Source organism: Malus domestica, chromosome 02 (assembly GCF_042453785.1).
Source record: "Malus domestica chromosome 02, GDT2T_hap1".
Classification (NCBI taxonomy): Eukaryota; Viridiplantae; Streptophyta; class Magnoliopsida; order Rosales; family Rosaceae; genus Malus; species Malus domestica.
In genome coordinates this window covers 32,332,945-32,477,123 of record NC_091662.1, presented here as the reverse complement: position 1 = coordinate 32,477,123, position 144,179 = coordinate 32,332,945, and the positions used below count along the sequence as shown (strand labels likewise).

The 144,179-nt window shown below is 36.1% G+C and overlaps 6 protein-coding genes and 2 long non-coding RNA genes across 16 annotated transcripts; 5 read left to right on the top strand and 3 right to left on the bottom strand.

Moving 5' to 3' along the window:
* The first annotated feature begins 11,827 nt into the window (after positions 1 to 11,827).
* Positions 11,828 to 14,297, top strand: LOC103409229 (MATH domain and coiled-coil domain-containing protein At3g58270-like). The gene is made up of 4 exons (XM_008348047.4): positions 11,828 to 12,007; positions 12,104 to 12,255; positions 12,374 to 12,531; positions 13,232 to 14,297. Exons 2-4 carry the CDS (start codon positions 12,128 to 12,130, stop codon positions 14,158 to 14,160), a joined length of 1,215 nt encoding a protein of 404 aa, XP_008346269.2. The 5' UTR covers positions 11,828 to 12,007; positions 12,104 to 12,127; the 3' UTR covers positions 14,161 to 14,297.
* A 9,220-nt stretch (positions 14,298 to 23,517) lies between these two features.
* Positions 23,518 to 26,308, top strand: LOC139191885 (MATH domain and coiled-coil domain-containing protein At3g58250-like). The gene is made up of 3 exons (XM_070812916.1): positions 23,518 to 23,639; positions 23,744 to 23,898; positions 25,641 to 26,308. Exons 1-3 carry the CDS (start codon positions 23,518 to 23,520, stop codon positions 26,306 to 26,308), a joined length of 945 nt encoding a protein of 314 aa, XP_070669017.1.
* An 11,877-nt stretch (positions 26,309 to 38,185) lies between these two features.
* On the top strand, positions 38,186 to 40,257 carry LOC103418539 (ubiquitin C-terminal hydrolase 12-like). The gene is made up of 5 exons (XM_029099140.2): positions 38,186 to 38,222; positions 38,448 to 38,514; positions 38,624 to 38,749; positions 38,833 to 38,990; positions 40,004 to 40,257. Exons 1-5 carry the CDS (start codon positions 38,186 to 38,188, stop codon positions 40,255 to 40,257), a joined length of 642 nt encoding a protein of 213 aa, XP_028954973.2.
* A 2,214-nt stretch (positions 40,258 to 42,471) lies between these two features.
* LOC103409218 (oligoribonuclease) lies at positions 42,472 to 50,080 on the bottom strand. 2 transcript variants are annotated; one of them, XM_008348039.4, is made up of 8 exons: positions 49,758 to 50,080; positions 48,831 to 48,959; positions 48,164 to 48,240; positions 46,320 to 46,401; positions 46,095 to 46,150; positions 44,754 to 44,840; positions 42,957 to 43,047; positions 42,472 to 42,764 (listed from the first exon to the last, which is right to left on the bottom strand). In XM_008348039.4, the coding sequence occupies exons 1-8, from the start codon at positions 49,861 to 49,863 to the stop codon at positions 42,646 to 42,648; spliced, it is 747 nt and encodes a 248-aa protein (XP_008346261.2). In that variant the 5' UTR covers positions 49,864 to 50,080; the 3' UTR covers positions 42,472 to 42,645. The 2 variants fall into 2 exon arrangements, with proteins under 2 accessions (XP_008346261.2, XP_008346257.2); XM_008348035.4 differs by having other exon boundaries at positions 42,472 to 42,767; positions 49,758 to 50,042.
* Positions 50,081 to 69,812: 19,732 nt separating this feature from the next.
* On the bottom strand, positions 69,813 to 72,295 carry LOC114823785 (uncharacterized). Its single transcript, XR_003771733.2, has 3 exons — positions 72,176 to 72,295; positions 71,868 to 71,941; positions 69,813 to 69,948 (listed from the first exon to the last, which is right to left on the bottom strand). It is a non-coding gene; the product is annotated as an uncharacterized lncRNA (long non-coding RNA).
* A 580-nt stretch (positions 72,296 to 72,875) lies between these two features.
* On the bottom strand, positions 72,876 to 75,044 carry LOC114821820 (uncharacterized). The gene is made up of 3 exons (XR_003769662.2): positions 74,957 to 75,044; positions 74,390 to 74,466; positions 72,876 to 72,943 (listed from the first exon to the last, which is right to left on the bottom strand). It is a non-coding gene; the product is annotated as an uncharacterized lncRNA (long non-coding RNA).
* Positions 75,045 to 75,512: 468 nt separating this feature from the next.
* On the top strand, positions 75,513 to 89,178 carry LOC108174923 (MATH domain and coiled-coil domain-containing protein At3g58370-like). 2 transcript variants are annotated; one of them, XM_029095255.2, is made up of 6 exons: positions 75,513 to 75,731; positions 86,258 to 86,331; positions 86,454 to 86,600; positions 86,870 to 87,045; positions 88,045 to 88,209; positions 88,318 to 89,178. In XM_029095255.2, exons 3-6 carry the CDS (start codon positions 86,470 to 86,472, stop codon positions 88,911 to 88,913), a joined length of 1,068 nt encoding a protein of 355 aa, XP_028951088.1. In that variant the 5' UTR covers positions 75,513 to 75,731; positions 86,258 to 86,331; positions 86,454 to 86,469; the 3' UTR covers positions 88,914 to 89,178. The 2 variants fall into 2 exon arrangements, with proteins under 2 accessions (XP_028951088.1, XP_028951082.1); XM_029095249.2 differs by having other exon boundaries at positions 88,273 to 89,178.
* Positions 89,179 to 91,460: 2,282 nt separating this feature from the next.
* Positions 91,461 to 142,009, top strand: LOC103410624 (MATH domain and coiled-coil domain-containing protein At3g58270-like). 7 transcript variants are annotated; one of them, XR_011578503.1, is made up of 5 exons: positions 136,023 to 136,156; positions 136,263 to 136,387; positions 137,028 to 137,103; positions 141,116 to 141,213; positions 141,308 to 142,009. XR_011578503.1 is itself a non-coding variant. In XM_029095239.2 (3 exons), the coding sequence occupies exons 1-3, from the start codon at positions 91,490 to 91,492 to the stop codon at positions 106,619 to 106,621; spliced, it is 1,170 nt and encodes a 389-aa protein (XP_028951072.1). In that variant the 5' UTR covers positions 91,461 to 91,489; the 3' UTR covers positions 106,622 to 106,861. The 7 variants fall into 7 exon arrangements, 1 of the variants encoding a protein (XP_028951072.1); XR_011578502.1 differs by having other exon boundaries at positions 141,043 to 141,213; XR_011578501.1 differs by having other exon boundaries at positions 136,928 to 137,103.
* The last annotated feature ends 2,170 nt before the right edge of the window (positions 142,010 to 144,179 follow it).

Below are 144,179 nucleotides of genomic sequence, written 5' to 3'. Positions count from 1 at the left end.
TTTTTCAATAATTTTCAAATGGCCACATCAGCTGTTACAACCCATCCATGATTTTATATAAAAAAAATGAAACGATCAAAATGCCCTTAGAGGGTATGTGTCGACTTTCATTTACTAACTGGTCAAAACACGTGTAACATATTAATTAGTATATTCTAACAACACTCGTTATTATGAACGACTGATCATAAGCATAACGAAAATTAGAACTAGAAAAAAGAGTTTACAAAACACGTATAAATCATTTTATTTAAAGTAGTCGAAAAGATAATAGCACTAGATTTAAAATATTAATGTTAGAAGAAAAGAATAAAGAAAGAAGAAAAGAGGAGAGGTGGAGAAGAATCGGGAAGAAACGAAAAGAAAGGAAAGAAAGGAAAAAGGGGAGAAGGCGGCAAAAGCCTCTTCTTCTTCTTCTTCTTCCTCCCTCACTCAAGAGATCCCTTTCAAACTATTTTCATCATAATTTTCTCATACGATAACGAAATCACATGAGGTCGAAAGCTATAGTTTCATAGCAAATCCGTCTTAATCTTACCATACCCACCCCTTGAAAACCAATGTATAAAGAAAACGAGGTCCAAACATATTGACGTGTTCCGGCGACTTTTCTCTAATTTCGGCCAATCCCGCTGGAATCTGGCCTCAACCCAAGTGAAATTAACGATTCTTCCTTTGTGGGCTCTCCTCTAGCGTAAGTATTTTCCCAAGGTTTTAACTTTTAGTTTTGGGGTCAATTCATGGTTTCGAATTTTAATTCGATATTTTGTATGCATATTTGAGATGATGCTTGTTGTATTGTTTAGGAGTTGAATTGGAACCAGGTAGTCATGATTGGTTGCATATATAGGGAAGAACATTGAAATCCTAACCTCAATTCGGTTCTCTTTAGAAATTTAAGGGTTGGGTTTGTTTTATAAGTATTAATGTTATTCCATAATCAAGGCCAGATACATTTGAATATTTTATGTGCCATATTTGTTCTACCCATGAAGAACATTGTTGAATTTTATGTGTTGTAGCCTAGAGTTGTGTAGATAATTAGAGTTCTAAAACTAGTGAGCGGTTCTATATTTTTCCATGGCATTGTTAGATGCTGATGCTAAATACTTGATTGGACAAAGCTATTACTAGAGTAGTATATGACTCTTGGTTTTGGTCATTGATTTATTGTTGGTTCATTATTTCATTCTTTCAGTGGATGAATAGCTTAAGACTGCTAAGAATTTATATTTTTATTTTAAGGTACTTGAATAAACAGTTTGGTTTTCTATGTTAATTATTAAGAATCATCGATATGGTTTGGCTGGTGTACTAGTTACGAATAATTATTCGAATGTTATAGTTTAGGGATTGCTTGTTATTCTATGGCCTGAGAACTAGTTCCTTGATAACAAACATTATACCTATTCTCTAATTGAGTATAACTATGTTCTGAGTTCAAGACCAATTTAATATGGCAGGTCAGGTTCTTATGATTTGTTTGGCATGCTTATTTGATTAATTAGTGTAAATAAATGTAATCAAATTTAGTGAAGTTATAAATGTACTGGATTCTATGTGAGGTGGTTGTTTTCAAACAATTATATGCTAAATACATAACTACTTATATAGAGAAAATGGATGCAGCTAGTTCTATCTGCCTATGTATCAAATCATACGTATTTTCCTCACTCAATTTCATTATATACTCCAATTGGGTTAGTTCTAATGAACCATTCTATTTGCTATAACTAGTCCAGCTAGTTATCATTAGATTATAGTTATATTGTTGCTTTTATATGTACCATTGGCTTTGTATTTTGGTATACAATTTGAAAGGGGTATGCTTATAGTAGTTGATTGATTACAATTATATCTAAAGTGTATTGGTTAGTAATGTCATGGCTTGTATAGATATCAATAGTGGACTGACCCAATTTGGTAAGATTACTATCCGATTAAGTGCTACACCTTTATATGTGTCATGTTGTTTGCTTAAATGGTAGAAAGATGTCCCATTCAACATAAATATCTATACGCATGCCTAAACTGAAACCAAAATCAAGTTGATGATTCACGTTGTGAAGCTATATGTATATATTTCTCATATGCCTAGACAAGCTGTACATAGAAAGCATATATTTTGTAATAGTTATTCCGATTACATGTTTGTAGGAATGTCTTGCAGTAGTAATAGGAGTTTATTGAACTGGTGAACTACGACTGACTTGATCCCTATTTAGGGTACGCAGGCAGTCTAACAAGAAGGTTAGATGCAGCCATAAAGTATACGAAAAAAAAAAACTATGCAATTCGAATCTTGAGTTTTGTTTTGTCCATATCCCAGAGGATGGGTATGTGAGATATATGGGTATTTGGTGTCACATGTCAATTCCAGAAGTATGTCAGGATCGGCGCGTGACATCAGCAATGAAAGGAAGGGGTTGGGCTTGAAAAGAAGATGAAGCTCTTTGCAGGGCTTATAGATAGGTCTCATAAGATAGTGTCAAGGGGAGTTCTCAAACAAGTGAAGGTGTTTTGAATCGTACATCCAAAAAGTATTATGAGTTCTACGAAAGCACCACTACACTGAATATCCGAAACCACGAGAGTTGTTCTTCAAGATGGAAAAAATATCTTCATCCAAGTTTGAATAAATGACATCAAGCAGTGGTAAAGGTCGAAAGTAGACATGAAAACGGAGCCAATTACTACTACATAATCAGTGTTTTCACAAGTTATTTTAAATATTTAATTATATTACATTTAATTTCATAAATTAATTTCCTTTAAATTTTGTAAATATATTTTCTAGGTACGCCAATTGGAGGAATTGTATATGGAGGACAACTCGAAACCCTTTAGTCATCACGGTTGTTGGGAAATTTGTAAATGGTGGGTGTTATTTCAAGATCCATTTTAAGAAAGATCTGGTCCTACGCTAGTGTTCGAAAATGTTTCCTCAAATGTAGTTGGGGATGAACAAGGATCTCCTGCCATTCAAGAAACAATGGTAGAAAATCCGTCTCCGGGTGCCTCTTCCATACCTAAGGCTACGGGATGAAACAAGGCCTGAAAATTGAAGGAAAAAGGAAAGGCAAAGGATGATTTAGCCTTTCAACAGGAAATGGCATTCTCATTGCGATTAATGGCGGAGCAAAATGCCTTTGCTGCGGAAGAAAGGAACTTTAGGCACAAAGAACGGGCAAAACAAATATAAGAAGAGATGGATGATAGGAACATGCAAAGAAACACTTCGAACTACACTTCAATGAGTAAGGCATATTTTGATAGTAAAAAAAGGGAAATTATGGTCTGACGGGAGTTGTTTACATCCGACTATACTCCTACAATGGCGGATGAAGATGATGATTATAGTCTTTAAATTGAAGTTGTTGTAGTCTTTAATATTTAAGTTGTAGTTTTTAAATTTAAGTTGTTGTAGTCTTTAAATTGAAGTTGTTGTAGTCTTTAATATTTAAGTTGTAGTTTTTAAATTTAAGTTGTTGTAGTCTTTAAATTGAAGTTGTAATCTCTAAATTTAAGTTGTAGTTTTTGATCGGATCATATTTATATATATTTTTACTTCGAATTCACTCGTCTTTTCTTAGTTAGTTCCTTATATTTTTGAGCTATTTACGTTATTTTTGTGTTTATAGGATTTGTTATGCAAAGAAAATAAAAATAGAACAAGTGAAATTTTATTCGTGAAAAGCAAATTTAAATTACAATATTGCTAACCCATTGTGACGCTAAATGTTAAACCAATATTTAAACTATATATTTCATCATTTTATATTTCTTTTCTTGTCTAATTTATTTGGAAGCTTTAAGTATTTATGATACTTTTGATATATTGTGTTTGTAGGAGTAACATGATCGAAAGAACTTATTTTTCTGCTATGTGGGGCTGCTAGAAACTAAATGAAAATAAAAGGAGAGCATCGGGAGGAGAATATAGAGGAAAGCAAGCTGCCCTTGCAGCTGGAGGAAAGCAGGTCAGCGACAAAGGGATCCAAGGAAGTCAGAAGAATTAGGGGACAGCAACTGGCAAAGCAGAGGAAATGGAGGAGTCCACACGGGGGACGGAAAAAGAATCCAAGGGAGAAGATAGAACGTGCAGAGAAATAAGAGGGGAGCTGAAAAAGAAAGAGGAGGATACAAAAAAAAAGGAAGTAGTAAGGAGGTCAGAGGGAGGAACCGGGGGAGAGGGAACCGAGAGCTGGGAAAGAAAAGCTGCTTTGGCAGCTGGCGAGTCAGAGGATGCTGCCTTAGGCAGCACGTGAAACACGGACAGAAACATGGGCAGCGTGAGAAAAAAAAGATAAGAAACGCTGCCTTTGGCAGCGAAAATGAGAGAGGTCAGAGGGCAGGTGAGAGGGCAGGAAACCGAGCGGGGACTGACTGGGGGGGAGAGAGACAGACGGCAAAGGCAAGGAGCTGCCTTTGCAGCAGAGAGCAGGAGACGGGCAGCGGGAGACTGACGCGGAAAGGAAAGCAGAACAGCTGCTTGGCAGCGTACGTGGGGAGAGAGGAAACGCAGAAAATAGGGAAGTCAGGGAGGACGCCAGTAAAGAAAGCAGCAAGCTGTTCTTCTCTTTCGGTTAAAACTTTCCAACTTATATTTTACTTTTGGTTAAATGTTTTAATAATGTGTAACTAATTTTATTTTGGCTAGAGGTTAATTCAAAGCCATGAATATATTTGTAATATGAATTGATTACCTTCAGTTGTGATTTCTGAGTTGTGATTTAATTTGCTTAACTGCTTGATTGATAACTTATTTTTGTATGTCGATTAAGGATGCATACTTAATTTACATGCATGAATTTGATGCTAGAATATAAGTGAATTTCACCTAATCGTTATGAACTTATATTCACAAGTAGTGAAGGTTGTTATCCACAATTGTGTTAAGTGAATTCTTGGCAAGAGTATCATGCTTTTCATAGTTACGAATGCCTCGTCAATGCTTATAGTTTTCACAAAGTCTAATGATCTTTGATTGTATCTCTATTGTGCTTTTCACGTAGGGGACTTTTGAAGAATGTTTTGAATTGTTGTATGCGTTTTCCCGTCCAATTCAATAACTTAAGGAAAACTTGAAGATTAAAAAAGTGTTGTTCACGGTTAATCTGAAGTGTTGAGATTCACAACTTATTGAAAGAACAACTGAAAATCAATTTAGGTTGCATATGTGTCATGTGTGGAGAAGAACCCTCTAGCTAATCCATCACCTATCCTTTCACCTTAATTTCATGTTTTTGTCAATTCTGTAATTTATTTAAGTTTAATTTACTTCTAGTCAAAACCAAACACCATTCCATTATTAAATTATTTTATTTAGTTAGTTTTCATTGTTGTTAGTCTTTTAATTCAATTTCCGTCCATTTCAGTTCCTAGTGTCTAAATTGAGTGTTTCCATTATTTTGAGTCATTCTAAGTGTGTTTCAAGTTATTAGAGTTTTTAGCCTAGTTTTGTGTCCTTGAGTCTTATTTAATATTTTTAAATTAATTTAGAATAGATTAGCAATCCCTCCTAATCCCCGGCCTAGAACGATACCCTACTTACATCTATACTACAATTGTCACGAAGAGGGTTTAATTTGTGTGCTTATATAATTCGCATCAGTTTTTAAATTTAAGTAGTTGAATCTTTAAATTTAAGTTGTCGAATCTTTAAATTGAAGTTGTAGTTTTTAATATTTACATTTTACTCTTTAAATTAAACAACATTAAACAACATAATCTCCACCCTAGTACTACTTGGGGGAGTTATTCAAACTTAAACAACATTAAACAAAATAAAACTTAAACGCCTACTCTATGCTTCTTTTGGCCCAAAGATGTGAAACAAGATCCTGTTGTAGGTACTCTTTTGTGGCACGCAAACATACCATCCTATGGCGCCTCATATACTCATTTGAAGAGATATTACCAATTCTTGGATCCAAAGGCAAATTAAGCCCATCATATATTTTCGCACGACCCCTCCTTGACCTATTTGGATCATCTTGTTATTTAGTTTCCTCACGTGCCATAACCTTAGCCATTGATGCCATATATGTTGTGTTGCACCATACTTCATCTTCTTCATCGGACTTCTCATCTTTTCGTCTCATCTACGCCCATTTATCTTCCAATTCGGAATTGGAATCGGACCCCCAGTTGGAATGCGAAGAGGATCCAAAGTTGGAATTCATTGCAAACTTGAAATGAAAGAGATATTAGAAAGGGCAAAGATGAAGGTGTGTGAATTCTACTCCAATATCCAGCCTATTTATTAACATTGGAAGTTGAAGATAAGAAGTATCACGTAGATAAGAATCTTATCTAAAATTTGCACAACCAATTACATCTCGACACGTGGCACTTGAAATCCTATCCGAAAAATTATTAAGATTACATAAAGATAAGAAATATGGAGAGTTACTCACTTTAGTGACACGTGTCATAAATTATTAAGATTACATCAAGATAAGAAATCTGGAAGTTACTCACGTTAGCGACACGTGTCACTCAAAATCATATCCAAAAAATTATTGAGATTACATCTTGACGAGAAATCTGGAGAGTTACTCATGTTAGCGACACATGTCACTTGAAACCCTATGGCCCTTTGGTCCCCTCTTTTGGAGATGGTACAAAATATGGCATGACACTGTTCATTAAAATATTAATTTCTTGCAAGGCTATAGGGCTAAAGGGAACCCTTTGGCCCTCATTCGGTTGGAGATGACCTTAGTTGTTTTGGATGTGGTGGTGGGTCCCACACATGTTGCCACAGTTTTATAGCCACATAAGAAAATTTAAAGAAAACAAGGTGATGTTGAGCGAACTTTGAGTTTTAAAAGAGTAAAGTTGGATGAAAAATGAGTTCAAGACTCATGAGAAAATCACTTTATTTTTTTTTTCATTTATATAAAGAGAGAAGCACATATAAGTTCGCTAGAGACCAAGGATTCGGTGTTGGACTTTTTGTTTACTGATAGCTGAATTCTGGGAGATAGAAATCCATTAAACTTCAAGCAATTAAAATGGGCGAAATTCTGTTTTTAGGATATACTAAATTATGACTAAACAAGCCTCTATCTATGTATGAAGTCAGTTTATATTGATTCAATTTTTCTTATTGTTCTAGTAATTTTCATTGATATAACTTCATAAAGTTTGTTACAATAGTATAAGTATAGTTATATTGCTTTTGATTTATTGATATTTGTCTATTGCATACTAACAAATTGTATATTTTTTTTTCACTTGTAAGTGAGAGATTTTAAGTTCTGATTTCGTAGATCACGAGTTTAATATTAATTTACTTCTCCCCAAGAACAACTTACATGAAACAAGTACAATGTCACATGCCGTTTTGGGTCAATTAAATAAATATATTTAGACTAAATACTTACACATGTCATTTATTATCACATAACACCACCGAGACGATATACACATCTCTATATATGAAGCCAACACTACAGTGAATAGTGTTTTTGGTGTCACAAGCTTCACCAAAAAAATTGGACAAAAATGCCCCTCATACAAAAAACTTCAAAAGCAACCCAAAATAATACATCATATGTGACAGGGGTATTTTCATCATTTTAATAGTGTTTTTAAATAATTAATTTTTTTGTATAGTTTTTGTTTAATTTTTTTAATAATTAGTACCACACAATAGGCTAGTAATAATATGCATAATCAGTTGTTTATTAAATATTATTTTCTCTATTTTTAAATACGTTCAAAACATCTTATGTAACAACCCGTCCCGGGATTTACTGAACAAAAAGGGTATTTTTGTATTTCACTAAGTTTGGGGATATTTTCCTTTTAAAAATGTTTTTGGGTCTTAAATGGTGTGCCCAAGGGGCCCACCCCTGATTTGTTTGCCCCCCGTCCCCTCTCCTTAGCTGCCACATGGCAATCTCCTTGAGCCTTCTCTCGTCCTCACTCTTCTCTCCCCGAGTTCTCTCTTTCCCTCACTCCTCACAACTTTCATCTCTTTTTCCCTTCTAGTTTTCTCTTTTTCTCTCGACGTTCTCTTCTTCGGCGAGATACCACACATACACACTTACACACCAACCACCACACCCTAGGATCCTCCCGGGCAAGAACTCGAACCCAGGACAGGTCCGTGGTGCACCATAGTGGTGGAGACCACTGTTTTTCTCTCTCTCGTCGAACTCCGGCGAGTTCCTTGTATCCCCGATGTAGGTAAGGCCTTTTACCTTCGAACTTTCCTTCTTTCCTTGTTGGATTGTTAATGAGTGTGTTTTGGGGACTCTTTGGGATAGAAAACACCTCGGTGGAGTTTCTCCATGTTTTCCGGCGAGGAGCACCGCCCTTTTCGAGGCAATTTATGGCTAAACCACGGTGAGTTGGCCAGCGTGCAAGGTATCAATCTCTTCGTATTACTGAGTACTACAACTTTCCATTTTGTTTCACCCAATTTCATGGATTATTGAAGAAGTTATATCCATTTGAATCTTACCCAGTTTCTGGCTACCTTAGTGGCTTTGGAGGCATTTTTTGGCCAAACCACGGTGAGTTAGATGTTGTACGAGGTACCATTCTCTTCGTCTCATCGAGAACTATGATTTTCATTTTTGAATTTCTCGATTTCATTGAGTATTGTCAAAGTTATGAACATTTAAAATTTGTCTAATTTCCGGCCGAATTTCGACCTTCTTCTTATTGAGGTCAGGCGACCCACCGAACCCAGGTCCTTCGGGCCGTTCCTGCTAAGCCCAAAACCCTAGGCAGCCCAACCCAACCCAACCTTTTTTTATTTCTTTTTGTTTCTAATTATTTTGTTAATTTAAAGGCTTTTCGGCCATTTCCCTTTAGGGCCTTAGGCATGTGCACTTTAAACCCTAAACCCTTTGGACAAAGGCTTTTAGGCCACACTAAACCGGGCCTCCAGCTCGTATGATACCAAGCCCAAACCTAGTGGAATATTCCCTGTTGACTTTTGTTGACTTTTCATAAATTTAACCGAGACCCTTCTTAGGGTAATTCGATGTCCTGAATCCGTTTTTGATGTCCGTTTCCCCAAATTCAATTGCTATTATATAGTTTTATTAATTTTACCCTTTATGTGCTTAGGGGCAATTATTTGTGGCGTTTCCGTCTTCGCTAGTTGCGTGGCTCTTCAGTGGTGAAGTATTGTGAGTGGACCCCTTCTAAAATGTATGTTTTAATAGTAGAAATGCATACATGAAAAGCATGATTTAATAATTACGTTTTATTAAACGTTTTACGAGATAACATGCGTATTGAGGCTAGTTTGAATTATTACTATTTTTCCTATAACCCGTGTTCTTTATAGAATATTTGATGGATGACTTTATACTATGAAGGTGATTTTCAAATATATGTATGTTCAATGATTTTGTACTTACCTAGTGGTCCCTATTCCGCTACAGGGCGAAGGATAGATTCCGTCCCGGGCGATGGTTACGATGTTGGCATAGGGCTTGAAGATGGTTTTCCTCTGGCTATTAGCACATGGACGGGGAGCTGACACGAGGCATGGGGGTGATTTTCCTCTGGCAATTGGCACAGAGACGGGGAGCTGGCATGGGGCCTAGATGGATATTGGACATTCACTAGTGATTACGATATATACGAGATTTGTTTTGAGACATCGCATGACATGCTAGGTTTCGGAAAACCTACTTTTATCATGTTATATGAGTTTTCATAAAATATGGGGGTTAGTATGTTGATAATTATTTTATTATATATATATATATATTAACTTGGTCCACTCATGTTTGTTTTACGCCCCCTTAAGGACTATAATCAAGGCATACAATCCCCGCATCAAGGCACTTCCGCATCGGCATCTTTAAGTCCTCTCGGTGCAGGACCCATCATTTGTTTCCTTCAATTTTATATTCTTTCTTTTAGTGTTCTAATTAGTTGTATGTTCTGAATATGTTCCTTATCTGCATATTAATTACCATTAAATTCATAAGTCTTATTTATTTCTCGTTCACATGCATTTCTAAATGGCTTTTGTCACATTCGTGTGTCAGTCAGCACGTGACCATTCCTATGTCCTGAGGACATCAGGATCGGGGCATGTCATCTTAAAATGCATGTAATGCCGATTATAAAAAAGATATTTCGCATGCGGATAATAATGTGATTAAATTAGTTGTCAAATGATTGTTTTTTTTTAACAAACAATAATCAATAGGCTAACAATAATGTGAAGTTGGAAAATATTAGTATTTAGGTTTATTTTAGTATTTGGGATTTGCTTGTTAGTTTAGGATTTGGACCTAACCCATCCGAGTTAGGGTTTCTTAGGTTTAGTTCTCTATAAATATTGCTTGTAATTTAGTATGAGAAATAAGTCATTCACAATGTAGTCTCTTGGAGTTTTGTAGCCGTTTCGGCATCTCGTTAGTTTAATAATATTCCCATTAGTTTGTAATCTTGTTCGTTGCGCACTCTGATATTCAACTTGGTATCAGAGCAGGTTTGATCATTCGGGATTTAATCTGTTCATCTCGTATTAGTTTGTTGTCGTCTTCCGCTGTTTGATTGTTCCAGTTTAGATTCATCGCGAAAATTGAAGTTGCTTGTTCTTCGTTTTAGTCCAAAAAATAAAAATAAAAAGTTGTTCGTTCATTTTTTATCCCGTACTCTATTCTCTGACCTGCATCACTGCCGCTCTGGTCTGCACCTCCCCAGTTGCACTAGATTTAGTAAAACCACTTACACTGACTCTGCTTCTGCACCTTTGAACACTGCAACCTGCAGAAGCATCCCACAAGTCTGTATTGCTGCAAAGAAAAAAGAGGAAAAAGGAGAATGGAATAAAAAAAATTGAAAGAAGGGGGAGTTAAAAAAAAAGGAATAAAAATTGGTTGATTGTTTAAGGCTTAGGCCCACACGTGCAAGAAAGAAATATGGTCTGTTTGGTTGGATTTTTTGATTGTTTGTTTGGAACTTGTAATTTGCATTGACATGGAAATCTTGCATTGGCATCGGCATCGGCATTGACGTTGATATTGACATTGGCATTAGCACTGGCATTGGCACTAGCACTAGAATTTGGAGTCTTGCATCCACATCTACTTTGGCAAACCCATGTTGTGTACCGTCATGAGTTTGACGGGGGGTGTTGGAAAATATTAGTATTTAGGTTTATTTTAGTATTTGGGTTTTTCTTGTTAGTTTAGGATTTGGGTCTAGCCCATCCAAGTTAGGGTTTCTTAGGTTTAGTTCTCTATAAATATTGCTTGTAATTTAGTTTGAGAAATAAGTTATTCACAATATAGCATTTTGGAGTTTTGTAGCCGTTTCGGCATTTTCGTTAGTTTAATAATATTCCTATTATTTTGTAATCTTGTTCGTTGAGCACTCTAATATTCAACAATCAGTTGTTTATTAAATATTATTTTCTCTATTCTTAATATAAATTCAATAAATACCGATTTTATTATGTGGATTTAGCTACTTTAATTGGTTTATGAGCGGTTTCTTCTAGTATGATCTAAGATTATTCATTTACTTCAAATATTTGACTTTTCTTTTGTCAATTTACACATATAAATATATTTAAAACGTGTAAGTAGTGCGTAGCACGCCATGATTCAAAAAATGTCATGCGCATACATGAAGGCTAGTATTATGTAAGTCCTACTGTATCCCACCTTTTATTATAAGAGTGTGATATCCATACACATCATTTTACTACTCACCCATCTTTCTAATTTTTGACCATCGAATCAGATAAATTAAAGAAGATTAACGGATATCAATTAATAAAGATGTGTGAAAAGTAATTTGAACCTTTATTATAAATAATCAAACTTTCAATTATGGCACCGCCTCTTAGAAATCCTTCAAAATATCTGCCGTCCAAAAAGTTTTATGGTATAAAGTTTCTTATCGGTAAAGTTACTGGCAACACTTTCCTCTGCTTGGCGCTTGACCAGGCCTACTTGACCTACGGCCGTGCCATCCCTGCGGAGCCCTTTCTCTCTGTGTGATCGTCGATTGGAAGGTATGTCTGAGTTGTGGGTCTTGTAAATTAGTCTCCGTTGTTCGATATTCCGTGCTAACGATACAGATTTGTTTACTGTTTATGGGTTTAAATTAGAGAGCTTAGCTTGGATCATCAACAATGGAGAATCAGCAGCAAGTAGCAGGGGAGCTTTTCACAAAGTCATTCACATGGACAATCCAAAATGTCTCTAAGTTGAAAACCCAGAAGCTTTACTCTGAGGTTTTCCTCGTCGGTGATTGGAAATGGTAATTTAATTTATGCATCCGCTCCTGCTAATATTTAAATCGCTTCGAGGTTTTGTATGTTTTAGATGAATTATTGTTGGTTTTGGGATTGATTGATTTCATTGGTTGGTTTGATCAGGCGGATCCTTGTGTTTCCGAAGGGGAACAACGTAAAGCAGTTGTCTTTGTATTTGGAGGTTGTAGATGCTTCGGATTTACCATTTCTGTGGACTAGGTATGCCCAATTCAGCTTGACAGTGGTTAATCAGCGGAGCAGCAACATGTCGATAACCAAGGGTATTTTCTCTATTGTTCATTTGGGTTGATTTCGCATTTACGCTTGCTTTTTTGTGTCTGTTTTCTTTTCATTTTGTGTCCAATTCTGCTTGAATGTGGTTAATTTATGAACTGGAAATTGCAATTCTTGCATCCGGTTATTGAGGCTCTGCTTTGATTCAGTCGTGATTATTGTTCATGATCGCTAATGGGCACCCTGTTACCCTATTTGTAGTTTTGTCTGCAAGAAAGAAATAGTTACCGTTCAACTTTGTTAACAAACATTAGTCAGTTCACTTCAGGATTTGGGGCTTCGGTTGTAGTTAAAGTTTTACACTTGTTTGGAATCAGGGACTTGAGGGAAAGATAAACTAGCGGAAGTATACAATTTTGCTTCCCTTTTTCGTTCTGGGAAAACCATTAGTTAGAGATAAAGAAGAATTGTCACTTTTATTGTCCAAGAACCAATAGAAAGGAGATTTCTTTTGAAGAAATTAATATAGTTTTTAGATGGATTCATTCAATGGTTAAGTTCAGAAGGAAATTCTATGTTTCCTCTTACATGTTTGAATACCTCTACGTGTATATATGGTCTTGGGTTTGGTTGTTTTAAAATTAGGAATAAGCCTCCTTTGTTGTTGTTTTTTTATTAGTTCTCGGTTTGCTATGAATATTTTATTAATTAAGTGTTTCTGTGATCCTTCATATTTTGATTTTACAGAGACTGAACATGAGTTCAATGCAAGCGAGAGTGACTGGGGATTCACGTCATTCATGCCTCTAAATGAGTTTGTTGTTGGGAAAAAGTTTGTTCGCAACGATAAATGCATTATTGAAGCAAGGGTTGCAGTCCGTAAGGTGGACATAAAGAATTTCGAAGACCAAGGAACTGGCAGTTCTGCACCCAAAGAGCCTTCAAAGCAAGAAGCTCGAGTCCCGAAACCTTTAAGTTTGGATTCTGTGCAAGTTCCACACTCATCTGTACCGGTTACAACACCTACATCTGAACAGGTGCAAGCAAATGTGAAATTGGAACAGGTGCTTTCTTTTCAGGATGCACCACGTACCGGAGAAGTTTGCACTAAGCCTACTGATATCCCTGTTGACCCTTCCATAGTGAAGGGACTGGAGGAAGTGCTTTCCACTACAGATGGTAAGCTCATGGATTTTAGGGGTCTAGGGAAAATAGAGAGAGCTTTTGTTCCACTGCTAGAGGAAGTTTGTTCGTTGCATCCCTCGTTGATTGAGTGCCAAAAGAAGAGAAGCCGTACGTATATTGAATGGGCATTCACAGCTTTGGGTCGAGTTTTGCATTTTCTGAAGACTACGAAGGTGAAGGATATGACCCTAGATACCTGTGAACGCGTTCAACTTTTGTGGGAGGAGCTTGAGACTTTTAAATTTGACTTATGTTGGCTGGAGCCTTATGTGCAATCTGCTCTGGACGTGAAGAAGCTTGTGGAAAGGGCAGGGGTAGTTAAAAAGCAGAGAGATGGTGTGGATGCGTTGGAGATGGAAGTGAAGAGGCTAAGGGCGAGGCTAGCAGTTGCAGAGCTAGATCTGGAGGTAGCAAAAAGAGACTTGGCAAAGGTAGACGAAGGCTTTGGTGAGACCGATATGAACAGGGAGTTAGGCTATGGGAGGCATTGACCTTATTTGAGAAACATCTCGTTGATATTACAAGTGATGTGCAGTATCTCCAACAAATTCCAAACTAATATGTATTAAGCACTTGCGTTCTAGTTGTGTTATCAGTATTTTATGATATTTCAAAAATATTATAGCAAGTGGGAATTCTCTTTTTTTTTTCTTGTTTGCAATTGAGCTCAATATTTATTTATTTATTTATTTTTTAATTTTACACGAAACGATTGTGACTTATTGATAACTATAACAACAACAACAAAGCCTTTTCCCACTAAGTGGGGTCGACTTATTGATAACTAACAATTATAATTTTACCATTTAGTGTTACGGTATAAATGTACTCATCTTCACCTATGAGTAGAGATTTTAGGTTCGATTATCGTTAAATGCGAATTTGAACTACATTATTATTAGTACATTGTAAGATTAAGCACTCTCTTTCTCTTTAGTGTAGATAATATCGTTTGTTAAAAAAAAAAAAAAACAATTACAATCTTAAAAAAAAAAAAAATCATAGATGATATTGGAACCTCATTTACTAGGGCTAACTTGACCAATCTATGATCCCAGACAATTAGCTGACCGTCCTTAATACAACAATAGCTGACCGTCGGGCATGAACAATTCAGGAATTAGAAATGGATCGTAAACTGGATTTCACATCTTCAATCACTAGGGTGTATCGCTGAAGGCTAAGCTGATTCCTTCCCTTGCAGCCAAGCTTCAACTAGTACAGGACTAGTCACATGGGAGCAGGGCCGGTCCAGTCCAGAGATTTTTGAGGCCCGGGACAACGTAAAAAAAAGTGCCCTAACTTCATGTAAGAAAATTATTTATTTTCACACATAAGACATCGAAAAAATTATACTTAGAAAAACATTTCAAACTCAATAATTTTGAAACACGGAAAGACTAATTTATTTTGTATTGAGAGATGGAAACACAAAAACTTCAGGCTTATAAGTAGATAGATGATGAGTTTTGTTTCCATCTGAACTTTGAATGTGTTTTTGAATAAATCATGAGGTGTTTTTTTTCTTATTTACTAACCTTGTCAATATAGGACTAAAAAATAATGATGTTTTCGAGTCTTTAATTGATATATATTATTAATGAATGGGCACTAAATTAAACATTTTGATGACACGTCATATAATTTGCAAATTTGGTCTACGTATTATTCTTTGTTGAAGATTAGACTTAATTGAAATGAATATTTAAAAATAACAACTCACATAGCTACTAGATAGTAACTAAAAAAAAATTAACTGTTGTAAACATTCCTAGAATAAGTGTGATTGTGTAAATCCTATATTAGATTTGATTCTAATTATCCTTTCCTATTACAACTTGTATTACTTGGAGGAGAAGGAATATCTTCTCTCCCTTTACTACTATAAATAAAGGCACAATGTAGGAGGGATAACAACACACACATTCCCCTACAATTCTACAAACACACATCTCTCTCCTCTCTCTCTCTCTGCCGTCGGCCCTAGTCTCTCTGTCAGATAAAAATAGACCATAACACGTTATCAGCACGCTCATACCGCTGCGCTTAGGAATCTGACGTTGGAGATTTTTTTTTTCTGCATCAAACCAGTTCATCCATATCATCACGCAATCAGGTTCTTTCCAAACAACAGCTTTTAACTCGATATTTTGCAAGCCCTGATAGCATGAACATTCACAATGATGCATGACCCAGCTTTACGTTTAACATATTTTAGATTCTACATAAATTGTGTATGCTTCATAATCAAAATTGCTACAATTATGTGAATTTGATATTTGTCATGAATTGAATCTTACATATGTACATGCATTGAAACTATTATTTGCATATGCATCAACGTAAATATGTGATTCATTAAAATTATACATGCATATAATATAATTGAATTGAAAAAAAAAAACATTTTTTTGCGATTGGGACCTGGGTTCTTTAGAACCCGTGACCACCATCCTGCAGATAGGGTCTCCACGCAAGCAGAGAGCATGCAACTCTCCTTGTTCCCAGAAAAAAACCCACGAAGCCAAGCCCCAAACCCAAAATCCCGACACCCTTCCTGGTGTCCCCCGACCATGGCATGGCCTGCAGCCACAGCCTTGAACCTTTGGTTCATATTCTCGACGACGTGAAGTCGTCCCATGTCGACAATTGAACCGAGATTCAACGGAATCTCGTCGGAATTTTTTTGAAAATTCGATTTCAATTTTTAAGGTTTTGATATCACGTCGAGATTTCATCTCCGTCGATGGATACTTGGTTCTCCGACGAACCATGGCTTGCACACACCAAGGACAACCACCTGCAATGGCGCCGTCCTAGTTTTTCCGGCCTTCTTCCTCGGCCAAGCACGCCCAGCGTTGCTGGGGTGTCTGATACCTGCAACCCCTGCGAAAAAAAAGATATTTTTTGTTTTTTTGGGCCAGCCTAAAGCAGCCCGCGCGAAAAAAAAAACAAATTTTGTTTTCTTTTGGGCCTGCTTGATGCAGCCCTTTGTGAAAAAAAAAATTTTGTGGGGTCTGCCCGCAGCAGCCCAACCCCCTGCTCTCCCCGTGGGCCTGTAGCCCCACCCGAGGGTTCTCGGCCTATATTTTTCGACCCCGAGATTTTATTATTTAATATTTTTAAATAATATGGGTTTTTATATTTTCACCCACACTTTAATTTGGCCCTGAGGACCAAAATAACATTCATTCAATTATCATTATACAATATTTTTGCATATATTTGTTGCATATTTGTTTGCATATATATTTGTGTTTGCCTGCAGGAATATATGAACTTGAAGTTCATAATTACTTCGAAACCCGAAGTTTCTTATAAACATGCCTTGTTTGAAAACCTGAAGTTTTCACTTAAACATACCATGCTGAAACCCACGTAGAAAACAGAGTTGAATTTTTGTGCGTAACTTCCTACGAATATGGCCAGAAGCGTATTCTAGAGAAGATGGAGCGTAACCCGAGTGGTCTATATACTACGACCATACGCCCCATAGAATGCCACTATGTGGCCGGCCCTACCACAGGGACCGCGCACGAAATTACACTTTGACATGATCATTTGGGACATCCTGGACGAATAGCGATGCACCGTATACTCAAAACTTCACACGAGCATCCACTAACCCGAAGCTTAGGTTTGATCCATGAAATTGCATGTCAAACATGTTCTATGGGAAAGCTTATTACTAAGCCTTATTATGACAAGATTCGTTCGAATCCTCCCATTTTTCTACAACGGATTCAGGGGGACATTTGTGGACCGATTCAACCTCCCTGCGGACCATTTAGATATTTTATGGTTTTGGTTGACGCTTCTACACGTTGGTCACACGTGTGCTTGTTGTCCACAAGGAACGCTGCATTCTCCAAACTATTGGCTCAGGTTATCAAGCTCAGGGTTCACCACCCAGATTATCCGATCAAATCTATTCGATTGGATAATGCTGGAGAATTCACATCTAAAACTTTTGATGACTATTGCATGTCGGTTGGGGTTGAAGTTGAACATCATGTACCCCATGTTCACACCCAGAACGGCCTGGCTGAGGCTTTCATTAAGCGTTTACAAATGATTGCTCGATCGTTGGTCATACGTACCAAGCTCCCAATCACTGCTTGGGGCCATGCAATATTGCACGCAGCAAAGTTGGTCCGCCTGAGGCCTGTTGCGACACAACCATTTAGTGCCCTTCAGTTGGTCACCTGATGCGAACCCGACATATCGCATCTGCGCGTTTTTGGTTGTGCGGTCTATGTGCCGATCTCGCCACCCTTATGTACAAAAATGGGGCCTCAGCGAAGGATGGAAATCTATGTCGGATATGATTCTCCTTCGATTATTCGTTACTTAGAACCTTTGACAGACGATCTGTTTACCGCTCATTTCGCGGATTGTCACTTCTATGAGACAGTCTTCCCGTCGTTAGGGGGAGATAAGAACGTTAACGTTCCTAATGAACGACGCGAAATATCATGGACGACTCCCACTTTGTCTCATTTAGATCCTCGCACCGCTCAGTCTGAAGCTGAAGTGCAGCGCATATTAGATCTCCAGAGCATAGCTCAGAGCATGCCAGATGCTTTCACCGATCTAGCGCGCGTGACAAGATCACATATTCCAGCTGCGAATACGCCTGCAAAGATATATGTACCAAATGTACGACGGACTACCCTCCTGGAAGCCCGGGACGCCAATTCTGGTGATCCACGTACATTAGCGGCGAGCCAATCATCTGCCCCTACACAAAAGCGTGGCAGACCCCTTGGTTCAAAGGATTCACACCCCCGGAAGAGGAAAACCACGGCACAAGGTCCTGAAGAGCCTACCGTGAATCCGACTATCGCTTACTCATTTTACCCAACTCATGAGGAAATTCTAGATTATGGAAGCGTCCTTGAAGAGACGAATCCTCCTCCCGAGAATCGTGAGATTTCGGTCTATTATGCTAGCTTAGATGATGTGTGGCGTAGAAATTAGATGATTGTCGACGATGCATTAGCATTTGCAGTAGCTACTGAGATCATGTTGAGCGATGACATTGAACTGCGTTCCGTTGATGAATGTCAACGTAGAGCTGATTGGTCAAACTGGAAACAAGCAATCCAAGTCGAACTTGATTCACTTGCGAAACGTAAGGTGTTTGGACCTGTAGGTCCTACTCCTCCACATGTGAAGCCCGTTGGCTACAAGTGGGTTTTCGTTCGGAAGCGTAATGAGAAGAACGAAATTGTGCGTTACAAAGCTCGTCTTGTAGCACAAGGTTTCTCACAACGCCCCGGGATTGACTATGACGAAACTTACTCACCCGTTATAGATGTGATTACTTTTCGATACCTTATCAGTTTGGTAGTTTTCGAAAAACTGGATATGCAGCTGATGGACGTAGTAACCGCGTATCTCTATGGGGATCTTGATACGGAAATTTATATGAAAGTTCCCGAAGGACTTACATTGACTGGTTCAAATATTTCCAAACCCCGGAACACACTCTCAATTCGGCTGAGGCGTTCACTATACGGTTTGAAACAATCCGGAAGAATGTGGTATAACCGTCTGAGTGAGTATTTGACTAGTTAGGGATATGTGAACAACGAACTATGCCCTTGTGTGTTCATTAAGAAGTCACATTCCGGATTTGCGATTGTTGCAGTATATGTCGATGACATGAATCTCATCGGAACTCCTGAAGAGCTCGCGAGAACTGCTTCGCACCTGAAGTCGGAATTTGAGATGAAAGATCTAGGTAAGACTCGATACTGTCTCGGTCTCGAGATAGAGCATTGTTCGGATGGAATCTTAATACATCAATCGAACTACACCCAGAAGGTGATGCGCCGTTTTAATGAGGATAAAGCGAAGTCTTCGAGTACTCCTATGGTCGTTCGTACGCTAGATGCAAAGCGAGATCCCTTCCGTCCGAAAGAGGATGATGAAGAGATTTTGGAACCTGAAGTTCCTTATCTAAGTGCGATAGGCGATTTATTGTACTTAGCTCAATGCACTAGACCCGACATCTCCTTCGCTGTTAATCTTTTGGCAAGATACAGCAATACACCAACACGTAGACATTGGACTGGCGTGAAAGACATCTTCCGTTACCTTAAGGGTACTACGGATTTGGGCTTATTTTATCCCTACGAATCCTCGAGTGATGCTGCACCCTATGCTCATCGGGTTGATTCTCGCCTTGTTGGTTATGCCGACGCTGGATACTTATCTGATCTGCACAAGGCGCGTTCTCAAACGGGTTATGTCTTTACCGTTGGAGGCACCGCAATATCTTGGAGGTAAACTAAACAGACCTTAGTTGCCACTTCGTCTAACCATGCTGAAATTCTCGCCTTACATGAAGCAACTCGAGAATGCTTTTAGTTGAGAGCAGTAATGGGCCATATTCGAAGCTCCTGTGATCTTCATCCCGCCGTTAATGCCCCGACGACGATTTTTGAAGACAACGCAGCTTGCATCGAACAGCTCAAGAAGGGTTACATCAAAGGAGACAATACCAAGCATATTGCGCCGAAGTTCTTCTTTACACATCAACAACAAGAGCATCAGAAGATTGAAGTCATGCAAATCTAATCACAAGACAATCTGGCCGACCTCTTCACCAAATCACTACCGAAAGCGACGTTTCAGAAGCTTGTTCATGGAATTGGTATGCGTAAACTTTCTGAGTTGTAACTTTGCTATTTCTCTTTGGAATTATGTCAAACTCAGGGGGAGTATCTTCTGGATACTTGCTTGATCTTAATGTACTCTTTTTCCCTACGATTAGGAGCATTTTTCCCACTGGGTTTTTGCTACCTAACTAGGTTTTAACGAGGCACCCACCTTGGGCTGGTCATATCCCTGATGACGTCCTGTAGACGTTTCTTTTTACTTTGCATTTCTCACGCATTTTTCCTTAGACTATGGATTTTGTCCCTACTCGGGTTTTTGCCATAGCCTTAGGGTTTTTTAGTGAGACTTACTACTTATGCAAGTTCCTACCTTATTGAGAATAAGCGTTGTTCCTTGGAATCAATGCCGACGAGTCGACTTCCTCAACTTCTGCATGATGCTGAATCTACCTTAAGTATTTGCACACTCAATGGGAAGTGTTGTAAACATTCATAGAATAAGTGTGATTGTGTAAATCCTAGATTAGATTTGATTCTAGTTATCATTTCCTATTACAACTTGTATTACTTGGAGGAGAAGGAATATCTTTTCTCCCTTTACTACTATAAATAAAGGCACAATGTATGAGGGATAACAACACACACATTCCCCTACAATTCTACAAACACACATCTCTCTCCTTTCTCTCTCTGCTGCCGGCCCTAGTCTCTCGGTCAGATAAAAATAGACCACAACATTAACAACCAAACAAAAATTTGTAAAAATTGAAAAGAATAAACATGCACATAGTATTTCGAACTTAAGACTTCTTGTTAATTTTAAACAACAAAAATCATTGTTTCTAATTAAACTTCTTGATCCTTTAACCAAATTTTATAAATTTATACTCTTATAAGAAATTTGTAAAAAATGGAAAGTAAATAAGCACACATGATGTTTTGAACCCAAGACCTCCTCATTATTTTCAAATGACAAACCACCACTTCTCGTTAAATGTCTACATCTTTGAATCAAATTTTATAAATTTATACTCTTATAAAAACATATATAAATATACCACCCTAATAATTTTGGTGCCCCTAATTTTTTTGGACCCTGGATGGTCGTCCTGCCTGCACTGTGCCTGGGCCGGCCCTGCATGGGAGAGCCTACGAGTAAAGAATAAATTGTAGTAATGGTCCATCAACTAAAAATTCATTACCATTGGTTATTCAACTTATCAAAATTTGCAATTATGGTCACTCAACTAAAAATCCATTACCTTTGGTTCCTCAACTTTAATCCAACTGGACAAATGATCCATCAACTTTAACTTAATTGTAGCAATGATCATTCCAACATAACTCATTTTGACAAAATTCTGATGAAATTGACGAAAATGATCATAGCTACACGTTTTGATGAGTCGAAAGACCCCAATTGTAGCAATAGTTCTTCCAACATAACTTATTTTGACAAAATTCTAACGAAGTTGATGAAAATAACCATAACTATACATTTTGATGAGTCGAGAGACAAATAATAATGAATTTTTAGTTAATAGACCATTACTCTAATTTGATTAAAGTTAAAAGACTATTGCTACAATTTACTCGTGAGAAAAAACAACCACAAAGTCACCCAAATGGTTTCGAATCACACCCGTAGGACCTCGATCCCACCCATTGCATTGAAGGCTCCACCTGTATTCAGTTTTAACCAACCACAAGCCTGTTTAGACCAAATGAAGGGGAGGACGGAGAGACTCACGGTTGAGGGGGATGGCTAGGATTGTAGAAATTACTGGAGATGAGAAGCAGTCGTCTGTATCAATTGAATGGGATCTGGAGTCGTACCCTCCCAAAGCAATGAGTTGTGTGCCAGCCATATACCATACTACGACATCATTAGGACCTCAAACTGAGCTTGGAGACAATTTGTAGCATTCTGCAACATCCAGCCATGAATATTTGAGTTACTTGTGTGTGAATACATGGCATGGATTTACTGTTACAGCATCTATGTAATAGTGAAGTTTTTGTGTGTTGAAGTAAGTGGATAGTTGGTAACTTCCGTTACTGTTATACGAAATGTATTAACAACTTCGGAATAAATAATGAGAAATTTTTAGTTATGACGCGAACACGAGTGATACATCATGTGTTTTTATCTAAGTGGTGGGAAATTTTATTTTTTAAGTTATTAAATTTTTAACACACATATCCCACTATTTATATAGCGATACATGGTGTACCACTTCGTGTGACGGTCATACTGAAAAATATCTCATAAATCATAAAGAAATATACAAAACTGAGAGGTAGGATTTCTCCTTCAGAAATGCTAATGGGACTCTCTCAAAAGTGAGATTTTTTTATAGACTTTCAGTCATCTCGCAATTTAAATCAAATTCTCGTGCCAACATTATAAAATATTATGTAAAAAATATAAGATGACAAAAAGTTCCCTTAACATTTGTCGTTTCTCCTTTTTTATTCGCTCGGGACAAACCATTAATTAGGCAGGAAGCAGAATTGTTTTCTCCTTGTTTAAGGAAGAGGAACATTCCCGCCCGTACCATAATATCATAGGAAAACTAATGAAAATGGCTTGAAAACTTTGAGTTTTAATGATAAGGACAAAATAAAGGGTAAAGTGAATAGTACCATGATTGACTTTTTAGTGTAAAAATGTGGTTTTTCGTTAAAGTGAACAGTACCGGGTGCTTTTCGTTAAAGTACCCTATCATCATTTGGTTCATTCATTTAAAATTACTTGAGTGACTCATTGGATTTTGTAATATGAGTGACAGAAGTTGGAATTAGCACAATCAGTATTGATAAATGCTAGTAACCTTTACACTAATTTTTGCATTGGATTTTTGAGAAATGTTAAAGAGACTTTCTAAAAATGAAACTCTCCAAAGACACTCTGCCACTTCATGTTTTTGGCACAATTTTCGTGCCAACATTACAAAACATTGTGCAAAAAAAAAAAAATGAGGTGGGGGAAAGAAACTGGAGAGGTAGAAATGAAAAAGTAAATGAAAAGGTGGCTAGAATTCCCCCTTTACCCAAATGGAGTCGAATGGCAAATATCATAAAGAAATATTTTGAATAAACTGACCGTCTCTCTTCCGGACCATGGTGGTTTGCATCTCCTATTATATGCTCTGTATATATATATATGTGTGTATGTGTGTGTGTGTTTTTATATGTTTGTTGGCTTAAGCTTGCAGGAGAATGAAGAAAGAAGAAGAGGAGGATCTTTGGTCTGGGACATTCACATGGAGAATTTACAGGTTCTCTAAGTTGAGGAGCCATTGGCAATACTCTGACTTTTTCTTCGTAGGTGGTTACAAGTGGTACGTTTTAATAATTAATTAATCGGGTCTCTCCAATTTACAAGCTTAAGATTTTTGTGCTTAATTATATATGATGATAGGTCTTGTGGACTTGCTTTGTTCAGGCAGGTTAGTTGTTTACAGAATAGACAAGAAGATCACTTGTCGCTAGATTTGGATGTTCCTGATGCTGCAACATTCCCATCTGGGTGGAGTAGATATGCCAAATACAGCTTAACCGTGGTTAATCAACTTGATAGCAACAAGTCAATAAAAAAGGGTACGGATCATGTAAATGTTTATTTAATCCTTCGAATTTATGTTCGTTTTCTTCCCTTCTATCTCTTAGAATAGATTGTTTGGTTGATCACTCGTGTCTTCGTCATTACTTCCAATTGTGATGTGCCTGTGATTATTTAAGGAATTAATGATTTTTATTTTTTAACAAAAAACAGTTGTATATTTGGTGTTCTGAAGATCATTATTCACTAGAGCATTATTGTTTTGTTTCACGCATTCAATTTTTTTCTATGTTGAAAGTATTTCTTTTTCTGTTTTGTCAGTATATTTGTGTGTAAATTGGGTACGACTCTTCACGATATTGAAGGCATTTTCAAAGCAGAAATAGAAGTCAAATTTCTTAGAGCTCGTTTGGATGTGTTTTTAAAATGACTAAAAGCATTTTCGGTGAAAATGTTTTTAGAACCAATTCTTAGTAAAAATGCAAGTAAATCCTGGAAAAACACTTAAAAGTGCTTCCTGGAAGAAGCACATAATTGGTGCTTATTGCAGAAAGCACTTAAAGTGCTTTTTAAATCCAAAAATATTTTCTCTAAAAACGTTTTCAATCATTTTAAAAACATATCCAAATGAGCCCTTATTTTGTCCAAGTTAAGGGCTACTCATGAAGAAAAGATATTTCTACTAATTCCTACAAATGTTAGGATTAAAAGGGAGAACTATTCTTCATGAGTAACTTTTAACTTGGACAAAAAAAAAAGAAAAAAAAAAGAAATTTGTCATTCATTTCTTTCCTTAAAATACATTTAATATAATGAATAATTCTATACAAGTCTATCTTCTCTATCAAACGAAGCCATAGTATTAAAAAAAAAAAGATCGTATAGTGTGCAATCCTATCAAAAACTCGACAAAATATATTATTACTTATAAATGAATACTTATCAGTGTGATTAGTAAAGGGTTGATGGCCTGACTCTGAAGTCTTGACAATGTACTCTTTAGTCTTGAATATATTATAATTAGGTATGTAATCGGTTAAAATATTTCCTAGCAATCTATATAAATTGTGATTTTCTTACCTAGCTATATATTTTGTTGTATCATATATTGAGCTTCAATATTTAGGCCCCACTTCTTAGCATGTGATGTATGTAAGAGGGGAGGGAAAACTTTATTCTATAAAAGGGATCTCACCCTCACTTTAGAAAGAAGGGCAAACCCTAGCCTCTAGAAACAAACTTATATGTACATTGTAACTCTCAATTATACATAGTAAAACTGGATCTACACTAGTGCAGACGTAACTTCAACTTGTGACGAACCATAATATATCTTTGTGTTTGTACACATGTATGATTTATGGTCCAATTTAGTTGGTCTACAATCGATAAGATTTTGTGCATCAACATATGTATATATTTGATGGTTGACAACATTTTGTGCATCAACATATGTATATATTTGATGGTTGACAACATAATCGGATGCTTTTAACGTTTTTACAATTCGGCAGGCCTATCACCAATATATTATTCTTTACTTGTAATTAATATTTTTTTATTTAAAAAAATTAAAGAAATAAAGGAACCAAAACTGCGCGCTACGGTGCTTTTGTTCTGTTAGTTTGGTTTTTTTTTATAATTAAATTTTTTTTATTTTAAATTCCTAATTAGCTAGTGGTATTTTTGGGATTATGAATGATTCATCTTTTTTGCGTTTTTTTCCCTCTTTTGCGTTCTTGCTTGGTTATTGTTTTATGGATCCAATTTAATGTTGCAGATGGCAGTGGAGAGTTTGTGGCAGAGAAGAAAAGCTGGGGTTTTAAATCATTCATGCCTCTAAGTGAGCTTCGTGATCCTGATAAGGGGTACCTGGTGAATGATTTATGTATTGTTGAAGTTGAAGTTTCAGTGCGTAATGGTATCAAGATTTTAGATGACCAAGAATCTGGTGAGCTTTTAGATTTTAGGGGTTTAGTACGAATAGAGAGAAATTTTGTTCCGTTGCTAGAGGAGGTTTGTTCGTCTTATCCTTCGTTGATTGAGTGCTTCAAGAAGAGAAGTGCTAGTCGTACGTTTGTTCAATGCGCATTCACAGCTTTGGGCCGACTTTTGCATTTTCTGAAGACTACAAAAGTGAAGGATACAACTCCTGATGCTTGTAAACGTCTTCAACTGTTGTGGGAGGAGCTTGAGACCTTCAAGTTTAACTTGGGTTGGCTTGAGCCACACGTTCAATCTGTTCTTGTGATGAACAAAAGGGCAGGAAGAGTGAATAGACTGAGAGAAGATGTGGATGTTTTGGAGAACGAAATAAGAAGGAGAAGGGCAATGCTAGCTGCATCCGAAGCTGATCTTCAGGTAGCAAAAAGAGATTTGGCAGAGGCAGAAGAAGAGTGCTTCAACAAGATAGATATGGATAGTGAGTTAGGGTATCCCTTAGCTTAATTTATCCTTGGATTTTCTATCAACAGTAGTCTCTCACTTGATGCAACTACGTAGTAAAACATGGAGGGTTATGCATTTTGAAACTTAAATCAGATCTGACTATGAATTGTTTCGTCTTTTTGTTTTTACTGAAAATATGACTTTAGTTTCTTCACTTACAACTCGACATAAGTGTTTTACTCGAATAAAACTCATTGACTAGATTTCACATCAGTAAATTCATTAATTATATTTGACTTTACACATTTAACAATATTATGTCTAAAATACCCCTATTTGAATGTTTACAAAAAAAAATTAAATTCATTTCCTACTATATAATCTTTATTAATTAATGAAACCCTCTTTGTCAACCAAAAGAGGGTGAAAAGACTACTTAGTCTTCTATTACACAAAAAAAATGATGGGCAATAATGTAATTTTCACAGGTCCAAATTTTACTATTTTTTATTGAAAACTCACCTACAAATGATGTTAAAATACCTTCAATATTAAAAAAATAAAATAAAACAAAAAACAAAAACCTCCTACTCCCCCACGTTCTCTCTCTCCCTCTCTCCTTCTCATTTTCTAAAAAAATGTGTTCATACACACAAAGTGTTTAGACAAATGCTAGTAACAATAAAACATGCCTAATATATGTAATAACACATGCTTAGTTTAGTCAATCAAATTATATTTTAAATATAAATGTAGGTAAATTATTTCATGGAAAATAATTTACCTACATAATAAAGCAAATCCCAAAATACATGGAAAATAATGTACCTACATACAAAATAATATTATTTTATTCAATACGAGTTTAACTATTATTTGTACATATAATAATAAAATGTGCCCAATATATATGATGATACATACAAAATAAAATACCTACATAATGAAAAAATGTTATTTGATTCAAAATTAATTTACTTATAAATAAGGCAATTTTATATTGATCCAAAATTAGTTTACCTATTATTTGTACATATAATAATAAAATGTGCCCAATATATATGATGAAACATACAAAATAAAATACCTACATAATGAAAAAATGTTATTTGATTCAAAATTAATTTACTTACAAATAAAGCAATTTTATTTTGATTCAAAATTAGTTTACCTATTATTTGTACATATATATTATAATAATAAAATGTGCCCAATATATGTAATAATACATGGAAAATATATTACCTACAAAATAAAAGAACGTTATTTGATTTTGACACACCCCGACCGGAATGTCCACTAGGACTCCGAATCGAGCTGTGCTGGACGACACCTAGAAGGTGACGAAGCCATAAAGTATAGTGATATGGAAAATGTGAATAAATTTAAACCTAATAATGCTAAAAACGAGTACACTGTGAGCGGGAGTGAACCCATTTCACATGTGACGTCAAAGCATAAGTAAAGTACAGTAGTGTGGGTAAGGATCATACCCTCAGAGGTAGCCACCTATACTGAAATTCGCTAAGAATCCTCGTTGATACGAATTTTCAGCAGCTAAAACTTGGAGGGGCGAAAAACAGAAAATGTGAGTGGGCAAAAACAAAGCTTTTTGAAACCATTTCTCTTTCCAAAAATAATAACTCCTCACTATAAAACTTGTATACTTTTCCAGAAAATAATAATACATATTGTGAAATCCCGTTCCTGGATTTCACTGTTATCACCTACATATTTGTATTATTGAGATTTTATATTATTTCTCGAGAATTTATTTAAATTTATTGAATTTAAATTTTAATTAAATTAGTTATTAACGTTTGAAGTTTGGGACATTTTAAAAATAAATAGAAAATCTGGAATTCTCTTATCAAATATGGTTTGCCACATTGGGTGGCCCAGATTTAATGAAAAGGAAAATGGATGGTGGAGATGCAAAGGAAAGGACTTGAAAGAGGAGTGGAGAACATGGGCACTGCCCAATCAGAAATGAAGAAAGGAGGGAAAGGAGAGAAAAAAAAAAGAGGGAAGAAAAGGGAGAAACGGGTTCGTACGACCCGTGGGTATTGCCGGCCACCCATCTCCATTTTCCGACGAATGTCCGACGAATTTCTTCAAACAACCCCTTGGAAACACTCCCTTGACCTTCCCTCTACATGTTTCACCCTAAAAATCAAAGGTTTTGGACTTGAATTAGGGAGAAACCGCACTAAGGGGGCGACGGGTTTGTGTGTCAAATCTCCCAAATCCAAAATGTTTACACCCAATTACCACCATCAAAAGACTTCCCTTGAGCTCCTGAACAAATCCCAGGCAGTGGTGGAGACGTCGGAGCAAGTTTGGAGGTCGAATTGGAGCACACCCAATTCTAGGGTTCTTACGGGTTTTAGAGAAATTGGAGCACTTCTTGATCAAATTGGACTTTGTCACAGCTATAAAGTTTACTCTACTCATTGAGATCTTCATTTCTGTAATTTTTAGTAATTTTTAAAAATAGTTGAATTTTCCGGCAAATCGGGGCGGCCGACCGCCACCCGCGGCGGCGCGTGCGGCGGCGACCCGGCCAGCGGGCCGACGATGTCCTTTTAAGTTCAATTAGATGCCCTGATTTCATAACTGACATCCTTATGTTATGGTTTGATTGTTTGAACCTAATTTCATTACGATATGTGGTTAGGTCAAAATGTGATTCGACGATCCGACCGTTGGATCGTCACCAAACTTTAATGCGTCATAGAATGTAATATTTAAGGATAGTTGGAACTGACGGATTGGGAATCCGACGTACGGATCTTCCTGATTTGGATTTCTAAGTTTGTAAAATCAAATGTTGGTCTCCAATTGAAATTGTAATTAGCGGGGATCCGACCGTCGGATCATGATGAAATTTTGGTAGGTTGTTTTAGAAGCATAATTTGGACTTTAGAGGTTACGGATCTGAAATCCAATGTGCGGATCTTCCATATTGAATTGTGTGGAATTGTGGATCCTACCTTTGACCGAGAGTGACTTTTGGTCAACATGTCTCCAAACGTTCTTAATACTAAATTTAGTACTATGAGAGACTTAAGTGAAGTCTAGTGGACTTCCATTGGTTGGAGAGTGACTTGAATATTTGTGATATCGTTATTACTTTAATTGTTTATGTTAAAATCATTTATGAATATGAATTCGTCTTATAAATATGATTTCTATTGAAATGTGATTTTCATATATTTAGCCATAGACTTATGTTTATTAAACATGATGTGGCTTGTGTACTGATGATAATGGTGAATATGTGTGTTTAATTATTTCTAGTAATGCGAATGATAAGTATGATAGATTTTATGGCAATGTGATCTTAGAATCCTATTAGAAGTATTTTGTAGAACTTATATGCTTGTGAGACTTATTAGTGGGTGGTCATGAGAAGTGGATATGGTAGGTGACTACGTTGTAAGTATAGAGGGGATGAGTGTTAGATATATTTGGTACATTCAGTGGGTACCATATCCATATGATTCCGTTGAGTGATGATCCAGAATCGTATTCACCTTGGGTTTTATTGAGTTTAGATTGACATAACTTCAGAGATGTAGGCTTCGGCCGAACTGTGTCGCTCTAGCTCGGCATTCCGATGAATTGTATGTGTTATTGATGATATGGTTATTGGCATTATTGATTGATGTGATAATTGGATGGTGTTGGAATGCATATGTGAGGATGAATGACATTATGTCTAGAGATTATTATTGTGCTTATTTAAATGTTCCTTGAGGTGCCACATAATTGAATTGTGGTGTTATGTTGAGGCCTAGTAGTCTATGTGATGAATGTTCGAGAGTAGTGAAATAGTGAAATACGAATGGCTTGATCCCTATTGAGGGTACGTAGGCAGTCTAACGAGAAGGTTAGATGCAGCCACAAAGCATACAAAAATTATTATGAAATTTGGACCTTAAGTGGCCTTATTTCATATCCTAGAGGCGGGGTATGTTAGAAGTTCGAGTATTCAGTGACGTCACGTGTCGATCCTGGGCGTAGGTCGGGATCGGGGCGTGACACATACGTATATAGAAATCAGGCTTGAGAGCAATGAAAACCAAAGTATGTGCCATGTCAAGTATCTTAGCAAATAATATGCAAGCCAGGTGCTGTGAATCAATATAAAATGATATGTCAACCGGAGTCACCTAATGTGACCTGTATGGCTGAACCTATAGCTCATAAACCAATTCCTGTACACGAGTCGGAACCACCTATTATGGTATGTACGATAAGGCTAGATGTAAATAAGTACGTTCAAGTGCTATGATCACATGAAGGCTGTGCGATAAATCGCGGGTTACCTATGAGTCGAAACCACCTATTGTGGTATGTATGATAGGGTTGTGCACCAAACTTGGATCCAAGGTGAGCGTGTGGTGCGGGAGGTGATTATCACGTGTAGTACTGTGCCCTGGCCACGGGCGGGAGCACTAACACCGGGGTGTAGGATAATGAGCTCTAAATGCATCTACATATAACCATACACAATGCAACCACCATTATCATAATCTACTCACCTGAAGCTTACTTGGGCCTCATCAGCATCATTCAATAGTATGCAAACTATCCTAATGCAAATACTAAAATATAATGCATCCTTGACACAACATTTAAATCTTAAATTCATTTAAAAACAAATTTTGGAAATCGTAAAGCATATATATATAGAAAACAAAAGCCCACTCACCTGAAGTCCAAGCTACAACTCCCTAGCACAAACATCGAGGCGTCACGAACAATCGGCGCCTTGAACAATTATCAAACCACATCTTAGAATCCTTATCAATAGAACATGTAACTCACATAAAACACATCCTAAAATTTCGTTACGATCCAACGGTTGGATTTCCGCCAATTGCAATTTCAAGTGGTGGTTAACGTTTTATTTTACAAACTTCCAAATCCAATACGGGAAGATCCGTAAATCAAATTCTCAATTCGTAAGTTGCTAATATCCTTAAATATTACGTACTATAAAGTATTCAATTTTCGTGACGATCCAACGGTCAAATCGTCGATTTATATCAATATTAAGTAACGCACCTTAATCAAATTAGATTCACAATAATCAAATCACATCATATGGATATCAAATCTGAGATCAATATATCAATTTAACATGAAATGGCATCGGCGGCCCGCTGGCCACGCGCCGCCTCGACTCGTCGGAAAATTTAACTATTTCTAAAAATTCTCAAACTTCACAGAAATGAAGATCTCAATGAGTGGAGCAACTTTCATTCCTGTGACTAAAGCCAATTTGGCCGGAAAAAGCCTCAATTTCACGAAAACTCGTCGAAACCCTAAGTTTGGGTGTATTTTGATTCGTCCTCAATTTGAACTCCGACGCCCCCAAAATTTTTTAGGCTTTGTTCCTAGTCTTTAGAGGAGTGTTTTTGTGGTGAAGATCGAATGTAGTTCATTTGGAAATGAGCGGATTATCACCAAGAGTTCCACGGCACCGTCGCCGCCATACCCCATAAAACAGCCTTATTTACTTCGAGCCTTTGGGTGGTCAACTAAGGAGGGAATGTGTGATGGTGTTTGTAGGTGGTGGGAGGTCGTAAAATGCAGGAAAATGGACGGAAAACCAGTCAAAATTGTAGTAAAGCCACGGGTCACAACCGGGTCAAGGGGAACCAGTCGGGTTCCTCTCCTTCTCTCATCCTCTCCTTTCTCTCCTTTCTCTCCCTTCTCTCCTTTCCCATTGGCCACTCTCTCCTCCCTTCACTGTTTGGTCTGCACCCCTCCTTATCCTCATTTCCTTTCCATCATAGACACACACGTGGCATGACCAGATTTTGCTCCAAAAATCTGGCACATTTAAGAAAATAATTAATTTACTAAAATGCTCCTGACTTTAAACGTTAATAACTCATTTATTATAACTCCAAATCGTGGTATGTTTGCGCCTACATGTCCGTAGCGACGGGTACTATGAGGATACACCAAGAAAATAAATCTTACATGTCATGACAAGATGGTCAACACAAGTCAATGCATTCGCCTCGAAGGGCATTTTCAAAGTTTCACATTTTAAAATTATAAAAATCGTAGTTTTTGGGGACGGATCGTTACAAATTCAATATTAATTTACCTACAAAATATACATCATTGCTCATCATAAATTTACATATAGGTAGATTAATTAGTTAATATATGTTTGAACATATAGTAGTACTATATATATATATATATATGTAGGTATGTATGTTAGGGGTAATAATATGTGCAATAACTATTTGTTCATTGTAATTAAGGTAAGTAATTACATTTATTGATTTGTTTTGAATATTGTGGTACAAGTTGTAAATATTTTGTAATAATAGGTTAATTACTTCTCGACTTGGTAATCATTTTCAAATTGGGTTTTATTTTGATGTTTGTAACTAGGTGGGTTTTTGTTTAGGAAATAAGAGTTGTAAGGGTCTATATCTAAAGAACCCTTGTTTTTATTTCATCTTATTTTAAGTAGGGTCTCATGAGTTTTAGGCAATGGTGTGCGATTGATTAAACCATATATTAGTTCAATTATAATAATTAATTCTCGAATCCACATCTAAGTGAGTCAAACATGATATCTCCCACTTATTAAGTTATATTTCTAGTGACAAAATAATGTTAGACTTTAGTTTAAAGTAATCGAAACCACGGGAAGGCTGCACTTAACTAGCTTCAGAGTGAGATTTCAAACTGTGTAAATTTGAGAGGCTAGCTAGAATACTTGCATTGTTGAAGGAAAATTTAGAGAGCAAGGGTAGGAGAGGGACGGCAAGAGAGAGGAAGGGACCTCATGCTAGTTTGTAATCGCTTTTTGTATCTTTTTGGCCTTATACCTTTATTTATACTAATCACATGAGTACTTGCCCTTAGGGGTGGGCACTCAGAACCGAAAACCGAAACCGAAACCGAAACACGAACCAAATCGAACCGCACCGAACCGTTTGGTTTTGCAGTTTTGAAATGGTTTTGGTTTTGAAACCAAACCGCAACATAGAAAACGGTTTGGTTTCGGTTTTGGCTTTTGAAAACCACACCGAAACCCAACTGCATCGCACATATTAATAAACATTTAATTAAATGTCCATATTATATTTCATGTTTTAATTGGTTGTTTGTTAGAATCCATACACTTAGTATAGGACTCAACCACACTAGAATATCATCATTCATCACTTTCTTTCGTTCATTAACTTGAAGGACCTTTGTTATTTTATACCATCTCACACACATATATGTACAAGGGTGGACTAATCTTGTTATCAAGAGTCGAACAATGATCTAATAAAGTCCACTCATTTGAAGCATGATATCACATATTCGAGTATCAAAGTTCATGTTTAATGAATTCAAATTTATTCAACTTGTTTTATGATAAACATTGTAAGGGACACCCTTTTGTTGCACAAACATGTTTTAATATCACAACTACATGCAACATGCTAATTGTTTAAATAACAAATGTCTTTTTCCTATTGCTATTGGGAAATGCTTATTAATATGTTAAATTGCAAATTGTACATTTTTTCTTAAAAACCAAACCGAAACCGTTTGAAACCACACCGAACCGAACCAAACGGTTTGGTTTCATTTCGGTTTTGGCTTCAAAACTGCAGCAAACTGAACCGCAAAAAATTTCGGTTTCGATTTCGATTTCACTCAAAACCGCATCGAACCAAACTGTGCCCACCCTTACTTGCCCTATAAGTAATACAAGTCACAAGGGGATTCGATTCCCCAAATCCTATTGGAATCCTACTTCTAAATTTACACAATCACACGTCTAAATTATATTAACTACTACATGCATGTATTTATTACACCATGGCTGCAATTGAAGATAAGATGAGAGAAAATCGATTAAGATGGTTTGGACATGTGAATCGAAAACCTATAGATGCTTCAATGAGAAAATGTGATTATGAGACAGAGACTCAAAGAAAAAGGAGGAGAGGAAGACCTAGGAAGAATTAGAAAGAGGGAAAAATTAGTATCCGGTCCCTAGTTACTAATGTTCATGGACTGAAACCTTATTAGTTTTTAGATTTTGATCTAAGTCCCTATCATTAATGTAATAATGAATTTACATGTTAGTTACATAAGTTTTTAAAATAAAAATTAATAATTAATTTAGAATTTTAATACTCACCCCTTTATTAAACTCCTAACTAATTTTCAATTAAAAACATTTCCGAAATAAATAAAAAAAATTAGAATAAGTTTGTACCCATTAGCTTTTTAAAAAATTGTTTTCAATTTTTTAATCTTATATGTACCCATTCATGTAACTTTTTCAAATTTTTAATCTTAAGATTAGGCCTAGCAATTCCTAACATGACCCGATAACCTGACACGACACGACACCAAATTAACAAGTGTTCCGGTTGACACGATAACGAATCGGGTCGTTATCGGGTAACCCGATAAACAACTGTTAAGATAACGGGTTGGTTCGGGTATACGCGTGGATAACACGATACACTTTAAGCAAAATATTAATTTTATAATTTTATAACCCTAAAAAAAACTATAATAATTATATATATATATTAATTTAACAATTTTATACCCCTAAAAACTATAATAATTATATATATTAAATTTAATTTAAAAAATTGGTGACCATTGGATCGGCTGAGATTTAATCTCAGCCGTCCATTGTCCATTAGGTTGGAGGCTACTATATTTTTATTGTTTTATTTCTTTTCATAATTATTTTGGTAAACTTCTCATAATTTGAATGGTTTTTAATGTTTGGTTTTTCTATACTTAGTTTATGCGGAAGAGAGTTCTGATGTGGAAAACATTACTGAAAACATCATCAACATAACTCTTGAAGGCAATAGATCAAGCCAAAGTTCCAATATAATTTCCTCATGACGATCCATGAAAATTGAGGATTTTGTAAAAGGAATAATATGCAAGCTTTGAGTTCCATTGGCAATGTTTAAATTTTTGAGAAAGGCTTCACAGCCTTGAAAATAAAAACTCTTTCATTTTGCATATAAGGGCACATTTAATATTTTGTAATAGACTAGTAGTGTATAGATGTTTTTTTATTAGGCTCTTATTTTCGAGTGTAGATGTAGTACTTAAACGACAAATGTGTTTTAATGTTTTGAAGCAATATTTATGTGGCAATGTGTGGTATGTGCATATTTAAGAAAAAAAAATATTTTTCTTAAAGGGTCGGATCACTTTACCCGTTGGGTAAAGTGACCCAACCTGTTAAGGACCCGTTAAGATAACAGGTGTTACACGAAAACGACAAGAATACGACAGACACGATCCGTTTGCCAAGCCTACTTAAGATGTACTCATTCTTAAATATACCAATTTGTTATATGTAAAATGTACCTTTTTTTTATATAAAATCTATTCAATTTTTTTCTAATTTTTTGGTTAATTTTGATGAATGTACCAATGTTTACACACACACACACACACACACAATAGTATATTTATATTTTAATATTTTTAATCCCACAAATTATGGGTTTTTATGTAAAATCTCATTAATATAAACAACTATAAATTTCAATTTTTAATTTAAAAAATATAGTAACATACATAAAATAAATTATCATATTAATTTCAGGGACTTCGATCAAAAATTGAAAACCAACAAGGTTTCAGTCAAAGAATTTTCATAGCTAGAGACCGCATCCAAAGTCTCTCTAGAAAGAGACCTTAAGAAAAATCCTGGAGTACTTGGAGCTTAGGGAAAACTTGGCACAAAACCGAGCGTAGTGGCGTTTTAGGATTCATACATTCGACTCCACTTAGTGGGGTTAGGCTTTGTTGTGTTGTTATCATTCAATTGTCAGATACAATTAATATAAATATAATATTAATTACAATCACCAATTGATTATCAAGATGATGATTATATTAGTTTTTTATTTAGACCCAGTCAATGGCATAACCCCCCCCAACTATTTACAACTTTAAATATAAGAGTAATACTGTTCGCGGCAAGAATTTCCGTCGGGGATGATTTCCTGGCCGACGAGCACACAGCTCCCCTGGGAGGTTGGCGCCGGTTGAGGGCTGCTGTCGGGCTTCTGCTTTCCTGTCGGGCTTTGTCAGGCAAGTCTCGTCGGGCAAGACTCGTCGGGCAAAACTCTTCGGGCAAGGCTGAAAGAGAAGGACATCGTTAACTTTGAGAGGTGCCTTTGTGGGGCCTTAGGTGTAGGCCTTGAGGCTCACAATCAAGGTTAACATTTTGGTGCTCAGGCGTGCCACTGCCATCTTCATTATGGCAGATGTCGAATAGATGTCAAGTTTTAGTTGTGAATATGCATATGCCCGAGAAACCGTGTTAGATATAACAGGTGCCTTTGTGGGGCCTTAGGTATAGGCCTTGAGGCTTCCTGTCAAACTAAACCAGTGCTTGAGCATATTATATTTGGTCTTTGTGGTTGTCGGGGTCTTATAACTATTATATTTCTGATTATCCGAGTTTGAGAGGTAGAGCGAACCCAAATAGGTGCCTTTGTGGGGCCTTAGGTGTAGGCCTTGAGGCTTCCCATTAGAGTCCGTTCTTATACTCAAACCATCTAGACCGCAGAATAGAATAAACCCAAATAAGTGCCTTTGTGGGGCCTTAGGTATAGGCCTTGAGGCTTCCTATCAGAATCCATTCTATACTTAAGCGTTCTATAATAATCATGATATAATAGAAATAAAACCAAAAGGTAGGTCGATTACTTGCGCCCCAAGTAACTTCGGACTTCTCGTTTATCAAGGATTGTCGTGGATGGGTTAAGTCCACATAAAGTTCTTTTTTATGCCTTGAGGCCAAGGACTTTTAAACTAATCAGATTTACATGCCTGAGGACTTAGGACTTGGATTTGATTTAAACACTGAAGATATATTCAAATCGGATCCAAGTACTGAGAACGCTTTGTCATTGTGATTTTACTAGAAACAACTTGCATATAACTGGAAATATACAACATATTGCTAGACTTTAAAGAAAGAGAAGACAAAGACAGAGCAAAGCAGGTCGGGCAAGATTAAACCTTATCAATTAAGGCTGATCGTCTTGCAGGTCCCTATCTTTGTAGTTCTGTCAAAGGTCTGAAAGCTTAGAGGGGGAGAGGGGAAAGGAGAATACAAAGGGTGAATCGATACTACAACTTGTTCGAACAAGGTAGCAGAGCTATTACAGGGGTTGGGAGAAAAGATTATCCCGCGGGGGATGAAGGCTTGGGCTGACTACAGCTTCGTTTTGAAAGGAAAATCTGGCTTTTTGAGCAGAGTTTGTGCTTTTGTTTGTTTGATTGAGTGTCTTTATTCCTGTCTTCTCTTCCTCCTTTTATAGACGACTCGATTTGGCTCCTGTAGCGACAGCTTTGCCCGAATGCGGTCTGAGGGTGATGACTCATCAGCTTTATTACATGTAATGCCACCATAAAGTACTTTATGGGCTGTGCAGTCTGATCAGTCTACACCACTTGGTCCTTGGGTAGGTAGGCAAGTGGCCCTTATGAATTGTATCAAGTCAGAAAAGGCCCTTTCCTGCTTTCCCAAGTTTCGGCCGGGCCTTGATCTTCTATTCCTCCAGGCCTCCTTTTGGGCCGACTCCATCCTTGGGCCAAAAATCAATTTTTAATCCAAACAAATACTATTCTTACTACATATTTGTACCATCTTTCTAATAAATGTGGGGATCACCAATATATGTCATTAACTAAAATTAACCAATAAAAACATACATAAACCAATAAGAAGAGAGTTAAAGGCATACGATAAATTATAAGTAAATTGTGTGCAAACTAGTTGTGGAGGGTAAAATAGGTATGAAAAGTTCACTCCGATTTTTTGAAACCCTAAATTACACTATAAGAATTGGGCTAAAATCAACTTTTTTATTACATTAAATAGGACGATGCTTTACCGCAATGCCGGAAGCAATGAAGCTTATGCAACGTGATGCATGTTCTATCTCTATTAATCTACTTTGCCACTAACAATTAACAATTTAACTTACTAACGTAATCGTTTAAAAAAAATTATATTATATATAAGCATTGTAGCTATCTTATATGAATCAAAATCACAATTTTGGGCCCACTGTGGACGGCCTACGATTTAAAACAAGGACTTAGCGAAGTATATAAGGTCTGTCAAATTCTATTATTTTTATTCACTGGTTTTATCAAGACAATCTCTCTCACTATCTCTCTGTTATATCTCTCAAGAATCTCATGACAGATTCGTTAGTTGCTAGGTAAGTATGTAGTCTCTGTTAATTATGTATCGGCTGTAGTCTACTTGTTTATATTCATACATTATACATTTTTATTTATTTCTGGATTTGATGATCTTGGTATGTATAGAATGATCAAGAAGGTGGAAGAGGAGGACCTTGTGTCTGGGACATTCACATGGAGAATTGACAACTTCTCTAAGTTAAAAAAGTACAAGCATTTCTCTGACGTTTTCGTTATTGGTGGCTATAAATGGTACACTTGGGTACTTGAACTTATAAGCTTAGTTGTATGTATAATTGGTTGATGGGTTTAGGGTTAATTGGTTTGATCTGCAGGCGGATGTTTATATATCCAAAGGGTGACAACGTCGATTACTTGTCCGTGTTTTTGGACGTTCCAGAGACTAAGACATTGCCATATGGGTGGAACAGATATATCAAGTTCACCATCACACTCGTTGATCAATTTGATACCAGAAACTCAGTATCAGAGGGTATCTTCTCCACTTATCATATTAGTAGCAGTTCGAATTTTAACCTAATGGTCTTGCCATTCACTCAAGGCAAAATTTGTTAAATGGAATTTAGTGATTCTTATCCTTACCCATATTTTTAGTTTCTTTTTAACATCGTACTACAAAGCTTTGTCATTTTTGTGTGCGTCCTCTTGCTTTTAGTTTTTTTCTTTAACTTCTTACTACATAGTTTTGTCATTTTGTTGGGGTGTGTGAATGCGTGGGCGGGCGAACATGCTTGTGTGAGTGCGTGTGCGGGCGAGCAGACATGAGTGTGATTGTTCGTGCATGCATGTAGTCATCGTGAAATTTTGTTTCCATTGGAAGATTGTATTCACTCATGGTGATTTCAAAGCATGCATTTGATGCTTTAAGTTTTAGTGCAAAGTTTAACATATTGGAGAAATTCTAAAATCAGCATATAAGTTTGAGCTTTTGTTCAAAGTATGTTACATGTTTATCCTCTACTAGATAATTTGAGGGAATCATGTGTACTATTAGTTTTATTTGTACCAGCGATATTGCAAGAGGAAAAATCAAAAATAGGACCTCGGGTGCAGCGATAAATGCTTACAAGACCGTCACTTTGTCTCCATGTTCTTGAGTTCTGAATTATGTGTCTCAACTAGCTTTTCCTCTAGGAACATCTGGAAAAGTTCCAACTTCGAACTCCCTCTCCCAGTTTGATAAGGTACAATAAATTAAAATTTTAGTTGTAGTGTAAAAAAGAAAACTATGGGCCAAGTTAAACATATGTCAAATCTATGCTCCAGCTGAAGGTAATTAGTGTTTGAAAGTATACTATATATAGTCAATAGCGTAATTTAGATAAGCTTTCAAGTTTTAATTAGAATGTTTGTCTCACATGTGTTTGAACTGTGTTTCTTACCTGTTCTGTGGATCCATTGGAACTTTTACAATCGAAATGTCCTCTTCTATAGTTTATATGGATACATTAGCATTCATAAATATGTATACTTCTGATTTTACAGAAACGGAACATGTGTTTATGGCAAATACGGCTGACTGGGACTTTGCAACACTTGTTCCTCTAAGTGATCTCCACTGTCTTGATAATGGGTATCTGGTGAATGATGTGTGTATTGTTGAAGTTGAAGCTTCAGTTCCTACCGGTTTTAGGAATTTAGAAGACCAAGAAACCGGTGATCTTATGAATTTTAAGGGTTTAGGGCGAATAGAGAAAAGAGGTCGCACTTGGTGCGATGGCAAGTGCCTTCGCCCATGAGCGGTAGGTCTCGGGTTCGAGACTTGGGAGCAGCCTCTCCATAAATGGGGGTAAGGCTAGCCGACATTCACCTCTCCCAGACCCTGCGTAAAGCGGGAGCCTTGTGCACTGGGTACGACCTTTAGGGCGAATAGAGAAAACTTTTGTTCCAATTCTAGAGGAGGTTTGTTCTTCTTATCCTTCCTTGATTGACGGCCAGATGAAGAGGAGTCGTACCTTTGTTCAATGCGCATTCACAGCTTTGGGCTGAGTCTTGCATTTTCTGAAGACTACAACGGCCAACGATATGAACGTTGATGCTTGTCAACATCTTCAACTGTTGTGGGAGGAGCTTGAGGCCTTCAAATTTGACTTGGCTTGGCTGGAGCCTCATGTTCAATCTGTTATTGCTATGAAGAAAAAGGCAGGAATAGTGAATAGACTGCAAGAAGATGTCGATGCTTTGAAAAACGAAATAGAGAGGCGAAGGGCTATCCTAGCGGAGGCAGAAGCCGTTCTTGAGGTAGCAGAAAGAGATTTGGCAGAGGCACAAGAAGAGCATTTCAGCAAGATAGATATGGATAGTGAGCTAGGCTATCCGTTATCTTAATTCTTAGAGAATTTTCTCTTAGATATAGTCTCTCTGAAAAAGTTATGCAGTAAAACTTGAAGGTTCAACTTTGAAACACTAATCTAGCTCTGGATTTAATTTGTTTCATCCTTTTTGTTTTTCGGTTTAGGTTTCATCTAGTTTTAAGAATACGAAAATTTTGCAATTATGTTATGGGATTACAAAACTTGTTATATTGCTATCATGCTTAATTTCCTTTTCAAGTGTGATTGGTTTTATAAATGTCTTGGCCCATAGATTATGGCTTAACCCAAATAAAATGGGTTGAGCTTGATACTTTTCCATAAAACATTTCTCCATTTATGAGAGCCTTCTGTTCGAATGTTAAGAATGAGTTATCAACTAATTTATTTCCTTTCGCCTTAATATATATATATATATATATATATATATCGTTGTATAAAAAACGTGGTATTTAATGTTAGTTTACTTTAAATATTTTTGGCATACTATGACCAACAAAGTTGAAAAAATACGGAGGCACAAAGAATTGGGCTTTAGGCCCAAATAAAACAGAGTCGAACCTTCTAATATTAATTTCGTCTGATCCGCTTTCCTTTCGACTAATTTGATATTCATTTTTACTTATAAAATGAATATACATAAATATAGGAATAAAATGAGTCTCTAAATTATAGAGACTCGTCGGATATTTGGTATATGTACCCACATATGGGAACTATGTAGAGACTAAAATGGTGGACTCAAAATGACTATTTAAGTGAAAAAGTAGGTGTGGATCCCATTTACATGGCCTTATCTTCTTTTTTTTTTCTTTCTTTTCAACCGTTTAAAATGGAAAGTTTATATTGATTCTTGCTTTTTAAAATTTTTTACCATTGGGATCTTCGGTTCCAATTAAATAACCATTTCAATTGAGATTACTCTCCCATGTTGGTTTTCAATTGTTTTCTTTTCTCTATTCATATTGCATCCGTTAAAAGATTACTAGTTTCAATTTGGGCTACTCTCTCATGTTGTGCTCTCATCATTCCTATAAATACTAAATTATCTAACCACAACTTCATCTCCTATACTCAATTCACTCGTACTCAATTTACTCATTCTAGTTATGTTTTTGTGAAGAAAAAATTTTGAATTTTTTTTTTTGTTAAAATGTTCACAAAAAGATTTTAGGAGAACATAATGTTAAATTAATTAAAAAAAAAGTTAACATAAACAAAAAATGCACACCTAATCAAATTATCACATAAAATTGTAAAAACCTCAAATTTAAGATTGATTCTACCATAAGCACTCTTACATTTGAGACAATATTCCTTCAGGGACACAAAGATTCCCTTTTAAGTCCGTGTATGAGTACTCAAAGATGATGATGAGAGTCTCTAAATAGGGACTCCCATTAGCGATGCTCTCAATATTACAATCTAATGATATTCCTTTTTACTTGTAAATAAGAGGTCTTAGGTTCAAATATCGTGGATGGCAAATTCGATACCAAATTAAGTTGCCCATTATATGACTTAACCGAACTTCCCCACTTCCCCCTCATCTTACTGTAAATAAAACATTGTACAAAAACAAAACAAAACGTATAAGATCTACAAAAATTAAGAAAACCCGAGGTCCATCGAAGTTTAAGATTAAAAACAATCACCAGCTAAGTTGGGCATAATTATATAACTTGACAGGTCGGCATAACATCGATGTAGTCGCAATACAAATCCTCTCCATTGTTTAATTTTAGTGCATAATTATAGTAGTAATACACAAACTGCTAGTAATGAAGTAGTAAAGGGGTTTGAGGCCGCATTGAGTCACTTCTTTCTAAATGCTTTGAATATATTGTCCTTGTAGTATTTGAGTTCTCTGATGCTTTCTCTGATATCGTCCAAGGCTCTGTGTTTATTTTCTTTGGAAGGGGCTTTCTGATTATCTGCTAAACAACCACCATACATATTAAGTAATTAGTCGATACATGTCCCAAGTAAATTCACTCAGGAGTGCAAGTACAACAAAGCTTCCGGGTAAACACTTGTGTTCAATATGCCCGTTTTCTCAGTTCGGATGGCCTAAAGGTGTTGGTAGAGAAAAATTAGAGTGTACCAGGTTATGTAAGAATGATTACCTCTAGGATACCAGCGAATGCATAGAGCTTTAATACTGCTAACATCCACTAATACATGGGAGAAAAGGCTAGCCAAATCCGGCATGTACTTCTGCCAGAAAGAAACCAGTTAAACAACTCCAACCATGCTGATTATATGTATCTAAATAAGGAAAGGTAACAAAATACGGAGGACAAGCGCAGAATCTTCAAAATAAGCAAAACCTTTCATTCTTTTAAGGCAAGGAAAAATAAATGGGCAGCCAAGGGAATAGCAAGAGAGCTTTATCTTCCAGAACAGACACAAAGATGACATTTTCTTTTGGTAAGAAATTGAACAATTAAATTGAATTCAAACATATGCCCTTGTCCAATATTCCAATTCCTCCACAAGCCCCATAAACCTTTTTGTTCCAAAGAAAACACCATGAAACCACAATCCACATGGTCAGGACTACTCTAAATAAATTTTACAAACTACTACTATTTTTTTCCTCTTCGTCCACAACCTCGTTTGCAATCAAACTTACATCTATACTATGGTCCCTCTTTACGAACGCCCCTTGTCTTTTACATCTCCAAAATCCTCCTCATCCCTTTTAATTTCCTCATAAGCTTGTCACCTCCCCATCCCAGACTTGAATCTTCTCATCATTCCACCATTCCTCAAATCACTTTCTCGAGTGGTGTTTCAGATCAAACACAACAGGACAACGATCTGAAGAAATCCTAGTAACTAGTAAGCGCTAATGGCCTCAATGAGGAAATTCCTCTTCCCATTCTACTACATATAAATATCTGTCCAATCTCCCGTGAATGACAGTTTCCATCATTTTTTACAATGTAAATAAGATGTTGTGCAACTCCGGATCATACAAATTTGTTTCCCTTGTAAAATCATTAAAATTCCTCATGCTTCTTGTCACCCTTTTTCCATTAGATTTCTTGTGGAAAATGTCAGACTGCACAATTTATAACTTGATCCTATTGCTTACTCTGGCTCTGCTCTATTATAGCTAGACAACAGTATAACACTGTGCAGCATAACTGAAACCTAATATAGCAAAACCTTGTAGCAGAACTGTAACCTAGAGGGAATGTAAGCATTCATCAGGAACCTGAGGTGTGGACTCCCTTGAAGAGTTTACTCATCATTTTACGTTACACTTTCCCAAGTCCAATATAGATGTTAGTTTACTCATCATTTTACGTTACACTTTCCCAAGTCTAATATAGATGTTTCTAGTTAGAATGGTGTAATCCTTAACTGTAATTTCAAAACTGGAACCACCAATTCTTTTTGGAGATACAACAACAACAACAACTAAGCCTTTTACCACTAGGTGGGGCACAGATTTCAATTTTTGGAGATAAAAAAAATTTAAAAAAAAAAAAAACTGCTATAATTAGGATTCTGATTACGTAGATATCTGGTTTCCTGGTTTGTTTAAGGGTGCAACTTAGTTTCCTAGTAAGTGATTTGGTTCTTATTTAGTTTCCTACTCTGAAGAAGCTTGTGATTACAATCATACCTAATTTGTATTTCTATCCTTATTTTCCCAGAATCCCTACTACTCCAAGCATCCGCTTCCGACATAACAGGAAAACAACCAAATAAGTGAAAAAAATGTCCATTAATGCAGACACAAAACAGATGTGCTGCACAGTGGGGTCCCTCCTTGCATGCTGATCGGCTTATGAAATAATACCAATGTACTACTAATAAAAAAATACATCAAAATTAGTCAACCTCCTATTAGACCTTTATGCAATTCAAGTTAATTATGAATAAAATCCAGGAAAAGTGATTCAAATTACCTTCAAAAACAGAAAATCCACATAAACTGAATTTCCTGCTAAGACAGGTTGATATGTTCCAATGTTTCTCTTTACAAATTCTATGACCTGCAGTATTCAAGTACATATTTAATTGCCCAGAAATATAAAGAAAGAGGTATGTGACGTTAATATCATCAACAATTAAATTTCCTCGAACAGATACAACTAGAACGTACAAAAAGATCACAAATGAAGTGAAAAAAGGATGATTACTTAATAAGTAATGTGTATGTAACAATTAAATTAACTAGTTGTTCATCAAAACAAGGTCGGAGAATTTTCTTATCCAAAACAACTAAGGGAGAGTACAATGGATATCAAATTTGTCTTCTCTATGTAAGGAAATGACCAAAAGTTCCAGGTTGTTTGTTATTTTGACATCGAGAAACTCAGAGGTAGAATTCTTTAAAAATATTTCCATTGAAATTGTTTAAATTTTTTATTCAATCCTATGATTAAACAAGTGTTATTAAAATCACATTGAATATTGATTAAAAGAATACCAGACATCCGACGACAGAACAATAATTAATTATACCAACCAAAACTGAAGGTTCATGAGTGCATCATAGCCTTAATTATACCCTGATGCAAATAATCATGCATTTCCGTTTGTTTCTTTTATTTCTGGTGTCTAGTTATAAGATTTAGTCACAGTTTAGGAGCCATTCGGATTCTGTAATAAAGTAATAATGAATGTGTAGAAATACCAAACGTTGCTTAGGCCCCAATGATAAGAGAAATTCATTGATGCAGTTATAGAGTTCAAAACCTTCTTTTCAGGGAATAGAAGTGTCTAATAGATGATGTAGTTTAAAGAGCTTTTCCCAGGTTCCCCTTCAGAGAAGGAACTATAACTTCTTCCATAATTCCATCTACATTAAGTGGTACCACAGCCACCTTAGGTATGCAATTTCTATGGATTTCTAACTAGAGAAAACCTACACAGTCTACAACAGCACTTTCAACAAAAGCAGCAGATTCTAGAGAAAATTACTCAACTATGCGGAAGGATGGAGCAAGCAGAAATTTTCAGTCTTCCTGCTCATGGTATTAAGTGGCAAAGAGGTCAGCAAACATGTCTAAACATGAAAACAAAAGCCCTCCAGCGATACAAAGATACCAACAGAAACAGCAGCATTTAGAGGATTCATAAGGTGACAGTGTAGCTTTACCCCATCTCTGGTTATATGCAGAGGATGAGTGTTAAACAGGACCAAAACCACATAGCAGCCGCGCAGTAAACAAATGTGCATATGATAAAAAAAATATTGACAAGAAATCTCGTGTAAAAAAAAAAAAAAAAAAGTTCTTTCACACCTGCTGTTCAGCTTCTTTTTCACTAATCGAACTTTCGAGCACTTTTGTCGTCAACCCTAATATCATTAAAGTTTGTTAGTTGTGAAATCCTGCATCATATGCTACAATGACAAGAGATTCTTGTGCACGAAATAACACATGGAGATAAAGAGGACAAAATCTTCGTTCATATGTTCCTACAAAGTACAAATGTCAGATGACAATTTTATTGCCCTGCTTACTTACCACTAGCTGCATGATGAGTTTGACACCATTCTCCCATTCTATCTAAACACTCCTTAGTTTGATGGATAACTAAATCTGGGCCCTGAAACATAAAAGGGGGAAAAGGGAGGAAAATAACAGGTTGGGTATCCATGTGACAATGCTAGTTAGTCAACTGAGATGCATGTTGAAATTGAGTGCAATTGATAAAAGAGCAAGTGAACTGTAAGACACCACAATAAGAATCAGGAAAAATATAACATTTCAGGGTATTCTGACAAACAAACATACTTAACTCAATCAGGTTTTGTTTCTTTAACTTCTCAAATTACAAGATTATAAATAAAAAAGTTTAGAAAAATTCTGCAGCTTTACAATTCCAAAGTCAACAATTTGTGTAAATAGCACATGACTATCATCTCAGAGAAATCAATGTCTGATCATTCTATTTAGAAGATCGGTGCACAGTTATTTTACCATATTTGTGACATTTACACAGATGTTAAAGGCTAATAGAATAAGGATGACTAAATCGCACTTCGGAAAATGACACTGAGAAAGTTGAACAGTCACGCATTCTCATGGATATGTGAACCATTGGTGCTACCTAACCTTTTTTCTTTGGTTTCTTTTTTGGAATGATGCTATCACATTACAGCTACAAGTTCAAAATTATAAAATGGCGATCCACATTTCACAAGTTGAGAAGATGGAATACAATTGATGAACACAACCCATTTCCATATTATAAGGAAGACATGGGAGAACAAAGAAGCCTTGGAAGGTTTCCATAATATTTAAACTGCTAGTGATTATCAGTCCTACATGTTCTTTAGGATTGAGAAAACTCAGTCTCTGACCTGCCCTCAATTGAACCTATCTGAGATGTTTTGGTCCCTTCTTCGCTTTCGAATCTTGTTTTTTCTTTTCAGGAGATATTTTCATGTAGCTATATAGCACCCACTATAAGATATCCCGAGTCTTGAAAACCCCACCAAAATCACAAAAGATCAATTCCAAGCCATTGACAGATATGCTAGAGTTAATATGAATAACAAAACAAAATCGAACTAACTTAATGGAGAGAACTGATTGACGGACCAACTCTTGAGCAGAGCACACGCCATTTCTAAAAAGGTAATTTCCACACTAAGTACTATTTACTAAATATTTTTTCAGAATCAAGTACCATAAACTGGTGCAGCACAAATATTTCAATAAGGCGTACATGCAGCCTAAAGTAATTACGTATGAATACTCTACTAAAAGAAAATTCAGGTCCTTGTATACATGGAATTGGCTTTCTATAACTGGTGGAGTATAGGCTAGTTTCAGCCGCAAATGATTCTGTTTGAAGAGTTGACTTTCTTGGTTACCTTAATTGTTGATTGATCAGCTTAATTCCTAAAAACTAGATTAATCGTATTACTGAATTTTTGTCTTGGAGTTCTCCATAAACACCAACACCAATGTACTCTACTAACTTGTAAATTTGTAATGCAATCCAGTTTCTTAGTTCTTTCTTTTCAATACCAACCACTACTTTCTCAGAATCTCAGAAGCTGTCCCACAATATGATGCCCCATAGACAGGGATTTACATGTCAAGACAAGATTTCATTATAGAATTCCAGGGGGAATAAAGTGAAAGAATGTACATATTCTAGATAAAGTAAATATAACATATATGGAACAGCCAAAATTATGCCAAAACATAAAAAAAAAATTATAATACTTACTGAGTTCACCCCATGTAATCTTTTAAATTGCAATCAGGGATAAGATACAAATGTACTAGAAGATTACATGGTGCTGATGTATAAAGTAGCTGACTATCCAAACATTAACAAACTATGCTGAAAATACCTCCACTGACTTGGTTAATTTTCCATCAGTGATTATACAAGCAATCTCCAGTATTCGATCAACTTCAACATTTAAACCTGCATGGCCATGGAAGTGAAGGAGAAGATTTTCATGTCACCACATTTTAGAGAAATTAATCATAGAAATTATCAATTGAATGAAAACATAAGAATGTCAGTTTGAAAAAACTACGTTGTCTGGCATTCCTACATATTATATGCGTGTTTTTGTTTTATTTTCCAGAAAGAAAACAGAATGATTTTATTAATAATAAAAAAGACTGAGAAGGACAACTAAGGTGGACCAGTTGTCCATATATAAATAACCCTTAACCTACAGAACATCCTTAGCGGGAAAGATAGACAACTATCCACATAGAACAGAAGAACCAGACAATTACAAGCATGAAGCCTAGGAAGCAGCAACATCCAATTTGGAAGGAAGAAAGGAAGTCAAAGAATGCAGCTTAACTTGATGCCCAATACAAAGCAAAAAATCAGTCTTATCCCATAACCAATACACAAATTCCCCTACCAGAACCAAAAATATGGCTAGTGCGCCAAGACTAGCAAAGAAATCATCAATGTTATTTTTTGCAGGGGGTCTTCAATTATCAATATCATTTAGTCAGACATTCTTATATTATACCAAACAATATTACCCTCACCAGTCATTTCCAAGTCAATCCATATCAGGGGCCTCTTGTATTCTTCTGGAAGCATCTCTGTACTTTGTTGACTCTGCTTCTCGTTTACGAGCAACATTTTATCAGAGTTGATGACTTTCTTATCGCTGCCTGCTTCAAAAGATGCATTATTAGAATGCAGATATTCAATCTCCATATGGAGAAAGATTCTCAACCAATATTCATCTAAAGTGGTCCATATATTGTTACTAAATATATGCCCAAGTCTAGCCTAACATCATGAATCTGGTTTACATTTAGGTAAGAAATGTTAAGAAAATAAGTTAATTTCTGTAAGATAACATTAATTTTATTACAGCTTAATAATTACAAGAAGCATTGGACAAGATCCCCACCGTACAATATAATCACCAACAAAACCTCACAACAAGAAAACACTCTGAAAAACACACGCATTCAAAAAGTTACAACTTCTTTGAGGGAAAAGTTAAGAAAAAGAACCTAAAAATCGTGTTTCCTGATTCGGTTGGCTGCGTTGAATATGCAAGTATGCAGCATCCGCATATAAATAACAAAAGTAAATAGTAATTAAAGAGCATTCCCAACGACTTAAATCCGGATATTGTCGAAATCACCTCAATTTACAGGTTCAATCAGTAGCCATAGAAATGGTCCCAAAATCTAAAGTAAACAAGGAGTTTATAGCCTAAATCAGCAACAAACTTCACTAGTAACCAAATAAGTGAAGCACGCTTAATTTATACACAATCAACTAATCAAGCGACCCCAAGACGGCTTTTTCTTCAATTTTTTCACATTTTTGGCAAAATAATCATATTACGAAAGCAATTCTCAAAAGATAGAGAAAAGGGTTTGCATTAAGCAAAAGGCAGCATTCCAAATAAGCCTAACCCTAAACCCTAACTGATGGAAGGAAAGTGAATGAACCTGAAGATTTTGGAGTGTCATTGGAAGCAGAAGTTGCGAATCGCATTGGATGGTCGTCATCGGCGTCGAGCTCCAGCACAGAGAATGCATTTGCGAGGCACTCCATTGTTTCTCTGTGTTGAATATGGTTGCTTGGTTGTGGTTCTGGGCAAAATTTGAAGTGAAACAGAGGTTTAAAAAGAGAGCAATTTGACAACTGCGGTTAGTTGTATTTTACCAACGGAGGTCGCTTAATTTTCAATCGCTAGTGTCTCATGCTGTGTATGGTATGTTCGATCCTTCCGTGAATTATAACCACTTTATTACTAATTTATTATTAGTTTATTATGAGACGAAGATAAGGTTCGATCGCTCTATATTAATATAGATAATATTGTTTATTAAAAAAAAGGTTTACTTTCTTCTTTTTACTACTTCATTAATTAAAATTCTATTCATTTTTAATTTTTGATCAAGGTACTTGGGTATTAATAATATCATTAATTATTTGAATAATAAAATATTTTTAATTTTAAATATATTTCTTTAGTGTTAAAAATGTTAGAATTAGTATATTTATATTTATGGCTAATATTTTTATCATATATTTTTATTTTTAGTTTATACCTATTTTTAATTTGTACCAATTTTCTTTCCATTTTTAATTTGTACCCATATATTAGTTTCTTTTTGTGCCCATATTTTTTAAAGTGTTATTTGTGTTTGTACTTATGTGTATACCGTCACATGACATTGTATATTTAATCAACAACAACAACAAAGCATTTTCCCACTAAGTGGGGTCGGCTATATGAATCCTAGAACGTCATTGCGCTCGGTTTTGTGTCATGTCCTCCGTTAGATCCAAGTACTCTAAGTCTTTTCTTAGGGTCTCTTCCAAAGTTTTCCTAGGTCTTCCTCTACCCCTTCGGCCCTGAACCTCTGTCTCGTAGTCACATCTTCGAACCGGAGCGTCAGTAGGCCTTCTTTGCACATGTCCAAACCACCGTAACCGATTTTCTCTCATCTTTCCTTCAATTTCGGCTACTCCTACTTTACCTCAGATATCCTCATTCCTAATCTTATCCTTTTCTCGTGTGCCTACACATCCAACGAAGCATTCTCATCTCCGCTACACATATTTTGTGTACGTGTTGATGCTTCACTGCCCAACATTCTGTGCCATACAGCATCGTCGGCCTTATTGTCGTCCTATAAAATTTTCCCTTGAGCTTCAGTGGCCTACGACGGTCACACAACACGCCGGATGCACTCTTCCACTTCATCCATCCAGCTTGTATTCTATGGTTGAGATATCCATCTAATTCTTCGTTCTTATGCAAGATAGATCCTAGGTAGCGAAAACGGTCGCTCTTTGGTATTTCTTGATCTCCAATCCTCACCCCTAACTCATTTTGGCCTCCGTTTGCACTGAACTTGCACTCCATATATTCTGTCTTTGATCGGCTTAGGCAAAGACCTTTAGATTCCAACACTTCTCTCCAAAAGTTAAGCTTCGCATTTACCCTTTCCTGAGTTTCATCTATCAACACTATATCGTTTGCGAAAAGCATACACCAAGGAATATCATCTTGAATATGTCATGTTAACTCATCCATTACCAACGCATAAAGGTAAGGACTAAAGGATTGTTGATGCACGAAATCAGTGAGGACTTTGGTACAACATAAAGTATTAAGTTTGTGATCTTCACTAGATTGATCCGATCATTAGTGTGGATAAGTATGTAAATGGATAGAGACAGGAAAGCAAACACAAGATGTACGTGGTTCACCCAGATTGGCTAAGTCCACGGAGTAGAGGAGTTCTCATTAATTGTGAAGGGTTTACACAAGTACATAGGTTCAAGCTCTCCTTTAGTGAGTACAAGTGAATGATTTAGGGCAAATGACATTAGGAAATATTGTGGGAGAATTATCTCGTAATCACGAAACTTCTAAGTACCGAAGTGTGGTATCGTCTTCACTTGCCTTATCTGTCTCATAGGTAGATGTGGCATCTTCTCTGAAAGTACTCTTCCTCCATCCAAGGGTGGTATCTTTAACTGGTGAAGATGCACAAGGTAATGTATCAATTTCACTTGAAGCTTACTTGTAGTTTTAGGTTTGGTCAAGCGCGATACAAACCATGTAGTAGGAGTCCCCCAAGTCGCCGAGTTAGGGGATCTGCTGAAAAAGGTGACAGACAAGGTAAGCAATCAAAGCTCCAAGTAATCAGTCTCAGATCAGAAGTTTGATTTCGAGTTCCGGCTGATTGTTCTCATTCTCCTTATCTTGCAGGCAGCATGAAGGATAAAGAGAAGAAAAAAGAGAAGAGATGATATGAGATACTTTTGCTTTTGAAGAAGTAACTTTCTACAGGCTTATTCTTGAACTGGGCTTGAGGGTTTTCTGGTTTCATCCAGAGTATAAGGCCGACTGAAGAATTTGAGGGTCAAAACAAGTCCATCAAATCTAGAGTACGTTCGACCCTACTGATATGGGATACTTTTGCTGTTGACAATGTAATGGATGTATCGGCACGTGTTCTGTTACGCTTGTCTCCACATGCTTCCTTGTATCCTTCTCACTTGCCCTATCTGTTCCTCAGGCAGATGTGGTATCTTCTCTAGAAGCATAAGATGTTGAAGATGAGTACTCGAGAGCAATGTCAGGTAAGTAATCAGGTAAGGGGTTCCAGGTAGTCAATTCCTGACTGGAAGCTTGATTCCAAGTGTTGACTGATTGCTCTCTTTCTCCTTGTCTTGCAGGTAAGAATAAGGCCAAAGGAAAAAACAGGGAAAAAGCATGATATGGGATACTCTTGCTTTTAACCCTGATGATATGAGATATTCTTGCTCTGGTGTAGCTTGTTTGCAGAGGTATTATCGGGGGAAAAGAAAGCTGAGTATTTCGAGAGGCTTCATTGGGAGTGCCCTCTCAGATATGAGGAAGAGTTGAGCATTTTTGCAGGTCTTCCTGTCCGTTGAAGATGAAGGTCGACATATATAGGAGTCTCCCTAACAACAAGTAGTAATGTTATTCATTTACCCTGCTTGGTCATAGCACGGTAGTGGGAGCTGCCAGCTTCACGTGTTTTAATTCTGTCAGAGCACTTTGAAAAAGTGGTTTGTGGTATCTGGAAAGCTGATGTTGCGTGTGAAGATTACAAACAAGCTTTATCCAAGGAGATCTGGCTCTCGAAGTTGAGAAAGTGGTGCCTCTTTGGTTTTTGAACAAGTAATCCTATCGGGGATCTGGCTCTCGAGATTCGAAGAACAGTGCCTCTTCGATTTTTGAGAAAGCAATCATGTTGGGAGTCTGGCTCTCGAGATTCGGAGAGCGGTGTCTCTTCGATTTTTGAGAAAGTAATTATGTTGGGAGTTTGACTCTCGAGATTCGGAGGGCGGTGCCTCTTCGATCTTGGAGCAAGCAATCTTGTTGGGAGTGTTTTCTCGAATGTGAGTAAAGGTTGGGCATGTTTGCTAGTCTACCTTGCCACGGAGCACAGAGGTTGACACACAGGGACTTTCCAATTATCCAGCAGTGGTCCTGTTCCTTTACCCTTGTGGGTAATAATATGGTAGCTAGACCTTCAAAATTTATGTGTCTAAACTTTGTTAGTGCTGTTTCTTTGCTATTCTTTTACCCTCTTGGTCATAGCGATGTAATGGGAGCTGCAAGCATCACATGTCTAAACTTTGTCAGAGATCTTTGGCAAAGTTATCTGTGGTACCCATGAGCTGATGTTGCGTGTGGAAAGTGGATGATTGAACAATAAGATTCACGTGCTTTCTACTTCTCCAGAAATCTTCGACAGAATGCCCGTAATTTCCGCAAAGCTGAGTGTGCATGTAACAGGTACTGACAAGGCTGATAGAAAAATTACATATGGTATATTTATGTTTTATGCCTAAACTTTTTATCATATATTTATTTTTAGTTTGTACCCACTTTTAATTTGCAACATTTTTTTTAATTTGTAGTATTTTCTTTTTGTTTTTATTTTGTACCCATGTATTAATTTCTTTTAACGCCTATATTTTTAAAAAATTCATTTGTACTCATAATTTTTTAATCATTTATATGTACCTTAATTTATTTATAATGTACCCATTCTTCTTTATTAATGTACCGCTTTGTTATATGTGAAATGTACCAATTTTTTTAACACTATGGATACATTCTTTTGCCATTTATTATTTCTTATTTTTACATATTTTTAATCCATTTATTCAATCAAAATGTTTGAATTTTTTTTATTGTAACCGTTTCTAATAGTATATTATAATGAGGGATTTTAAATTTATAGGATTATAAATTTCATAAAGTATCAAACAATTAATGTCAAAACTATAAAAATAAAAATATAAATTGTAATATAATGAGGTGTACAAAGTCAAGGAACTTTGATCAAACTTTAAATACCATTAAGGTTTTAGTCAAAGAATGTTAAGGATTAGGGACCACATCCAAAATATCCCAAAAAAAAAATGTTTGATACTAATACACATGGTTGTACTGTTAATATATATATATATATATATATATATATATATATATATATAAATGAAGGGTTTTTATCATAAATAATCCCTGAAATTGACCTCTCCTATCAAGATGGTCATTGAAATTGAAAATCTATCAATATAGTATGGTCATTCCGTTAGAATTCTGTTAAAAATTATGTTAAGTGCTGATGTGAATTAAAATATTTAAATAATAAAAAAAACCTTTTTATTTTTACACATACACACACAAAAGAAAAAAGGAAAAATAAGATGACTGTTCATCATCTTCCTTCCTTTCCCACTTAGCAACCACTACAGCCCCACACCACCATATTGACTACAACTCTGGATCGAGCGACACCAGAAAGGTTTCATCTTGATTATTAGCATCTAATAGCACGAGGACCGCGAGAATAGGGGTACGACTGATTGGATTGGCTGGAGCGGATGGCGTTGATACGATCGCTGGACGAGAGATGTAGGTTGGGGATGGCATGTGGTTGGGCTTGGAGTGATCAGACAGGTTGGGATGGAGGTGGTGATGGTTTCATTGGATGGAGGGAGAGGTTTGGAGCTGAGCAGGAGGAAGAGGAAGACATTGATGGTGAGAGGGTGGTGGGTTTAGTGGTCAATGTTGGGTGGGTGTGAGGGTATATGCATATGGTAATTGCATTATAACAGGGCTTGGTTGATGGTTGTGTCACTATAGGAGTCGAGGTTGGGGGAGAGAAAAAAGATGATGAACAGTCATCTTCTTCTTTTTATTTTTAAGTTTTTAATTATAAAAATAAAATTAAAAAAAAACTTATTTAAATATTTTCTAATTCACATGGCAATATTTAAATAGATTTGTGGGATCCAGTTATGTACCACATCAGTACATAATAGAATTTTTGACACAATTGTGATGGAATGACCACATTGCTTTATGGCACCCATTTTCAAGGACTACATTGATCGAGTTTCAATTTCAGAGACCCTCTTTCATGTGATGAGTCAATTTCAAAGACCATTTGTGATAAAAACCCATAAATGAATGAAAACCTTCTTCAATATAAATACAAATAAATTATGAAAATCCATTGAGGTATTTTGTCACACCCCGATCCCATGATACGTCCCAGATCTACACGTGGCATCATTAAGTACGTCTCTCATATCTCGCCTCCGAGACATAAACAAGACACCATTCAAGATCCAATAAAGGAATAACTTTTCATTTATTTTATAGCTGCATCTAACCTCACTGATAGACTGCCTAAGTACCCTCCGACGCGATCAAACCATTCGTAGTTCACCAGCCACTACACTTTGACGTTTATCACAATATGTTTTAGCATATCATTCCTCAATCAAATATTGGAACTCAACATGCATAAATTGCTAGATTCAGGGCTCCATAGCGAACCCACATGACAACCAATATTTTCATTTTATCAATCATATAAATCACTAGGTCAACACAATACCACAATACCACAATTCACTGCATGTAACATATCAAAGAACCGACATAGCACAATACCATTCTCTAGTCACATTAATCAACTAATCTGACTATAATAATAACAATCATATCCATACGTAATAAATGCATAGTTTATGAAATCATAATCGAATCGTTGGAAATCTTGAAGAAGTCACCTAGATGTCCAAATACTTTTCTAATTCAATTCATAAGATTCTTTAAACCATTGTTAAAAAACAAATTAAAAAACTAGGGCTAGAGTGACACAGTTATATCGAAGCCTACAATAAGTAACCAAGTAGATAATGACACACCAATGCGGATTAACCAGGCGAAGTCACTCCTATACATACTGATAGGCAGTGATCACCTAATGCAGATTTACCAGGCGTCATCACCCCTAAACCACGTATGGCCATACCTAGGTAACGAGGATCGCCTAATGCGGATTAACCAGGCGCGGTCTTAGGGTTGCCCAATGCGGATTAACCAGGCGCAACCCATATATAGTATGGTTCACCAATACGGATTAACCAGGCGGAACCATCCATGTACCACTGCTACATGGTGCAGTCACATTATCACACAACATACATCAAAATAAATAAATTATAATTACTAACATACACATTATCAATTCCACAAAACAAATGAATATCGAATCACATAACATACATTCTATAACCTACGTCATTTCATCATGAATCACAATTTCAAATATACTTATTACCGATTCCTTTTAACTACCCAATATCTAACCACACAGGCATACAAGTTTGACGAAATTTTCTAGCAAGGTTCATTCTCATATTTTCATACTAGTGATCATATCTCTTATAGGAATTGTTATTGGCACTTCAAAATTTTCATTTTACACTCCTCGCAAGTGTATTTTCTTTCTAATTATAAAAAGTTTGGATTGTAAAATGAGATTTTTGGAGTGCCAATAACAATTCCCTCTATTATTTATATTATCTAGAAATCCAATAAACATATATATAATAGTAAGGCATCAATTTCACAAACACCGAGGTATACATTAATTCGGATAGCTCGCTAACCAAGATAGGCCCACTAGACTCTACTTAGTCTCTAGTAATATTAATTTTAGTATTTAAAAACAATCTGAAACATGTTGACCAAAAGTCAACTCACCGTCAAAGGTAGGGTCCACAACCTTATGTTATTCGATCCGGAATATCTGCCCAACGGATTTTTGATCCATAACTTCCCAAAGGTCTCATTACTCTTCTAGAATAATATCCTAAAATTTTGAGATGATCCAACAGTCGGATCTTCTCCAATCGCTAAACTTAAGTAGTGATCAATAATTAGTTTTGCAAACTTAGAAATTCAATTTAGGAAGATCCGTATGTCGGATCCCTAATCCATCAGTTCTTAATGTCCTTAAATATTACATACCATAACATACTAAGGTTTGGTGACGATCTTACAGTCGGATCATCAATGGTTATAATGATCAAGTGGCTTAATCTAACAAAACTATGTTCAAACGATAGGATTTCTTCAATCAGATGTTAAATATGGAATCGGGACATCAAATTTAGTCTAGGAAGACCATGTGGTGTCTCAGCCATGCGTTGCCGCCACCCAGCAGCTGGCAGCCTTGATTCGCCGGAAAATACACCTAATTCGATAATTGCTCACATATATCAAGATGAAAGCTTGAAAATGCCATGAACAGTGGGAATCCTTAGAAATTGGTGTCCTTAATTCATCTTTCCCTGTGCTCTGCCACCCCTAAACTTGTTTAGACCTTGTTCATGGGTTTAATGAGAGCCGAGAATGGGTGGTGGTTGGTGGTGCTGCTTGTAGGATCAACGGATCACCGTTCGTGGCATTATTGGACCCATCCCATTGTTCTTCGCTATACGGGGTCAAAACCTTGTCGAACTTGGATGAAAATGGATAGGGAAGGCTAGTGTGAAGTTTCCAAGTGGTGACTTGGTGAAATTCACCAAAAAAACAACGGAAAATTGTCAGAAATCTTACCGGGTTGTCGGGTCGAAGGGTCTGGAAAAGGGTTTCCTGCTTCCCTCTTCTCTTTTTTCTCTCCTTACCCCTTTCTGATTGGTACCCATCTCTCTCCTTTTCTCTCCTACGTCTCTCATTTTCCCCCATCTATCTCGCTACCATCTGGCAGCTTCTAGTCCTTTTTTTATTAATATAAATTCTAGAAAATACTATAAAATCTCGTTAGTACAAATAAGTTGTTTACATTAGTGAAATCCAGGAACCGGGTTTCACATATTTTTTATAAGAAAACATAAATAGTGTTTTTTTAATGCACTTCAAAAAGAACTTTTATTGAGAACGCTTTTAATTATTTTAAAAGTACTTTTAAACGAGCTCATGGCCGGTGACTTTTTGATAAAAAAATTCTTTAAAATTATTGTTTTTTTTTAATTTTTTTTAATTTTTTATATAACTGTTACCATCCTAATTAGGTTAGGCAGTAAACCCTATTGGAATTCTATATTATATTTTAAATAGTGTCCTAATTTGGTTGTAATACCTAAAAGTTAAGGAATATAAAATCACAATGGGGTGAGATAACACACACCTCATAATTCACTAAATCTCTTTCTTTCTCTAGGTGCCGCACCTCACTCTGTCTCACTTTATAATTCTTCAATTAAACAGGCTTACGATATCTTGATGATGAAATTGCATTGTGAATTTTGCGAGTCAAAGAAACCAAAAGAAAATAGAAGCACGAATAGGGTTCTAAAACCCAGGAAAACCGGGGAAAAAAAAAGAATATCGCAGTTGAGTCGCGGCCTAAAGTAGCCGAGCCGAGCCAAGCCCCACTGGTTGGCCTGAAGCACGACGTAGCCATTGGCAAAAGAAAATAATAGGTAGTGTTTCGAAATCTAATTCAAACTACTCATTTAATCCAACATTTACGACTGCAGCTACACATCAATCCATAAGAGAGACAGATGGAGGTTTGAATTAGACTTATCAAAAATGGAATTGGGATTGTCTTAGAAGACAAGTTGGAGGCAAAGAATTGTGTCAAAACAAAATGTCCATACTACATTTTAATTTAATATTTATTTGACAAAATTGACGAAAATGGGTGAACTGAGACTAAATGAGACGAGGCAAAGTGAGACAAAATCTATTTCAGAAAGTAAAGTGAGATTAAATGACAGTTTCAGAGGCCAATATAGCCAACTTAGTCTCCGTGTTTTAAATTTGGCTAATTTAGTCATCGTGTTTGTCTATGTTAGCTAATTAAGGATATTTCATTCAATTTCTTTTAAAAAATTCATAAGAAAATTATATGAGATATAATTACGGTATTACCCTTTCTCTTGATAGAAAAATGAAAATCAATGAGAAATAGCACATAAAAGAGATAAAACTTCCAATCTGAAAAATGATTAAGGTTGTGACATAGAAAAGAAAGGGGGATATGTTAAGGAGGAGGCCGGAGAGTTGGGAGGAGAATAATTTTTCTTTTAAATTTAAATTTATTTTTAAATATTTTAAATCAAATAAATAATTTTATACATACGTTTATAATTATTTATAAAAAATTTACAAAAATTAGATGAAAATGTCATTAATTGGCTAACGGAGATAAACACAAGGATCAAATTGGCCAAATTGAAAACATAATGACTCAATTGACTCAATGACTAAAATATAGGAACCATTTTAACATTTTGGTCTTGATTTTATACGAAATCACCATTTTTCTTCAAGAGTGGGCAATGGGCATATTAATGCCACTAAATTGTTGTGAAATACCAAAAGTCATTCATAGCAAGAATCGATGATTCTGAAGTATGAATTCATGCACCAGCCACCAAGCTTTTCATTTACCAATGTTACGGCCTTTACCATTCTCGAGGTGGAAAGCTCCTCCAAATTCCAGATTAAATACCCCAACGTGGGCTGGATCTCCACGGTACACCTACACATACAAGCCAGGGAAGACAAGATGTGGTTCAAACAGTAGAACAACTAGAAAGAACAAAGACTGCAAAAAGAGAAATTACAGAAAGAAAATGTCTTCAGCGACAACCGAAAATTGTGAACAACAAACTACTCATTCTGATTCGTTGGTTGAAATGGTAAGTCTCTCGATTATAATGACTAGGGTTGCTGACGGTATCTTTCTTTCTTCACATATATTTTATTCTTAATCTTAACCTGATTGAGTGAGTATAATATTTGAAGTATACTGAAGAATATAAAGATATTTTTTCTGGGACATTCACATGGAGAGTCGAACACTTCTCGAAGTTGCAGAGCAAGCATTACTCTGACGTTTTCATCATTGGTGGTTTTAAATGGTACGTATTTGACTTTGAGTTATCTCCTATATAGATACGTGCGTTCGGATTTTTTTTTCTGCTCTGCGTTATTTGGACTGCATAAACTTGGTGTGATTTGATCAGGCGGATCCTCATGTATCCAAAGGGGTGCCGCAGAGACGGCTATTTGGCTATATATTTGAATGTTGCAGATGCTTCGACATTGCCATCTGGGTGGAGTATTTGTGCTCAATTCACGTTCACTGTGGTTAATCAACTTAACAGAAATAAGTCAAAAACACTAGGTATTTTTTTCCGTTCAGTATGTTTTGAAATTGCATCAATTTATGTCTTTTATTTGTTTGTCTTTCATTAAATTGATGATTTGACAATCGTGAGACTCACTTATGGGTCAACGTAGTAGCCACAATATAGTCCAAAACTAGTCATCGTGGAGCTTTGGCTTCTCTTAATCAATGGTTCATATTTCAAAACAACAACTAATTACATCGTTTGGTCCCAATAACGCAGAGCAGTATTCTCACTCTTGAGTTTATATTTCAAAACAACTGAGTTCAGGCAGTATTCTCACTCTTTAGTTTATAATGAGTGATGTGTTAGGAGCTTAAAACGAGTTTTTTTGTTTCTTTTCAAAAAAGAATTCGTGTATATCCATTTAAAAAATACAAAAGTACATGCAGGGTGAGTGTCTTATTGTTCAGTTTGTTTTTCTCTTCCTTCTAGGAAACTCTGGACTCTTGAGAGATTGCAATTTCATATTCTAAGGCAATTAACAGTGTTTTTCTCGTCTTTACTTCCCCATGCATTTCTTGTATATAACCAAACACATGAAAGTGCTCTTGCAGCTTTCTGTAATCCGTTTTCTAAATTCTCAAAGTGAACCAAACAAATAGCTTAAATTCGCTAATTGGTACATCATGCGTTTTATTCCTGCTTGATGGCGGTTTGTTCTTGTTCCCTTGCATGATATTATTCATAAAATCTTTTTTCATCTCAAATTTAGTTTTTTTTTTTTTCTTTCTGATTAGCACTTATTGGCATAGAAACTAATTAGCTAGCTGTTTTGGTATGAGTGGCATCGGAGGAATGGTAGATCTTAAGGTTTGATTTTCTGATAACTTAAATGAATCCACCTATAATTTGGCCATGAATGGCTTGGTGAAATTGCATGTCAAAACTGGTTCCTGCATCTCCATATGTGGTTTTGACTGATTTTGATATATTGAAAAGCAATAGGATGTACATGCATATGCAAGAACCATTATCTTATCAAACTTAATTCCTTACCTGTGAATATTTTTGAAGAAGTTTGTATATATGTAAAATCTTATCAAGTCTCTCAGTAAAAAGACAATTATCATCTAACCCCAATAGGTGTATAGTTTTAGTCAAGTGCTGGTCGCATCTCTTTGAACAATTTTAAGAGTTGCGCTATGTAAAAGTCAACGGTAAATACTTATTTTTTTTTGGTTATCAAATATAGCCAGGCATGATGAGTTGGAAGTCGGACATTGCTGCAATAATATTTTTCCCTTCCTGACGAATATTTTATTTAAGGAATTGTTATTGGCACTCCAAAAATCTTATTTTACACTTCAAACTTTTTATATTTGGAAAGAAAAATACACTTGTGAGGAGTGTAGAATGAGATTTTTTGAGTGTCAATAACATTTTCCTTTGTTTATTGAATCATGGTTTTTTGGTTAATTATATTTTTTTGTAACTGTCTGAAAATTCTTTATTGTTGATGTACACAGGCATTCTTAATTAATTTTTCTTGTGACATCGTTTGATATTTTTTTTTTTTTTTTTTTGTAGAATTTCAAAAAGAGAACAAGTTCAAAGAAGAGGTGACTACATTGGGTTACACATTTGTAACTTTGCCTTTTAGTAAGCTCCATGACTGTACTGAAGGCTATCTTGTGAATGATACATGTATTATTGAAGTAAAGGTTTATGTCGTTGAGGCTCAAATCGATGAGGATGAAAACGAGGAAGGATCATCTTCTCTTGTTAAGAGCACGAACCACTCACTAAGTGCAAATTCTATGCAAGTTCCAGACTCTTCAGTAGCACCCAATTCTAAAGCACATTGTGAACAGCTGCTTCCCTCCAATGATAAACCAAGTTCTCTACAAATTTGCAGTAACAATAGCACCGATAGTCCTACTGGCCCTCGTGTAGTCAAGTTACCTGAAAGAGAAAAACTACCCTACACTACTCCAGCTAGTGAGCTCATCGATTTCAAAGGTTTAGGTTGGATTGAGAAAGCTTTTGTTCCACTACTAGAGGAGGTTTGTTCAGGGCATCCTTCATTGATCGAGTGCCAACAAAAGAGGAGTCTTAAGTTCACTGAATGTGCATTCACAGCTCTGGGAAGAGTCCTGCATTTTTTAAAGACTACAAAAAGTAGGGATATGACGTCTGAGGACTCCTGCGACCACCTTCAACTTTTATGGGAAGAGCTTGAGATCTTCAGATTTGATTTGTCGTGGTTAGAGCCATATGTTCAGTCTGCTTTGTGTATGAAGAAATTTGAGGAAATGACAGGGCGAGTGAAAAGATTGAGAGAAGATGTGGATGCTATGGAGATCAAATTAAGAAGACGAAGGACCGAGCTAGTTGAAGCAGAGGTAGATCTTGATCGGGTAGCAGAAAGTGACTTGGTGAATTTAAAGGAGATAGATATGGATAGAGAGTTAGGTTATGGGGGGCATTAGCCTAATTTTGGAATTCATCGTTTATTATTTTGGTCATATGACTGCGATGGACAGTTTTAATATGTACGCAGTATATATCTATTCAAAGTTGGGACTGATTTTCATTTTCAACTATGCAAGATATATACTTGCTTTCATACTATTATTTACAGTATTTCTGCAGCAGTATTTTTTTTCTTAGCTTGAATTCTTGTTCCTGTTCAAGGTTCAGAATCTTTCAGAAAATATTTTATATTGTATTTCGACAGATAACATTATGATGAAGTATTACAATTGGTAACACATAAAAATATATTATAAAAGTCTGACATGGAAAAAGTCTAGAGATTTTGATTAAAAATTGAAAATCAATAAGGTTTGAGTCAATGAACATTGGTGAATAGAGACTGAAACCTAATTACTCTTTAATACTAACCCCTTCAAGATCACTAATCATATGATTAATGTATTCATTTGTTTTGGGAACTGTTATTAACACTCTAAAAGTTTAATTCTACATTCCTCACAAGTGTATTTTTCTTTCTAATTATAGAAAGTTTGGAGTGCCAAATAAGATTTTTGGAGTGTTAATAACAATTCCCTTTGTTTTATACAAAAGTAAAAGTAGAAGAAAGTAGAAAACATACCTTTACAGTGTGCTATAAACCCGATCGATTTAGCAATCCCATAAACTTCTTTCAAAGTTTGAATCCACATTGTATAGCTCTTCCTCTTAGGCTCCAAAGTATAGAATCCCTCTAACTGCTGTCGACACCTTCTAGTATCAGATGAGTGAAGGAATGTGATTAGTAAGTGTGTGAAGCTAGTTAACACTTACTCAAACATGAAGGATTGTGGTGGTGGCCAGATTTGGTGGTGGTGATAGTGTGGTTTTCCCTATTGAAAACTAAAACTCACTCCTCTCACTCTAAAGATGATTGCTCTTCTCTACAAGAATAGTGATCTCCTCTCTCTCCTTTCTCTCTTCCTCAGTGAGAATGCATGTGAGGTTTCTCTTATAGCTGAAAGGATAAGTGAGAGTGCTCGAACTTCCACGAGAAGTTTTCTCTTCTTTATGGCAACTGGACTAACTTGAATTTTAAAATGAAAACAAGATTCAAACACAACTAACCCTAGGAAAAACCGTCCGACATCTTTAGTGGGTCTTTTGTCTACTTGGGTCGCATTTTTTACTTAATGTAGTCAAGACGTCAAAGATAAGTGCGTTGTATATGCATGATTACATCACCCTTACTAGGACGCTTTTGGACTAAATCGTGGGAGAATAGATGCAAAGCGGAAAATATCTCGACGAGGAGTAAGTTTTGGCATACTACATGCTAGACATAAGCGGGTCAACTTCTCACTTGAGATTCATTGAGAGAAGTGGCCTCTTTCAAAGGTAAAGTTTTTGGAAAATTTAAGGATGCCCATCAGGTAGTGGTTATATGTAGATGTCAATATTGATATCGGTATCGATTGCCTTAGATGAAAATTTGCTAAAAAACATGGATATTAAAAATTAAACTTTATGGAATGCCATATGATAGTTTGTTGATACTTAACTGCTATGTCGGAAATATCGCTAAATCTTGTCACTTTTAAACGAAGTTTAAGTGTTTCTCTGATATCTTTTGAAGTTTAGACTTTAGCCCCTTTTTATGCTTTTATTTAATTTTTTCATTACTTTCACAGAAATATTGATCGTATCAAAAAAATTTCAAACACTATCATTACGAGGCCTCAAATCTTGGATTGTTCAAAGTTGAATTTTGGTTTCCTAGGTGGACCAATAGTGGGATTTTGTTTACAACTAGCAGGAATGCCCGTGCTTTGTTGCGGGTTTTCAAACCATGAATAATATCCACAGAAAAATTAATTGAAAATGTTGCAGCAATATATTGCATTCTTAAATGTAGCAATTCAGACAATGCACGTTTTACATGAGTAACGCTTACAAAACCACAAATTTACACAATTATCTCCAAATAAAAGAAAAAGCAAGAGATAGGTGCATTGATACATAAAATAAGCAGTTCAGTTTACATTGCTACTTTATTAAGTCAACATCGAGAGCTAATATACAATCAAAATTACTTTAAGGAAAGTTTACGTTGACAAAAGTTGCAATGACAAAATATAGTATCTTTGCATCAGAGACTGAAGTACCATGCAATTTACACATATTTTGTTTGTGCATGCAACATGACAAAATACATGTCCTGCAAGGCTTGCTGTCGTTCCAACAGTTGTAAAAAATAATAAGACATCTTCTTATGGTATGTGAATTAGGTAACTTTAATAGTGGAATGCCCAAAAAGTATATATCTATAGTAGTGGAATGGCCAAAAAATATATATCTTTGATCCTTTGCAGCAATCCATGATGAAGTCTTTTATAGCTCATTTGCAAATGAACATCTCCAACACTAAGCAGCAAACCAGAACAAAAATTCAATAATTGTCCAAGTTGGTATATATTATTGTAAACAATATCTCATTATACATGTCCTTGATTTTCTTTGTCTATGATCTATTTCTTAATGCACTGATCGAAATTTTGTCTGCAGGTTCAACTTTTGGGACAACCAAGTTAGAGAATTCCGCAGAGATTTTGGCTGAATTAGCAGACGGTGGTTGTCTCCCCTCATCATGTTTGATGTGAAAACATGTCAAATTTAAAAAGGATGGAAATGAACATTATAAAGTGCATGCATGATGTTTTTGTTTAATGAAATACCAACATTATTTGAAGGAGAAAATTAACCTGTGAGCTTTTGAAGGTTCATTTTCAACAAATAGTGTCCTTTTTACACCCTTGTTTGTCACAGCTGATTGGATTTCTCAAGTTTGCGATTGCAGGGTCATAAAAGGGAGAAGGATTGCTGCATCAATGACTTGTTTCCCAGTGTTGCTAGTAGGTGTACACGGTATAATCGAACTAAGTTTTGGGTCAAATGATGCTTGTTCCTAACTAAGTTTTGGGTCAAATGATGCTTGTTCCTCAACTATTCCATGAACAACAAAGTCGGTGTTGCCAAACTCATTGTTTTGATTACCAAAACAGACCTAGAATTTTTTCATGTTGCCAACCAATTTTTGGAAGTGCGGTAGCAACACAGAAGAGTCGTCATGGCCTTCTTCTATGACCAAAGAGTGGCAAGAAATACCTAGAGGTTATTCAGTAGTCATTCCCATCACTAAGAATTTGAATTGATTTCATCCATAATAAAATTCATTTAAACCTAAATAAAAGACGAAGATATTATGACGTGAGTTTAGTAGTTTAAAAAGAATGCTTGCAATAAAAACCATATTTATTGCAAAGAGATATAAAGAATGTAGAAAAAATAAACTAGGAAATTACCATAGCTTAGGCATTTTTCCGAGTTGCCCATGTTCAAAGCACTAAAAGGTTCCATATGTATTTTTCACACTTTTGTGGCAATAGGAGCATGACTTGTACCACCATCCCTTGGTCAGATAGTAACCGACAATTGTTGCTTGGCATACGAAACTTGTATTATGATATCATATAAAATTTTCAAATACAAAAGACATTTAGGAATAAACTCCCAGACATGACACTTGCACCCTAGAAAATGTATTTCCACCCAAATTATAAAATAGAATACAAATTTTGGACATGAGATCACATTTTGGAAAATTTATATTGAGTCGTGAAAGATAAGTTGTTTAATTTTTTGTACTGAAGCTTATAAATGAACAAAGAAACAAACAACATGACACTTTATATGCATAACACAGTATAGACTAAGAAACAATATGTCATTTCCAAAATAGAACAAACAATTAATTGCGAAGCAGTTGCAAAATACAATTGATAAAACATGAGATAATTTAGTGATGGTGGATTGACCTTGTTTAATGCTGGATCAAGATGAAGCAATTGTTCAATTGTCTTCTGTTTAGAATTAGCCATAACAATAGCCTTTCCATACTTTGCAGCAGAAGTCTGTAGAATTTCAATGGGTGTTTTGAGGTATTCAATCCTGATTTTCACATTTTTAGGTCCAAGAATATAGACGGTAAAAATATAAACGAAAAAAAAAACATTAAATAAGGTTTGTTCACTTACTCTTGCTTATATTATGAAAGTTGTGGGATATCAGGATTGAAAATACAAATTGTTTAGTCTGTGCTCCCCAGAACAGGTTTTCCTATAAATATAAAGATAACAATTATAAACACAAAAGTAAAGCGATCAGATATAGACTTTATTAAGGTATAACCTTTGTATTGCTTCACTTTGAGTGAAGTCAAAACAACAAAGGCAGGCGGCGAAAGCGACTGCAATGCATCCTCTAGAAAGCTTGTTGTAGTTTCTGCCTATAGGGTCACTGTAACTTGTTCACCTCTACAATTATAAAATGGAGTCAGAACTTTCTATGTAATTTTCGTATGGCTATATATGTATAAATATGCAATCACAGTTTAAGAGAAGTATAGTTCACCTATTATTTTGAAGTTGGAGGTTTCGCTTTTTCTCAACTCTGATATTTTGCACAGTCATGTTCTCAATCGGTTGTAAAGTCATCAAACAACAAAAAAACATCTACATATGATATAGTTATAAGAACTAGTTTAAGCTAAATTCAATTAAAAACTAAGAATAATGATTTTAGAGTACTGGCAATAGTCAAAATTAGATGCTTTACCTGTGAGGTTTACATCTCTATCAACTTTCTTGTGAAGCTCATCAAATTCAATTAAATTAAACCAATGCATCGGGATCACTTGATTTGGTTTCTCAATAGGGACTATGGTAGTGTTTTTGTTCAACCATATAACAATCAAATCATATATAATTCTGGAAATTAAAGAACAGACAGGAAAGTGATAGAAAGCATCTTCCTGGAATGAGTACTACTCCATCATGAAAATCTTTGTGAAGGACATGATCCGGCTTAGTATAATCTTGAAACCAAGCAACTTAATGGAACTAGAATTCAGTTGGCACGAAATTCCCTTTCCCGTTACTATATGGACACTTATGTTGAAAGTTTAGTTTACTCAATAACTAGAAGAAACAAGTCAGATTATCACCTATTTTATTTTCTCTCTGTATGAATCAAATATTTACGTTTTTCATATTACACCTGTACCTTTGTCTTTGGGAAGTGCTAACAAGTTGTAGTTTTGAAAAATTTTAATGCATGTCCAAGTTCATTTTAGGAAAAATCTAGTAGTTTATATTTTTACATGTCCTTCCATTTTTTTTTTTTTTGACATGATAATTAACTAGAAATCAGCATTACTATATTCTCTGTGCTCTTGTACTCTGTATTTCACCACAATGTTCAAGTGTCATTGTTAAATATCGCCAATGTGGTCGAAATAGTCTTTAATTGATGTCAACTATGTATTGCCAGAATCGATCTTAAGATTAAAACCAAATATATTCTTTCGGAGGCTCTAAGACACCCTACGTAGGGTCTAAGACTTCTTAAAACCAAACCATGTGTTTAGACTTTAAACTTACGATTTGGGATTTGGCAGTACATTCTTATAGTGCACAATTTTATGACGTCGTTTATGAGAATGTTGAATAAAAACTGTCAAAGGAAATTAACAGCTAATTAAAAAACATAGAAAAGAAATCACTCCAAAGAAAATAGCATGGGATTTATCTAGTGAATTACCGAACTGTTATATTTTTTTCTTCTGAAAATATGAATGTAGTCCCTAAAACTTAATTTTCTCCACATAAAACCAGACATAAGTTTTTTTACTAGAATAAAACCCATTGACTAGATTCCACATCAACAAATTCCTTAATTATATTTGACTTCACACATTTAAAAAAAATTTGATGCCCAAAACACGCCTATTTGAATGTTTGATTTACACAATTAATTCCATACATATTGTAAGGGAGAATTAATGATTTACATGCCTAATAAATCTATTAATACATGCTTAGTTAAGTCAATAAAACTATATTTTAAGCATAAATGTAGGTAAATTATTTCACACACACACACACATATATATAACAACAAAAAAAGAATGCTTGACATACATAAAAAATTCATGCAAAATAATTTGCCTACATAATAAAGCAAACCCAAATATATGCAAAATCATATACCTACATAAAAATATGTTATTATTTTATTCAATACTAGTTTACCTATTATTTGTACATATAATAACAAAACGTGCCCAATATATATGATGATACATACAAAATAAAATACCTACATAATGAAGAAATGCTATTTGGTTCAAGATTAATTTACTTACAAAATAAAGAAATTGTTTTTTTTATTAAAGATTAATTTACCTATTATTTGTACATATATCTTATAGTAATAAAATGTGCCAAATATATGTGATAATACATGGAAAATAAATTACCTACGAAATAGAAGAATGTTATTTGATTCAATATTAATTTACCTACAAAGGATATGTTATTTGCTCATCATAAATTTAAATATAGGTAGATTGATATACATATATATATATATGTATATGTTTATATATATGTGTGTGTGTGTGTATATATATATATATTGAGGTTATGGTAGTAATATATACATTTGAACGTATATATGTGTGTGTTTGGGGTAATAATATGTGCAATAATTTTATTTTCATTGTAATTAAGGTGAGCAATAACATGTATTGATTTTTATTTTGAATATTGTGGTACAAATTGTAAATATTTTGTAATTATAGGTCAATTACTTCTATACTTGGCAGCCATTTGTAAATTTGGGTTTTATTTGGATATTTATAACTAGGTGGGTTTTTATCTAGAAAATAAGAATGGTAAGGGTCTATATCTAAAGATCCAAAAAAAAAAAAAAATTAGCACACTGAGAGACGGAAAAATATTTTTGTTGTCCGCCCTGCATCAAAGGTGAGAAAGGCCTTCTTTATCTCAGCCTCAATTATTAATTGAAAACTCATTCATATTTATTCATAGAAATAGACTGATATAAAAACATAAAACTGGACAAATTTTCATTCCCATATTTAGTCCTATTTTGATGAATGTGGCTGAAACCAGGGCTAAAAACCAAGCTCCAATCCATACAAAGAACTCAGTAGATGCTAATGAATGAGTTTCAAGTTTTTCATAGAGCCAAATTAAGCCAACATGCTTAAAAAAAAAAACTGATACTTGTAAGTCCGAAGACTGATTTCAAGGCCCTTTGCTTCTCTTTGTTGTGATGTAAATCCAATTTTTGCACCACCTTCAACAGAAAGAAAACAATTTCCAATTAACAAATTGTTTTGGGAGAGAAAATGGAAATTCATTAATACGAATGCCAATACCGATACACCAAACGAATCCATCGTGCTTCCAACGCAGAGGGCATTGTTCTTGAGAAAGTGCAAGTGAACTTTAGCTAAATGTCTTTTCCATTAAAAATCCTAACCCATCCATTTTAGTTAAAGGCTTTCAATTTTCATTATGTTTACATTAGTATGGTTCATTTACCTTAACAAAAAAACACTTTCCCACTCGGACAATAATATAGAAGTATGCATTAGGTATCTATAACATCCCACATCGACCAACGGAGATGGGGTGATGCGCCTTTTATGTACATGCTCACCTATTATAGCACGAGGCCTTTTGGGGACTCATTGGCTTCGAGTTCCATCGGAACTCCAAGGTTAAGTGAGTTCAGGCGAGAGCATTCCCAGGATGGATGACCCACTGCGAAGTTACTCGTGAGTTCCCAGAAACAAAACCGTTGTTCGCTTTGGGCTCCGACCACGCCCTCACAGTTTTGTTTCTGGGAACTTACAAGTAACTTCCTAATGGGTCACCCATCCTGGGAATGCTCTCGCCCAAACTTGCTTAACTTCGAAGTTCCGGTGAAACCTAAAGCCAGTGAGTCCCCAAAATGCCTCGTGCTATAGAAGGTGGGTATGTGCATATAAGGCACATCACCCCCTCTCTGTTGGTCGATGTGGGATGTTACAATAAAATAAGGAGAAATTAGGTTCTCATCCTTCATTTTGCTATTCCATTGATTAAAATCCTATTCTTTTTCAAATTTTTATCAAGGTCTTTGGATATTAATAATATTATTAATTATTTCAATAATAAAATATTAATTATTTCTAAATATATTCATTTAATGTTAAAAATGTTACAATTAGTATATTTATGTTAATGATTAAAATTTTTATCATATATTTTTAGTTTTAGTTTGTACCCATTTTTAATTTATACCAATTTTCTTTTCAGTTTTAATTTGTACCCATATATTAATTTCTTTTTGTGCCCATATTTTTTAAAGTTTTATTTGTATTTGTACCCAGATTTTATTTATTTATTTGTACCCTTTTTTTTTTGGCTAAATGTACCCATGCTAATTATATGTCCCATTCATGTAATTTTTAAAATTTTTAATCTTAAAATGTACTCATTCTTAAATATAGCAATTTGTTATATGTAAAATGTGCCATTTTTTTTATATAAAATCTATTCAATTTTTTTCTAATCCATTTTAAACTTATATGGGTACATTCTTTTTTCTTTGATTTTAAAATGTATATATGTCAAGTTTAATCGAAGAAATTTACTTATGTTATTAAGCCTAATATTTTTTTTTTTTGTGATTTTGAAGAACGTACCCATATTTTATACAATAATTTTTTGGTTAATTTTGATGAATGTACCCATGTTTATACACACACACACACAATGGTATATTTATATTGTAATATTTTTAATCCCACAAATTATGGTTTTTTATTTAAAATCTCATTTATACAAACAACTAAATTTTTTAATTTTTAATTTAAAAAATATAGTAACTTACATAGAAATAAATTATCACATTAATTTCAGGGACTTTGATCAAAATTTGAAAATCAACAAGGTTTCAATCAAAGAATATTCATAGTACTGTTAAGGACCGCATCCAAAGTCTCCCATAAAATAAACTGACATGCCCTAACCCCGATAACCCCAAATATCAGGGTAGGCACGTGTTGTCCGACACACGAGGGTGACGAAGCCATTTTAAACATGCATATAAGTAAAAGATATGCAATTAAAACGTAAAATACCATAGCAGGAACGTGTCAGAGCATACAACTACTAAGAATAATATGGAAGGATTACTAAGAAAAGATATGAACAAGGAAATGATACCTATGTTGAGAAGACTTGAGGATAACTAAGTTGTAAAGTCCTGATGTCGGGATCGTGTGCCTTGAATCTAAATCCTGAAGTGGGCGCAAAACAGAAAAGGTGAGTGGACCAAAGTTTATAATAATACTAATAATAAGAAAACCATTTTCTTTATGAACATAATAACCCTCTGCTTTGAAAACATATATATAATTACATATAGGTTTTATGAAAACCCTAGTATGCCATGTAAAACATTTGTAAAACCTCTATAAATCATATCCGTGAAGTACTCAACTAGGGGTATCATGGTCGCCCAAAGGCAGTACCTATCCATCACCTGAAGGTGAAGCGGAATAACTTGTTTATCACCCGAAGGTGAAGCTGAATAACTTGTTTATCACCCGAAGGTGAAGTTGAATAGCCTGTCCATCACCTGTAGGTGAAACTGTATAAAATAGCATAATATAATTATAGAAAATCCATAATTATTGGAAATTCGGAATTCTATATAATCCATAATTATAGAAAATCCGGAAAACATAATATAAAGCATATTCAATGCATGAAATATGAAATGCATGCTAGGTTAATAATTTATAAAAATATTTCGTAAAGCTATTTTAATTAGATCATGAATTCTATATAATCCATAATTATAGAAAATCCGGAAAACATAATATAAAGCATATTCAATGCATGAAATATGAAATGCATGCTAGTTAATAATTTATAAAAATATTTTGTAAAGCTATTTTAATTAGATCATGAATTCTATATAATCCATAATTATAGAAAATCCGGAAAACATAATATAAAGCATATTCAATGCATGAAATATGAAATGCATGCTAGTTAATAATTTATAAAAATATTTCATAAAGCTATTTTAATTAGATCATGAATTCTATATAATCCATAATTATAGAAAATCCAGAAAACATAATATAAAGCATATTCAATGCATGAAATATGAAATGCATGCTAGGTTAATAATTTATAAAAAAATATATTTAATAAGGGGTCCACTCACTAGTTTTCCATTGCCCGAAAGTTGATCGAACTATCAAGAATAGCGTTGCTTCCCGCCAACTCGCCTAAACACAATTAGGGACCTTTTAGCAAAACTCTACTAAAACGTTATAATTTTGGAAAACGGATGGCGGATTCGGCATGTCGAGGAACCTCATGTTTTTTCCTCCACATGCCACTACACGCGCCGCCGCACGTGACGGTCGGCCGTCCCGACTCGCCGGAAAATCCAACATCTCAAAAAATTCCAAAATTTGACAGGAATAAATATCTTGATGAGAGGAACAACTTTCATACATGCAACCAAAGCCAATTTGGTTGGGAAAAGCCCCAATTTCACGAAAACCCGTCGGACCCTAGATTTAGGTGTGCTTTGATTCAACCTCGATTCGAACTCTAACACCCCCAAACTTGTTTAGGCTTTGTTCCTGGGTTCAAGGTGAGTGGTTTGATGGTGGTAATGGTTGATGATGCTTTCACGATGGGTGGATCTCTACCATGACACCTTCGGAACCCACGAGTGGATCTCCGCCATGACACCTTCGGAACCTACGGGTTCCATTCTTGCTCAAAACGGGGTCAATCTAGGTGGATTTTGGGTGGAAATGAATGAGGGGAGGTCGGGTAGATGTTTGGTAGTGGTGGTAGGACGTGATTCACCAGAAAAATAGCCTGAATGGCATATGAAAACATGGATGCTGCCGGGTCAGGTACAAGTAAAGGGGAACTCGATGAGTTCCTCTCCTTCTCCCCTTCACTATCTTCTCTCCTCTCCCATTGGTCACTCTCTTCTCTCTTCTCTCTCCTCTTCTGAATGGGCGTCCCACCCCTCATTTCTCTCCTTTATCTCTTCTCTTAACCATCCATTTCTTTTTTTATTCAATTTGGGCCACACACGTGGCTTTCCAGATTTTGCTCCAAAAATCTGGAGCTTTCTAGAAATTAATCAATTTACTATTTTGTCCTCGACTTCATTTGTTAATAACTCTTTCGTTATAACTCCAAATTACGTTTAATTTGCGCTCACGCACTCGTAGCGACGAGTACTACGAGGATACATCAAGAAAACGAATCTTACGTGACACGACAAGACAGTCAACAAAAGTCAATGTATTTGTTTCGAAGGGCATTTTCATAAATTCACAAATTAAAATTATTAAAACCTTAAAATTTAGGGACAGGTCGTTATAGTATCTGTTGCAACATCAGTCAATTGGAACATAACCTATGAGGATTGTTTGAACCCATACAAAATCTTTATTTATATTCTTCTTGGATCGTTTCAAATTAAGCTATTTCTCTCAATGTCTCTGTTTTTGTACGCATGCACACACTGGCTGTGTGTCTTTCATTTCTAAGTTGCTTCATATGCATATATGATGCATATATGGATATATAGATATATAGAGGGTAATGTTCTCTTATAAACTCTTATAAACAACAGTTTTGCATACTGATATTTTCTTGAGAATTCATGATAAAGTAGGGGAATTTGATTTCATTTAATTTACCTGATGCAGATGATGCACATAACTTATTTGGCTTCTCCTCTGAGTGCAATTTGATGTAAATCCAATTTCTACACCACCTTTAGCAGAAAGAAAACAATTTCCAATTAACAAATTATTTTGGGAGAGAAAATGGAAATTCATTAATACAAATGCCAATACCGATTTTTGGGATTTTAGGGTTCTCTGTTACCCTTACAACTGAAAGCCTAAAATCCCAGAAAAATGAGCAAGAAGCTTAAGCAAAAAAAATCATATTTTTAACAACCAAAACCCAATACTGATTTAATCATATAAGAACGAAAAATCTAAATATAGAGTCACAAATTAACGAACCGAAAACCCACAAAAAAAAAAGACCTTAAAACAAAGAACAAATACACAGAAAAGAGAGATGAATCCCCAAAATGAGAGAAAATGAAACAAATAAGGGAATAAATAGAGATATATCCATCCCCCAAAAGCTGACCTAACAGTACTAAAAAATTCGAAAATAATTCACAGTAAAAAGGCAGAAATGTTGACAATCTAAGCTAACAGTAAGGAATCGAATTAAAAAAATGAACTTACCTTTGGAAATCCCAGCATGCATCGCAAGATCAGGCACACATCACCCTCAGTTGTCTCTGTTCATGACCCCTACCCCTTTCCCTCAAATCCTAACGACCCCTATGGTTTTCTTAGACCATCCTCACTCTCCCACTTGTGAAATCCATCTACAGCAATGGCACTGAGACCCCTACCCCTCCCCCTCGCTCTCTTTCCATCGCGATCTGTCTCTGTCTCTATTTGTCTCCCTCCCCCTCTCCCTCTCTATCTATCTCAGAGCCTCCATCCTTGAAACCCTCATTGAATGATAACAAATGCAAACCTACCCGGCTAGCCCCTAATTTGCTCAAAACCGAGAGGACAAAATTGCCCTTCCTAATACACCATTCCCACCATTGGATTTTAATCTTTGATGGGCAGAACTGTAATGGGCTTGATTTGAGATAACAATTAAGTAGCATGAAAAATGTTCAATTAATGAACTATTGAAGGGGTTTTTAGCTAGGGTATTTGGAGAAAAGTTTTAGTGACTGAGACACTATATAATCATCATGTACTGAGATTTTCCAACTGCCCTAAACAGAGAAATTGTTTTTCTCTAGATTTCTTGTTCTCTCAGCCATCATACATGCCTACACCAAACTAAAAAGGGAAGAAATTGCTACCAAAATTTCTCGAGCCATTATAAACCTCGAGTGGAATCTATCTAAGACTTAAATTTTGAGGTTCGAGAAGAGATCCATGCCAAAAAGAACTTAAATTTGAAGGTCGATCGGAGTCTAGGCACAACCGTAAGGTAAGAATCTTCCAGATCTATGGTGTATGTGTGTGCGCGCGTGTGTCATATATGTTAGAGAATTTGATTCTTATTAAATGGTGCTTCTTTTGGTATGTGACTGTTCATAGAAATGTGTGTTCAATACTATTTGATTTGATGAAACCATTTTCGATTCAAATTGAAGAATTAGTTTGTCTCTTCAGGAACAGATGCACAGTTCTATTTATCTGTTCTTGTCTATATAAAAGCTCAATCTCAAATATAGATTTCTCTAGGGTATGTGAATTTTTTCAATCTATGTATGGAGCAAGGATTGTATCTACTAATTTGTAGCCCTTTGAATAATTTGTTGTAGTTCATTTCTAGCTAATATAAATCCCTTGTTATTTGCAAATCTTGAAGACATACTATTCTAATTCTTAGGGATGCTTGAGATTTTAGAATTTTAACATATAATCTAACATGCATATCTAGATCTAACAATGAAATCAAAATGCAAAGCTAGATAAGGCAAATAGAAGCAAGGGCTATGTTTAATAAAGTAAATCCCCTTCAAGATTTTGTTAGTGTATCCACATGATTTTTCAAAATCAAGGCAAAGAGATGAATATAAACACTAACCTTTGGATCTTGATTTCATGACCTATTTAGGTATTTCACCAATTCCTCTCCACATGGATCCACCTTGTCTAGATTCTCCTTTATGTTCTAAAGTAAAAACTCTAATGTCTCTACACCTTTTAGTGTTTGAGACGAATAATAGACGTAGAGAAAGAGTGGAAGCCAGTGCACCCAATTTTATGGTGAAGGAGTCAGATTTTCACGCTCAAGTTCAAGTTTGATGGAGGTTGAACTTTTCTCTAACAAACTCTAGTTGCTTCTTTTTTAAAGGCATGCATCACTTAATAAAAACTGAGCGGATGAGTGGGAATATAAGAATTTGTGAAAGTCTCTCCCTCTACAAATTTTGGCGAAAATGGGATAATGGGCTTTTTGGACCACATTTGCGCTTCAAGTCATCTTATAATAATTTAAGTAAACGCAATGGGTTCAAACACTATAGGTCCGACTAATCCCAAAGCTATTATAAGGCCCATTGAGATGTATAAACGTCAAATTAATTAATTGAAACTATTTCAATTTAATTTCGATCTCAATCAAATTAATCAAACTAACTGCTCCATTATTTTGTGTTCATATAATCCTTGGCTACGAGATCTATTAGCTTCTAATTGGCGAGACAATGAGTAATAAGATGTTCTTTTAATTGTTTACTTGAATTTAAAATATTTTGAACTCATCATCTTAGTGAAGACAATAATAATTATTGTCTGGGGCTCATAGAATATGGGGCGACGATTTTCCTTACCCATGACACATGGCACCTTGGGTGGCAAAAAGGACCGGAATGCTCATAGCATGTGACACTCAAGCAAACAAGCTAAGAGACCTGATGTGGATTGGAACAAGTTACTTTTATAGGCGTATTAGTTAGGTCTGACCAGGCAGCCTTCTTAGTCAGATAGTCATAGTCATATCAGACTAGTCAAACGAAATTAGAATACCAAGTGAAGTTAGACAGTAGTAGTTAGACAAACTAGGCTTAAGCACATTGCAGATATTACTTGTCTCCCAAGTAAGGAAACCTTAGTTTAAGTCAAAGGAAGATAGCTTGGAGGTTAGGCAAGTAGTCGTGATCCCACAAAGGTTGGATATCTTATCCTAGATTCCCTTCTAGATATTCTCCCAATTTAATTGGGACTACTCTCCCTACAAGGACTCTGAAGATTTTATAAATACTCTTGCTTGGGCATTTATCTCTAAAATAAATCAATCAATGACAACTACGGATACATCTCTCTCATATTTTCTCTAAGTTGAACAGAGGCTAGTGTTCCATACACTTCGCGGTCTACGCGTGGATACGTCCATGGAGTTCCATACACTTCACGGTCTACGCACAGATACGTCCATGGAGAACTCATCTCCTTAATGCCCCGTCATAAGCTATTCGTCAAGGATGGTTCTCAATGCATTAAACATCACACTATTCTTTCTCAGAACTACACCAGTGGTTTGATTCTCTTTTTTGGAGATATGTAGGCTGTCAACGTAGATTCAGCTACACCTCTAATCAAACCCTTTCTCCCTTTGCGAGAGATCATGGGCAATTCCGATGAATTTGGCCTCTATTAATATATGTGCACAATTTTAGTTCCATTATAGACCATGATTGACACCTAATTGCATATCATGGCCTCATGTCAATATAAAATATTCGGAGAACCTATACAGTATGATCACACTTTATCACAAAACTCATAATCACATTATTAGGGTATGAATAAATAATGTCAAACTCATAAAGTCAAACACGTGGACAACACAAATGGGGTGAGATGGTGCACATGTAGCTGTTGGACTTCACATGTGGGACAACCTGCTTTGATACCATAAAGGAAGTTGAAGTTTCACCATAAATCTAATTGGTAATATGTAAAGTAGTCCAACTTACGTATAAGGTCATGCAAGGTCCATTCTCTCATCAGTGTGATATTTATTCTTAACATGTCACCTCACATGTGGCGAATTTTCATGTCAAACATGTGAAGAACACAAATGATGTGACATGGTACACGTGTGGGACAACCTGCTTTGAAGGAAGTTGAAATTCCACCATAAATCTAATAGGTAATATGGAAAGTAGCCTAGCTTACTCACAAGACCATGCAAAGTTCATTCTCCCGTCAATGTAGAATTCATTTTCAACATAACTTGCTGATTTAAGACCTAAAAAAGATTAAAAAATCATTAGTGTTGTAGCCTATTTTATTTGATAGGGGGAAGGGGGTCGGCGGCAAAGAGAGAAAAAAGAGAGATGTGTTTGTAGAATTGTATGGAGGAATGTGTGTGTTATTCCCTCCTATGTAGTGCCTTTATTTGTAGTAATAAGAGGGAGAAGAAATACTTCATCCCCAAGGAATACAAGTCCATATAGGAAAGAATAACTAGAATCAAATCTAATCTAGGATTTACACAATTACACTTAAACGAGGAAAGTTTACAACACTCCCTCTTGAGTGCGTAAATACTCAAGGTAGATTCGGCATCATGTAGAAGTTGAGGAAGTCGACTCGTCAACACTGACTCTGGGAACAACGCTATTCTCAATAAGGTAGGAACTTGCATAAAGAAGTAAGTCTCACTAAAAAACCCTAAAGCTGTGGCAAAAACCCGAGTAGGGCTAAAATCCATAGTCTAAGGAAAAATGAGTGAGAAATGCAAAGTCTAATGAAACGTTTACGAGACGTTATCGAGGATATGATCAACCTAGGGTGGGTGCCTCGTTAAAACCTAGTTAGGTAGCAGAAATCCAGTGGGAAAAATGCTTCTAATAGTAGGGAAAAAAAGTACATTAAGATTAAGCAAGTATGCTGCAGAATACTCCCCTTGAGTTTGACACAATTCCAAAGAGAACTAGCAATGTTACAACTTAGAAAGTTACGCATACCAATTCCTTGAACAAGCTTCTGAAACATCATCTTCGGTAGTGATTTGGTGAAGAGATTGGCCAGATTGTCTTGTGAATGGATTTGCGTGACTTCAATATTCTGATGCTCTTATTGTTGATGTTAAAAGAAGAACTTCGACGTAATGTGCTTGGTGTTGTCTCCCTTGATGTAACCCTTCTCGAGTTGTTCGATGCATGCTACGTTATCTTCATAGGTCGTCATGACATCAACGACGGGGTAAAGATGGCAGGAGCTTCGAATATAGCCCACAACTGCTCTCAACCAAAAACATTCCCGATTTGCTTTATGTAAGGCGAGAATTTAGCATGGTTAGACCTAATGGCAACTAAGGTTTGTTTAGCTGACCTCCAAGAGTTGCGATGCCTCCAACGGTAAAGACATAACCCATTTGAGAATGCACTTTGTGCGGATCAGATAAGTATCATGCGTCGACATAACCAACAAGGTGAGAATCGACTCGAAAAGCGATGGGTGTAACATCACTCAAGTCTCTGTAGGGATATAACAAGCCCAAATTCGTATTACCCTTTAGATAACGGAAACTGTCTTTAGCACTAGTCCAATGTTTGTGTGTTGGAGCATTACTGTATATTGCCAAAAGATTAACAGCGAAAGACATGTTGGGTCTAGTGCATTAAGCTAAGTACAATAAAGTGCTTATCATACTCAGATAAAGAACTTCAGGCTCCAAAATCTCTTCATCATCTTCATTCGGACGGAAGGGATCTTGTTTTACATCTAGCAATCGAATGACCATACGAGTACTCGAAGGCTTCCATTTGCCCTCATTAAAGTGGCGCAACACCTTCTGGGTGTAGTTCATTTGTTGTACTAAGATTCCATCCAATAGGTCATCTATCTCGAGATCGAGGCAGTATCAAGTATTTCCTAGATCTTTCATCTTAAATTCTGACTTCAGGTGTATGACTGTTCTCGCGAGCTCTTCAGGAGTTCCAATAAAGTTCATGTCATCGACATATACTGCAACTGTCGCAAAACCAGAATGTGACTTCTTAATGAACACACAAGGGCATAATTCATTGATCACGTATCCCTAACTAGCAAAATACTCACTCAGACGATTATACAACATTCTTTCGGATTGCTTCAAATCGGTAGAGTGAACACCTTAGTTGAATTGAAAGCGTATTCCGGGGTTTGAAAATTTTGATCTAGTCAATGTAAGTTATTCAAGAACTTTCATATAAATTTGCATATCAAGATCCCCATAGAGATATGCAATTACTACGCCCTTCAGCTGCTTACTCAGTTTTTCCAAAACTACCAAACTGATAAGGTAGTGAAAACTAATTACATCCATAACGGGTGAATAAGTTTCGTCATAGTCAATCTCAGGGTGTTGTGAGAAGCCTTGCGCAACAAGACGAGCTTTATAACACACAATTTCACTCTTCTTATTTTGCTTCCGAACGAAAAACCCACTTGTAGCCAACGAGCTTCACATGTGAAGGAGTAGGAGCTACAGGTCCAAACACCTTACGTTTCGCAAGCAAATCGAGTTCGACTTGGATTGCTTGTTTCCAGTTTGACTAATTGGTTCTACTTCAACATTCATCAATGGAACGAGGTTTAATGTCATCGCTCAACATGATCTCAGTAGCTATTACATATGCTAATGCATCGTCGACGATCATCTTATTTCTACACCACACATCATCTAAGCTAGCATAATAGACCGAAATCTTATGATTATCGAGATGTGGATTTGTCTCTTCAAGGACACTTTCGTAATCTAGAATTTCCTCATAAGTTGGATAGAATAAACAGATGACAATCGGATTCACGGTAAGCTCTTCAGGTACCTGTGTTGTGGGTTTCCTTTTTGGGGGTGTGAATCTTTTGAACCATGTGTAAGGGCAGATGATTAACTAACCGCTAATGTACATGGATTGGCCAAAGTGGCATCGCGGGCCTCCAGGAGGGAAGTTTGTCGTACATTTGGTACATCCATCTTTGCAGGCACATTTGTAGTTGGAATATGTGATCTTGTCACTGACGCTAGATTGGTGAAAGCATCTGGCATGCTTTGAGCTATGTTTTGAAGATTTAATATACACTGCACTTCAGTTTCAGACTAAGCGGTGCGGGGATCTAAATGAGACAAAGTAGGAGTCGTCCACAATAATTCAGGTCGTTCTTCAGGAACATTGACGTTCTTATCTCCCCCTAACAACGGGAAGTCTGTCTCATAGAAGTGACAATCCACGAAACAGATCGTCTGTCAAAAAATCTAAGTAACGAATGATCGAAGGAGAATCATATCTAACATAGATTCACATCCTTCGCTTAGGCCCCATTTTTGTATGTAAAGGCGGTGAAATTGGCACATAGACCGTACAACCAAAAACGTGCAAATGAGATATGTTGGGTTCGTATACGGTAACCAACTGAATGGCGCCATATGGTTGGGTCGCAACAGGCTTCAAGTAGACCAACATGGTTGCGTGCAATATTGCATGGCCCCAAGTAGTGATCAGGAGCTTAGTACGTATGACCAATGATTGAGCAATCATTTGTAACGCTTATTGAATGCCTCTGCCAGGCCGTTCTGGGTGTGAACATGGGGTACTGGATGTTTAACTTCAACCCCAACCGACATGCAATAGTCATCAAAAGGTTTAGATATGAATTCTCCAGCATTATCCAATCAAATAGATTGGATCGAATAATCAGAGTGGTGAGCCCTGAGCTTGATAATTTGAGCCAACAATTTGGAGAATGCAACGGTCCTTGTGGACAACAAGCACACGTGTGACCAACGTGTGGAGGTGTCAACCAAAACCATAAAATATCTAAATGGTCCACATGAAGGGTGAATCGGTCCACAAATGTCCCCCTTGAATCCTTTGTAGAAAAATAGGAGGATTCAAATGAATCTTGTCATAAGAAGGCTTAATAATAAGTTTTCTCATGGAGCAGGTTTGACATGCGATTCCTTGAATCGAACCTAAGCTTTGGGTTAGTGGATGCCCATGTGATGATTTAAGGATACGATGCATTGCTATTCATCCAGGATTTCTCAAACGATCATGCTAAAGTGTAATTTGGTGCGCGGTCCCAGAGATAGGGTCGGCCACATAGTGGCTCTCTATGGAGCGTATGGCCGTAATATACAGACCATTCGGGATACGCTCCATCTTCTCTATGGAGCGTATGGCCGTAATATACAGACCATGGTAATTGTTATCTCTAATGTTTTTAAAACTCAACAACGTTCTTCCAAAATGTGGAGAATAAAGTGCTTTATCAATGGTCAAAATTGTACCATTGGACAACATTATACGTGCCTTACCGTATCCATCGATTAGGTTGGATAGGCCTGAGAGGGTTGTCAAAGGTGCCTTCTTTGGTATGAAGTTAGTGAAATAGATGCGTTCACGCAAAACGGTGTGCGTGGTTGCACTATTTGCCAGACAACTAACTTCCCCACTAGTCATACCTAAAATGAAAAATTAATTTGAATCGGTCACATGCATAAAAGTTCTAAAAAAATAAATATCCATTCAAAATAATTTTAAGTATCCAAGGACGGTAATTAATTAAAAATTAATATCCACGAACTATCACCAACAAATAGTCCAAACATAAAGGAAAATTGTTCAAAATTTAACCAAAAAACACAAGGTGGGGTTCGGCCACTACTGTGGAATTCGACCTTAATGTCTAAATTTCAACTAGAAAAATAGTTTATGTCTAAGATTCTAATCTTCCATAGGGGTAACAGCCTCTTGAAAGTTAGAAACCTCCATCTTGGTACTCTTCAGTTTGTCCACTTGCACAAAGTTTGATTCAAACTTTTTACAATGATAATGATATTCAACTACAATCTTCTAGGGAGCTCAACAAACACAGGACCAATGGTCCTTTGTACCACAACGATAACACATGTTTGCATCCATGGTTTCATGTGCTTGCCTTTATTCTTGAAGTTTGGGGCCTTGGGAGTAAGGTTAGCGTGCTTGTGGGCTTTGTTTCCTCTTTCATATGGGCTTGTTGACCTTGTTAGGGTGGCTTCTAGCTGCCCCTACCATGCCTCTTTTGGTGTTTTGGGCGTTGGTTCGTGCTATAGTGCGCTTCAGGCACAACAGTCACCCTAGTAGGTCGAGCTTGATGATTTTTCATGAATAGCTGATTCTGCTTTTCAGCAAGAAGTAAAACAGAGATCAAATCTGAAAACTCAGTGAACTTCTTAGCTCTATATTGGTGCTGCAGGACAATATTAGTAGTAGAGAAGGTCAAATAGGTCTTTTCCAGGAGATCATCTTCAGTCAAAGTTTCGTTACAAAACTTGAGAAGTGATTAGATTTGACAAACATCATAATTATATTCATTAACATACTTAAAGTCTTGGAAGCCCAAATGATGCCAGTCATGTCATTCTTCAGGCAATAAGATGTCCTTTTGGTGATCAAAACGATCAGCCAAAGTGACCTATAGTGCTCGTGGATCATTTTCAGCAAGGTACTCAGTTTGCAGGGCATCATGAATATGTCTTTGGATGAAGATCATGTAGTGGCTTTCTTAGCTTTTCCAACCGAGTTGTCCGTCTCATCTTCAATGGCAGGACGTAAATTCTTTACAGTGAGGAAGTTCCTTCCAGAGACCTCTAAAGCGGTGAAGTCGAGTTTGTTCAAATTCGACATGTTCCTATCACAAAATAGATGGAGAAGATATGGTTAGTGTAATGGAGAAACATCACTCCATTCACATAGGAGTAGAAAATTGAGGTTCAAATAGACATGTATTGGTTAAAATTTGCATGAAAAACTTCGGGTTTTCATGGGTGATGTTTTTAAGGAAAACTTCAGGTTTTCAAACAAGGCATGTTTCTAGAAACTTCAAGTTTCGAAATAATTATGAACTTCAGGTTCATATGTTCCTGCAGACAAACGCAAATATATATACAAAAATATGTAACAAGAAAATATGCAAATAGAACTTCAGGTCTATAATTATAATTGAATTAATTATTTAGACTTTGGACCAAATTTAAAGTGTGGGTGAAAAAATTATAAAACCCAGTGGGCCTAAAAATAATTAGGCAATTAAACTCGAGGCCCAAAATAATAGCCCAAAGCCCACGGGTAGCCTGAGTAATGTGAAACATGCGGCCCAAGCCCAAAAATTAGGCTGGGTTGGGGTCGACTGGGCTGTAGGCCCAAGACAGATAGGCACGGATCGAGTGTGTCACACGCCAGGGTACAAGATCATTAGCTACGGGCTGGGATCAGGTGCGGTTGGGTGCATGGAACTTGGAAAGCTCTGCAAGGGCTTGGTTCTGTTGCAGTAGGGACACGGGGACACCAAAGCCCAATTGGGCTGGCGTCGCAAGTGGACTGAGAGATAGGGCTAGTGACAGCAAAACTAAAAGCCAAATCTAGGTTTAGATTTGGGCCGAGAAGAGCCAAAGCCCAAAGGACTTGGTTTTTGGATCAGAAGAACAGCCCAGCCCTCGTCACTTCTGGTAGCGGTCGGAGGGGTATGGTTTACCGTAGAACCTCTTCCTAGGTGATGGGGAGTCAAAACTCAACGTCGATGAACCAAGAAACCCTGGAGTTCGAGTTAGGGTTTTGAACTCCGACGAGATTTCAAAAATCTCAGCCACAATTTTGGCTGGGACCACTTCAGGTCGTCGAGAAAGCAGCTATGGGGCTGGGCATGGTTGCAGGCCATGCTTGTGTCAAAAATCGGTGGTGACACCAGTGATGGTGTCAGGTTTTGGGTTTGGAAACTTGCGGGGCTCCATGGTCTCGGCTTTGGGTTCAAACAAATCCAAAAAAAAAAAAATATATTCAATTCAATTCAATTGCATGTATAATTTGAATAAATGAACATATATTTGATGCAATTCATGGCAATATCAAATTCACATAATTCAACAATTATGAATATAATGCATACACAATTTATGTAGAATTAAAAATCAAAGAACGTAAAGTTTGATCATGCATTATGGTGAATGTTCATGCTATCTAGGCTGCAAAAATATTGAGATAAAAACTGTTGTTTTGGAAGAACCTGTTTGCGTGATAATATTGATGAACTGGTTTGATGTAGAAAGCTTCCACGTCAGATTCCTAAGCGCATCAGTAGGAGTGTGCTGATAACGTGTTGTAGCCTATTTTATCTGACAGTGGGAAGGGGATCAGTGGTAAAGAGAGAAAAGAGAGAGATGTGTTTGTAGAATTGTATGGAGGAATGTGTGTGTTATTCCTTCCCACATAGTGCCTTTATTTATAGTAATAAGAGGGAGAAGAAATCCTTCAACCCCAAGGAATACAAGTCCATATAGGAAAGAACAACTAGAATCAAATCAAATCTAAGAATTATACAATCACACTTAAACTAGGAAAGTTACAACAATTAGTAACTTTATTCATTTATTATAATGATCTATTTTGAAAAATAATTTTTTATGTTTGCCAAAAAAAAAAAGGAAGAAGTTTTATGTTGTATAATAAGAAAGGGTAATGTTAGGGAAACTAAATTTGGAGACAAAAATTGCAAACTAAATGATGTGTCACTAATAGGAATGAGCACGTTTATCAACGCTCAAGTAATAAACCAATCAACTTCCATGTCCTTTAGTTTTCAAAATTTTGTCTACAAATTTAGTCTCCCTAACATTACCCAATAAGAAAGTGTATAAATGGATTTTTAGTGCATAATTCACTTAAGGGTAATGTAAGGGAGACTAAATTTGTAGAAAATTTTGAAAACTATAGTTGTACACAAAATTTTGGAAATTAAAAAACATGAAAGTTGATGATTAGTTTGTTACTTAAGCGTTGGTAAACATGTTCATTTCTATTGGTGACACATCATTTAGTTTACAAATTTAGTCTTCCTAGCATTATTACCCTTAACTTAATTTAGTGTTGCGTACAAGTGTGTAATCAAATATGTTATAAAAAGCTGAAATTTTGATCTCTATAACGCGCCAAAATGCTGCAGTTGTAATTCTTTGTGGATTTTGGTCGAAAAATGCAGGACTTGTGATATTCCTCTATTTCTATCAAAACTTGTCTAGCTGTCTATTTGATCACCGTACCGGATATCCAAAGGTATATATCTCTCTCTCTCTATAGACTCTCTCTCTCTCTCTCTCTATAGACTCTCAGTCAACCATTGTAGGATGGGAACTAATTGTTTGCTACTGCATGTAATATCAAATTACTATTTCTAGATTTTTGCTTAGTAGAATGGAGAAGATTAGAGAGGGGAATCAGAACCAACTTGTATCTGGGACATTGAAATGGAGAATCGAGAACTTCTCTAAGATGGACAAGGAGAAACTTTACTCTCAAGTTTTTGTCGTCGGTGGTTCTAAGTGGTACGTATGCTTTTGTTTTCAGCATTTCCTATTCCTCTTCACTTGCATGCATGCTCAGATTTTTAGTGTGATGTTTCCCCGTCCCCTAGCAAAGCGGATATTTTTGTTGGCTTGGGAATGTGAATGGGGATTCCTTGGTCACTAGTGTAGCTAGTAGATTTCCTTTTCTCTAGGTTAATATTTCTTTGTACTTGGGACTTTATTCTAACCTGCCCAATCCACTCGAGTTGCACCCCGTAATATAATTGTGGATGTGTGTTTATTATCAGGCGGATGCTTTTATGTCAAGGGTGGAAGGACACAAATCTTGCAGAGCAGTTGTCTTTGTATTTGGGTGTTGGAGATGTTTCGACATTGCCAAAGGAGTGGAGTAGATTTGCCCATTTTAGCATGACCCTGGTCAATCAACTTGACACCAAGAACTCCAAAACATGGCCTCCAAAGGGTATTTTCTTACCATACATGTTTGTGTTTTTCTCTGATATTGTCTTATCTTGTATGCCAAGGCTAGCCAGCAATAGTAGTATACGGAATTACAGACCTCATGCTAGAGCTACCGCTACTTTCGTAGTCACAACTTAGGGTTCATATATTATGATCCAGTTTTAGTATAGCAGACAATACTACATTCATTTGAGATGTTTTGTTTCGAAATCTATGACAAATTGAACCTTCTGTAGAATACACCTTTTTTGAAGATGGGGCCCTAGTTGTAGAGGTACTAGAGCTAAGAAAACTCCCACCTCACCCAAGTTCGATTCCCCCCATCCCCAAATTTAACTAATGAAAAAAAAAGAAAAAGAATACACCCTTTTTTTTTTTTTCCCGTTCTTTTATGCTTCTAGTAGAGTTGTAAAATGAGATTTTTATTCAACATGAGCAGCATAGCCCTACAACATTACCATTACAACGGGAATAGCACATTGTGTCTCGCTAAGCATAGTGTGAATATCTGTACCAAGAACAACGTGAATCTATGTTCCTACTGAGTCAAGACGGAGTTATAATGGTACCTCCATATATCTTTCTGTCGTACAGTAAGTGGGTTGTAGTTCCACTTATGCTCCAGGGATTGAGGTGTTGGAGAATAAAATGAATTGTAGTTTTAGTTCTTAGTTCAGTTACAATATTATATCATGTGTGATTTAAGTTTTTCAACATGGTTATATGTATGGTTATTGTTGTTACTAGCTTTTATTTTTATTTTTTTTTATCATTGATTGAATTCAAATGTATCAAAACCAAGGGCAATGACATTTTAGGATTCATATAACCGACCTCACTTAGTGGGATAAGGCTTTCTCGTTGTTGTTGATTGAATTTAAATGTATCAGAACACTTCTGTAGTAACTTTGACATGGTCCTCCTTTGTTATTGTTTCCTTATTGTCTGGTGATGCCCTTTACATATTCGTTTTTTCTTTCCTTGATATTTTGGTTCGCAGGTAGTGTTCCCCAAGAGTTCAATGAAATCAACAGTGAGTGGGGCTTCACATCATTCATGCCTATCAGCGAGCTTTATGACAAAAGTGCTGGTTATCTTGTCAATGATGTATGTATTGTTGAAGCCAATCTTAATTTCCCAATCAAGGTTGAACACCAAGGAACAGGTATTTCTGCAACTATTGAATTTTCATATGTGAATCATGAGCAAGCTCTAACCTCTTCTGCAGAACCTAACGCGCCATGCTCTGAACTGTTGTTTGCCCCCTTCCAAGATGCACAAGGTTCGGGACAAGTTCACACTGAGCCCCCAGTCGCTAGCCCTACTGACCCTTCCCTAGCCCGGGCACTTGGAGAAGTCCCAAACACCACAATTGAAGAGCTTGTGGATTTTAGGGGTTTAGGGCAAATAGAGAAAGTTTTTGTGCCACTGCTAGAGGGAGTCTGTAACTCGCATCCTGAGCTGATTGTCTGTATGCATAAAAGAAGTCAGAAATATTCAGAATGTGCATTCACAGCTTTGGGTCGGCTTCTGCATTTTCTGAAAACTACAAAGGTAAAGGATATGACCCTGGATGCTTGTAACCGCCTTGAACTTCTGTGGGAGGAGCTTGAGAGCTTCAAGTTTGATTTGGCATGGTTGAAGCCTCATGTTGAATCTGCATTCGATATGACAAGGTTTGTACATAAGGCAGGCAGATTGAAGAGGCTGAGAGATGATGTGGAGGCTTTGGCGAATGAACTGAAAAGGCGGAGGGCTGCACTAGCTGCTACAACGATTGATCATGCAGTAGTGAAAAAACACTTGACAAAGGCAGAGCAAGACATCAATGGGATTGACATGGATGGCCCGTTAGGGTATGGCATTTAGCTAGCCTTATTTTGTAAGGCTTTCTCTATGACAATGTCTACGGCACATGATGCCTTGCCTTCGTACTTCGTGTTGCAAATTTTCCAGTTTTTAGGTATGCAATAGTTAACTAGGTTGTTGGAATTGGACAATATGTTTTTAGTTGTCTTTATTTTGCAGCATATCTGAACTTTTGGTTGTTGTTTATGTAGCGCAAACCTTGCTTATTTTCATGTTTTGAAGTTCTTGTGTCTTATTTAATATGTTGAGGGTGATTATCGCACAAGCTTTATTAGTTTTATTGTGTTGTTTTAATTTCTCTGTAAGAATACAGCGTCACCTGAACTGTAAGGTCAATCCATCAAACAAAAGGAACATCACTCATAACACCACCTTGTCAACCTTTTAACCAAAGTTTCAAAAATCTCTCTAATGAGAGAAAAACTGTAACTATGTCAATTCAATTGAAAAAATAAAGAAAAAAAAAAAAAAACTGTTCACACATGGTGTATAGGTCGCGGCTAGTATTGAGTAAATTTAGGCTTTTTTTAACCAAAATGGTCTCTGAAATTGAAAATCAATAGAAACGGTCCATGAGACTGTCCACTATCCATTATTTTGGTCATGCCATTAAAAACTCTGTTAAGTGTCCCGGAGCTCTTGGCCAAAAGTTTGGGCAATTTTTAAGGCTTCGTAACTCAATCTTTTCTTAACCAAATTCGACCTATAATATATCAAAATGAAGATAGGAAAGTTTAGAACATTTCTATTGATTTTCAATCTCATGGACCAAAAGTGATGTGTTATGCAAATCTTAGGGATCATTTTAACTAAAAAAGCATAAATTTATGAGAATTATGTCCTCATTGACAATTGAAATGTTACTTATATAGGCATTTTCCTTCCCTAGAAAAAGACATGGGAAATAATTTTTTTAGAAATTCCTTCAATTTCAGCTTAGGAGAAGGGAATTGGGCCGAGCAACATCATGAGCCAACCATAAACAAGTATCAAACTCAAGACAAATAATAAACATCCTCGTTATTTATATGTAGAATTGAAAACCTTTATTTAACTAGTTACAAAAAGTAAACAAATGGTACCTATCTTTTCTATTTGCCTTTCCCAATTTATCTTTCTTACTCATAACTTGATACATGTATTCCACTTACAAATTAAACTACATAATTAGTGCATTAAAATCACAATTCTAATTTTCCAACTAAAAGCATGCATTATGTAGTTTAATTTGTTAGTGAAATACACGTGTTAAGTGATGAGTGCAAAAGATAAATAGAAAAAAAAAAGGAAATAGAGAAGGTAGCTATCTGGCATTCCAAAAAACGAAATACTAGACTGTACAATTAATTGAGGACAATCTTTCAAGTGAGGTGAAACAAGGACCAAGTTGAGGATAAATCAAAAGAACAAACAAAATCAAAATATAAATCGACAAACCCATTAAGAAATTCGAAAACGGAGGTTTTGTGGACGCATTCTTTCACTTTTTGCATACAAGTTCTTAATTGATCTTGATTCTCCTTTAATTTGTTTAATTTAATGTTAAGAAAATAGAAAAATATGCAGAATGTACAAAAAATTATATAGAAAGTGAAAAAAAATAGTGCAAAAATCATTTTCTTGAAAGATAATTGACATGTGGAGGTGATGGTGGAGTTGGATTCAGCAAGGGGATGTGGTAAGGTTGGGTTGAGGAAGATGGAGGTGGTGGGTTTTTTCTTCCAAAGGGAAGAGAAGCCAGACTTGAGGACGAGAGTATGCATAAGAAATACAAGTGATTAATAAGTGATGTAATTTTTAGAAACAAATATAACGAGAACTGAAAGACATTATTATATATACTGCTACCATTGAAGTAGTCGCAGTGGCCGTCACCACCATCTTTGTTACCACCACATTTCTATGGTCATAATTGCCACCAAACAAGCACCCCACCACTGTAGCGAGAAAAATTAGAATATTTTAATCAAGTTATTTTTTTATACAACAATATATTTATATTAAAAGTTAGGAGAATATTTAATTTTATTAAACACTCTTACAATCTCAAACTTTAAATTGAACAAATTCTTTTTTCGACAAAAAGAAAAAAGAAACGCAGAGAGATATATGATGCACTGTAGCAAATGATATGTACATATTAAATATCAATTAATGAGTTTATCTCATTAGATATTGATTATATGAATAATTAACCATATCATATAGTACACCAATATGATATAAAAATATTATCCTCCCTAATATTACTCAAAAGGACAGTTACAAACAAATCCCGATGCTTATCCACTGTTTTGTGGGTCCCACACCATACTAGACAATCAGGATAAACGTTACCCTGTTGAACATTTTTTGACCGGGGCATTATAAAAATTGGAGGTTGTCCGCACAGCCCCAAGAGCTGGAGTGTAGTGCTCTGATGGAGTGTATTTCCTCCCTCTCTCTCACTCATCAGAATCGTGGTCTGAAGTTACATCTATTTGTCTCTCTCATCGTCTATCATCGTCGATCATTTGCACGTTTGTTTACATTTGTGTGGGTGTTTGATTTTAATCTTTTTTTCTTTTGTTTTGTAGATGAACATCAAGAAGGCAGGGGAAGAGATTGTGTCTGAGACATTCACATGGCTGATCGAAAACTTCTCTAAGCTCCAGACCGGCAAGAATTACTCCGACGTTTTCACCATCGCTGGTTTCAAATGGTATTTTTATTATTTTCTCAAGATTCGTTTTGTTTTATTTTATTTTTTGTTCTTTTGAGCTCCTCCAAGTTCATGAGAAAATTTTCAACGTGCGAAGACAGCTCGATACACTAGGTGTTATAATATAAGTGGTTAATTTTTTTTTATGAAAATATGACTTTAGCCCTTAAAACTTAATTTTTTCCATATAAAATCCGACATAAGTTTTTTATTCGAATAAAACTCATTGACTAGATTCCACATCAACAAATTCATTAATTATATTTGAATTTACACATTTAAAAAATTTTGATGCCCAAAACACCCCTATTTGAATGTTTGATTTACACAATTAATTCCATACAAATTGTAAGGGAGAATTAATGGCCTAATATATAATTACAATAAAACATGCCTAATAAATGTAGTAATACATAGGCCTAGCAATTCCTAACACGACCCGATAACCCGACACGACACGACACGAAATTAACAGGTGTTCGGGTCGACACGATAACGAAACGGGTCGTTATCGGGTAACCCGATAAGCACCTGTTAAGATAACGGGTTTGTTCAGGTATACACGTGGGTAACACGATACACGATAAACAGAATATTAATTTAATAATTTATAACCCTAAAAAAATTCTATAATAATTATATATATATATTAATTTAACAATTTTATACTCCTAAAAACTATAATAATTATATATATATATATATATTAAATTAACTATAATAATTATAATAATTATATATACTATAATAATTATACCCAAAATATTAACTATAATAATTATATATATATATATATGAAATTTTATACCCCTAAAAACTATAATAATTATACATACAAAATAAATAGATTTAAATCTACTTAATAAATAAATATATATATACACACACACCATTGAACTTCATGGGATACGAATTATACGAAACTAATTTCAACGATCCAACCGTCAAACATGTTTGTATATACTTCGAGATCGCATACACCAAAAATTGCAAAAAACAAACATTCAGAGAGCAAGTAACGGTACAAAACTTTTTTACGGTTATAAACGAAAAATCACGATTTAACGGTCATTTTAACTCCGATTTTGATGATTTTTTACAACCACACTCCTTGACCCTATATGAATACAATGATTGAATTCGATCTTCAATTTAAAATATTTACACTAGTGGATACCACAAAATCTTATGTTATACTTAATAAAAGTATGAATAAACTCTTAAGTATTAGTGAATCTATTATTTTGAGGGGATACTCATTCTACAAAACTAGTTTCAATGATCCAACTGTCAAACATGTTTGTATATACTTCGAGATCGCATACGCCAAAAATTGCAAAAAACAAACATTCAGAGATCAAGTAATGGGACAAAAGTTTTCGACGGTTATAAACAAAAATCACGATTTAACGGTTATTTTAACTCTGATTTTGATGATTTTTTACAACTACACTCCTTGACCCTATATGAATACAAGTAATGAATTCGATCTTCAATTTAAAATATTTACACCAGTGGATACCACAAAATCTTATGTTATACTTAATAAAAGTATGAATAAACTATTAAGTATTAGTGAATCTATTGTTTTGATGGGATACTCATTCTACGAAACTAGTTTCAAAGATCCAACCGTCAAACATGTTCGTATATACTTCGAGATCGCATACGTCAAAAATTACAAAAAACAAACATTCAGAGATCAATTAACGGGACAAAACTTTTCGACGGTTATAAAAAGAAAAATCACGATTTAACGGTCATTTTAACTCTGATTTTGATGATTTTTTGCAGCTACACTCCTTGACCTTATATGAATACAATGATTGAATTCGATCTTCAATTTAAAATATTTACACTAGTGGAAACCACAAAATCTTATATTATACTTAATAAAAGTATAAATAAACTATTAAGTATTAGTGAATCTATTGTTTTGATAGGATACTCATTCTACGAAACTAGTTTCAATGATCCAACCGTCAAACATGTTTATATATACTTTGAGATCGGATACGCCAAAAATTGCAAAAAACAAACATTCAGAGATCAAGTAACGGGACAAAACATTTCGACGGTTATAAACGAAAAATCATGATTTAACGGTCATTTTAACTCCGATTTTGATGATTTTTTACAACTACACTCCTTGACCCTATATGAATACAATTATTGAATTCGATCTTCAATTTAAAATATTTACACTAGTGGATACCACAAAATCTTATGTTATACTTAATAAAAGTATGAATAAACTCTTAAGTATTAGTGAATTTATTGTTTTGATGGGATACTCATTCTACGAAACTAGTTTCAATGATCCAACCGTCAAACATGTTTTTATATATTTCGAGATCGCATACGCCAAAAATTGCAAAAAACAAACATTCAGAGAGCAAGTAACGGGACAAAACTTTTCGACGGTTATAAACGACAAATCACGATTTAACGGTTAATTTAACTCCGATTTTGATAATTTTTTACAACTACACTCCTTGACCTTATATGAATACAATGATTGAATTCGATCTTCAATTTAAAATATTTACACTAGTGGATACCACAAAATCTTATGTTATACTTAATAAAAGTATGAATAAACTCTTAAGTATTAGTGAATCTATTGTTTTAATGGGATACTCATTCTACGAAACTAGTTTCAATGATCCAACCGTCAAACATGTTTGTATATATTTCGAGATCGCATACGCCAAAAATTTCAAAAAAAAAAACATTCAGAGAGCAAGTAACGGGACAAAACTTTTCGACGGTTATAAATGAAAAATCACGATTTAACGGTTATTTTAACTCCGATTTTGATGATTTTTTACAACTACACTCCTTGACCTTATATGAATACAGTGATTGAATTCGATCTTCAATGTAAAATATTTACACTAGTGGATACCACAAAATCTTATGTTATACTTAATAAAAGTATGAATAAACTATTAAGTATTAGTGAATCTATTGTTTTGATGGGATACTCATTCTACGAAACTAGTTTCAAAGATCCAACCGTCAAACATGTTTGTATGTACTTCGAGATCGCATATGTCAAAAATTACAAAAAACAAACATTCAGAGATCAATTAACGGGACAAAACTTTTCGACGGTTATAAAAAGAAAAATCACGATTTAACGGTCATTTTAACTCTGATTTTGATGATTTTTTGCAACTACACTCCTTGACCTTATATGAATACAATGATTGAATTTGATCTTCAATTTAAAATATTTACACTAGTGGAAACCACAAAATCTTATATTATACTTAATAAAAGTATGAATAAACTATTACTTATTAGTGAATCTATTGTTTTGATGGGATACTCATTCTACGAAACTAGTTTCAAAGATCCAACCGTCAAACATGTTTGTATATACTTCAAGATCGCATACGTCAAAAATTACAAAAAACAAACATTCGGAGATCAAGTAACGGGACAAAACATTTCGACGGTTATAAACGAAAAATCACGATTTAACGGTCATTTTAACTCCGATTTTGATGTTTTTTTACAACCACACTCCTTGACCCTATATGAATACAATGATTGAATTCGATCTTCAATTTAGAATATTTACACTAGTAATCTTATACTATACTTAATAAAAGTTTGAATAAACTATTAAGTATTAGTGAATCTATTGTTTTGATGGGATACTCATTCTACGAAACTAGTTTCAATGATCCAACCGTCAAACATGTTTATATATACTTCGAGATTGCATACGCCAAAAATTGCAAAAAACAAACATTCAGAGATCAAGTAACGGGACAAAACTTTTCAACGGTTATAAACGAAAAATCATGATTTAACGGTCATTTTAACTCCGATTTTGATGATTTTTTACAACTTCACTCCTTGACCCTATATGAATACAGTGATTGAATTCGATCTTCAATTTAAAATATTTACACTAGTGGAAACCACAAAATCTTATGTTATACTTAATAAAAGTATGAATAAACTCTTAAGTATTAGTGAATCTATTGTTTTGATGGGATACTCATTATACGAAACTAGTTTCAATGATCTAACCGTCACACATGTTTGTATATATTTCGAGATCGCATACGCCAAAAATTGCAAAAAACAAACATTCAGAGAGCACGTAACGGGACAAAACTTTTCGACGGTTATAAACGAAAAATCACGATTTAACGGTTAATTTAACTCCGATTTTGATGATTTTTTACAACTACACTCCTTGACCTTATATGAATACAATGATTGAATTCGATCTTCAATTTAAAATATTTACGCTAGTGGATACCACAAAATCTTATGTTTATACTTAATAAAAGTATGGTATAGTACTATTGTTTTATTTTTTTTCATAATTATTTTGGTAAACTTCTCATAATTTGAATGATTTTTAATGTTTGGTTTTTCTATGCTTAGTTTATGCAGAAGATAGTTATGACGTGGAAAACCTTACTGAAAATATCATCAACATAACTCTTGAAGGCAATAGATCAAGCCAAAGTTTCAATGCAATTTCATGATGATCGATGTAAATCGAGGATTTTGTAAATTAAGGTTTAAAATTTTGAAAAAGATTTCACAAAAACTGTTTCATTTTGCATATCCTTGCACATTTAAAATTTGTAATAGATTAGTAGTGTATGTATTATTTTTTTATTAGGCTCTTATTTTCGAGTGTAGATGTAGTACTTAAACGACAAATGTGTTTTAATGTTTTGAAGTAATATTTATGTGGCAATGTGTGATATGTGCAAATTTAAGAAAAAAAATATATTTTTCTTAACGGGTCATAACGGGTCATAACGGGTCGGGTCACTTTACCCGTTGGGTAAAGTGACACGACCTGTTAAGGACCCGTTAAGATAACGGGTGTGACACGACACGACCTGTTAAGATAACAGGTGTTACACGAAAACGATACGAACACGACTGACACGACCCGTTTGCCAGGCCTAGTAATACATGCTTAGTTAAGTCAATATGTAGGTAAATTATTTCACACACACACATATATATAACAAAAAAAAAAACCTGATATACAAAAAAAATTCATGCAAAAAAAATTTCCTACATAATAAAGCAAACTCAATATATGCAAAGTACATGCAAAATAATATACCTATGTAAATAAATGTTATTATTTTATTCAATACTAGTTTACCTATTATTTGATTCAAAATTAATTTACTTTCAAAATAAAGCAAGTGTATTTTATTCAAGATTAATTTACCTATTATTTGTACATATATCTTATAATAATAAAATGTGCCAAATATATGTAATAATAGATGGAAAATAAATTACCTACAAACTAAAAGAATGTTATTTGATTCAATATTAATTTACCTACAAAATATATGTTATTTGCTCATCATAAATTTAAATATAGGTAGATTAATTATTTTAATATGTTTGCTCATATATATAGTACTGTGCATGTATGTGTGTGTGTGTGTGTGTATATATATATGTATGTATGTATATACACACACATATATATTGAGCTTATGGTAGTAATATATACATTTGAACGTATATATGTGTGTGTTAGGGGTAATAATATGTGACTAATAATATTTATTGATTTTATTTTGAATATTGTGGTACAAATTGTAAATATTTTGTAATAATAGGTCAATTACTTCTAAACTTGGCAGTCATTTTTAAATTTGGGTTTTATTTGGATGTTTATAACTAGGTGGGTTTTTATCTAATAAATAAGGGTTGCAAGGGTCTATATTTAAAGAACCCAATTTTTTTTTCAAAATTTCCAATCACTTGTATTGTTATATACTGAACAGTGTTTCCGGTACACTAAAATATCTCTCCAACTCCAAAGATAATTTTTTTTTATGAATCCATCGACCTCATAGCAGCTTCAGGCTCATATGTTATTTTTTTAATTAATTTTTATATTTTATTGTTTTGCAAATTTGTCATGGTATTTAGAAACTCCACTGTCATTCCCAATAAAAAATTAAAGAAAGAGATCGAAATAGGAACAATCTAGAAGCTTCCACAAGTAACCCTATTCACAAAGGTAGCCCAAAAGAGCCAAACCCTAGTAGAAGACCAATACATGCCCTAAAGTATTAGGATCATGACCTACAATTTTAATATCGTTGTGCCCCTTGGTTTGATAATTTTAATTTGTCAGGAGGATGCTTATATGGCCGAAGGGCAACAAAGTAAAATCCGAAATGCAGTTCTCCGTGTACTTGTGTGCTCCAATTGCTTCAACTTTGGAACCTGGTTGGGCTAGATCTGCCGATTTCAGCTTGAGTGTGGTCAATCAACTGGACAGCACCAAGACAATCACGAAGGTTACGAAGGGTATTTCCTTTACTCTTCATGAATCATGTTTCTGTTCTTTCTGTGTGATCTTGTCGTTATGGCAAGCGAAACTTCTTAAATGGAATTTCCATCCTGTTTTTGTTTTTTTTTGTTTTTTGTCAAACTGCTTCTGTTTTTGTTAGTTGTTGATATGCGACACGAGTCGTTAATTGTAAAAGTTATGGTGCATTTGGGTGGAAAGAGTTAAAACAAGGGATGTGAAGTGAGTTTCTAGTATAAATTGTTTAACGGATCTATTATCATTTATGTGACACATGTGTCGTTGATTGTAATAAATTGAGGTACATTTGGATAAAAAGGCTTAAAACAAGGGATTCAGAGTGAGTTTATAACGTAAATTAATTGTTTAATGGATCGTTAGCTCTTTATGCGACACGCGTCGTTGGTTGTAATAAGTTATGGTGCATTTGGGTAGAATGCTTTAAAACAAGGGGTTTGGAGTGATTTTCTAGCAGAAATTGTTTAACGGATTGCTAGCTCTTAATGTGACATGCGTCGTTGGTTGTAATAAGTTATGGTGCATCTAGGTAGAATGATTTAAAATAAGGGATTTGGAGTGAGTTTCTAGCATAAATTGTTTAACGGATCGTTAGTTCTTAATGCGACATGTGTCGTTGGTTGTAATAAGTTATGGTGCATTGGGTAGAATGATTTAAAACAAGGGATTTGGAGTGAGTTTCTAGCATAAATTATTTAACAGATAATTATCTCCTTATAGGACATCGTTGGTCATAAAAGATTTTAAATAGGGGATTTGAAGTGAGTTTCTAGTATAAATTGTTTAACTAAGCATTATCATTTATGCTCCCTGTTAGTCATCAATAACTAATTAGAATTCCTAAGCTTTGTTGGTGATATTACTTGGTGTATTCCAGAGTCTGATCAGTTTTGCATTAATATATCTATGGCTGTTAACATTATATGGATTTTCTATCGCGTTGGAACACCGTTTGCAACTTAGTTTTTATATTTTTCTTTAACTCTCTGTTTTTAACAGTCACTTGGGTGTAGTAAATTTGCCAACTTTAGCTTAACCCTGGTTAATCAACTTGATACCGACAACTCAATCACAAATCCGGCAAACTGTATTGTTTTAATCTTGACATCTCTTTGTGGTGACATGGAACCTCGGATGAATATCCTCTTAATTACTTGAATTACAAGCACCTTGCTTTCTCGAGGAGTTGAATTGCACTCAAAAAAAGTATAGAGTTGTTGTTAGAGTAAAATTGGCAGTTCCTAAACAAAAAACTTGAGTCTGTAATCTTAAACTATTGCTTGTTTTCAGTTGTAATTATTTTAGTCTGAGTTTGTCTCACGTGCTCTCGATCACAAAATGGCAATCGTTTCAGAGACATCCACTCAGGTAAATTTGGCATGCATATGCATTCATATAGTCTAAGTCTATGTTAAATGGATTATTTAGTTTGGACTTCGCACATTTATTAGTTTGATATTTTAATTAAGATTCCATTATCTGAATTAAAAGCCCATGTCTTTTTAATTAGCCGCATATCCCTAGACTACTTGTTGATCTGTAGATTTGCCCCTTTAGCATATTGATAATTCCTATTGGTTTTAATTTTTATCTAGTAACATGTCATTCCAATCTTAAGGAATTTGAAATCAACTTAAAGTCTTTTACTGCAGTCTATTTATAGATGCATTAGGTTAGGGTTTCTGGCCGCTGCCGTATTACAATATATATATGCATTGAAAGTAGCCATTTATTTGCAGAGCATGCGTTAGGGTTTTAGATGTGATCATCATATCATATCATAATTCTTGTTTTGGTTCTTGCAACATGCATTAGATCAGGGGTTATTTTGACTGCCGCTTCTGCATGAGTGAGGTTTTAGTGAGATACACATGCACTGAGAAGAGTTCAGTGAGAAAAATAGCATGGATGCAGTTGTGAGTGCTTCATAGATGGTGTAGTCACTTCATGTTGCGTGAGCATATATGATTATATATTTGGTTGTTGTCGCATAGCTAGTCTAATACACACAGAGGACATTACAATTTAATCTTTACTTTAGTGCGCTAGTGTGAGAAAAACAGTTTCAATCATGTGATTTTAAAAGACAAAATTCAGTTTTTCTTCACTGTTTTTATTCGGGCTTTAATCGAAATCAATTATGAAAATGTGCCTTGTGATTTTCGTAATTGGTTGACATTTTCATAATTGGTTGATTTTCAAAAATCATTCCATCATACATACATTTTGCATGATTGAGATAATATCTTGTAAAGTTCGAGGAGATAGTGATTAACGACCGCTTTAGTATCGCGCCACTTCCACTCGAAGGCTGAAGAGAGATCGAGTAGCAAAGCGCGGAGACAAAACTGCTTACTAGTATGCGTGTCTAGTTGATGAGTTTTGTAAGTCTTTCTGTACTTATTTCTCTTAGTGTTTGTCCTGGCTTGGGAGCCCGAGGATTTTCCTAGTGGTGGGTTTTGCCTCGTTAAATCCTACATCCTGTGTGCGCATTTTATTTATCTTTATAATTGTATATGTGTAGGATAGTTTATATGTGATGTGAATGTGGATTTAATTTGAGAATTGAAAATTAAATTGAAAATTGAATTGGATTTTTAAATTGGAACCTATTCACCCCCTATAGGTTAAACTAGTACCCATCCTAGAACTTTCAATTGGCACCAGAGCAGGTCACTAAAAATACCTAGTGAGATCCGTGGGTAGTCTAGGATGAATCGTGCTATGGGTTCAGTTTCTCATCCACCACATTTTGATGGTGACAACTATGTTGCGTGGAAGGTGAAAATGAAATCGTTTTTGTGGGCACAAGATGACAAGGTGTGGCTTGCTGTTGAAGAAGGTTGGGAACCTCTGAAGATTGAAGAAACCAAGGGTAAGGGGAAAGTCCTATGTGTCTATATCTAAGCTTAAGCCTAGGAAAGAATGGAGTAATGATGAGCGTAGCTCTAGCACTTTTAACCAAAGGGCTTTGAATGCTTTATTCACAGCCGTTTCGCCTGAACAATTCAATTGCATAAGTAAGTGTACAACAATGAAAGAAGCTTGGGACATTCTTGAAGTTACTCATGAGGGTAACTCAACTGTTAAAGAATCCAAACTTCATCTTCTCATCACAAAATTCGAAAATATCACAATGTCTGATGATGAAAGTTTCTTTGACTTTTATGCTAAGCTTAGCGTAATTGTCAATGGCTGTCACAATCTTGGTGACAGTATTCCTGAGCATAGGATTGTGAAAAAGATCTTAAGATCACTTCCTATGAGGTTTCATGCTAAGAGGACATCGATTGAGGAATTGAAACATCTAAACACCTACAAGCTTGAGCAATTGATTAGGTCTCCGTAAACGTATGAGTTAGAGCTTCCTGATTCCAAGAAGATGAAAAGCATTGCTCTCAAAGCTGTCAAAGAAGAAGAAAGTGATGGCTCAATTGAAGACTTGTCCGAAGATGAATTAGTTGAATTAACCATGCAAATTAGAAGGTTTCTTAAGTCTCAAAATTCCAAGGGTCGTAAGCAACGAACCAACTTAGGTTCGAACTCAAAAAACTTTCGTTCTCTAGATGTCTCACATGACAAAGCCTCTAGATCATCTAGAACTAGTGAACATAAGAATTCTAACAATAGGGTTCAGTGCCATGAGTGTCAAGGCTATAGACACATTGCTTTTGAGTGTGCAAACACTATCAAGAGAAAAAAGAAGAAGAATAGGGCAATGAAGGTCACTTGGAGTGATAATGATTCAGGGGATGCATCTACGTCGGAATCTGAGAAGAATACAATTGCGTTTATAGGAACTATTGATGGATATGACATAGAAGGTTCATTTGTTGAAGAACCTAACTTGGAAGAAGTCTTGAGAAAATATTCTGATCTCCATGACATCAGTGTGCAAGTAAAGAAGGATAACTCTAACTTGAAGAAGAAACTTGCACTTATTGAAAGTGAAAAGAAAGAAGCTGAAGTTGAGCATCAATCTTAGTTGGACAATGAAGAGACATTGCGAGAGTCATTGTTAGAGAAGATACATATTCTTCAAACCATATATTATTGGATTACAAGAATTATATCTGTTCCGAGTACGGTAGTTCCAAAAGCGAGACAAGTTTGGAGAAGAAAAGAGAATCAAAGTGGTGTACTTGTCAATTTATCTCCACCTTCAAGTTGTTTATATTGATTGAGCTCTCTCTTTGCAAATTTTTTCATTCATGTATGCTTGCATGTTCATATAATATATGTTGCATTTTTTTCTTGTTAAAAATTTAAAAAATAAAAATAAAAAATTGTGTGAGGTGAAATTAAAAAGTGTGATTTCATATGAGCTCTAGCTTTGTTTACTTGATAGCATGACCCTAGCATGATATGTTTGACCCTATTGTGGACAATAGCCTCTTGTTGATAATATATCAATGTTAATGAGTTGAACATGTTGAACTTGAGAAAAACCCGCACCCATGTGAATTTTTGTGCCTAATATAGTGTGCATTTTTCGTACACTCTTATTTTTTTTCATGTGTGCGATCTTATGTGTTTTGCTTCTCTAGAACTTGCTTTGAGACCTCTCAAAACTTTGTATCATATATTATTCTATTTGGAGATGATAGTAGGCATTAGGACTTACCACCATTGCCATATATGTCAGTGCCTTATATTTTTTTCCCCTAGTTAGCCATTTTGAGCCTTTATGTAAGCCTTTTGTTCTTAAACCTACATTTTCCTATCCTAGCCTCTTATATTAAAAATTCCCTACCCTACTAAGAAGCTAGTATAGTACGTTTTTCAAAGGAGAGAGTTCAAGGTTATGTAAAAGTTGAAGATGCAAATTTTGTGAAGAAAGCCAACTACAAATGAAGAGCAAAAGATGAAAAGAAGTCACTATGAATCACAAGTGAGCTGCCAACATTATAAGAAATCAAGTGTGTCATTGTAAATGAAAAGGAAGAATCATCATAAATCAATTGTGCTAACTATATGTCGTTCATCCAACCACTCAATATACTGCCAAGTTGCTTGGTTAATTGTTGCATGCTTCTCTCGATTTCATTTCCAACTAATCTATTAGTTTCTTAGATTTTGCGTTTCCTATATCTTTCATTTCTTTAACTGAGTACCCGAAGCCCTATTACACCCTTAACAAAGTCCTACTTGATCCAAATAAGTTAATTTTTGATGTGTGGAGATGAGATCAATCTGCAAGCCTATGGTAGAGCATTCATGAAATAATATTTTGAGCGTATACACTTACCCCCAAACACTTTGAATGAAAATTCAAGGGTATATCTTGTGAGCTTAAGGGTTAAAGTTAAGTTGGTCATGTAAGACTTAATTACATTTGTGTAGTATCAACTTTCGGCTATACTTGCAACTACACCCATACATGTTATGTTTTAGGGACAATGTTAGGTTGTGAATGAGGATTCAGAGCTACATGTGTTTTTGCACTCTTTCATTCTTGTTGGAACAATTATATGCTTCTCATACAATTCAACAAAAAATAAAAAAATAAAAATAAAAATCATATCATTTGTGTGCTGCATTTCATTATTTTTTAAAGCATTTGTTTAGGGGGAGCTTAACAATATGAAAGATGCATTTCTTTTCATGTTTCTCTTTTCGACTATTGCACTTGTATTCTTTTCCCTCCCAATTTCGTCCCCACTTGTATTCTTCCGAAGAGGTTCTAGTTCACAGAAAGGAAATCTTTCTTCATCACATTGTGTTATGTTCCACATATCTTCCGCTAACTGCACCTAATGGTTACCTCTAAGGCCTTTGACCTTTCTAGACAAAAAGGGGGAGAATTAAGAAGCTTATATTTAGGGGGAGAAGTAGAATTTCGAAAACCTGGTTGTTTTTTAAATGCTTTCATTTTGAGCAACGTATATCTTTTGTACGTCACAAGTTTTCTTGTTTGAGTGTGTGCAGGTTACAGACTTCAATGTTATGCATGGTCGTTAATTTTATTAGTTGTCTGTAATTTATGATTGAGGGTTTTGTCTAGGAAATGCCAAAGGGGGAGATTGTTAGAGTAAAATTGGCAGTTCCTAAACAAAACACCTGAGTCTGTAATCTTAGACTAGTGCTTGTTTTCAGTTGTAATTATTTTAGTCTAAGTTTGTCTCACGTGCTCTCGATCACAAAATGACAATTGTTTCAGAGACATCCACTCAGGTAAATTTGGCATGCATATGCATTCATATAGTCTAAGTCTATGTTAAATGGATTATTTAGTTTGGACTTCACACATTTATTAGTTTGATATTTTAATTAAGATTCCATTATTTGAATTAAAAGCCCATGTCTTTTTAATTAGCCGCATATCCCTAGACTACTTGTTGATATGTAGATTTGCACCTTTAGCATATTAATAATTCCTATTGGTTTTAATTTTTATCTCGTAACATGTCCTTCCAATCTTAAGGAATTTGAAATCAAGTTAAAGTCTTCTACTGCAGTCTATTTATAGATGCATTAGGTTAGGGTTTCTGGCCGCTGCCGTATTACAACATATATATGGATTGAAAGTAGCTATTTATTTGCAGAGCATCCGTTAGGGTTTTAAAAGTGATCATCATATCATATCATAATTCTTGTTTTGGTTCCTGCAACATGCATTAGATCAGGGGTTGTTTTGACTGCCGCTTATGCATGAGTGAGGTTTTAGTGAGATACACTTGCACCGAGAAGAGTTCAGTGAGAAAAATAGCATGGATGAGGTTGTGAGTGCTTCATAGATGGTGTAGTCACTTCATGTTGCGTGAGCATATATGATTATATATTTGGTTGTTGTCGCATAGCTAGTCTAATACACACAGAGGGCATTACAATTTAATCTTTACGTCAGTGTGCTAGTGTGAGAAAAACAGTTTCAGCTGTGTGATTTTAAAAGACAAAATTCAGTTTTTCTTCACTGTTTTTATTCGGGCTTTAATCAAAATCAATTATGAAAATGTGTCTTGTGATTTTCGTAATTGGTTGATTTTCAAAAATCATTCCATCATACATACATTTTGCATGATTGAGATAGTCTCTTGCAAAGTTCGAGGAGACAGTGATTGACGATCGCATTAATGTCGTGCCACTTCCACTCGAAGGCTGAAGAGAGATTGAGTAGCAAAGTGTGGAGACAAAATTGTCTACTAGTATGCGTGTCTAGTTGATGAGTTTTGTAAGTCTTTATGTACTTATTTCTCTTAGTGTTTGTCCTGGCTTGGGAGCTCGAGGATTTTCCTAGTGGTGGGTTTTGCCTCGTTAAATCTTACATCCTGTGTGCGCATTTTATTTATGTTTATAATTGCATATGTGTAGGATAGTTTATATGTGATGTGAATGTGGATTTAATTTAAGAACTGAAAATTAAATTGAAAATTAAATTGGATTTTTAAATTGGAACATATTCACCCCCTCTAGGTTAAACTAGTACCCATCCTATAACTTTCAGTTGTAAAAATGAAACAGTAATAGTAATTATCAATGAATAGGATCTATTGAATATGAAACCATTGTACTTTTATTTGAAATGGTTCGTTGATTGTTGTTCATCACTCTCTTATTAAGTTATTGGTAATGTATGTGTCTTGTGTGTGTGTGTGTGTGTGTGTGTGTGTGTGTGTGTGTGTGTGTGTGAGTTTATATGTGGCCGTAGCATTAATTATTGATTGAATTCCTGTATGTCGAAAATAGAATAATACGGTAACCCCAAAATAGACTTCCTCTTTTCATTAACTCCGTACTTATTGGTGATGACCTTTGCATTCTTGATTATTGTTTTTGTTTTCCTTGATAACAGGATGTATAAAAGAGTTCAAAGAAAACAGCAGGGAGTGGGGCTTCAAATCGTTCATGCCTCTCAGTGAGCTTTATGACATCAGTGCAGGTTCTCTTGTGAATGATACATGTATTGTCGAAGCCAAGCTTAATGTCTCAATCAAGACTGGAGACCAAGGAAGTAATGTTTCTGCAAGTTTGGAGCACTCAGGGAAAGAACTTTCCACTGTGAATTCTGTTCAAGCTGCAGACTCTTCACCGGCGGCTAAGACACCACGTTCTGAATTCCAGCATACGCCAAGTTCTGAAAAAGTTTGCACTACGCCAGCTGATGATGGCCCTACTGACCCTTCTCTGGTCAAGGAACTCGGGGAAGTGCCCACCAACCTAACGGGTGAGCTTATGGAATTTAGGGGCTTAGGACAAATCAAGAAAGCTTTTGTTCCGCTGCTGGAGGAAGTTTGTTCGTTGCATCCTTCATTGATTGAGTGCCTACATAAGAGAAATCGTAAGGTTGTTGAATGCGCGTTCACAGCTTTAGGGGGAGTCTTGCATTTCCTCAAGACTGCGAGGGTCAAGGATATGACTAAGGATGGCTCTGCACTCCTTCAAAGCTTATGGGAGGATGTTCAGATGTTCACATTTGACTTGGCGTGGCTGGAGCCTCATGTTCGATCAGCTTTGGCCATGAAGCAGCACCTGGAAAGGGCAAGGAGAGTGAAAAGACTGAGAGAAGATATGGATCTATTGGGTAATGAGTTGAAGAGGAAGCGCGCTGCGATAGCTATTACAGAGGTGGATTTTAAGGAAACGAAAAGAGACTTGGAAAAGGAGGAAGAGGGCTTCGTTGCAATAGATATTGATAGCCAGCTGGGTTATGGAACTCATTAGTCTTACTGTTGAAGCTTCTTGTGGGTTGTATGGGAACATTTTGCTCTTCTTCTAGAATTTGATCTTCGATATAAGTTGTAGGATGACAGTATCAACTCCCGGTATGATCGGTTCGGCACGACGCGGGAGTTGATAGGTATTATGCATTTGTTTTAGTTTGTACTTGAATTTTTTTCTTTTGCGAAAAATGCGTTATTCTCGGATATGTTTCTGTTAAAGTCTTAATGTTTCTTAATCTTATTACGGCATGTCTTGAGGATCTTAGGTTGCTTGTTACTTACGACTGAGTCTGAGAGCTCTCAGTTTCTGTTTCTCTACTAAAATGTTGTTTTCGTCCTTCCCTTCTTCCCCTCCTCAACCCACAACGTTCTTCCAAGTTCTTGACCATTTTTCACGAGTAAGCGGTTAAAATTTAACTAAATCTCAGCTGCTCATTAGTGTCTTTTGATGCTTAATTAGGAGAGCAAAGCTCCTCGCAGATGAGGGTCACATGTATTTTATTAATTGAAGATTAACATAAACTTTGATTTGGACTGTAATTGTTAATGTAACGGAGTCAATCTTAAGTGTTAAATTAACAGCTTTCTACCGTAGGGGTTACATTAAAAGAAAAACTAATGAAAAGAGCTTGAAAACTTTGAGTTTTAATGATAAGGACAAAATAAAGGGTAAAGTGAATAGTACCAGGTTTGACTTTTTAGTGTAAAAATGTGGTTTTTCGTTAAAATAAATAGTACCGTGGGCTTTTCGTTAAAATTCTCTACATTAAAAGTGCAAGCGTTTTTACATGGGCCACAAAAGTATTTTAGCCTACAAATAGTAATCTGACAATGGACATATATAACCAACGTCAAATGAGATGAACGTATTAATTGGCATAGTATATATATCATTTGCCACATGATGCGATACATGAATGTGGTCGAAAATATAATCTTTTCCGTTTTTCACCTAAAAACAAAGTAAGGTCATCTTTGTGGTTAAGTATTTTATGGATCGATTAGCTCCTCTTCAAATTTCCTTCCTCAAGTTTCCTTCTTTCTCACTCTCCTCTTTTTCTTTTTTCTTCTATAAAGAAGTCAACTCCATATTTATACGTGATTTAATTGTGACTGTTTAAATAAGAGTACTACTAGACTCATCTCAGTGTCCTATTATCCCACTCACATGATAATCACACCCACCATAAAAAGTTAAAAAGTAAAATGTTATTTCTCCACCCACAATTATTTCCAAAATAGCCTTAATATATTTTGTTTAAAACTTTGTTTTTTTTTTTGGGTAAAGTACAAAAAACTACCTCAACTATTGGTGTCACGACACTTTCATACCTCATCTTTTAAAATTGACAATGTCATACCACATCTTACGAATTTGTGCCAATGTCAGACCTCCATTAGTTTTTCTTTTACTTTTTCTGTTAAATGCTGACGTGGCCAGAAACGGGACCCATTTTTATTAAAAAAAATAATTAAATATTAAAAAATTAAAAAAAACCAAAACAAAAAACCAAAAAAAACCTATCAACCCGTGTCCCCCCTCCCCAAGAACCCAGACCCTTTTCTCTGAGTTCTCCCCCACCCAACTCTCTCTCTCTTCTCTCTATCTTTCTCTCTCGCCTCTCTCTATTCTCTCTCCCTGCAACCTGCATCCCTAAAATCCCAAAACACAGAAACCATTCCCACCCGAGTCATCACTGTCGGCGAGCTCTCAATCCTCTGAGCCGACGATCACTGATTAACCCCAGACCTTTCCCCGCCACTCCCGCTGGCGTCGGAGCTCTCCTTTTGGCACCACAGGTGCTTCTGATTCCCCCACTTCAAATACCACGACAAGTTGAAATTGTGCAGAGGCTTCACCCTCTCAGAACCCATCGCCATGGACTTCACCTCCATTTTCTCTCCTCATTCGACCCGCCTATATACACCATTTATCGAAAACTCAAACCAAAGAGAGCCACTCTCAAATCACACTCTCTCTCTCTGTTTCCCATACCTCCTCTAATTTTCTCGGAAAATCTCTGAATTTTCTGGGAAAAACAGAGAGTTTTTCTATTGGGATTATTGTTTTTGTTGTTGTTATTGTTTTGTTTTTCTCTCGCAAATCGTCGGAGGGGTAGACTCCAAGGGCGAGGAGGAGAAGGGAATGTTGTTATGGAGGTTGTGGCTAGAGTTAGGGTTTGGAGCAATTGAGGGTCGTGGCTGTCATCACTGGAGTCAACAACAGAGGTAGGGTTGTCGTCGATGGGATCGGAGATGAAGGTTGGGGGGGGTACAGGTAGGAAGGATTTCTAGGTTTTGGGATTTTAGGGATGCAGGTTACAGGGAGAGAGAAAAGAGAGAGGCGAGAGAGAGAGATGAGAGAGAGAGGGTTGGGTGGGACAGAGAGATGAGAGAGAGAGAGGGTTGGGTTTTGGTTTTTTGTTTTTTTGTTTTTTTTTGTTTTTGTTTTTGTTTTTTTGTTTTTTTTGTTTTTTTGTTTTTTTTTAATTTTTAATTTTTAATTAATTTTTTAATAAAAAATAGGTCCCGTCTTTGGCCACGTCAGCATTTAACAGAAAAATTGACGGAGGTTTGACATTGGCTCAAATTTGTAAGATGAGATATGACATTGTCAATTTTAAAAGATGAGGTATGAAAGTGTCGTGACATCAATAGTTGAGGTAGTTTTTTGTACTTTACCCCTTTTTTTTAATAGAAAAGATAATTATAACATGAATTACACAACCATCGTTGCAAGCATCACTTAAAGGAAAATTCTATGCTTATATAATACAGGTCTTTACAAACTTCTCAAGAAATAACTAGCAGCACAACTCGACAACTAACTTACATTATCAGAAAATGTGCTAGTGTCTTCTATGCGTGACCTTAGAACAAAAACTAACAAACTATTGTGCAGTGTTGTCATCGAATTTTTTGGCAATTACACGACGAACATCATCAGATCTCTCGCAGAGACCCCGAATCCCAAACCACTCTTCCTACTTTTCCGTCAAAGTCCCAGATCTCACCGACAAGTCTCAAATAGAGAAATTGTTTTTCTCTAGATTTCTCGTTCTCTCCGCCGTCATACATGCCTACACCAAACTAAAGAGGGAAGAAATTGCTAACAAAATTTCTCGAGCCATTATAAACCTCGATTGGAATCTATCTAAGCCTTAAATTTTGAGGTTCGAGAAGAGATCCATGCCAAAAAGAACTTAAATTTGAAGGTTGATCGGAGTCCAAGCACATCCATAAGGTAAGAATCTTCCAGATATATGATATGTGTGTGTGTGTGCGCTCGCGCGTGTATCATATATGTTAGAGAATTTGATTCTTATTAAATGGTGCTTCATTTGGTATGTGACTGTTAAGGGAAATTGTGTTCAATACTATTTGATTTGATATAACCTTTTTCGATTCAAATTGAAGAATCAGTTTGTCTCTTCAGGAACAGATACACAGTTATGTTTATCTGTTCCTGTCTATATAAAAGCTCAATCTCAGATACAGATTTCTCTGGAGTTTGTGATTTTTTTCAATCTATTCATGGAGCAAGGATTGTATCTACTCATTTGTCGCCCTCTGAATAATTTGTTGTAGTTCATTTCTAGCTAATATAAATTCCATGCTATTTGCAAATGTTGAAGACATACTATTCTAATTATTAGGGATGCTTGAGATTTCATAATTTTAACATATAATCTAACATGCATGGCTAGATCTAACAATTAAATCAAAATGCAAAGCTAGACAAGGCAAATAGAAGCAAGGGCTATGTTTAATAAACTAAAGCTCCTTCAAGATTTTGTTAGTGTATCCACATGATTTTTCAAAATCAAAGCAAAGAGATGAATAGACACACTAACCTTTGGATCTTGATTTCAAGACCTATGTAGCTATTCCACCAATTCCTATCCACATGGATCCACCTTGTCTAGATTCTCCTTTATGTTCTAAAGTAAAAACTCTAATGTCTCTACACCTTTTAGTGTTTGAGATGAATAATAGACCTAGCGAAAGAGTGGAAGCCGCCAGTGCACCCAATTTTATGGTGAAGGAGTCAGATTTTCACGCTCAAGTTCAAGTTTGATGGAGCTTGAACTTTTCTCTAAGAAACTCATTTCTGTTGTAAAATCGATTGTGGGTGCAGTGGAATAAATGAAACAAGACACAAAATTTACGAGGTTCCTCTACAGTCAGTGTGACTGGAGTACGTCCTCGGGGCAGCAGCGGTGCTTTCATTATAATTTGAAATAATAGGAGTACAAAGATAACTCTCTCTATTATCTCCTCTCATCTTCCTCTATTCTCTCTCTTCCTCTTCCTTCTCTCTCTTCCTCTTCCTTCCTTCCTCTCTTTCTTTCCCGTGAACTCCCCTCACTTCATTCCTCTTCTTCCTTTATATAAACAAAAGAAAGCACTATTCACTTTACAAATTTTCCACAAATGAATAGTGAAAATACTGTGCATAAATAGTAACAAACTATTCATGTGGACCATCCACATAATATTTACAACACTCCCCCTTGGATGGCCACAAGTCTTCGATTGACTCGTTAAAACCTTGATCTGTCTTGGATGCTCCCCCTGATGAGTATCTCCCCCTGATTTCAAATCATTTAGGTTGATGGTTGATCGTTCTGATTTAGTCTCTTAGTAAGAAGAGTTGCTGAAAGAGTTGCTCTACTTATTGTTAACTTTCCACAGCCTTTTTCTTGAACTGGGTTGTAGGACTTTCTGCTAGACTAGCATTGAAGATCGGAATTTACTCCTTTTATCTGGAGCGGAATTTGATTCAAGGGTGGTGGACACTTGATCTTGAATCGGACTTGTGATTTCTTCAAGGACCTTCGAGGCTTGATCTTGAATGAAATTGGACCATGAGGAGCTTCACGTGACAAGTGTTCTTCGGTTTAGTTGGGGATGCATCAACACGTGTTCATTGCACTTGTCTCCACATGCTTCAATGTATCATTTTCACTTTCCTTACTTGCTCCCCTGGCTTCAGTAGTATTTTCCCTGGTTTTCCCCCATGCATGTGTGGCATCTTCTCTTGTAGGATTTGTCCCCTGATGCAGGAGTGGAATGCAAACCCTTGCATTTGAATGGTTCATCACTTCTTGGTGACTGGGGACCCAGCTCCAACAACAGTTGAAGATGACTACTCGAGAGCAATACTAGGTAAGCAATCAGGAAAGGTTCCAGGCAATCGGTTCCTTACCGTGAGTTTGAGTGGAGGTTCCGACATATTGCTTTCTTTATCCTTGTCTTTGCAGGCAAGAACATGGACAAAGGAAAGGACAGGGAGATTGCATGATATGAGATAATCTTGCTCTGGTCCCTGAAGATATGTGATAATCTTGCTCTGGTGTGACATGTTTGAAGAGGTATTCTCGGAGAGGAAGAAAACTAAGTATTTCGAGATGCTATGTTGAAGATGCATTCTCGGAGATGAGGAAGAGTTAGGTATTCTTGCAGTGTTGCAGGTCTGCCTTGTTATGGAGAACAGAGGTCGACATATATAGAGATTTCTCAATAGCAAGTGGTGGTGCTGTGCTTTTACTCTTGTCAGCAACTGTGGTGTAAATAGAATAGTAAGATTTACGCGTTTTCAACTTTGTCAGAGATCTTTGACAAAATTGCACGCGACATCTGAAAAGCTGGGATTACGTCTGAAAGATGCCAACGAACTTTATTCAGGAAAATCTGGCTTTTTGAAATTCGGAGAGCCGTGTTGCTTCGATCTTTGAACAAGCGGCTCTGTTGCCTCTTCTTTTATAGAGACATCAATTGTGTTCAAGAGTATGCTCAGAAAGTTGCTGCCTGTAGAAATTTCCTCTATCTTGCACTTCTGAAATTTTATTTGACCTCTGTTTTTCCTTCATCATTTCTGAAAAATGACTTGCCCATCTAACATTTGCTTAGATTTGAGTCTTAGGAGTGATACAGACGAGCAGCGTCATGATAATATATGGCGCCCGTCCTTCTTATCTTCTAATGGTCCTCTTACGGTTGGGGACTCTGTGATGAAGAATAACATAACTGCTACTGTGGTAGCTAGGAATCTTCTCACTCCAAGGGATAACAAGATCCTTTCAGAACGGTCTGAAGAGTCGGCCGTTCAAGACTCATTGGCTCTCAGTGTTCAGTGTGCTGGCTCTGTTTCCAATATGGGCCAACGCCTACTTGCTCAAACTCGCCAAATTAAATCATTGATGGCGGAGGTGGCAAGTCTTAAACAAGAGATCAGAGGGCTCAAGCACGAGAATAGGGTGTTACACGTGCTTGCAAATAGTTACTCTACGAGCATGAAAAGAAAGCTCGACCAACTGCAAGAATCCGAAAGTCGGATTCAAAGTGATCACCAGAGGTTCGTTGCTAGATTCCGAAAGCAACTGATGCCTTCCCCTTCTGGTGTTTTGCTAAGTACTGGGGTGCCACATGATCAATCTCCAGTGCCTCCCCCTTCTGGGGTACTTTTGAGTACTGAGGCTGCACATGAGTAACCTTTGTGAAGGCTCCATCCTGTTTGTTTGTTTTAACTCATGTGTATGTATATATCTGTAATTTCTTGAAGATATTAATAAATAAACTTTATTTCATTCAATGTATTGTGCCAAATACAATAAAGCATATACTTCACTAAGATGTGGTACTTCTGGACCAAATATTAATTTATCTTTACCCTCACGAAGATAAATGATTATTCTTAGTGTCTTCATCATACGAGTATTCAACTCATAATCTTCAATCCATATGGTTCTTTTAATATCATAAATATCATGGATAAGATTCGTGTTGGTAGATTGTTCGATCTGCAGCTCGAGACAATAATTCCTTCAACACTTTATAATTTTTCTAGACTCTTCAGAAGTCCCAATTTAATATCATCAACTCTTCAAGAGTTCTAATTTAATGTCATTGACTCTTGCAAGAGATTTTAGTATGTTGCAACAATATCATAATAATAGTACTCACTAAGGCAATTTATATCATCCATTGATATTGAGTACATAATTTATGCTTTACCCTTCGGGGGCTTACTTCAAGCAATTTGAATCCTTCAGGGATTTTCTACACTTCATGACACATTTTCCTTTGGAATTTATACAGAGCAATTTGCTCCCATGTATATTTGAGGGATTTACTTATGGAGATATGATGTGGGTGACTCACAACCCTTCATATATAATTCTCCATTTATATGAACTCGTTTACAACCTTGTGTCATATCATGTAAGTGTATTACACTGTATTACAAATGCCCATATATATAGTCTCCTTGGTTCAACATCTTTTGGCTATTTGTATTACATTCAAATATATAGGTCCATTTTTCCACGTTCTTACAAAATTGTAATGGAATTGCCTTTCTCCATTTTGGCCAATAATTTTCCTTTTGTCGACGAACAAAAGAACGTGACTCAATATTAACACAGCTCATTGATGAATTTAGTAGATACTTGTAAAAACCAAAATTACCATTGGTTATCATCAATCTGTGATCCCATATTCTCATGTGCATGCGCATGTATAAAAGCTTTTCATTTCTCTGGATATCCATTGCCTCTTCAAGGGCATTACACTATCTCTTCCAGGATAGTCATAGTTTAGAGAATGCGGATCATAACCTCTTCTTGAGCGTTATAGAGCTTGGATTTTAATCTCCACTTCCAAGAGTTGAGTCATTTAGAACCTATACGTCAATCATGCTTCATGCATGAGACATCAATATTCCCATGTTTGTGGATTGTCCTATCTGGGACGTGTATCCACGCGGCGACTGTCATGCTTCTGGCATGCAACAGTTATGCTTCGGGAATGCAATAGTTCAGTAGTGCCATATTATTCTTCTTTCGAATAACTGAACCTTTTGAGTTTAAAAATCTGCCACGCTTCAGGCGTGCAACAGATAAATCATTTACTGTCTCATTATTTTATCCAATAGAGACATCAATTCTTGTAGGCACATTTGCAGTAAGTATATATGATTTCATCACTTTCGTTGCATCATTCAATTATTCATATTTCATTTTCTTATTGATTGCTTCGTGAATCAAAATAAGATAAATTCTCTTCGTTCTTCTGGAACGGTCTTTTCTCATCATTCTTTTGGAATGATATTTTCTCATCGTTCTTCTGGAACGATATTATTTTCTCCCCCTAATGTCAGGAAAATTGTCTTATCAAAATGACAGTCCGCAAACCAAGCGGTAAATATATCCCCAGTCAAGGGTTCTAAATATTAAATGATAGATGATGAATCAAATCCAACATAAATTTCCAGTTTTGCGTTGATGCCTTATTTTAGTATGTTGTGGCAGTGCAATAGGCACATTGATAACACAACCAAAAACTCATAACTGTATAATGTTTGGCTTGTGCCCAAACACAAGTTGTACTGAGTAGTATTGATGGTTGGAAACTGGTCTCATCCGAACTTAATAATGCGTCATGTAAAATGACATGTCCCCATGTAGAAAACTGGTAATTTCGTTTTCATGAGCAGAGCGCGGGTAATCAATTTCATCCGCTTAATAAATGCTTCTGCTAAACCATTTTAAGTATGGACATAAGGAACTTCTGGTCCTTATTAAATAGTCTATGGACTGAGATTTTTATGACCTTTATTATAATTAAGTTGAGGCACTGTGGCACTTCAAACTTACGGTACTCATCAAGGAATTTCATATCCTGATCTTCAGGATCAAAGGACTTCATGCCTGATCTTTTTTGTATGATGGAACTTCGGGTCCTATCATTTTATGTGATGAGGATCAAGAAACTGCAGGTTCTGATCTAATCAAGGAACTCTGGGTCCTTGTTATACTCATTGTAACAAAAGATAAGTACAATAAATAAATTAAAGCAATAGACGGTAATTCCAGCCATAATGAATAAATTGCATTTAAGTAAATAAAGCTTGTGACAAGGGCTTTAATTCAGCACCATCAAAACTTAAAGCAATAGGCGGTAAAACCGTCCATGGTAAATAAATTGCTTTAAAGTAAATAAAGCTTGTGAGAAGGGCTTTAATTCAGCATCATTCACATAAATATCAAAGCTTTAAAGCAAAGGGTAATAATTCTACCCACTTGTAAATAAATTGCTTTAAATAAATAGAACTTGTGACATGGGCTTTAAACCAACACCATGCACATAAATAAATACATATTTTTGTTTCTTATTCATTCACATGTGCCGTGTACCATCCAATAATCTTTGTTCTTTTCTCCTTTTGTGTCAACATCATGCACCAAAAATCCACCTTTCCAAATTTTTTTTTTTTCATCAGAATGGTGCAACTCACCATTCCAAAACCTTTTTGTTTTCTTTAAATAGTCCAACCGACACGCCATCCATTTGCTCCCTTTTTCAATTTATATATATATATATATATATTTTTCTTTCTTTCCAACTATCCAAAATAATCACACTTTTCTTTGTCTGCCACTTATAAGAAGATCAAACCGTTAGATTTAACTCAAAATTTAGTATGATATGGATAAGAAGATACCAAACAACTTTCGTGAAGAAACAGTTTCGAGCTGAGCTTCTGAAAATGAAGGTTTGGTACTCATAAGATGGCTGTCCAGTTTTCTGGAAGTTGAAGTTTTCAAAGCTCATATGATTGTCGGATTTTCTGCCAATAATAATAACAATACTTATATAACCACATGTATGTTTACTTTAAGAAAATTAGTCATTTAGAGATATAAGAATGAAATGAAAAGATTTTCTTATCTGTGAGATTCCAGCCGATAGAGGTGAGAGGTAAGTAGTGCTTTCCACTGACATGAGAGCTTCTCGTGCTGATAACGTGTTGTAAAATCGACTGTGGGTGCAGTGGAATAAATGAAACAAGACACAAAATTTACGAGGTTCCTCTACAGTCGGTGTGACTGGAGTACGTCCTCGGGGCAGCAGCGGTGCTTTCATTATAATTTGAAATAATAGGAGTACAAAGATAACTCTCTCTATTATCTCCTCTCATCTTCCTCTATTCTCTCTCTTCCTCTTCCTTCTCTCTCTTCCTCTTCCTTCCTTCCTCTCTTTCTTTCCCGTGAACTCCCCTCACTTCATTCCTCTTCTTCCTTTATATAAACAAAAGAAAGCACTATTCACTTTACAAATTTTCCACAAATGAATAGTGAAAATACTGTGCATAAATAGTAATAAACTATTCATGTGGACCATCCACATAATATTTACAACATTTTCTTTTTCTCTCTAGTTGCTTCTTTTTTAAAGGCATGCATCTGTGAACACGGAAAATTCCCGAAATTTCGATGTCTACAGCATCACTTAATAAAAACTGAGCGGATGAGTGAGAATATAAAAATTTGTGTCAAGATACAAAGTCTCTCCCTCTGCAAAGTTTGGCGAAAATGGGATAATGGGCTTTTTGGATCACATTTGTGCTTCAAGTCATCTTATAATAATTTAATAAACGCAATGGGTTCAAACCCTATAGGCCCGACTAATCCCGAAGCTATTAAAAGGCCCTTTGAGATGTATAAACGTCAAATTAATTAATTGAAACTATTTCAATTTAATTTCGACCTCCATCAAATTAATCAAACTAACTGCTCCATCATTTTGTGTTCATCCCATCCTTGGCTACAGGATCTATTAGGTTCTAATCGGCAAGACAATGAGTATTAAAATGTTCTTTTAATCGTTTACATGAATTTAAAATATTTTTTGAATTCATCATCTTAGTGAAGATAATAATAATTATCATCGGGGGCTCATAGAATATGGGGCCATTATTTTCGTACAAGGATTGTCTGCCCTCCCGTGCCCTCTTGTTTGTGTGGTCATGGTTAAGCCACGTCAACATTTTATATTACTATTCATTTTTGTCTTATTATCTCTATAAAAAAATAATATAAAATGTTGACGTGACTTAACCGTGACCACATAAAACAGAAGGGCACGGGATGGCACCAGAAGTGGGAGGGCAGACAATCCTTGTCCATTATTTTCTATACCCATGACATGTGGCAGCTTAGGGGGGAAAAAGGACCAAAATGCTTATAGCATGTGACACTCAAGTGAACAAGTTGAGAGACCTGATGTGGATTGGAACAAGTTACTCTTATGGGCATATTTGTTCGGTCTGACTAGGTAGCCTTCTTAGTCAAATAGTCATAGTCAGATCAGACTAACCATAGTTAGATCAAACTAGTCAAACGAAATTAGAATCCCAAGTGAAGTCAAACAGTAATAGTTAAACAAACTAGGCTTAAGCACATTGAAGATATTACTTGTCTCCCAAGTAAGGAAACCTTAGTTCAAGTCAAATTAGGATATTTTGGAGGTTAGACAAGTAGTCATGATCCCACAAAGGTTAGATATCTTATCCTAAATTCCCTTCTAGATATTCTCCCAATTTAATTGGGACTACTCTCCCTACAAGGACTCTGAAGATTTTATAAATACCCTTGCTTAGGCATTTATCTCTAGAATAAATCAATCAATGAAAACTATAGATACATCTCTTTTATATTTTCTCTAAGTCGAACAGAGGCTAGTGTTCCATACACTTTGCAGTCTATGCATAGATACGTCCATGGAGAACCCATCTCCTTAATGCCCCGCCATAAGCTATTCGTCAAGGATGGTTCTCAATGTATTAAACATCACACTATTCCTTCTCAAAACTACACCAGTGGTTTGATTTTCCTTCTCGGAGATATGTAGGCAGTCAACATAGATTCAACTCACCTCTAATCAACCCTTTTCTCCCTTTGCAAGAGATCATGGGCGATTCCGATGAATTTGGCCTCTATTAACAGATGTGCGCAATTGTAGTTCCAACATAGACCATGATTGACACCTAACTGCATATCATGGCCTCATGTCAATATAAAATATTCGGAGAACCTATACACTTGGAGTTGTAATGTAGTATGATCACTTTCGATCACAATACTCATAATCACATTATTAGGGTATGAATAAGTAATGTCAAACTCATAATGAGAATTTTCAAGCCAAACACATGGACAATACAAAAGGGGTGAGATGGTGCACGTATAGCCGTTGGACTTCACATGCGGGACAACCTGCTTTGATACCATAAAGGAAGTTGAAGTTTCACCATAAATCTAATTGGTAATATGTAAAGTAGTCCAACTTACGTATAAGGCCATTCAAGGTCCATTCTCTCATCGGTGTGATATTTATTCTCAACACGCCACCTCACGTGTGGTGAATTTTCAAGCCAAACATGTGGAGAACACAAATAGTGTGACATAGTACATGTGTGGTCGTTGGGCTTCACGTGTGGGACAACCTGCTCTGAAGGAAGTTGAAATTCCACCATAAATCTAATAAGCAATATGAAGAGTAGCCCCATCTTACTCATAAGACCATGCAACGTTCCTTCTTCCATCAATGTAGAATTCATTTTCAATATAACTTGCTGATCCATATTCGAGAGCATATCAAATTCAAATTGGATCATTGTCTGTTCTAATTTAAGACCTTAAAAAGATTAAAATATCATTAATAACTTTATTCTTTTATTATAATTGTCTATTTTGAAAAAGAATTTTTATGTTTGCCAAAAGAAAATTGAAGTTTTATGTTGTTTAATAAGAAAGGGTAATGCTAGGAAAACTAAATTTGTAGATAAAAATTACAAACTAAATGATGTGTCACTAATAGGAATGAGCACGTTTATCAACGCTCAAGTAATAAACCAATCATCAACTTCCATGTCCTTTAGTTTTCAAAATTTTGTCTTCAAATGTAATCTCCCTAACATTACCCAATAAGAAAGTGTGTAAGTGCATTTTTAATGCATAGTTAACTTAAGGGTAATGCAAGGGAGATGAAATTTATATAAAATTTTGAAGACTAAATTTGTAGACAAAATTTTGAAAACTAAAAGACATGGAAGTTGATGATTGGTTTGTTACTTAAGCGTTGATAAACGTGTTCATTTCTATTTGTGACACATCATTTAGTTTGCAAATTTTGTCTCCCTAGCATTACCCTTAACATAATTTAATTTTACGTACAAGTATAATCAAATATGTTATAAAAAGTTGAAATTTTGATCTCTATAACGCACCAAAATGCTGCAGTGGTAACTGTGGATTTTGGTCGGAAAATGCAGGACTTGTGATATTCCTCTATTTCTTTCAAAACTTGTCTCACTGTCTACCTAATCACCGTATCGGATATCCAAAGGTAAGTCTCTCTCTTTCTCTCTCTCTCTCTTTCTTTCTTTCTTTCTTTCTTTCTTTCTTTCTTTTCTCTCTCTCTCTCTCTCTCTTTAATAGACTCTTAGTCAACCATTGTATGATGGGAACTAATTGTTTGTTTGCTACTGCGTGTAATATCAAATTACTATTTCTGGATTTTTTCTAATAGAATGGAGAAGAATAGATAGGGGAATCATAACCAACTTGTATCAGGGACATTTAAATGGAGAATCGAGAACTTCTCTAAGATGGACAAGGAGAAACTTTACTATTGAGAGTTACCAACCCTAGATAGATTATGCAATTCCTGAAATCATGGATGCAGCATGGCTGCACGGCACCTTCTGTGTTTCCTGATAGATTATATGTAAATCTCTTCTTAGTCTTGTAGTTGGTTTCCTCCAATTAAGGAGTATGGCTAATATCTAGTGTTTGGTGTAATCTCCTTTAATTAAGGAGTATAGTTGGTCTCTAGGGTTTAGTCTAAGGACCGTTGGATGTAACTAGTCCTTCTTATCTTTTATATATGTGTAACCTTGCACATTCACATCATTAAGAAATACAAGAAAACTTAAACCAAAACTGCAACATGGTATCAGAGTAGTGTCATCCTCAACCTGTCTCTGCCCATTTTTTTCCGCTGCTGTTCATCTTCAAGCTCCAGTTATGGCAGAAGAAAGCTAAGTAAACATTGGGGGAGAAAACTCACAAAGTTCTCCCTCTTTTGTTCCAGATACTGAGATAAATACAAATCAGTGTTTATGCTCAGTTTTGTTGAATGAATTCAACTATCTCTTATGGTCTAAATCAGTGTCTCTTGCTCTCGGTGGAAGAGGAAAGCTAGGGTTCATCAATGGAGGAGTTGAAGCACCTGAGCCTTCTACCCAAGCATACGAAGCATGGTTGTGCAAAGACCAACTGGTTATGTCTATGTTACTTAACAACATGGAGAAGCATGTGGCTGAAATCTTTAGCTACTCTAAATCCTCAAAAGATCTATGGAAGTATGTGAAGGACATGTATGAGAACCAAAATAATTATGCTCATGTGTTCCAGTTGAAGAAAGATATTACAAGTATTCAACAAGAATGAATGACCTTTGTTCAACGCCTTGGTGTCTTTAAAACCATATGGAATAAGCTGGATGTATATTTGATCCATATATTCTTCTCAAATGTGCTGAGGAAGATAAGATATATCAGTTGCTAGGAAGCTTAAGCTCCAAGTATGAAGATCTTAGAAGTCACATTTTAATGAGCATGGAGCTGCCATCTTTTCAGAATGTTTGTGCTACTATGCAACATGAAGAAGCAAGAAGAAGGGTGATGAACCAAGAGTTAAGCCACAAACTGCCTGAAGCTCGAGGGTATGCTGCAAACTACAAGCAAACTGACAACAAGGTGTACAAGGGGAAGAATCCACACTTAAAGTGCAAATACTGCAATGGTACAGGACATGTGGAAGAAAGGTGCTGGGAACTACATCCAGAGTTGAAACCTAAGTTCAATAAGAATATTAAGTCAATCACTTCTAGAGCATCACATATAACCTCCTACAAAGCACAACATGTAGCGAATCATGCCTCAAGCTCACTCAACCATGGCTCTATCGCAGTACAGGCTAATCGCAGGGCTCTTTATTTTTTACAAAAAAAAAAAAAAAAATCCTAGGCCAAAGAAAGGAGGAATAAAGATCTGCATTTTGGAGCTTCTGGAGACTGGAAATGAAGTTCTAGTTTGTTTCCAATGAAGAAGAAGAGGGAGACTTTCTCTCTCTCCCATCCCACCCCACGTGACTTTTTGAGAATTACAATTTTTTTTTAAATATTGGTCAATCAAATTGCCCCACCTAACTGATTTATATTGGAATTTGTTTTATTTTTTAATTATTGTCCAATTAATTTGACCACTCTTCCAATATTTTTTAATCCACTTGTTTGACACTGTTATTTATCTTAAAATTCACTATAAATTTATATGAGCTTCAAAAAATAATTTGTAAAATATTACGAACTCATAATTATTTGTTTTTTTTTCTCTTACCATCAAATTCAACAAAGTAATAAAGAAATTTTGTCAATATTTTTATATATTATATGTGTACGTATTTGTACTATTGAGATTTTACATTATTTTTCGAGAATTTATATTAATTTATTTGAATTTAGATTTCAATTATACTAGTTACGAATAGTGAAGTTTGGAAAATTATTATTTACTCGTTGACCTTTCGAGGTCACAAGTAACATTTTCGAATAGATCTCGAAACTACAAACACATAGGCTAAAGCCGTTTGCGAATCCGAATTATAGCAGTATAGTTACGGATATTTGAAGTTGTGTTACTAACTATAGATTTTAGAAATTATTTAAACTCTCACTTTGAGGGAAAAAGCCCAAAGAGGTATTTGCTTTTGTGGCCAATCAGAAGTAAAGGTTGAAGGGAGGACCAATCAAATTAAAAAAGAAGAAGGTTTCTGAAAAAAAAAAAAAAAAAAAAAAAAAAAAAGAGAGACAGGGCTGTTGCTAACCCGTTTTGGGGGCGAATTGGACTCGTTAACCTACAAACTCGACCCACTTGTATCTCCTTCATCCGAGCTCCGTTTTGGGTGATCTTGGTGTTTATGGAAAGCTCTTGACGAGCTCTACATCTCTACAGTGTTAGATTTCCCATTTTCTTATCCATTTTTCCAGTTCGAGGCAGCAAAGTTACGTGGGTTTCTAGCGATTTTGTCATTTTTTCGGTGATTCCGGCAACCATTTCCTTTGAGTGAGGTATGAAACTTCATCTACTCTTCATAATCTTCAAGTTGGTATGCTTAGTTTGTACTTTCGTATTTATTTTAGAGTTGGGTGTTTAGAACCCTAGAAATCCGGTTTTCTTCGTTGAATTTGGACGGTTTCCAGTTAGAATTTATCGTCGGCCTAGTTGTGAAAAGTGTTTCCCTTGTTGAGCTCTAGCTACCATGTAAATTTGAGCTCATTTAGTTAATGTTGAAAATTCGGTTGGCTACCACCGCGTGTGGCGGTGCGTGGGACCGTTCATGAGTGTTGTCTAAGTACCAAATACCATCTAGTGATCCTGTGAACGTATGTCTAGCTCGATTTCCCAAAATTCAATTGTTTGGTGTGGTGATCAAATTGGACCGCCACTTGTTTGTGTGATTTACGACAATCCGACCATTGGATCATAATGAAATTTTAGTATGTTATTCTAGAGGCATAATGTGGACTTTGGGAAGTTATGGATCTGAAATCCGCTGTCCGGATCTTCAGGATCGAATTCCGTAGAGTTGTGGACCCTATCGTTGATTGAGAGTTGACTTGTGGTCAACATGTCTCGAAATGTTCTAAATAATAAAATTAGTACTACGGGATTAATTGAAGTCTAGTGGGCCTACATTGGTTAGATAGTGACTTGAATATATGAGATATGATTATTATCTTAATTTCTTATATGGGTATCATTTGTGAATATGATTTGGTCTTATAAATATGATTTATATTGAAATGTGATTTTTATATATTTAGCCATAGACCTATGATTTGGCTTGTGTACTGATGATGTTTGTGATATATATATATATATGTATGTATGTATGTGTGTGTGTGTGTGTGTGTTTAATTATCTTTTTAATAATGTGAATGATAATTATGATGAATGTTATGACAATTATGGGATCTAATTATTGTTTGATAATTATTTGGATATGATTGCCAACTGAATACCTATTTGAACTTGGCATTACTACCTAGTATGTGATAGGGATGAAAGTCAGAAGATGAGTTAGGTATGTTTGTACCATACTTGACCAATCCCGAAACTACTGAGTACCGGTCAACGTTATACCGTCAAGGACCCAAAAGAGTTTCCCTCCAACCAGGAGGCCAATCACAGCTCGACACGTGTCGACATCAAAAGTCAATCATATCGCAACACGACACGTGTCAATGTCAGAATGAAACTAGAAACTCTCTTCTATAAATAAAGATCATTCTCTCACAATATTTCCTAATGTCATTTGTACTAAATCATTTACTAGTACTCACTAAAGGAGAGCTTGAACCTATGCACTTGTGTAAATCCTTCACAATTAATGAGAACTCCTCTACTCCGTGGACGTAGCCAATCTGGGTGAACCACGTACATCTTGTGTTTGCTTCCCTGTCCCTATCCATTTACATACTTATTCACACTAGTGACTAAAGCAATCTAGTGAAGGTTACAAACTTAACATTTTCTGTTGTACCAAAGTCCTCACTGATTTTGTGCATCAAAATTTGGCGCCGTCTGTGGGAATGACACTTATTCCCACTCTCTTCAGTTTTGCCAAGCTGGTTTCCACCATTCGTACATTCTCTTTTGACTAGGCATTCTTCTCCAACATTGGGAGCGAAGGAAGCCATAGCACACAGAATGACACCCCACTTGCACCTAATGCGAAGCAACGAAAGAATGAATGAAAGAGGGTTACTCTTCAAGCTAAAGTCAATGAGTTAGAAGCTCAAAACAACAAGATAGCAATGAAGAATGAGGTCATCTAAGAGCAATATGAGAAGCTCTTTGAAATGCTCCATGAAACTAGGCGTACTCAAACACGCGAGCTCGTTGCCCAAGTGGACATCAACCATTATCTGGGTGCCCCCAACACAGAGGGTCACCTCCCTTCGACATGGGTATCCCTGATGAGGAGCGAGCTAATCATCAAAACATTGATCAACATGAGACTTCTCTTAACCCAGATGCTTCGACTCGAAATAGAAGAAGTGGAGGAAGACACCTCATTGCAGAAGAGTTAGAAGGATCGAAAGTCATTTATCGTGACTGCCGATACTTCTTAAAGTAACGTCGAGAGAATTTTCTCCGCATATGCTCGAAGATCAATGACCCAAGGGTTTCTGAAAGACTCGATCCCTTCTCACGACCCAGGTCAGCTACCAATTTAGGGAAGAAACGACAGGTCCCAGAGGAACATGAAGGTACGGGGGGCTCTGAGGTATTCCGACAGACTCGCCCTAGAAGTCAGTATGGCGAGTCCAAGAAAAAACCACACGCCCTTGCTCAAACTTTCCTACTTCCAAGAGGCGATGGAGACTTACGAAATAAAATTTCAGTGGTACATGACTCCACTCAGGACTCCCTTGTCTTACAGCTCATTGAGGAAGTAAACAAGTTGAAGGCCGAACGTTAGACCGAGATACCTGACTAGAACCAACCCAGGCCTGGCCCTCTCACAAGAAGGATCCTCGACACCCCCTTCAAGCAAAGACAAAACAAAAGTTTGGTTTACAACTCTATACTGAAAGGGAGGACCCAATTGAACACCTTAACCTCTTTGGGTCCACCATGGCATATCAGATGCACACCGACGAAGAGCGATGTCTTCTCTTCCCCTCCACCCTCTCTGGTGGAGCTCTAAACTGGTATTACCGTCTTCCACCTGAGACAGTAGACACATTTGAGGAATTGAGGAAACTGTTTATCTCTCAACATATCTTCCAGACCGATCACTTGCATTTTGCAGATGACTTGTACACTATTTTTCAGAAGCCGGACGAGTCACTACAAGAGTATGCAGGTCGCTTCAGCCATGAGTATTCTCGCTGCGCTGAGGCAGATGACAAAACTGCCCTCAAGGCCTTCACGGCAGGCCTACATGATTGTTTCTTCAAGTACATAATCAATGTCAACACTTGGAAGACTTACTCTGAGGTGATGGCACATGCTTACAACCACGCCTCCACCGAAGCAAGAACATACCAAGGGAACTCCCATATGGTTAACCCCCATCAACAACTGGGAAATGGAAGTCAAGTTCTACCAAGTGAGGAGATATTAGCCATTCAAACACCCATTGCATCATCTCCTGCTTCATTTAGCTACTCGCTAAGTCACCAAACGTATCTGTTTCTTGGTAAGAGGAATAATTTTTACTTTCAGCAAGCCCATTACAACAATAGAGATAAAAGTTCGTATCAAGACAACCAGGGGTGAACGTGCCGTCGACTATTATGACTATGGGGCCAAGCCTCGCTCTTTTAAAGTGGATGACTAGGTACTGAAGGAAATGCTATTATAAGAAGGCATACACATTACAAATGTTTTGACTCTCAACCGCTTGGGGTCTTTTGTCACACAAGCCATTCGACAATATTTAAAGAAAAGGGAATTTAGACAACTTCTTCTGAGTCTTTTGCGTTCCTAGCACTGGAACACTTGGTCTACGCTGACCTACCCTTATACTCCAACTCAGAGCTTCAACATGCATACTTTGACACAAAGTATGTGTTACTAAGTGTTACAACCAACATGGTTCACATATCAAAAGCATGGATCTCTTCATGCATAGCAAAACATTCATAAGCATCACTCATATCAATCAACATAAACATTATACATTCCAACATATTCATCCATAAACATCATACATTCCAACACATTCATACAAAAACATCATACATTCCAACATATCCATACATAAGCCAACTGTGATTCGAAAGGGTTCAACATACTTTGTGTCTTCGACACTTGCTACAATGTGTCTTGACACCTTGCCCTTATTCTCACCAACCAGGTGATGAAATGTAAAGAAGGAACTCATCTTCATGCCACCAACCAGGTGATGAAATGTACAACCCGTACTCTAATATCATTTGGCAACTTACCACTCATGCCACAAACCAGGTGAAGAATGAACTCATATTCATACCACTAACTAGGTGATGAAATGTACAACCCGTACTCTAATATCATTTGGCAACTTGCTATTCATGCCACCAACCAAGTGAAGAAGGAACTTATCTTCGTGCCGCCAACCAGGTGATGAAATGTACAACTCGTACTCTAATATCATTTGGCAATTTGCCACTCATGCCACCAACTAGGTGAAGAAGGAACTCATCTTCATGCCACCAACCAGGTGATGAAATGTACAACCCGTACTCTCCTTCATGCCACCAACTAGGTGATGAAATGTACAACCACTACTCTAATATCATTTGGCAACTTGCCACTCATGCCACCAACCAGGTGAAGAAAGAATTCATCTTCATGCCACCAACCAGGTGATGAAATGTACTACCCGTACTCTCCTTCATGCCACCAACCAGGTGATGAAATGTACAACCCGTTCTCTAATATCATTTGGCAACTTGCCATTCATGCCACCAACCAGGTGAAGAAGGAACTCATCCTCATGCCACCAACCAGGTGATGAAATGTGATGAAAGGTGATGAAGGAACTCACTTTCGTACCACCAACCAAGTGATGAAAGCAACTCACCATTCATTCCACCTACCAGAAGACGAGTGGTACAACTTGTACAAGTGAACTCCTAGCATTCACAAATAATAAAAAATCCTCAAACTTGACAACTCAACTAGGGGAACACTTATGCCCAACAAGAGTTATAGTCACCAACAAAGTCTTATTGTAAGCCAACAACAACTTCTGTGCATGGTGTACGAAGATCAAGCTATTCAGCCCTCTTGCATCTACTTCAGACATTTCCCCTCCGTAACAATGCAAACACTACAACCTATAGAAAGTTTCACACTCTTGATCAAGACAGTGTGAAGCAAAACCAATTTATGGTGCCAACAAGAGCTTCATCAAAGAAGTTCAACCATAATTCTCAAAAGCTTCACACACTCTTGATCAAGACAGTGTGAAGCAAAACTAATTTATGGTGCCAACAAAAGCTTCATCAAAAGAGTTCAACCACAATTCTCAAAAGCTTCACACATTCTTGATCAAGACAGTGTGAAGTAAAACCAATTTATGGTGCCAACAAAAGCTTCATCAATGGAGGGCAACCACAATTCTCAAAAGCTTCACACACTCTTGATCAAGACAGTGTGAAGCAAAACCAATTTATGGTGCTAACAAAAGCTTCATCAAAGGAGTTCAACCACAATTCTTAAAAGCTTCACACACTCTTAATCAAGACAGTGTGAAGCAAAACCAATTTAAGGTGCCAAGAAGAGCTTCATCAATGGAGGGCAACCACAATTCTCAAAAGCTTCACACACTCTTGATCAAGACAATGTGAAGCAAAACCAATTTATGGTGCCAACAAAAGCTTCATCAAATGAGTTTAACCACAATTCTCAAAAGCTTCATACACTCTTGATCAAGACAATGTGAAGAAAAACCAATTTTTGGTGCCAACAAGAGCTTCATCAATGCAGGGCAACCACAATTCTCAAAAGTTTCACACACTCTTGATCAAAACAGTGTGAAGCAAAACCAATTTATGGTGCCAACAAAAGCTTCATCAAAGGAGTTCAACCACAATTCTTAAAAACTTCACACACTCTTGATCAAGACAGTGTGAAGCAAAACCAATTTATGGTGCCAACAAAAGCTTCATCAATGGAGGGTAACTACAATTATCAAACCTTCGAGGCAAATTGAAGATTGTTCGAAGCAAATTCAATTTATATGGTTCATCCAAACTTTCAATTACTACAAGGTGTGGCTTGCATCACAATCTCTTGCTCAACAGTGTGGAAGCAAAATTTGTATATGTTGTCTCTCCCACATTTTCAAATTTCTAGTTTCCCCAAAAAAAAAAAAAAAAAAAAAAGGAAAACAAAGCCTCATTAATGGAGGACAACTACAAATTCTCAAAAGCTTCACACTATCTTGATCAAGATAGTGTGAAGCAAAATCAATTCGTGGTACCCAACAAAGCTTCACCAACAAAAGCTTCATCAATGGAGGACAACTACAAATTCTCAAAAGCTTCACACTATCTTGATCAAGATAGTGTGAAGCAAAATCAATTCATGGTACCCAACAAAAGCTTCAACTCCAAAGCTTCACCTACAAAGCTTCAACTCCAAAGCTTCACCTACAAAAGCTTCAACACAAAAGTTTCAACACAAAAGCTTCACCTACAAAGCTTCAACTCCAAAGTTTCACCTACAAAAGCTTCAACACAAAAGCTTTACCTTCAAAGCTTCACCTACAAAGCTTTAACACAAAAGCTTCACCCACAAAAGCTTCACCTACAAAAGCTTCACCCACCACAAAAGCTTTAACTCCAAACAAAAGCTTTAACTCCAAACAAAAGCTTCAACTCCAAAGCTTCACCTACAAAAACTTCACTCTCAATAGCTTCACCAAAAAAAGCTTCACTAACAAAAGCTTCATCCACAATAGCTTCACCTACAAAAGCTTCACCCATAAAAGCTTCACCAACAAAAGCTTCACCCACAATAGCTTCACCCACCACAAAAGCTTCACCTACAAAAGCTTCACCCACAAAAGCTTCCCAAACAAAAGCTTCACCCACAAAAGCTTCCCCCACCACAAAAGCTTCACCCACAAACGATTCACCAACAAAAACTTCACCCACCACAAAAGCTTCACCTACAAAAGCTTCACACTATCTTGATCAAGATAGTGTGAAGCAAAATCAATTCATGGTACCCAATAAAGCTTCAACCTCAAAGCTTCACCTACAAAGCTTCACCTATAAAGCTTAAAATATATATATTTTTTTTTTCGGAAATTCAAAAATTTGAAAATTCAAAAATTCAAAAATTCGAAAATTTGAAAATTCAAAAAAAAAAAAATTGTCTATGCCTCATCTTCTTTGGGCCTAACAACTTTCATAACAAATATATATGAATGAGGAGTTTTGGGCTACCACTTAGAAAGGAAAATGGTGAAGTTTTGTTACTTTGGAAACTTGGCTACTAGCAAGACACCTCCTTCGTCAACTCCTTCGACCAGAGACTTGGGGGACTCCTACCATATGCTACCGCACCTTGATACTCAGAAGTCTCACGACTACTCAGTGACTTGGATTTTTTTAAGTCTCCAACCGAGAAGTTTTCCTCACTCGAGAAATTAAGGGAGCACTACCTCAACCTACATGCTTCACTCACAAAGCTTTAACATACAAGCTTCAACAAAAGGAAAAATTCAAAGAATTTAGTGAAGAAGGCCTTGGTGTATTTAACACAATACGTTGAAATGAAGCAAAGCTTGTTTATTGATATCTCCGATAAGTTACAAATATGTACATATACATGAATCAAAATAAACAAACAAGAGGAAGCCTTCACAAAGGTTACTCAAGAGAAGTCTTAGCAGTCAGCAGAGCCCCAGAAAGATGAGGCACCAGAGGGTGATTATTCGGAGCTTCAGTACTAAGCAGAACCCCAAAAGGAGGAGGCACCGAAGGTTGATCATTTGGAGTTTCATTACGCGGTACAGCCCTAGAAGACGAAGGCAATAAATGCCTTTGGAACAAACCCACAAACCTTTGATGATCAAGTCAGTTTCCTGCAGCTGGTCGAGCTTCCTTTTCATGTTTGTAGCATAGTCATGTGCGAGCCTGTGCAACTGTTTATTCTCATGTTTGAGCCCTCTGATCTCCTGTTTAAGACTTTTCACTTCAGCCGCCAATGATTCAATTTGGCAGGGTTCGAGCAAATAGGCATTGGGCCATATTACCTGCACACTGAACACTGAGAGCTAGAGAATCCTTAACAACCAACTCATCAAACCGTTTGGAAAGTAGTATGTTATCTTTGGAAGTAAGAAGGTTCTTGGCCACCACCGCAGCAGTCATATCATTCTTCATCATAAAGTCCCCAACGATAAAAGGACTTGTAGGGGATAAGAAGGATGGGCGCCATATGTTGTCTTGAGAAGGCATGGCTGCCTCTTCACCAAAGTTCAAGTCAAAACGACGGTCAGATGGGCCAGACATTCTCAGAAATGATGAAGGAGAAATAAGGTGTAATAAATCTCTAAAGTAAAGGGAAAATTCCTACAAGCAATAACTCTCTGAATGTACTTTTTGCACACAATTGGTGCCCTTATAAAAGAAAGGGCAACATGGTCGTTGGTTAAAAAATCGAAGAGGCACCATTTTCCACACCCAACATCAGCTCCTTGGGTACCACAGATAACTTTGGCAAAGATCTCTAACAAAGGTTAGACATATAAATTTTGAAGGTCCAGCTACCCTACTATTACTCACAAAGGTAAAGGAACAGCATCACTGCTTGATAACTAGAAAGTCCCAATGTGTGTCAACCTCCGTGCTCCGTGGCAAAACAAACTGGCAAAAATGCCCAACCTTTACTCTCATTTGAGAAAACACTCCCAACAAGATTGCTTGCTCAAAAATCGAAGAGGCACCGCTCTCTGAATCTCGAAAGCCAGACTCCCAACAGGATTACGTGCTCAAAAATCGAAGAGGCACCGCCCTTCGAATCTTGAGAGCCAGATTCCCAACAGGATTACTTTCTCAAAAATCGAAGAGGCACTGCTCTCCGAATCTCGAGAGTCAGACTCCTAACAGGATTGCTTTCTCAAAAATTGAAGAGGCACCGTTCTCCAAATCTCGAGAGCCAAACTCCCAATAGGATTACGTGCTCAAAAATCAAATAGGCACCACCCTCCGAATCTCGAGAGCTAGACTCCCAACAGGATTACTTTCTTAAAAATCGAAAAGACACTGCTCTCCGAATCTCAAGAGTCAGACTCCTAACAGGTTTGCTTTCTCAAAAATCGAAGAGGCACCTCTCTCCGAATCTCGAGAGCCAGACTCCCAACAGGATAACATGCTCAAAAATCGAAAAGGCACTGCCCTCCGAATCTCGAGAGCCAAACTCCCAACAGGATTACTTTCTCAAAAATCAAAGAGACATTGCTCTCCGAATCTCAATAGTCAGACTCCCAACAGGATTGCTTTCTTAAAAATCGAAGAGGCACCGTTCTCTGAATCTCGAGAGCTAGATCTCCGACAAGATTGCTTGTTAAAAAATCAAAGAGGCACCGCTCTCCGAACTTCGAGAGCCAGATTTCTTTGGATAAAGCTTGTCTGCAATCTTCACACGCAACATTAGCTTTCCAGATACCACAGACCACTTTTTCAAAGTGCTCTGACAAAGTTAAAACACATGAAGCTTGCAGCTCCCACTACATTGTTATGACCAAGAAGGGTAAAAGAATATCACTACTACTTGTTGTTAGGGAGACTCCTATATATGTCGACCTCCATCCTCCACAGCCAGGCAGACCTGCAAATAAAAAAAATGCTCAACTTTTCTTCATATCCGAGATGGCACTCTCAGCAGAGTCTCTCGAAATACTCATCTTCTTTTCCTCCCGATAATACCTCTGCAAACAAGCCACATCAAAGCAAGAGTATCTCATATCATCAGGATTAAAAGCAAGAGTATCCCATATCATGCTTTTTCCCTGTCTTTTCCTTTGGCCTTGTTCTTACCTGCAAGACAAGGAAAAAGAGAGCAATCAGTCAACACTTGGAATCAAGCTTCCAGTCAGGAACTGACTGCCGGGAACCCCTTGCCTAATTACTTACCTGGCATTGTTCTCGAGTACTCATCTTCAACATCTTATGCTTCCAGAGAAGATACCACATCTGTCTGAAGAACAGATAGGGCAAGTAAGAATGATATAAGGAAGCATGTGGAGACAAGCATAACAGAACACGTGTCCATACATCCACTACTTTGTCAACAACAAAAGTATCCCATATCATCAGGGTCGAACGTACTATAGATTTGATGAACTTGTTTTGACCCTCAAATTCTTGAGTCAGCCTTATACTCTGGAGCAAACCAGAAAACCCTCCAGCCTAGTTCAAGAATAAGCCTGTGGAAAGTTACTTCTTCAAAAGCAAAAGTATCTCATATCATCTCTTCTCCATTTGCTTCTTCTTATCCTTGTTGCTATTAACGACATAAGGAGAAGGAGAACAATCAACCGGAAGCTGAAGTCGAACCTTCGATCCAGGTTGCTTACTTGGAAGTGTGATTGCTTACCTTGTCTGTTACCTCCTTCGGCAAATCTCCTAGCTCGGTTACTTGGGGGACTCCTACTATAGGGTTTGTATCGCACTTGACCAAGCCTGAAACTACAAGTAAGCTTCAAGTGAAATTGATACATTACCTTGTACATCTTCATCGGTTAAAGATACCACCCCTGGATGGAGGAAAAGTACTTCCAGAGAAGATGCCACATCTACATATGAGACAGATAAGGCAAGTGAAAATGATACCACACTTCGATACTTAGAAGTTTCGTGATTACTCAATGGCTTAAATCTTGCAAGTCCCCAACCGAGGAGCTTCCCTCACTCGGGAACTTAGGGGAGCACTGTTTGTACCATACTTGACCAATCCCGAAACTACTGAGTACCGGTCAACGTTATACCGTCAAGGACCCAGAAGAGTTTCCCTCCAACCAGAAGACCAATCACAGCGCGACACGTGTCGACATCAGAAGCCAATCATAGCGCGACAAATGTCAATATCAGAAGCCAATCACAATACGACACATGTCAATGTCAGAATGAAACTAGAAACTCTCTTCTATAAATAAAAATCATTCTCTCACAATATTTCCTAATGTCATTTGTACTAAATCATTCACTAGTACTTACTAAATGAGAGCTTGAACCTATGTACTTGTGCAAATCCTTCACAATTAATGAGAACTCCTCTACTCCGTGGACGTAGCCAATCTGGGTGAACCACGTACATCTTGTGTTTGCTTCCCTGTCCCTATCCATTTACATACTTATTCACACTAGTGACCGGAGCAATCTAGTGAAGGTCATAAACTTAACATTTTCTGTTGTACCAAAGTCCTCACTGATTTTGTGCATCAACAAGGAACTTTATTAGATTTTTACTAGAAATAGCAATTAGGGGAATTCCTTGTGCTGTGCTCCATATGACTAGATGTTGGTTGATATATGGAATCAATAGCATGTATACGTATAATTAGGTATAATGTGTGATGATGAGACCGCACCATGTAGTAGTGGTACATGGATAATCCTGGTTGGTATATCCGCAATGGGGGACCATACGTATGCTAGGAGTGATCATGCTTGGTATATCTGCAATGGGTGGTCACTACCTATAGTTATATGATACAGTCCTGCTTGGTATATCCGCAATGGGGAACTATTAGGGGTGATCATGCTTGGTATATCCGCGATGGGGAACTATTAGGGGTGATCATGCTTTGTATATCCGCGATAGGTGATCACTGTCTGCATGATGAGATTATGCCTATGGTTCTGCTTGGTATATCCGCGATGGGGGATCATATGTATTCTAGAAGTGATGATGATTAGTTGTACTTGGTACATTTGATAGGCGATCATATTTAGTTTGGTTCGTTTGAGTGGTCCGGAACCCGAGGTTGTTGGATTTCGTAGAGTGGTTTGAAATCCCATTATTTGGAGAAGTAGGCTTGGCCTAATTGTGTTACTCTAGCCTTAGTTTTATATATATTTGTGTCAATGGTTTCGAGAATCTTGTGAATTGAGTTAGAAAAGATGTTGGACGTCTGGGTGACTCCTTGGGGATATTCTACAATTCGATTATGATTTCATAAGGTATGAATTTAGAAGATATGGGAATGATTGTTATTACTTTGATCAAATTAATTAATTAATGTGACTAGAGAATGGTTTTGTGTTTCGTTGGTTCTTAAATATGATGTATGTTGTGAATTGTGATATCATGATGAGACATAATGATTTATATGTAGGATGGAAGAGAAATCATGATTTCATGAGGGTTTATTATGTAGCTTGAGCCCAAGAATTTCATGCTATCAGGTTATATTAAATGATCGAGGAATGTTATGCTTTTCTGCTTGAACTCAGTGGGATAAATGTCTGATTTTGTGAATGGTGAACTACGAATGACTTGATCCCTATTGAGGGTACGTAGGCAGTCTAACGAGGAGGTTAGATGCAGCCATAAAGTTTACGGAAAAAAAAAATTAGTACGCAAATTCGAGGCATGAGTTGAGCTTGGTACATATCTCGGAGACGGGGTATGTTAGATACACGACAATATATTTTATAATCAATGTTTTTTTGGATATTATAAGCTATATAATAAATAGACAATTATTTATACGGTATATAATAAATTTATTCAAATTTGCCTAGGTCCTCGCCTAAGTGTAAAGTCATGTCCATCATCTTTTAAAACTTTGCTTATTATACGGTTAAATAATAGAACGATACAACAAGAAACGGTGCTAAATCATCCTTCAAATAATATTATTGTTCAAACCCTCTTTCGACTATTTTGAGTAGTCCAAATCCTCTTTTGAATATTTCGGTTAGTGCAAATTCTCCTATGAATATTACGGGTAGTTCAAATAATCTTCTTGCAAATCTTGGACTTAGACCTTGAATGAATGTTCACATTTTTTTGGGACCCTAAATTTTTTAAATTTCGCCCCTCCCTCCGAGAATTCCCGGCTTCGCCATTGCAAGTTCTTAATTGATCTTGAGTCTCCTTTAATTTGTTTAATTTAATGTTAAGAAAATAGAAAAATATGCAGAATGTACAAAAAATTATATAGAAAGTGAAAAAAAAAGTGCAAAAATCATTTTCTTGAAAGATAATTGACATGTGGAGGTGATGTTGGAGTTGGATTCAGCAAGGGGATGTGGTAAGGTTGGGTTGAGGAAGATGGAGGTGGTGGCTTTGTTCTTCCAAAGGGGAGAGAAGCCAGACTTAGGGATGAGAGTATGCATAAGAAATATAAGTGATTAATAAGTGATGTAATTTTTAGAAACTAATATAACGAGAAATGAAAGACATTATTATATATACTACTACCATTGACGTAGTCACAATGGTCGTCACCACCATTTTTGTTACCACCACATTTCTATGGTCATAACCGCCACTTCCACTATTATCATCGTTGCTCAACAACCATCGCCATCGTTGCCACCAAACAACCACCCCACCAATGTAGCGAGAACAAGTAGAATATGTTAATCAAGTTATTTTTTTATACAACAATATATTTATACTAAAAGTTAGGAGAATATTTAATTTTATTAAACGCTTACAATCTCAAGCTTTAAATTGAACAAATTATTTTTTCAACAAAAAGAAAAAAGAAATGCTAAAGAGATTATATGATGCACTGTGGCAAATGATACGTACATATTAAATATCAATTAATGAGTTTATCTCATTAGATGTTGATTATATGAATAATTAACTGTATCATATAGTACACCAATGTAATATAAAAATGTGGTCCACCCTAATGTTACTCAAAATGACAATTACAAACAAATCCCAATGCTTATTCAATGTTTTCTGGGTCCCACATCATGCCAGACAGGATAAACATTACCCTATTGAACATTTTTTGACCGGGGCATTATAAAAATTGGAGGTTGTCCGCACAGCCCCAAGAGCTGGAGTGTAGTGCTCTGATGGAGTGTATTTCCTCTCTCTCTCTCTCTCTCTCTCTCTCTCTCTCTCACTCGTCAGAATCGTGGTCTGAAGGTACTTCTCTTTGTCTCTCTCATCGTCTATCATCGTCGATCATTTGCATGTTTGTTTACATTTGTGTGGGTGTTTGGTTTTAATCTTTTTTTTTTTTGTTTTGCAGATGAACAGCAAGAAGGCAGGGGAAGAGATTGTGTCTGAGACATTCACATGGCTGATCGAAAACTTCTCTAAGCTGCAGACCGGCAAGCATTACTCCGACGTTTTCACCATCGCTGGTTTTAAATGGTATTTTTATTATTTTCTCAAGATTTGTTTTATTTTATTTTATCTTTTGTTCTTTTGAGCTCCTCCAAGTCCACAAGAAAATTTTCAACATGTGAAAACAGCTCGATACACTAATTCTCATAATATAAGTGGTTAAATTTTTTTTTCAAAATTTTCAACCACTTGTACTGTGATATAGCGAACAGTGTTTCCATGACACCCAAAAAATCTCTCGAACTCCAAAGATCTTTATTTTTTATGAGTCCTTAGATCAGAGCAGCTTCAGGCTCATATATTATTTTTTAATTAATTTTTATATTTTATTGTTTTGCAAATTTGTTATGGTATTTAGAAACTCCACTGTCATTCCCAATAAAAAAATGAAAGAAAGAAATCGTAATAGGAACAATCTAGAAGCTTCCACTAGTAACCCTATTCACATAGGTAGCCACAAAGAGCCAAACCCTAGTAAAAGACCAATACATGCCCTAAAGTATTAGGATCATGACCTACAACTTTAACATCGTTGTGCCCTTTGGTTTGATAATTTTGATTTGTCAGGAGGCTGCTTATATGGCCGAAGGGCAACAAAGTAAAATCTGAAATGCAGTTCTCCTTGTATTTGTGTGCTCCAAATGCTTCAAATTTGGAACCTGGTTAGGCTAGATCTGCCCATTTCAGCTTGAGTGTGGTCAATCAACTGGACAGCACCAAGACAATCTCAAAGGCTACAAAGGGTATTTCCTTTACTCTTCATGAATCATGTTTCTGTTCTTTCTGTGTGATCTTGTCGTTATGGCAAGCAAAACTTCTTAAATGGAATTTCAATCCTGCTTCTGTTTTTGTTAGTTGTTGATATGTGACACGCATCGTTAACTGTAAAAGTTATGGTGCATATGGGTAGAAAGAGTTAAAACAAGGGATGTGGAGTGAGTTTCTAGTATAAATTGTTTAACGGATCCGTTATCATTTATGTGACACATGCGTCGTTGATTGTAATAAATTGAGGTGCATTTGGATTAAAATGTTTAAAACAAGAGATTCGGAGCGAGTTTCTAGCGTAAATTATTGTTTAACGGATCGTTAGCTCTTTATGTGACAGACGTCGTTAGTTGTAATAAGTTATGATGCATTTGGGTAGAATGATTTAAAACAGAGTGAGTTTCTAGCATAAATTGTTTTATGGATCGTTATCTCTTTATGAGACACACGGTGTTGGTCATAAAAGATTTTAAACAGGGGATTTGGAGTGAGTTTCTAGTATAAATTGTTTAACTGAGCATTATCATTTATGCTCCCTATTAGTCGTCAATAACTAATTAGAATTCCTAAGCTTTGTTGGTGATATTATTTGGTGTATTCTGATCAATTTTGCATTAATATATCTATGGTTGTTAACATTATATGAGATTTTCTATCGCGTTGGGACACCGTTTGCAACTTAGTTTTTATATTTTTCTTTAACTCTCTGTTTTTAACTGTCACGTGGGTGTAGTAAATTTGCCAACTTTAGCTTAACCTTGGTTAATCAACTTGATACCGACAACTCAATCACAGATCCGGCAAACTGTATTGTTTTAATCTTTGCTAATTAGGGCTTATTTTGGGGTTTAGTTTTCTGATATTATTCTTCTCACCAAGGAGGGAAATATATATTGTACAAGATTGATTTACAAGACATCAAATAAAATCAATCCTAATTACATTCTGATTACAAGGACCCAAACAGGTAACTAGGCCAATTACAAAGGTCAACTCTCCAACACTCCCCCTTAAGTTGGTGCATAAATGTCGTTCATGCCCAACTTGATGAGAGAGTTGTAGAATGCTTGACTGGCAACAACTTTAGTTAAGATGTCTGCTAATTGATCCTCTGACTTTACAAACGGGAATTGAAGAATATTCTCATCCAACTTCTCCTTAATGAAGTGTCTGTCAACTTCCACATGTTTCTTGTGATTGTGCTGGATTGGGTTGTGTGAGATATCAATCGTTGCTTTATTATCACAAAACAAATTCGAAGCCGACATTGAAGGACACCCAAGTTCTGCAAGTAACCTCCGAAGCCATAATAATTCACATACTCCTTTTGCCATACCCTTATATTCCACCTCTACACTTGATAAAGCAACCACTTTTTGTTTCTTACTCCGCCAAGTCACAAAATTTCCCCCCACAAATGTAAAGTAACCCGATGTGGATCGTCGATCAGTAATATTCCCTGCCCAATCTGCATCGGTATAACCTTTTATCTGGCAATGACCATTCTTGGAAAACATGATGCCTCTACCAGGAAAGGACTTTAGGTATCGTAGAATGCGTTTAACCACACCCATATGCGTATCACTCGGGGAATGCATAAATTGACTAACAACACTTACTGCATATGCAATATCAGGTCTGGTATGAGATAAATGAATTAACCTCCCAACTAACCTTTGATAACGATCTCGGTTAGTGGGAACTTGATCAGGGTGCACATCAAGATGGTGATTTTGGACAATAGGGGTGTCAACCGGTTTACAATCAAGCATTCCGGTTTCGGCTAACAAATCAAAAACATATTTTCTTTGAGATAGAAATATACCCTGTTTAGATCGAGCTACTTCTATACCCAAGAAATATTTCAATCCACCAAGATCTTTCATCTCGAACTCAACTGCTAAGTAATCTTTCAGCCTTGAGATTTCTTCTTTATCATCACCCATAACAATCACATCATCCACATAAATAATAAGTGTCGTCAATTTACCCATCCGACGTTTCAAGAAAAGTGTATGATCGGAATTGCTCTGCCTGAACCCATACTTGCTCATAGCCGTACGGAACCTACCAAACCATGCCCGAGGTAATTGTTTCAATCCATACAATGCCTTATTCAACTTACACACCATTCCGGGTTGTGAAACTGATGCATAAACAGGTGGAATATCCATATACACTTCTTCTTTAAGATTACCATGTAAGAAAGCATTTTTCACATCAAATTGTTGTAATGGCCAATCCAAGTTAGCCGCCAACGAAACTAACACTCTAACAGTATTAATCTTTGCTCCTTACTTATTACATATTTGCCCCTCCATTTATTACATAATTACATTTGAGTCCCCCGAGTATTTATACAAGGTCTAAATACGGAGGCCCTAAGTATGGTATAAACAAAGTGTAACACCTAATTCAATGTATTGTGCTAAATACAGTAAGGTACATACTGCACTAGGATATGGTACTTTTAGACCAAATATCAATTCATCATTTCCCTCATGAGGATGAATGATTTTTCTTAATGTCTAAATATTAATTAACAACTTGAGTGTTCAACTCATGATCTTCAATCCATATGGTTCTTTAATACCATAAACATCATGGGTAAGATTCGTGTTGGCGTATTGTTCGATCTACAACTCTAGATAGTATTCATTTCAACACTTTATAATCTTTCTAGACTCTTCAGGAGTCTCACTCTGATATCATCAACTCTTGCAAGAGATTTAATATATTGCAACAACATCATAATGATAGTACTCATTAAGGCAATTTATACCATCTATTGGTATTGAGTACATAATTTATGCTTTACCTTTCCAGGGCTTTCTTCAAGCAATCTAAATCCTTCAAGGATTTTCTACACTTCATGACACATTCTCTTTTGGAATTTAGACATAGCAACTTGCTTCCATGTATGCTTGAGGGATTTACTTGTGGAGATATACCTCAGGCATTTCATAAGGCTTTGTGTAATATATAATTCTCCATTTAAATGAACAAGTTTCACAATGAGAAATCATGTTTCCAGGAGTGTATTAGAGTTTCAACTAAGAACCTTGTGTCATATCATTTGAGTGTAGTACACTGTATTACAAATGCTCATATTTAACCTTCTGGGTTCAACATTATCTGGCGATTTGTACAATAGGTCCATTTTTCCATGTTCTTGATAAATTGTAATGGAATTGCTTTTCTTCATTTTTGGCCAATAATTTTGTTTTTTGTCGACGAATAAAAGAACATGGCTCAATATCAACATAGCTCATTGATGAATTTAGTAGCTACTAAAAACAACATTGGTAATCATCAATTCATGGTCCCATAATTCTCATGTGCATGCGCATGCATATGTATAATCATTTCATTACTTTGGATATCCTTGCCTCTTCAGGGGCTGTACATTGTTTCTTGTAGGACAATCATCTCTTATTACATGAATTGTTTGAAAATATGGATCATAACCTCATCTAGAGCGCTATAGAGTTTGTATAGTTAACTCCACTTCTAGGGAGTTAAATCATTGGAACTTACACATCGATCCATCATGCTTCAAGCATGAGATATATTAAAATTGCCATGTTCATGGATTATCCCTTTTGAAACTTGAATCTATGCGGCGACTGTCATGCTTCAGGCATGCAACAGCTCAGTAGTGCTAAGTCTATGGATAGTATGACTGAGACTTTAATCCGTGCGACATCTCTGTAACTTGTAATCAATTAGTAATTTTCATTACCTTTTTCTACATCATGTGAATGATATAAACTGGTAAAGTTTGCTGGGGATATGAGTAGAATTTCCATAATTGAACTTTGGTCTTCCATTCACTCAGTCAGCCACCAATTTTCTCCCTTTGGACTTCTATAAGCTCATCGTTGATCATTCTGCTTCAATCTCTTGCCTAATAGAAGTGATGTGCAACCTTTTGTCCTTAGATGGTCCATCATTTCTCGGTGACTCGTCCATGTTTAGCAGCTTTAGTGTAAAGAGCCAACAGTGTACCAATTATTCTGCGATGTTGGTGACTTGAGACCCAGCTCCAACAACAGTTGAAGATGACTACTTAAGAGCAATGCAAGGTAAGCAATCAAGAAATGTTCTAGGCAGTTGGTTCTTGACCGGATGTTTGATTTCAGGTTCCGATTGATAGCTTTCTTTCTCTTTGCCTTGCAGGTAAGAGTAAAGGCAAAGGAAAAGATAGGGAAAGAACATGATATGAGATACCCTTGCTCTCAACCCTAATGATATGAAATACTTTTTCTCTTGAAGGAAAACAGTAGAAGGATTTAATGCTAATATAAAGCTTCTCGATCAAAAATATTTCTTGCTGAGAAAATGAGTTTGGCATTTCGAGGGACTTGGTTGAAGAGGTATTCTTAGAGAGACGGAAGACTGAATATGTTGAGAGGTTTGGTTGCACATGCATTCTTGGCAAGGAAGATGAGCTAGGCATTTTGGAGGTGTGCCTTACCATGGAGGACAAAGGTCGACATATATAGGGATTTCCCAATAGCAGGTAGTGATGCAGATGTGGCTTTGTCACCCACGCTTGTCGGCAACAGTGGTGTAGTTGGAATAGTGAACTTTACGTGTTTTAAGTTTGCTAGAGATATTTTGATCGAGTTGTCTTTAATATCCGGAAAGCTGAGATTGCGTCTAAGAAATGTTAACGAACTTTATTCAAGAAAATCCAGCTTTTGAAATTCGGAGAGCAGTGCCTTGATTTTAAAAGTGGCTATGTTGCCTCTCTTTTTATAGAGGTATCAATTGTATCCAAAATGCATGCTTTAAAGGTCGCCTACCTGTGAAAATTGTTTCTACTGTATTTATGAGATTTCACTATATCCAATCCTTTTATTTCATCATTTTTTAAAATGGCTTGCCCATCTAACATTTGTTTATAGTTGAGTCTCGGAAGTGATACACACGAGCTGCGTCAAGATAATATATGGCGCCCGTCCTTTTTATCTTCTAATGGCCATTTTACAGTTGGAGACTCTATGATGAGGGATGATATAACGGCTACAATAGTAGCTAGGAACTATCTCACTCCCAAAGATAATAGAATAGTTTCAAAAAGGTCTAATGAATTGGCTGTTCAAGACTCTTTGGTTTTGAGTGTTCAGTGTGTGAGTTATGTATCCAACATAAGCCAACGTCTACTTGCTCGAACTCGCCAAGTTGAAACATTAATGGCTAAGGTGGCAAGTCTTAGACAAGAAATTAAAGGGCTTAAGCACGAGAATAAAGAGTTGCATAAACTTGCAAATATTTACTCAACGAGCATGAAAATAAAGCTCGACCAGCTGCTAGAATCCGAAAGTCGGATTCAAAGTGATCACCAGAGATTCGTGGCTAGATTCTAAAGGTAACTGGTGCCTTCCCCTTATGGTGTTTTGCCAATTATTGGGGCGTTACATGATCAATCTTCAGTGCCTCCCTCTTCTGGGGTACTGCCAAGTACTAAGGCTTCACATAAGCAACCTTTGTGAAGGTCCCCCGTTTGTTGGTTTTTTGTAGTTGTAACTCATGTGTATATATAAAAAAAAAATTCTCCCATTTGATTTTATACATGTCAGAAAGCTTCTACTTTAGCTTGTTATATATGGGAACCCATGGAAAATTCTGATTCCATGAATATGATTCAATGAGCCTTTAAGTATAGATATTTTCTAATATCATATGCTTCCACATGAGTTCTCGAGCATTATGAATTCATGAAAGTATCTCGTGTAAGATGACGCTGGTCACAAAATCGGGTTTTGCTAAGTTCACCATTTTCTTATTCCCAAAAGGAAGAAATTCAGGTATGACAGAAATTACAATAATTAACTCATGCCACATATAATATATGCCCACACAAAATGTTAGAATTTCAAGTTCTTAACATTATTCATATTTTGAACTTCAGACCAAAACATTATTCATTTGTACTTGAAATTTATTTTCAATGTTGACATCATTAGAACCTTTAGGTTCGTATTTTTGGAATTCATACCCATACTTAATTTGTACATGGATTAAGAAACTTATGGTCCTCATTTACATGAAGCAAGGAACTTCTGGCCCTTATTTAATAGTTTGTGGAGTGAGGCACTTATGGTCGTCACTTTATTTTAATTGAGGAACTACTGCTATCTCTATTGGTTAAAAAACTTCAGGTTTTGATTTTTGATCAAGGAACTTCGGGTCTGATGTTTTCATATGATGAGAATCAAGAAACTTCAGGTTTTGATTTGATTAAGGAACTTCGGGTCCTTTAAATACTCATCATAACAAAATGTAATACACTAAATAAATTAAAGCAATAGGCGGTAATTACAGCCATGATAAATAAATTGCTTTTTTTAAGTAAATAAAGTTTGTGACAAGAGCTTTGAACCAACATCATTCACATAAATATCAAAGCTCTAAAGCAAAGGTTATAGATATTGGGCAAATGAACAACTTTCAAGAAGGAAGTATCTCAATCAGAGGTCAGCAAGTTGGAGTTCAAAATTTGTTTTCATGGCTGTCAGATTTTCTGCCAATAATAATAATAATTATATAACCAAAATGTAAATTTACCTTAAGAAAATTAGTCATACAGAGATATGAAAATGAAATGAAAATATTTTCTTATTTGTGAGATTACAGCTGACAAATGTGAAAGGTAGGTAGTGCTTTGCCGGATTTATGGAGTATGCTCTCCACTAACATGAAAGCTTCTCGTGCTGATAATGTGTTGTAAAATCGACAGTATGTGTGCAGTGGAGCATAAAATAAATGAGACACAATATTTAGAAGATTCGGCAAGTGTGCCTAAGTCCTCAGGACAGTAGTAGTACTTTCTTTCATTACGTGAAATAATAGGAGTACAAAGATAACTCTCACTATTTTCTCTCTTCTCTCTAGCTCAGCTCACTGGTATTTTCTTCTATATCTCTCTTCTTCCTCTTCTTCCTCTCATCTCTTCTTTTCTTTATCTCTTTCTTTCTTCCTCCGTATGCTCTCATTTTATAGGCAAAAGATTATTGTTACAAGACTATTGCTTTACAAGCTTTCT

What these genes read in the sequence shown, in the direction of transcription:
- LOC103409229 (XM_008348047.4), top strand. Translation starts at nt 12,128, where the DNA reads ATGGAGAATCAGCAGCAAGTAGCAGGGGAGCTTTTCACAAAGTCATTC. An exon ending in CTCGTCGGTGATTGGAAATG is followed by an intron (nt 12,256 to 12,373) that starts GTAATTTAATTT and finishes TGGTTTGATCAG; the next exon opens with GCGGATCCTTGTGTTTCCGA. An exon ending in CAACATGTCGATAACCAAGG is followed by an intron (nt 12,532 to 13,231) that starts GTATTTTCTCTA and finishes TTGATTTTACAG; the next exon opens with AGACTGAACATGAGTTCAAT.
- LOC139191885 (XM_070812916.1), top strand. Translation starts at nt 23,518, where the DNA reads ATGAAGAAAGAAGAAGAGGAGGATCTTTGGTCTGGGACATTCACATGG. An exon ending in TTCGTAGGTGGTTACAAGTG is followed by an intron (nt 23,640 to 23,743) that starts GTACGTTTTAAT and finishes TGCTTTGTTCAG; the next exon opens with GCAGGTTAGTTGTTTACAGA. An exon ending in CAACAAGTCAATAAAAAAGG is followed by an intron (nt 23,899 to 25,640) that starts GTACGGATCATG and finishes TTAATGTTGCAG; the next exon opens with ATGGCAGTGGAGAGTTTGTG.
- LOC103418539 (XM_029099140.2), top strand. Translation starts at nt 38,186, where the DNA reads ATGCCGGAAGCAATGAAGCTTATGCAACGTGATGCAT. An exon ending in GCTTATGCAACGTGATGCAT is followed by an intron (nt 38,223 to 38,447) that starts GTTCTATCTCTA and finishes GGTTTTATCAAG; the next exon opens with ACAATCTCTCTCACTATCTC. An exon ending in GTTATTGGTGGCTATAAATG is followed by an intron (nt 38,750 to 38,832) that starts GTACACTTGGGT and finishes TTTGATCTGCAG; the next exon opens with GCGGATGTTTATATATCCAA.
- LOC103409218 (XM_008348035.4), bottom strand. Translation starts at nt 49,863, where the DNA reads ATGGAGTGCCTCGCAAATGCATTCTCTGTGCTGGAGCTCGACGCCGAT. An exon ending in AACTCATCATGCAGCTAGTG is followed by an intron (nt 46,151 to 46,319) that starts GTAAGTAAGCAG and finishes TAATGATATTAG; the next exon opens with GGTTGACGACAAAAGTGCTC. An exon ending in TGGATTTTCTGTTTTTGAAG is followed by an intron (nt 43,048 to 44,753) that starts GTAATTTGAATC and finishes TCTTTCTGGCAG; the next exon opens with AAGTACATGCCGGATTTGGC.
- LOC108174923 (XM_029095249.2), top strand. Translation starts at nt 86,470, where the DNA reads ATGGAGAAGATTAGAGAGGGGAATCAGAACCAACTTGTATCTGGGACA. An exon ending in CAAAACATGGCCTCCAAAGG is followed by an intron (nt 87,046 to 88,044) that starts GTATTTTCTTAC and finishes TTTGGTTCGCAG; the next exon opens with GTAGTGTTCCCCAAGAGTTC. An exon ending in GGTTGAACACCAAGGAACAG is followed by an intron (nt 88,210 to 88,272) that starts GTATTTCTGCAA and finishes CCTCTTCTGCAG; the next exon opens with AACCTAACGCGCCATGCTCT.
- LOC103410624 (XM_029095239.2), top strand. Translation starts at nt 91,490, where the DNA reads ATGAACATCAAGAAGGCAGGGGAAGAGATTGTGTCTGAGACATTCACA. An exon ending in ACCATCGCTGGTTTCAAATG is followed by an intron (nt 91,615 to 97,765) that starts GTATTTTTATTA and finishes TTAATTTGTCAG; the next exon opens with GAGGATGCTTATATGGCCGA. An exon ending in AATCACGAAGGTTACGAAGG is followed by an intron (nt 97,942 to 105,752) that starts GTATTTCCTTTA and finishes CCTTGATAACAG; the next exon opens with GATGTATAAAAGAGTTCAAA.